Raw genomic sequence first — 140,217 nt, forward strand, 5'->3', positions numbered from 1 at the left:
TGCTGTTAGCATCCTACCTGAAACAGGAGATAAGCAAAGCCATTCCCTTCTCTCTGATGCAACTTTTGGCGGAGTGCCCCGTGCTGGGGAAAGCACGGCGCCTCAGTGCAGCCTGGTTAAACATGACACGACCGCTAATCCGAAACAAAAATCTATTGCACTGAGTCTTCCGTGCTGCATTCATATCGATAAGGCGATCGAATCAGCCACCCATTGACTCTGCTCAGGTGGGTCAGAAAAGGTAGCCTCATTTAAAGTCATAATGGAGCTGTGTCCGTAACTGGGAAGATATTTGCTATACAGGAGAAAGGCATCTTAGAATATCATTGTGGGAAGGGACCTCAGGAGGTCATCTAGTCTAACCCCCTGCTCAAAGCAGAACCAATCCCCAGACAGATTTTTACCCCACTTCCCTAAATGGCCCCCTCAAGAATTGAACTCACACAACCCTGGGTTTAGCAGGCTAATGCTCAAACCACTGAGCTATCCCTCCCCCCTAAAAGAACCTGGAGATGCTGAGGATTGAACCCAGGGCCTCATACATGCAAAGCATGCACACTATCACTGAGCTAAATCCCCAGCTAATGGTAGGCCAAATTCAACCATGGTGTAAGCAGGGAAAGTCATTTGCTTCTTTCAGCTAAACTGGAACTCTATGGACCCAACTGGGTAAGGCAGTGGACTGGGACGTGGGAGAACTGGGTTCATTCCTGGCTTTGCCACTGGCCTGCTGGGGGCCCTGGGGCACCCTCTGCCTCAGTTTCCCCATCTGTACAATGGGGATAATGATACTGAGCCTCCTTTGTAAAGCGCTTTGAGATCTATGGATGAAAAGCGGTAGATGAGAGCTAGGGATTATCAACACTAGACCGAGGTTGAATTCGACTCTATGTGGCTGCGTCTATGTAATATGACACCCTGGGTAGGTTGTCAGCAACAGGAATTGACTCTACTCCCAATCAGGGTGATAGGCGGAGGCCAGGTCTGCACAAGAATCTGTTGCCAGTGTAGTAATGCCAGTTTGCGGGAGGGTGTGATTTTTTTTTTTTTTAAATGACATTTTTCTACTGGCAAAAGCCCTAGAACAGACGGAACCCAGCTCACTGTGTGTGGGGAAAGCGGCAGGAGCTAGAATGGCAAAAGCACTCATCAACATATGCAACGTCCCCATTAGAGCTAGTGCGGAATTTTTCAACCACCTGTTTTTTCGCTGGAAAATGCCGATTCGTCGAAAACAAAACTCTAAAATTTTTTGAAAACAAGTCTGGACAGTGCCAAGACGTTTCCGTGTTTTTGAAACCAGGAAAAATTCCAGTTTTTCCGTTTCAAAAACAGCTTTGCATTTTGAAATTTTAAATAAAAATGGTCAAAATGAAAACGCCACCTTTTTGATGGACCTGAGCGGAATTTTGGGGGCGGGGGCGGATTTTTGGTTTGTGGACAGTTCTTGAGATTTCATCTTTTCATCCCAATTTAGAACAGGGAAAACTGTGTTCCTCCTCCGCCCCGCCAATATCTCAAAAATTGTCCTTGGCCGGGAAAAGTGTTTTCTGCACAGCTCTTTCCTCCACTAGGACAGCTGCAGTCCAATACCCCCGGCTTAGCTCTCCCAGCAAACCTTTCCTAGTGTAAACGAGGCCTGACCTCCCAGCTCCTCCAAGAGCAACAATTCCAGCCTGGTTCTTAACTCGACCCCTCACCCTGCTTTTGGAAAAAGTGATTCTTGCAGCAGAGGCTGGGCTGGCCAGGCCAAAGGATCACACAATGTTGTACTCAACAACTTGGGAATAATTTAGAGTGGTCCCTTAAGACAGGGCGGCTTCTGCTGGAGCAGGTCTGAGCACAGCCAGTCTGGGGCATCAGAGCACATCACTTTGCACGGAGGAGGCTGCCTAAGAAGTGTTTTGATTCAGTAACCATGAGGTGTCTGCTACATCCCATTCCGCAGCAGCTACAATTCTTTAGTGAGAATCCACATTCGCTTTCTTCTTTGCTTCAAATATATGGAGATATACTAGGGTTACCATATTTAAAAATTTAAAAAAAGAGGACACTCCACAGGCCCTGTCCCCGCCCCTTCCCGGCCCCGCCCCAACTCTGCCCCTTCTCCACCCCAACTCCACCCCTTCCCCAAAGTCCCTGTCCCAACTCCACCCCCTCCCCTGAGCACCTCGCATTCCCCCTCCTCCCTCCCAGCCACGCGAAACAGCTGCCCGAGCGCTACAGGCTTCACGGTTTGCCGGGCAGCCCCCAGACCTCCAGACCCTGCGCCCCCGACCGGGCGCTTCCCCAGCACAGCCGGAGCCCGGGAGGGGAAGCGCCCGGCCAGGGGCGCAGGGTCTGGAGGTCTGGGGGCTGCCCGGCAAACCGTGAAGCCGCTAGCGCTCGGGCAGCTCGGCTCTTCAGCTACACAGAGCTGAGGTGTCTGGGGGGAGCAGCAGCAGCTGCCGCCGCGGGGGAATCCGCCTGCAGCTCGCAGCCTGCCGGAGCCGCTCTAAAGTAAGCAGGAGACTAGTATTTTCCCGGACATGTTCGGCTTTTTGGCAATTCCCCCCGGACTAGGATTTGAGGACCAAAAAGCCGGACATGTCCAGATGTATGGTAACCCTAGATATACCTATCTCATAGAACTGGAAGGACCCTGAAAGGTCATTGAGCCGAGCCCAGCCCAGCCCCCTGCCTTCACTAGCAGGACCAAGTACTAATTTTGCCCCAGATCCCTAAGTGGCCCCCTCAAGGATTGAACTCACAACCCTGGGTTGAGCAGGCCAATGCGCAAACCACTGAGCTATTCCTCCCCCCAATCAGTCAGGCTTTCCACACATGCTAGCATCCACTCTTCTGGACAGCCACTGACCCACAAGACCATTCTTCCTCCAAGCGCCAGGAACTGCCCAGAAGTATCACCAACACCCAGTAGAAGTAATAAGACCAGAACCCCGATAACCTGACTTCCAGCACACTGCACCTTCCCCTAGCTTAAAGGGTACTCGGTGGGGCTACGTATCTCCCCAGTCTCCCCTTTAAACCTGGCCCAGGGATTCAATCAGATGTGGGGAGGTTAGTGTCCACCATCAAGGACTCTAGAAGAATGAGGAAGCAACAGAGCTCAAGCCAGGCAAGGAGTCATTGCAGGGGCATGTGCTTTTGCGGCGTGTAAAACTGGAGTCACACGCGTGCCAGGGAGAGGAGCATGCGGCTCAGTGATTTTAAGTGCTCCTAACTTTACAGATTTGGAACCAGGAGTTAATTTTCCCCCCTTCCCTAGGGGGACTCTTTTTTTCCCCAAAAACGGTCTCCAGGTGACAGCTATCCGGCACTCTTGATCGGGAATGACTCTTTCCCTGCGGGAGGAATGTCAGAACCGTCCCCTGGCAGAGACGTCCAAACTACTTTTCTATCCATTATTAAACAGCCCGAGTCAAAAGCCGTGTGCGTGTGACAGAAATGTCGATAAATCTCCATCGATGACCCGGGCTGCTTCTGTCAAGCCACTGGGCACGAAGGATGTAAAGGAATGATTAGTTAGAGACCCTTTGGCTTCCTGGCTTGCTTTGCCATGAAGGCCAAGGCTGGGGAGGGGGAGGGGAATCTGAAAGCCCGCTGGCAGAAGCAGCTAATGCCTTTTTACTGAACCGTCTCCCCCACCCCACCCAGATATAAAAGCCCTCTGAATAGCCGGGGGTATGAGAGTTAATCAGTACCAAGGGCTCTCCTTTGCTCACAGAAAGCCACCTTATTAAAGGTTTAAAAAAAACACCAAGGACATTCTCTATCAGCACCTCCATTAAGCCTTGAGAATGATTCTGGGATTCCTGAATCCAGGCTCTGAATCCCATTAAAATTCATTCAAACCTGTACCTGCTCCACATGCAAGGAGAGATGAACTGATCCTTTAATGTTTTAGTAACTGGACTTGAGTCAGACAGCTCCATAGCCCATCACCAGCCACACTTAGATCTAAGCCCAAATGTAAAGTACTTACCTGGACTTGGTAGTTTACAGGGTTAACCCTTCCTTTGTTTCCAGTGACCTCGGTCTCTGAGTCCAGCTCTCTGAAATGCACAGGAGGATCTGGGATAGAGGTGAGGTTTCAGTGGATCTCTCTGGGTCAAACAGCACCCGCTCAGTGGCAGAGAGCTATTCCTAATGCCAGCACCCCAGATCTGATGAGACAGCCGGCTCCGTCCAGGGACTGTGATGGCACACCCACAGGTGCCAGAACTATGGGTGCAGAGGGTGCTTCCGCACCCCCTGGCTTGAAGTGGTTTCCATTATAGACAAGATTTACAGTTTGGTTCAATGGCTCACTATAAAAATTGTTCCAGCGCCCCTGGGCACACTCCTCCGTTACCTCTGAACGGGCTCCTTGTACCCCAAGCTCTACCAATGAGTGATTATAGCTGGCCATGCCCTTGTGTTCATTGGGAACTTGCTGGGTTGGTTCACTCTGCAGGAGCCCACTCTCTGCAGCAATACGCCCACTCCTAGTGCAACATACCACAGCCACTGGCGTCTCCACCCCACACTCTCCCCTAGCAAGAGCAACATTAAACAGGGATCTTTATACTAGGGGGTTTTTTTGGGTCAAGTTTCCCACTCTTCCACTAGCAGGTCACTGGGAACCCTAGTGTAGACAGAGCATCAGCGGCCACCAACATTTTACTCACCGTGTCATCTAATGGTTGAGTGTCTTGGCCAAGGCCACACAGCAAAGGAGTGGCAGAGCTGGGAATGGGACCCAGAGGTCCTGACCTGCAGACCACCACTCCAAACACACACACTGCTCTCAGCCCAAGAGGACATCGACTCCTACAAGTGCGGACTCCTATTCCCCTGCTCTAACCAACAACACTGCCGAGGGTGCTGTTCATGCCCTCCATCCCTCCTGCAGCACTCGCTTGGTTCCAGCCGCTACATCCCGCATCTCTTCCACTCGGTGGCAGTATCGGTGCTGACTCCGAGCGCCACCGTGCTGAACCATTGGTACGCCCGTCGCCCACTGATGTTCAAGACCACCACTGAGCGGGCCCCCTGGCTCCCTGCCCCTCCTTATGGTGGTGCTGCAGGCCGTGGTGATGGAGCTGGCCAACGGGACGCCGCTCTTCTCCATCTGTGACGAGCGGTGGACGGGCAGGGCTCTATCCCTGTGGGATTCAGTGCAGGATTTGGGGTGACGCAGAGGACAATTCCCTAGCTAGGGCCCCTACCGGACAAGCTCCCTTCCTTCTCCGCTCAACTAGAAGGGCCAAGGGGCTTTCGCTCCCAGCCATGTTAGCAAAACCATTCAGCAGCAACCATGGGCGGATGTAGCACCCTGAGCTGGGTGCACATTCAGCAAGACGGAGCAATGCTTCATTGCACATAGGCACCTCTATGGTCCACATCACTGCAATAGCTGAGTGCCTCACACTCTCCAGGGGGGAGCAGGCAATGGGTTTTTCCCCCCAACCTGCAGGTGAGGTTGGGGAACATCCCCATTGCACAGATGGGGAATTGAAGCACACAGGGGCTAACGGGGTGTCTACACTGCAATCAGAGGTGCGGGTGTAGATGTACCCGAGCCAGCTTTGATCACCTGAGGCTTTCTGCTCTTGTTCCCCAAGCCAGCTAGATCGATGCTAGCTCAGGTCTGTCTACACCCGCTGTGTCTACATTGCAGCGTAGAAACCCCCAAAGCGACTTGCGCAAAGGCACAGTCTGTTTGCAGAGCCAGGAACCAAACCCAGGTCTTCAGAGTGACAGCCCACTGCCTTAACCACAAGACCACCCTTCTTCCCCCTGCCGTCCAGAACAGAAGCTACAAGAGCTGAGTGGTTCACGGTTCTCTGCCCCCAACTACCCCAAATTCGTTCCAGTCTTTATAGAGCCTCAGCAGACCTCCAGGCTGAAGGTTCAGGGGGCTCCTGCCACCGCCGCTAACTTCAGAAGCCTAGCTGATCTCTCCTCCCTTGCTGAACAGCGTGCGGTCTCGTGCTTTCAGATGACGCTCACCCCCAAATACATCAGCGCTGCTTCCTTGTCATCACCTACCTGGCTCCACCGTGCCTGCTGGTCGTGGCCTGGCACAGACAGGTGAGGGCCAGCATCGGGGCGATGGGACAGGGCACCCTGCACAGGTGCCACCTGGGACTCAGCAATTTAAAGCTAATCGTGGAAAAAAAAGCTCTCCAACATGAATGCAGATGGTAGAAGGGGGGAAAGAAACTGGGGGCGGAGCCTGACTAAAGAGTTAGTCGCTCTGAGCAGTGAGCCAGGCATCAGGCGGGCTCTGGCTAAACACCGATCTCGACCTGCAGCCACTTCACCTGCTACTCCAGGCCGGGAAACCCCCTGCAGCTGTGCCAATGCAGCTGTCCTGACCCACAGCTCCCCATGGAGCTCTCGTCCTGGCCTGCCACACGGCGCTGCCAATAAACCTGGACTTGCAGTAGCCAAGGTGCTGCCGGTCCCACGCCTATACAGGATCCTGCCACAGCACCTCAATTCCTACCAGCAGCGCCCTCCTCCACCCTCTGCCAACGCTCCTCAGTCCTGCTGGGATCCGCACACACCTCGGTCCTCTTCTGCTCTCGCCTCTCTCTCCAGCAGAGGCTACTAAGCTGAGCAGCCGCCATTAAAGACTTGCAGTTGAACAGCTTCCCATTCGCACTGGACTGAAACGACATTGCACTGGATTTTACTCCCGTCTTTACATTTACAGGAACCGGGGAATCAAAAAGCGTTTCAGGGACGCAGCAGCTTGAGATTTCAGGAGGACAGAATCCCAGGGACTGGGAATCAGGACTCCTGGGTTCTATTCCCATCTCTGCTCCCAAATTCCCACAGCGAGACACACACTTCACCTCCTCATGCGTCAGTTTCCCCCATGGGACTCGAGTGCTACATGAGAGGAATTGTTAGTTATCCAGCTCCTGCTGCTGCTCCTGGTACAGACGGTTTGCCAAGGAAGAGGCGGGGAGGGAACGAGGCAGTGGCACAGGCGACAAGAGCGTCTCCAGGATGTTGCAAGGGAAAGTGGAGATAAACAAGCCCCAGCTGGCCAAACCAAATGTAAATACCTACAAGTTCTCCGAGAGAGGCTGGTGGGAGGGATTTACTCCTCCGCTAAGGCGGTGATTTGATGCTAAAAGCGCTCTCTGGAACGAGAGGAAAATCAAAAGCCAGCAGCCTCACCAGCCTGACTTTTGTTGCTGGAGTCATGCTCCATGTCTAATGGGGAAGCAGCTCATCTGGAGCAGCACTTTGCCAGGAGCAATGAGGGTAATTAGCAGCCCATTTTCTTCCAAAGCTAAAAGTTAATCTCATAATTTGTGTGGCTTTCCCCCCCCCCCCCCAGCTTTTGGAAGATAAATTCCAGGAACAGTCTAAGGCCGCTTTCTTCTGCCGCTTCCACGGGTTCAGAGCCTGGGAAACCCTCCCTTCGGGCACAGCAAGAACCCCCAGTCAAAAGTCTGCAACCCTGCAGAGCAATGGCAATGCATCCAAAGATCTCATAGCAGGTGGTGTGACCCAGGGTCACCACAGCCTTGCTGTGAAGAACAGAGGGGAGGAGAAGACTCCCTTTTCAAAAGGGGTGGCCCCTGCCCTCGGACTGAGGTGGTCAACCACCTCTCTGCTGCAAACCCTTGAACACTGGCCAGTTGGAGAAGACAACCCCTCTCCTCTGAGGTGGAAGACAGCAGAGTTTTCAGGATGTGGCTGGGCTTTTCTGCTAGAAGACTCCACGAGCATTCAGGTTTCAAAGGCTAAGAAGCCCCGATGCCCTGACCCACACTCACTCCTGCAGCTGAAAGAGAGCTGGGGGCATTCTGCTTGGCATCCTTCAGCTGCTGTGCCGAGGAAGCACTTCATGGCCTGCACCAGACCCACCAGCTGGCACTAAAGAGCTTCATCAAGATTCTAAGTTTCCTGCTGGTGGCCATTTAAAAAAAAAAAAGCAACATTTGTGTTAGAGACAGGTGGGGGAAGGGTGGAGAATCTAAATTCAGACCATATGCTAGTCTCCATCCTCCTCCAATACTGGCTAAACCATCAGAGGCTCTTTACCTCGGTTAGACGTCAAGGCAGAGCGAACAAAGACAATGGTAACTGGGAGCGACTTCCACAAACTCCTCACCTACCGCTGAACACCAACAGGGCTTGTGCAGACATCTCAGAGTTCTGGGCCTAAAGCAGGATCAACGGAGCTGTCTTACAGCCCCCCACAGGCTCTGTGTTAGATGCAAGCCATCGGCCACTCGCAAACTAGCTTTCTTTGAACAGAATGCAGGGAAGTCATATCCATGCCCAAGCCTTGTTGGCTTGAGTCAAATTGCAGCTTACAATTAGGACTAAGCGTGCCTGGGACCTTCAGAGCACAGAGTGCTGTCTGCTCCTGCAGGCGCATGGATCTGCTTGATGCCATCTCACAGGTGTGTCTAAGCCAGGGCCGCTGTTTAAAATGCTACCCACAGGAAGTGACCTGGGCAATGAAACTGTCTCTTTCAGATAGATGATTTGGTCTTTCGACCAACAGGGGATGGTAAGGAGCTCCCGGCTCCGTGGACAGCGGCTCAAAGATCCAAGTGCAATTTCCCTCTTCCCCACCTCTTCAAGAGTTAACGTTCCTCTCTGCCCCACAGCAGACAAGCATCTCTCGCTTCCTGGGGATAGCTATTCCCATCCACTCTCCTTAGGGTACTTCGGCAGCTCCTTCACACACCACATGTATCTTGTAAATCCCAAGCAGGTTTCATAGCACGTCTCTTGAACTGACCTTCAGCTATTCTAACAAGAGCCTCCCTCCCCGGCATTGGCGATAGGAACTCATCTGTGCTATTTCTCAACATTAGCTTATCTGCTGGCCCTATTTGTCTTTGTAACCCCCTCCCTCCATCCATTGCAATGCTGCTGGGCTCGTGGGACTCACCCCCATCTCTAAACCTCAGGTAACTGCTAACCAACCACAGCATGGCTGCTCCTGAAATGGTCAAGCCTGTAGAATATTAGTGGAGCTGGTGTCATACATAGGCTACAGCCACTAGAGGGTGCCATCATCCCACACTTGATCAGGGTCTGCAGGCGCAGTTGGCGGAGGGGCAGTGGTATGAACAGATATTGAGTATTCTCCTATAGCTAGGATATGTTACTATAGCAGCGATGTCAAACACGTGATGGTGGCTCAATCCAGATCCACCACCGCAGGCTGGGCCCTCTGCCACTCCCGTGCAAGGCAGCTGTGCATAAAACCCTCCATGCACATCAGCAGCCACCAACGTGGACGCGTGGCTGGCAGAAGGTCCCAGCTGAAGGACGCTCAAATGGAGGGGGACTCAGGCGACGGGTACCCCTGCTGCAATGTTCTACAGTGCAGTGTAGCCAGCCGGTGCCTCGGTTTACCTGTCTGTGAAACAGGGATCATACCCACCTCACATGATTGTTAGGACTCATTTCTTCATTGAAGATGAAAAGCACTATATAAATAGCAAGTGTTTTTACCCTCTGCCTGGCAGTCCTTCCCTCAACGCAGGAAATAAAGCAGACAGCCATTTTCGGTGTCTTTCAGTTCATTGGCCCATTAAGGCAGGGACTGTGTTATGTGTTTGGCTCAGCTCCCCTCCAGCACACGTTTATAGCACCATATAAAAGCGATCAGACATCTAGCATCTGAGTGGCATGGAAAAAAGCTCCCATTGCAGACAGACAACCCCTTGTGAGCTCAGAAGGGGGATTACCAACTCTCGTCAATTTCATTTTAAATCAATGCTGGGAGAGCATTTTAAGTAGCGCAGTGGGAGAGAATTGTGCTGGACTGCAAGGAGGCCATTCCTTCAGCAGGGAGAAGCAGGGGGTTTTGGGCAGGGAGTAGCAGAGGTCTAGAAAGTCTTTACAAAATCTAATGGTATCTTCTCCCAGACAGATTTTTCCCCTCCTCGCTATAATTTGTGCAATTTGGGGCATTCCTAAGGACAAATAAAGCTCCTCAGAAGTATTTTTATGTTCCAGGGCTAAGAGGCAGGCGAACCAGAGGCAGTAATAGCATCCAGAGGAGAATAAACTGCACACCCCAATTCCCATCAATTTGAACCCTGCCACCACACAGATCTCTTGAGGTCTGTCTACACTTGAAAGTTAAGCTGGATTAAGGTAGGGTGTAAAGCGCAATAACTCCCCGTGAACAGCTCACTATGTGAGAGCGGCCAGATGTGGAGTTAGTCAGAACAGTGAATCAGGAACAATTCCATGCATAGATAAGCCCTTAGTCTGGGGCCTAGTCTACACACACAAGTTGGACCACTAACTGTACTGGTATAGTTAAAGCAATACAGCCCCACTAGTGTGGTTGCAGTTATAGTAAGAGACAGTCATACTGGTGCAAGCTATACCAGTGTATGAAGCTTCATAGGACTCGGGAAGGGGAATAAATGACACTGGCATAAGGAACCTTTCCACCAGTATAACTGCATCCACAGGAGGGGTTGTCCTGGTAAAACTGTATCTGTTAAAAAAAAATCACACCCCTAGGAGACCTAGTAAGACCAGTACGCAAATTGTGTAGAGCAGGCTCTCCTACTGGAAAAGAGTCCCAATCCTGCAAGTTCTCTTGACATCTTTGAAGGTCTGAGTACCATCACCTCCCACAGCTGAAGGCCCTACCTTTGAAAGTGATGACTGCTTTGGGGGTAGTTCCGGGCCACAGGAGCCACCACAGACAATAAATGGCAGGAGCGGCGTTGAAAAGCTCTTTGTTCTGTGTTTGTACAGCGCCTGGCACAACAGGTCCTGGCCCCTAGGCACTACTGCAACAAACAACAACAACGATAATTCACATGGCATTTTATTGCAGTGATCTTTCTAAGTATAAACTGTTTACTGAAGCTTAAAGCCCTTCATGATTTTGGCCCCTACAAATGAAAACAAAAACTCAAATACACATTGGCAAGAAAAGGGAGCTAATTATCCTGTTTGTCATTTAAGTCAAGCAGCCCAATTCCACACTGTGTAGGAACCGTGCACTGGATAGGACTCAGACATCAAGCTACGCGTCACAAAAGAACAGGACCCCACAGTGAGAGAAAGGAAGTGTGGGCAATGGTTCTGTTAAATGCTTAATCTTTGGCAAGGGAGTCAGGTTTGAAATGCCAGCACTCGGGCACAGGAATCGGAACAGCTGTCAATACAAATGCTGCATCACTTGCCGCTTTGGAGACTAAGGAGCGTACGAGGTAAGATGTCACTAAGCTACTGTGGGGGAAACAAGGAAGCAAGCCCCATAAGGCCGGCTGAGGGGGAATAAACATTTTCAGATGCCTGACAACTGGGACAGCATCCTTCCAGGGTGGCAGGAGAGCACAGTTTGGGGACTGAAGTACCGTTTTATCAACCAGAGACAAGAGCAGCCATAGCTGTTTGGCTGGCAAGGGCAGAAAACATTTTTGGTGCCTCCTGAGTGACAGAGGGAAAAACGGTGGCCAATCAGAGCTGAACAGCACAGCAGGGCAGCCCCCCACAAAAGTTGGTGCCTAGGGTAACCGCCCTTGTCACCCACCCCTAGAACTGGCCCTGACCCTGGCAGGAGATGAGGGGCAGAGGACACTTGTTCTCCTGAAAAAGAGAGTTACCATACAATGTAATTTACGATGCTGGCCTTCCTTTTATGTGGCGTGCCCCCTGGTGGCAATATAATGTAACCAATGTTTTTGGCAGGGACATCTAAATTGTTTTGTGGACTGGAGACTGCAATCAAAGCGACTGACAGCAGGGCTTCTGCCACACGTGTTCACAGCCCGATTCCACCTGTCCATGTTGCTCCCTCGTTCTCAGGCACTTCACGTTGGTTACACAGCGGGGAGACGAAATGGAATGGGTTTATCCTTTCTGTCAGAGGACCTACATATCCAGGCGAGAGGGGCTGATTGTTCGCTCCCGGTGACTTGTTTCCAGCCTTCCCTCGCTACCTTCAGGCAAAGAACCGTCCCAAGGCGTCACAACATGCGAGTCGCAGCCATCGTGAGGAAGTCTTCATAGCTGAGCCGCACGCTGCCTACCCTGCCGGTATCCTTCTCCTGGAAAGCGTCGGTGATGCTCTGGAGCTGGGAGCAGAGCTGAATGAAGCTATCCAGCTGGATGGTGGAGTTGGAAGCCCTCTGAGAGTAACGGGCCAGCAGCAGCTGGGTGAACTGGGGGCTCAGGTTGTATCCCATCTGGGACAGAGCTGGGAGTAAAGAAACCAAGATAAAATAAACCCCTCGGGCGACGGACCCCTTCCCCTGGGGAGATCAGTCCATCCTCCCCTCTCAGAATATGCAGAGGCGTTTCCCCTCTCTGATGCCAGAGTGCTATTTAAAAGCACAGCTGATCACAACGCAGGCAGTGCTTTCTGAGTACTAGCAATATAAACTGAAGTGCAAGTTCCAGATCCTCCCCTTGCCTCCCACAGACAGTTAAATCTCAGCAGCTCATCAGATAAAGTGGGCCTTTAGCGATGTGCCATCCAGGCAGTTATTTTGCAGAGGCGGAAGGGGGCGGAGCGTTTCCTGGAAAAAAAGCAGCTAGTTTGCTCTGACACCTACAGCCATCGGACTAATGCACACACCTGACAGGGAAGAATCACGGCAAAAGGGGACTGGCTGCACAGCCTCTGCAGCCACGACTTCCGAGTGGGAGCCTCTCCACGTATCAGAGGCAGGAGCACAGGGATCTGCTGGAACAACTCCTGCTTTCCAAGCACGGGGAAGCGTTAGCCACAGAAGGTGTAACTGCACCACTTCCACGGAGCTCACTTAAAGCTAAACAAGCACAGTGCATTCATAACACAGCGAAGGTAGCTGTCACACTGCAGGAGGGGACGGCTGTAATTATTTCAGTAGGAGACAACCAAGCCAGGACCGACCTGTTGATTTGTCCACCATTGCCTTGAACTGACGCAACCGAAGCAGTTGTCATACAGGTTTGGACACAGCCCCCTGACCAGACACCATATGGTTTCAGAGAGCAGCTAGTAGGGACAGGAACCACAATGGGTACTGTGCGGTCATGCCTGAGGATGCTGCCACCCGCTTGCTCTCCACAATCTGCCACATTCCCTCTCGTCTCACCTTGCTGCAGCTCACTGAAGTTGATGGAACCGGACCGGTCTCTGTCGTACTGCTGAAAGAGGTTCTTCCATTGCTGGATGAAGCGCCACAAGGCCGAGAACGCAAAGACATCGATCCGTCCCGACTTCGTTTTATCAAACATGTCTGCCAAGGAACCAACAGCAAGAGCAGGGCCGTGAGGGGTGATCCAGAAAGAGCGCCATACACGTCCACAGCGCCTCCCATCAGAAGCTCTCAAAGAGCTTTACAAACATGCCACATCCCAGGGAAGTTTGTCATTCCGCACTGCTCAGATAAGGTTTGGGAACTTGCCTAAAGGCAAGTCTACGTTACGGGACTTAATCGACCTAATTTACGCAACTCCAGCTACGTGAATAACGAAGCTGGAGTTAGTGTAGCTTAGGTCAACCTTTTGCGGTGTCTACACCGCGCTGGGTCGACAGGAGAAACTCTCCCGTCAACTTACCTTACGCGTCTCATTGCGGTGAAGTACCGGAGTTGATGGGAGAGCGATCTGTGGTCGATTTAGTGGGTCTTCACTAGACCCGCTAAATCGACTGCCTGTGAATCAATCGCTGCAGCATAGATCCCCGGTAAGTGTAGACATGCCATGAGCCCACACTGCCACCTCCCAAAGCTCTCCCCATTAGGAGCTATGGAGCAAATCTAATCACAGGAACAGAATTCATAATGGGAAAGCACTATACTGATCAAAATGTTGGCATTTATGTTACGGGGCCTTCAGGCAATGGCATCAAAACCTTTACCCTCAGGGTATCGCAGCGAGCGTGGAAACTGTTAGGAATTCAGTTTGCCATAGCAAGCGGTTTGGATTTTTCTGTCTATCCTTTGTTTGCTGCCCTCCTTAACAGTCAAACCATCCTTAGAAAGAGGAGCTAGACACACAGGACAATGGGCGGGGGACTATCCTCAGCTGCCATGCAGCACTCAGCTTGTAGAAGTGCTAAACAATCAGCTAGCTCAGGGCATTACAAAAAGCTGCTGGGGAAGTTCCAGCTTCCAAGACAGCATAAATTGTTGCACTGTGAGCTTCGGCTCCAGCATCTTACTCCTCTTCTGCTCTTCCAGTCACTACCAAGTGGGGCATGAAGGTTTGCCCAGTCCCTCACAGCTGCCATCCCTAATCTGAAACAATCAGCCCGCCTGCCATTCACATCGCTTTTGCGAAGTAAATGTTTTGCCAAGGGGGGAAATACACGGCTGCTGTACACTTGACCTAGGATTCACCCTATTAGATCCAAATTCAACGCACAAAGAGCTGGATTTTTTCCAACATTACAAAGCAAACCCCGCAGAGTTCAGCACAATATGCAATGTCTGTTCTAGTACAGATTGCAGCTCATGAGCAATTTAAAGGGGAAAAAAAACCATCTGGACTCACTTATCATCATAAGGCAGGTCTCATCATTAAATGCAGACCAGTTGGAGTTGACCAGGGCCTGCTTGAGTTCTTTGATGGAGATGTAGCCACTGTGATCAGCATCCACTGTCTGGAACCAAGAAAAGGCCTCCGGGTCCACGCCGGGTGGCATGTTACCTGTCAGGAGGAACAGGATAAAGGCTCACACAATCCACTAGAGAAATGACAGCTTGCTAGTCACTAAGCAAAGCAGCGTTTGTCTGGACCTACTAGACCCTCTTCACCACTAACAGCTGGGAGTCAGCACAGGAACCCTGCAAAAAGCCAGACAGCAAGTGCCGAGGGACTGGTTACAGCTGATCGGCCACAAGGAGAGGCTGAGTCAGCTTTTCCAGTCTAAATGCGTTTTTATGGCCACGTGATCTAGCCTGTGGAAGCAGGTTCATAATGGCCGAAACTTGGCATGCAAGGTCTTGTCAAAATAGAGAGAAGCAAATTAGATCTCTTCAGCTGGTTTGTAAATGGAGCGCAAACAAATGGAAGCTGGGGCCTTTCAGCAGGATAAACCCAACCAGTTTCAGGGGAGACAGATGTGCGACTATAAAGTTTTATTTCTACCGTTTGGAGTTGCAGCTTCTTCAGCATTTTTCCTCCATGTTGGAGCCTTAAATAATGAACCGGAACATTTTTCTGAACAGCAGTTTAATTGAAATGAACGATTCAGTTAAATGCCACAGCTCCCATTCTCCTGGGCAAGGCATATTGTTCAAGTGGCCCCCAGACATATGCCCCAGACCTTTGAATGACAGTTAGCACATGTCTAGGCATTGTCACCTGAAAGGTTCTTTACAAACAAAGAACAACCCTGGGAGTTTGGTCATTACCCTCATTTTACAGGTGGGGAAACTGAGGTACGTAGCGGTGGAAGGCTATTCCCTTGGCCAACTGGGTGTTGGGGTCTGAGCTGGTATTTGGAGTCAGGAGTCTCTGGATCCCTGTCCTGTGCTCAGATCATAACTCTCAGCTAAAGGAAAGTGCCATGTCAGCACCGGAGCCAACATCTTCATTTAAAAACAGCCTCAAGTGTTTGCTTAAAGATAACAGCATGGCAGCTAGCACTGGGGAATCCTGGCAGCAGATGGCTGCCTGGCCAAGGGGAAAGGAATATCCATCTTGGAAACCTCTCAAGAACCCAAAGGACGGCAGCTTGCTAGTTACGACTGCACCAAAGGCAGGGCTCTTTCTCCCCCTGCATCCCACATGCACACGGCCTTCCTCCGTCACTGAAGGCAGCCAACTAGCGTTGTGAGACGCTCCATAAGCAAGTTTGTGCGAAGGAATGAACTGCTCCGCCAGCACAATGGAGAACATGTGCAGGGAGGCGGGATCATTCCATCACATTCTTTTCTACTCACCAGCAGGAGCCCCGGCTCCATAGGGTCCTGGCTGAGGGGCACCATAGGGATTGGTAGATGGCTGCCCATAAGGCCCTCCTGGGGCTGGGCCTCCTGCATAAGGTCCCCCAGGAGCTCCAGATGGTGCCCCGCCAGGGGTGGGATGCCCATAAGCCCCTCCACCAGATGGTGGCCCATAGGGGCCTCCAGGGGCTGGGCCGCCATAGGAACCACCAGGAGGCACCCCACCTCCATACTGGCCTCCGGAATAGTAACCGCCCTGCGGGGCGCCTGGGGCTGGCCCTGCTGATCCGGGGTAACCCTGTGGGAGGAGAAGGGGGAAAATAAAACAGGTTGACAGCCCAGAGAGAGCAGAACACACTAGAAAGCACAAACAGCCGCTGCAAGGGGCCAACCCCCCAGAGCCCCCGGTACAGCTGCACATACAACCAGCAATCCTCCAGACTGCTCGCAGCACCCCCGCCTCTTGGCTATACAGCGTGCCAGCAACTCTGGATTACCAGAGTTTATAACTAAAATCCTCCAAGACACGGACTCCCCCTACCCAGCTTCAGTTGAGCCCAAAGGGAAGTTTTTGAAACAAACCCTGTTCAGCAGGGTAGGGAGGGGGAGAGAGCGCACGGCAAACACCAAGCAATCAGCTAAGTAAGCTGAAGGGACCTTGAAGACCCCGGTATGGTAATTTAGGGTTAAATTGGATTATCTGAGGCTTACACTCCCACTGGGCATTATTTTAGGGCATTTGGGGAGTGTAAAGCATAGAGCGAACCAGCCCAGCAGCTTTTCCTGCTCTGGGTTTTCCCCCAGAAATACCAGATTTAATGTTCTGCACTGGCATGAAGTTCTCTGTAACAAACCGTAGCTGCTGTCCCATTCAGACCAGGGCACTCCAATCCTGGGAAACCAGCTCCCCATGAGTCCTGCCATCCTAGGTTCCCTGCACAGCCCGATAACAGGTAGCTACCAGGACTGTAAATTGGCCTTCTCAGAGCATCATCTGACAAATCCTTCATGCTACACCAACAGGCGTGCAGTAGTGTTAAGAACACCACACAGCGGGTCAGACCAGAACACGCCGGAGGCCAGTTGGTAAGAGTACTGCCCAGCATGAGAGAGTTTACGTTTGGATTTTCAGAAGCTCCCAAGACAGCGAGATGCCTCGCTCCCACTGATGTTCCCAACTCCCTTCAGCACCTTTGAAAATCCCAGTTTTCATGTTTGTGACAGTTGGTGGCCTGACAGCCATGGACCCCGAACCCACAGACCTGGTACAAAAGCCTAACACACCCTGCTCTTCCACCCGCGCGCTGTAGCTGCGACCTGCAGGAGTCTCCTCTAGGGAGGAGAGCGGAATTTAGTCTCCAGGGTCTAATTCAGTCTTTGGTTTCTCGGCCACCTGGGGAGCCAATCAGTGCTGTTTTTGTGATGCAGCCACCTGCCCATCAGGCACCAGGCAGAGACCACAACAGAAGGGTTTGTGCCTGTAATCCTAGCTGAGAAAGACTCACCGAACAAATGCCCTCGCAGTTATGTAAACAACAAGGACCTTGCACCTTCCTGGGAAAGGTGAATCCTTTTAAAGCAGCCAAAAGTAAACCCCCTTCCTTTCAGCAATGAGCCTTCATTAAACCAGACTCTTACCTAGGGTTGTCCACACACAAAAGCCCTTGACCCTAGGTTTGTCCACACACAAAAGCCCTTGGAGGTGCTTTGAATGTGGACTAGCTTACCCAGCTGGGGGCATAGGTTAGAGCCCAGGTTCTGCTTTAACTCAGGTTGTAACCCACCCTCTACTGTTCTCCAATGCCCTCCCAGAATTCCCTTAGGACCATATTTTCCTGCCCTTCTACCTACTCCCTCCTGCATCAGAAGGCATCTGAGCTTTTAAATACACCAGTTCACATTTAAACCCCACATCAGCCACACCCTGCTGCATTTCTACATGGCACTTGAAGAGAGGTGCCATCCTGGAGAGCCTCATCTCAATGCGCTATTAGCCGGCCACGGGCTCACACAACAGTGCTGCCCAAACAACATAGGCTATGCCCCCTGAAGCCCAAGCACTTCACCTGACTTAGAGCTATGCCAGTGTGGCCGCAGCTACGTGGGTATGACCCGAGTGTGGATGCTCACAGCCAGGCTAGTCTCCAGTGAAGATATACCTGTAAGTCAAACACAGTCACCTGACTCCCAGGTTCAGGGCATTATTCCTTGGATCGCACTGGCTCCCCAATGAGGGGCAGCCGAGACAGCCGAAGGATACAAACCCTAGGCAGCCTGAGGTGGGGGCGTTCAGCCTATTCCCAAGAGAAGCAACCCCAGCCAGTAAGGGAAGAGGAACAAGACTCAACAGAGCCCCTCCCCTTCACAGCCAAGCTTTATCCCCACCCCACCCACATCCTTATAAATTCACTGTTTAGGGCTGTAAACAGCTGACCTCAGAAAAGGCAACTCACAACTGAGATTACAGGAAACGTTGTACACTTTAGCACCGCACAGTTTCAGGTCTTCTGAAAATCATGGAATGAGCCTGATTCCAGGGCAGGTGGTCAGGTCCCTTTCTGAAAGGCAGGTCCCTTTAACGTGTCTCAACCTGAGCCCCCCCAAAATGGAGGCAGCCAAAATCACTCGTCGCTTTTGAAAATCTTGTCCTTTCATACTCTGTTCCCTCCTGCTACCGCACCGGGCACCAACTAGGTGCTGTTGTCCATGCCAAAGGCGGTTGCATTTTAGTGGCACTGCTGGAGTGTGTAAAGCCCTTGGGATCTTTTGGGGCAAACAGCAATTGAGAATTTCAGTGGAAGGCGCCAGGGCTGCCAGCTGTCACAACATTTACACCGAGGGGACCTTTAACGGGGAAGCCCAGTCAGCTTGGGGGCCTGCAAAACAACATTGTAGCGCTGTGTTGTGACATTCTGACAGGCGATTGTCCAGAGCCACTTGAGGGCCTGTTGAGTTTTGGGACAGATCTGGTTGGGGGGTGGGGAAGAGGCAGGGGAGCAGACATGTTAAATGGTGCTGACATCTGAATCATCACCCTCTCCACTTCCACCCACTTGCCCAAGCACCTTGGTGCCAACACGCCCTGTGGTGCCCCCAGAGCCACTCTATCAGTCCCCACTCTGCCTCTGGTGATGGCACCCCCCTTGACACCAGCCTGGAGCCACCCTGCCATGCCATCTGGGTGACACCCGGACATTGGGGCTCCACTGTACCCCAGGCTAACCCCCCCCAGCACCAGCCCCCCTTCTGCACGGGCATCCACGACTGCCCCAATGCCACCCCCCAGCACCAACCTCACAGGCCATCACCGGCCCCCAGCCCCACCAATGGCACCTCCACCACAACCCCACCCCCCTCCTGCACTGCCCCCCCAGCCCTCCCGACCCCCCCGCACTGCCCCCCAGCCCCACCAATGGCACCTCCACCACAACCCCACCAACCCCCTCCTGCACTGCCCCCCAGCCCTCCTGCCCCCCCCGCACTGCCCCCCAGCCCCACCAATGGCACCTCCACCACAACCCCACCCCCCTCCTGCACTGCCCCCCCAGCCCTCCCGCCCCCCCCGCACTGCCCCCCCAGCCCCACCAATGGCACCTCCACCACAACCCCACCAACCCCCTCCTGCACTGCCCCCCAGCCCTCCTGCCCCCCCGCACTGCCCCCCAGCCCCACCAATGGCACCTCCCCCCCAACCCCCTCCCGCCCCGCCCCCCAGCTCTCCCAGAGGCTCCCAGCCGGGGGGCGGAGGCTCCCCTAGGGCCGGGCCTAGCCGCAGAGCCCCGAGCAGGCCGCAGCCCCGCCCCGGCGTTGGCCAGGCCGCCCCGCGCGCGCTCACCTGCCCGTACTGGTAGCCGGCCATGGCGTTCTCGGACCGGGGGAGCTCGCCGCCTCCGCCCCGCCCCGCCCCGCCCGCGCTGTGAGCGCAGCTTCCCTCCCCACCCTCCGGATTCGCTGATTGGTTGCCGGTCTCTTAGGCGAGCGTCGACTGGCTTCTACTGGATGTCAGTCAGGTAGCTCCGCCCAGAGTGAGATCATGTGACTGGGGGCGTGGGAGGGGCTCTTAAAGGGCCAGCAGAGAGTGCGCCCTTAGGCCTAGCAAGAGAGAGAGTGTGGCTCCCCTCCCCACCGCTGAGCTGCCTGCCATTGGCCCCGCCCCCTCAAACCCCGCCCCTGTGCCCCTCTGCTCCGCTCCCTGTGTCCCGCCCCTGTCTCTGGCCCCATAGCCCTGCCCCTCTGCCCCGCCCCCGTCTCTGCCCCTGTGTCCCACCCCCGTCTCTGGCCCCATAGCCCTGCCCCTCTGCCTCACCCCCGTCTCTGCCCCTGTGTCCCGCCCCTGTCTCTGGCCCCATAGCCCTGCCCCTCTGCCCCACCCCCGTCTCTGCCCCTGTGTCCCGCCCCTGTCTCTGGCCCCATAGCCCTGCCCCTCTGCCCCACCCCCGTCTCTGCCCCTGTGTCCCGCCCCTGTCTCTGGCCCCATAGCCCTGCCCCTCTGCCCCACCCCCGTCTCTGCCCCTGTGTCCCGCCCCTGTCTCTGGCCCCATAGCCCTGCCCCTCTGCCCCACCCCCGTCTCTGCCCCTGTGTCCCGCCCCTGTCTCTGGCCCCATAGCCCTGCCCCTCTGCCCCGCCCCCGTCTCTGCCCCTGTGTCCCACCCCCGTCTCTGGCCCCATAGCCCTGCCCCTCTGCCTCACCCCCGTCTCTGCCCCTGTGTCCCGCCCCTGTCTCTGGCCCCATAGCCCTGCCCCTCTGCCCCACCCCCGTCTCTGCCCCTGTGTCCCGCCCCTGTCTCTGGCCCCATAGCCCTGCCCCTCTGCCCCACCCCCGTCTCTGCCCCTGTGTCCCGCCCCTGTCTCTGGCCCCATAGCCCTGCCCCTCTGCCCCACCCCCGTCTCTGCCCCTGTGTCCCGCCCCTGTCTCTGGCCCCATAGCCCTGCCCCTCTGCCCCACCCCCGTCTCTGCCCCTGTGTCCCGCCCCTGTCTCTGGCCCCATAGCCCTGCCCCTCTGCCCCACCCCCGTCTCTGCCCCTGTGTCCCGCCCCTGTCTCTGGCCCCATAGCCCTGCCCCTCTGCCACGCCCCCGTCTCTACCCCTGTGTCCCGCCCCTGTCTCTGGCCCCATAGTCCTGCCCCTGTCTCTGGCCCCATAGTCCTGCCCCTCTGCCCCACCCCCGTCTCTGCCCCTGTCTCTGGCCCCATAGCTCTGCCCTTATGCCCCTGTGCCCTGCCCCCTGTCTCTGGCCCCATGGCCCTGCCTCCTCTGCCCCGCTCCCTGTCTCTGGCCCCATAGCCCTGCCCCTGTCTCTGGCCCCAGGGCCCTGCCCCTATGTCCCACCCCTGTCTCTGGCCCCATGGCCTTGCCTCCTCTGCCCCACCCCCTGCCCCTTAGTGTTTGCCCCATGCTCTGTCCTGCCTGGCCCAGGCCCTTGCCCCCAAATCAATGGGTTATTGAAGGGATCCTCTCTGAGTTAATGGAGGAGCTGGGTGGCAAGAGGCCTAGTGCTGGGTCAGAAGGGTGGGGGGCAAGGATGGCTCAAGCTGGGAGGGCGTCTCCATTCAGTGTGTTCCCTCCTCTCCTGCTCACCCCACCCCACTCCTGGCTCTGCTGCTCTTACACCCTCGCTCTCTCTGGCAGCATCCGATCCCAGCTTCTCATCCTCATTCTGGGACTGGCCTGCGGCTGGGCAGAGCTCCTTAGCGGGGTGCTAAATAATCCCAATCGCAAGCTGGGGAGAGGGCTAAGGCCTGAGAGGCAGTGTACTGTACTGCAGGGAACAAACCATTCTCTGTTAGCCCCAAGCAGAGAGACTGGAGGATCTGAGGGGTCACCTCCATTTCTAACAGCAGTGATTCTTAGGCTTGGCCTTAAAGCCATTCGCCCCCTCCCGAGGTGAAGGATGAGCATGTTTAGTCCTTGGTACCGTGCTGCAATTATCAGCGCTGGTTTCAGCAGGCTGCCAGCCCTCGCCAGATTGCAATGGATAATGTGTTGATGAAAGAAGTTGCTGGCACTCACTCCTAGCTCAGTGATGGAGTGATACCCCACGGGCTGTCAGTCACTGCTCTGAGATACCCAGAGAGATGTGTAAGCTTCCATAGTAACCCCCTTCCCTGCTCTAGCCATGCCCGCTGACCCATGCCAAAGGGCACCACTGCTTCCAAGCTGGTTGCTTAGAAATGATGAATGCCTGTTAGAACTAGATCAAATCCAGAAGTCTACATTTGAGTTGGGGAGCTGAGCGCAGGCTGCAGCTTTAACTAAAGGAAACACAAAGAGACAGTTCTGTTGCAGCGCTGGCCTTCCCTATTTGAAGTGGTGCGAGGAGCCAATTTACGCGCTGTTTATCAAGACCATTAGTGACACGAAGACACTGTCTCCCAGACATGTGAGAAATGAACAGCTGACATTTGGAAGGCAGTGGCTGAGAGACACACGCTGGGTTCAATTTTAAATACTGTGCCTCAGGAAATTGCTCCTGTTACCGCTAACGAGAGGAATGGGAATTCTGCTGGGCTCCGGGGCTGCTCGTTTACTCAAGCACATCAATACTTAACAACCTGATTTTGTTCACCCCACCTTATGGAACAGTAAATATGCAGACTCTGGGCTCTTTTCACTGGGGACAGCAATCTGGCTAATGGAGTTCCTAAGACCCACTCTTCCTATGTGCTTGTTACCTATTTGTATTCTGGCTTAGCTCAATGGATGCTGCTGGGCAGAAGTTTGGGCTGTTCTGGGGGATGGATGCTAACAACAGACAGCAAGGACCAACTGTAACCATGTATCCTTTATGCAGAGTTGGAGAAACTTCCCCTTACGGTCTTGCGCACACTATGGTTGCAAACCTATACACACAGCTGTTGCTGGGGCCAGTTTGGCTCCCCCAGTCTTCCTACCCAGGGGGTCCTGGGACTCTTGTGTTCCCCATTGTTACCAGTTTATAAAACTATCCTCGACAACTCTGCTAGGGTTAGGTTATAGCCTGGTTCTTAGGAAAAAGTCATTGCTACTTAAAACCATGGTACGTTGCTATATGAAACAGCGTTTAGTTCTGTTGGTGAAATCAATGGCCAGTAGGAGCCTACATACTTTTGAGGATCTGGGCCTGACTTCTTATTCATGACAGACAGAACTGTTGATGGATGGTACAAATGATTTTCTTACATCCTTAAGAGAAGATGACAAATACTAACAGGAAGGGAATATATCAGTACATGGGTTCCTGGTCCAGATGCCAGATATTCCATTGAGAATACAAACTGCCGGGGTGTCTTCCAACCTTTTGAGCTCCATCCACTTCTAGTACATACTCTGGGGCTAGTTTTATCTATGGTTGGGGGAAGGACAAACCAGTAGAATTTCAGCTCTTACTGTCCCCAGGGTGATAGACAAAAGTGCTCAAGATTTATATATATATAGTTGCTTTAAAAATGCGGACAAAGTTTGGGCAGGAATGTTTTATTATTTTCTGTTTGTTTGCTCACCAGATTCAACCTGCTTCAGTGAGGAAAGCAGCCCTCCCTTTCGCACACTGAGCTGAAAAGTGGTAACTGACTGCTCAGACATTGTATTTTAATAGTTGGAAACCGGTCTAGCACTTAGCAACCCAGTCATGATTTTTAGGTTAGACGCTTGTTTTTCCACCAAACGAAAATGTTGGGCTTTAAGTTAAAGGCCAGCACGATTGCTCCGCTTCATGGCTATGAGAAGATGCACAGAGGCCTTGAAAAATGGCTTGGTGATCCAGCTTGCTTGCTCTTATTTTTCCCTAGAATGACTCTATGCTGAGGGCCAAGACTTTGTGCAGGAGCTCTCTCTAACGCAAGAGCGACATTGGCACCAGGACAAGGAGATGGCTGACGGCACATATGCTGCTGGCACGTTACAAATGAAAGGAGCAGCAGAACATGCACTGCAACACAAACGAAAGGCACACGGGGGCAGAAGGAGAGTTGTCTCAGTCATGTGAACGGGGATATGTCATTTCACAAACGATGGAGGTGGGATCTGGAATCTTGCCTGAAGTTCCCACCCCATAACAGCTGAGGCTACTCAGAGGCGTGACAGTTAAAAATACCCTTCCTTCCCTCGCCCTCCCCTCTTTTTCTGCCTCAGTGCCCAAAGTGCTGGTGATGAGCAGGTATTGAAAGACTAATAATTAATTAAAAAGACAGAAGAAGCTAGAGAAGACACAGGAAGGTGCAGGCTTGGCTAGGGCAATGATAAGCAAAGACACCATCATGAAATGGATTTTGGCTGACCACAGATGGCAGTGTCCAATTCCCTTTACAAACACAAGAAGAGACGCGCACACACACACGCACACACACACCCTCATGAGAGACTTAACCCCACTGGAAATCGAAAGAAAAAAATATTAACAGCAATAAAAAAATCATTCACGACCAGTCGCGAGGCCCGAGCTTTGGTCATTCCCAATGGAGTCCTTTGTGAAAATGCCCTACAGATCCGCTCAGCCTAGGGGTCCTTTCATACTTTTGGGCTCGTACATAGGCTGCTCAAGGGGCATCATGCTGAAGCAATCGGAAGGGTTACAATGCCCGGTCTTTCCAGGCTGCCCTGTAGCTCCCGGTGGTCCAGGAACGCCTGGGATGCCTTGCTGTCCCATAGGCCCAGGCGGACCCAGCTTGCCATATCCTGGTGGCCCTTGGGGACCTGAAGAGGAGAAACAAGAAAGGGAAGAGAGGAGCTGAGAAGGCTGTTTGTGCAAAGCCAAACCCAGATGCTTGACTGGCTGGTTCTTGCACACGTGCTCAGGGTCTAACTGATCGCTATATGCGAGGTCAGGAAGGAATTTTCTCCAGGTCAGCCTGGCAGTGAGCTTTGGGTTTTTTTCCCCCGTCCTCTGCAGCGTGTGGGTGCGGGTCACTGGCCAGGATTATCTGGGTCTATCTCACTTGCTCATTTCCCTGCCATTGTGGTGGCCTCGGGCACCGGGGCACCTCGGTCCCTCCCGTTTTCTGCCTGTGGCACATAACAGCTACGTCTCCCATGGGTGGTGACGCATTGGTCTCATTTCAGTTGTTGGGTTCAGTGCTGGTGGCCTGTGAGATCCGGGTCAGACTAGAGGATCTGGTGATCCCGTCTGGCCTTAAACTCTCTGACTCCGTTAAAGCTGACCCACCGCAGTTCAGATAGTTTGGATGGAAAGGCTTTGGTCTGAGACCCTCAGTCTGTCTCCCATTGTTGGGAGAAGCTGAATCAGGAGGAGATTTCCCCCTGAAGCACTGGGCGTCTATCGCCATCCGTGTCCCTGCAGCAGGAAGGGCTAACGAGTTGGCCTTAAAAATGCTGAACCAATTGGGTCCCTGTTGTGATGCGTGCAGGGGTCTTACCGGGCGCCCCCGGCGGGCCGCTTTCTCCCACAAGGCCAATGCCTTTCTCTCCCTTTTCTCCTTTGGCGCCGGGCTCACCTGGAATGCGAGAGCGCAGTAAGAAACCCCATCCGCAGAGCATAATTCGTGTGAGCGACAGAGAGGGAGGAAAGGACGATTCCATGGGGCTGAGCAAGAAAGCGAGCGCGTACAAGGCCACCCGTGGAAAGAGAAGGCGTGAACCACACGCATGGGCTGGAGTTCCCTTAACCTGCTTTGCAATCCCGCAGCGGTGAATTCCAGCTGCTGCCACCACGCCATTAAAAATCTCCCAACTCTGGAGGCCATTTCTGAAACTCCGCAGAAACGTCAGGGAAGAGGAGATGCAAATAAAGGGCTTCCAGATGAACGACCTACCTCTCATGCCTGGCACACCTTGCCGCCCTTCTCTCCCGATCTGTCCCGGTAACCCAGGGGAGCCAGGAGGCCCTGGCCGCCCTGGCGCTCCATCTTTACCAGGGTGACCTGGTCGTCCTGGGGAGGCAGCCATCTCCACCGGGAACTGCATCCTGGAGGCATAGTACGCCATCCTCTCTGCAGAGAGAGACACAGGGAGCCAATGACTGTGCCAGCCAGGGGTTATTAACCCCAAACTCTTGCTATCAGGAGTGTAGGAAGTCCCTGCGGGGTCTAGAAGTGCACAGGAATCGCCAGCTTAGGAAGTAACAACTGGCTCAAAGAACACGGCACGTTGCTGGAAGGAAGCAGGAGCCTGGGTCAAACACCACGCGCTTATTCAAAGGACTCTGAGATGTAATGCGCACAAAGATCCTCAGCACCTATCTCGGCACACCCTACACTAGGTAGTGGGACGTTGGGAAGGAGGAAGGGCAGCCCTAACCCTTCCGGGATTTGGACACGTGGATCCAGAGACTGGGGTAGCTCTTTCAGCCTGGATGCGCCAAGCACTAAGCCGTCACTTGCAGCTCAGTCCAGCCCTCCAGCCTCCCGTTCCCACCGCACCGCTTACCGTCAAACATTTTGTTCAGCTCTTGCCGGATGAGCCGCTTGATTTCGTCGTAATTCACCATGTCTCCCTAGAGAGAGGGGACGGGAAAAACCACAAAGCAAAACTCAACCCGGGAAAAGGCAGCAGGAAGACATGCCTCACCTGTGGCCACACAGTGAGTCAGTAGCAGAGCTAGGAATAGAACCCAGGAGTCCTGATGCTCAGAGCCAGCTTGCGAACCCTTGTTCAGGCTGCTTCATTCTGTGAGAACCCCCCTGCCCCTCAGCAGCAGGCACTTACCCCTTCTCCCCCCTTACCATTGTGCCTGGGAGTCCTGGCGTCCCCGGGCTGCCAGCAGGTCCTGGGGAGCCCGGGTGGCCTCTCTCTCCCGGAGAGCCACGTGGTCCCACGGGGCCCATGGAGCCACTTTTCCCTGGTCCTCCAGGCATGCCAGCTCTCCCTTTCTCTCCAGGGTGCCCTCTCTCCCCTGCAGGGCCAGCTTCACCCTGGAATACACAAGAAGAAGCCAGATACAGTCAGAGGCAGAAATCTCTCCAGTTCCTCGTCACCTTTCCCCAGCCGGACAAGAGACGGGCATCTCTCTACAGTACAGCAGCTCTCAGGGCAACCTGAGCACGGGCTGGCCCCTCCAGGGAGCCCAGGCAGCAGGACTGCAGCTGGGGAAACAGTCACCTCGGCAGCCCCCTCTGCTCAGCAACAGAGCCCCAGTGTAGCAGCTGTCCAGAGCATTCTGCTCAGCGGCATGGAGCAAAGCCGACCTGCTCTTACCTTCTGGCCAGCTGGTCCTAACAGTCCAGGCTTCCCCGGTGGGCCCTAGAAGGAGGCAGAAGGGAGCAGCGGTCACGGGAAGTTCTGCTCTGAAACGGTTTCTAGACCTTGGTGGCAGGGTCTAAGCCTGTGTGAAGGCGGTATACCGGAGAGCCACAGTGGCTGGGGAGGGCTCTCTCTCTCTCGGGCTCTGAGGATCAGGAAGCTTAAAGCTAAACCAAGAGGTTTCCGAATGGCTGCAGCCGCTCTGGCCCAGCCATTCGGGTCGGGAGCTTTGCCGCCTCTTGGGCAGCTGGATGCCATGTCTGAGTCGGAGTTGTTAGGGCCAGAAGTGACCATGATGATCCTCTAGTCTGACCTCCTGCGTTACACAGGCCACAGATCCCACCCAGTCACCCCAGCGTCAAGCCCACATCTTGTGGTTGAGCTTTCAGCTCTCTCCTCCTCTCATGCCAAAGCGCCTCCTTTATGACACTGGCTGAGGCCCTGTCTGGATCCCTGCCTCGTTAGACCAACCCTGCCTGTGGGCAGGAAGCAGGAACGTGGAAGCAGGGAGTTTAGCCCCTGCCAACACCTTGTGGGATATGAACATGTGCTTGTTGGTACACTGCCTTTTATCCTCCAGGCACTGGCCTCTATTCTGGCGATTCTGCCAGAGCTCACGGAGTAAGACAGGCATGCTAAGGCCCCGCTTACCCATGTCACTGGTACACCCTTTCTAAGGTACCGCCACACACGGTGACACTAGGGAACTGTCACTTCCTCCACTCTGACGGCAAACCAGGAAGTCCCACCTTCCAGGAAGCCTGAGACGGGATGCTGCCCCTGATGGCAAGGAGCGGGCAGTGCAGGAATCTTTGTGGGGTGGGGAGCCACCTCCTGCTAGGGGTGCAGCTCTAGATCGCAAAAGCAGCTCGAGACGTCAGGATGGTGCAGTCCGGGGTCGAGGGAAAACCAGGCCTGAGCATTGCCCCCTAGGCTGTAGTTATTTATCCTCAGCTGGCCATCTATGGCGCACTCAGCACTGCTGGGCAAGACATCGCTGACGCTCAGGGGAGTTTTGCCTGAGTAAGGGCTGTGGGTCTAGGCTCAGCAGTGGCACTGACGGCAAACACGATCCTATTGCGATAACGGGCCAGGAGAAGTAGAGGGCAGAGAGCGCAGCGTGGACCTGCCGCACTCACTGCCGTGGGACAGAGAGCATGCGAGGGGGGGTGCCATCATGGCCAGCATCACAATACCTCTTTCCCAGATGCTCCGTCCGCGCCCATCTCGCCCTGGGAAATCAAAGACGGAAACATGAAACATTCCAGAGCCCTCCTTTCTCCACCCCATGCTCCCAAGGAAAGGGACCTGGAGCCCAAACCCGCCTGGGATGCTGTGGCTGAGAACGCATCTCGGGCTCAGACCCCGTCAGCACCCTCCGAGGGTTCGCACCATGCATCGGGAGTAAAGAATTCCCAGCACCCAACGGGGAGGTCACCAGGGCAGCCCCTGCAGAGGCAGTGCCCGGCGTGCGCCAAGCACCCAACAGTGCACGTGCTGTTGTACGGATGGATATTGCCGAATCCACACCGCACCGAGCGAAGGATGGATGGGCTATGCCTGGCAGATCCCAGACCGGCATGCCATAATTGGCAAACCTGGCACCATAGAGAGGAACTTGGCAACCTCAGAGCCCGCCGGCGTGCTTTGTTCTCCGTCCCTCCCACAGTGCAGTTTCAAGGGGCTCAGTGTTTGATGTCTAAGCCTCTCCCCCACCCCCACCGACATTGTGCGCTCCAGACTCTGGCATCGCCCTAGTCCGTGTCACGACTCCATCGACATGCAGCACTCACGGGTGGTCCAGGGTGGCCTGGGGGCCCGGGTTGCCCGGGCATCCCTGCGAGACCTCTTTCCCCTGGAGATCCCCTCTCGCCCTTCAATCCCTGGAGAATGGGGGAAAAGGAGAGAGCGCTGGTTTCAGACGTTATTTCGAAAGTGAGAACGAAGCCATCAATAGGTGCTCAGGTGTGGACCCAGGCACTCGAACATGCAGTCGTGATAAGAACGGGCAAGGTACGGGAACTCGACTGCTGAGCCGGTTCTCAAATGTGGATGCCCTCATTGGAAACCGGGCCCTACATCACCTCGCCTGGCCCCTGATCCAACTGAGGCTGGAGAACTGGATCCCGAATCAGATCCCAGCCGACCTCCCGAGTCCCATCGGCCACATTCGCTCCTGAGCATGTGTCACGGAGTAAGGGGGGACTCAGGGCCCTGCACCCCCGGCTTCCTGCGATTCACCATGACTCTCAGCCAACCAGTAAAGCAGAAGGTTTATTCAGACGACGGGAATACAGTCCGAGACAGGTCTTGCAGGCACAGACAACAGGATACCCCTCAGTTAGGTCCATCTTGGGGTCCTCGGGCACCCCAGCCCCCCTCCAGAGGCCAGAGCCCTCCCTGCCTCCAGCCACCTCACCAGCCAGCTTCCCAGACTCTGCCTTCAGCAACCCCTCCCACAGCCTTTGTTCAGTTTCCCGGGCAAAGGTGTCACCTCGCCCCAGCCCCCTCCTGGGTTCTCATGTTACAGGCTCAGGTATTTCCCTTCAGTCATTCTCCCATCCCCCAATGCAGACCATCCTAGCCACACTCCCCTGTCAGCATTCACAGACCACTTTAAGAACAGTCCCAGTTCGTCACAGCATGGCCCTGGCACGGCACGGCACAGCTTCGCGTGCCACCAGCCCGCCAACATGGCTTGGCAAAGGCAGTTCAGCTGGTGCTGCAAGGCAGGACATGCACCGCCTCTGCCTGGGGGATGGTGGCAGCTGGGAACATTTCTTATGATGCTGGCAGAGCAAAGCTGGTAACAAGGCTGGGGTGAGACCCCCAGGGTGAGGTCCGCTCGCCCTGTCTGACCCACGCTGAAACCCACTCTGGGAAGAACGAGGCTGCAAGAGACTAAACATGCCCCTACGGATCTGTGCCAATGGGGAGCCCCTGGGGCAGGGACAGCACTTACCATTCCTGTGATTCCGGCTGGGCCCGGCTGGCCTGGGCTTCCTGGGGGACCCTACGAGTGAGAAGAAATTAGGACATTTTAACAGAGTAACAATTAACCTGGGAGCAGGAGCCGAAGCCAGCCCTAGGAAAAGGCCGATCGGCTCCTGCCCGCCCAGGGAGCCAGGGGCAGTGCACCGTGCAGACCGTGCAGTGTCCACTACACCCCTCAGCTCGCTTCTTTAAACTGGAGGAACCAATGGGTGATTGAACAGCAGCGCCGTGGCCAGAACAGCCAGAGCACCTCCCACCAGACACTGTCCTGCCGAGCAGCCTTGCCCGCTTGCACAGGCCTAGTCATTTTATTTAGGGGCAAGTAAAATAGCATCATCCCTTACAGCGCCTCCTGCTGGGCGAGGCTGGGACTGCAGTAGCTGAGCATTCCCCCAACCAACCAACCAACCCCCTTGAAGTGCTTGCTGCTGGGACTGGCATTGGAGAGAGCCAGTGCCCCTGCATCACCCACTACAGCGCCTCCTGCTGGGCGAGGCTGGGGTTGGCGTGAGCTCACACAGCCCTGTATTTTCCCCCAGCGGTGCCGGATTAAACCAGTGCAATTGGGATGTTGTCACTTCTTCTCAACCACAGCAAAAATCCAACTTACTAAATGGCCCGGAGGCCCCTGTCTGCCTTGGGGTCCCATCGGACCAGGTTCCCCCTGCAAAAGACAGAGCGATTATATACAGTCGCAGCCCGTACAGTACACACCCCTCCTCACCCAGCTGACCTGTACGCAAGAGCATGAGAACTGCCGGTGGGAACCAGGCCCCTTCCCCGAGAATCTGGGCGTGTGTTTGCATACGCTGTACTTCAGCGTCCCAGGCCAGATCCTCAGCGGCTGTAACCCGCGGTAGCTCCATTGACTTCACCAGAGCAGCGGCACTCATTTGCCCCATGGAGAGCCTGGCCCTATGGCAACAGGGCTGCTGAAGTTCTCCTGTGAGTCGCTCAGGGTGTGTCTACACTGCAGTTAAACACCCGCGGCTGGCTCGTGTCAGCTAGCTCGGGCTATGGGGCTGCTGAATCGGGCTAGGGCTGGAGCTTGAGCTCTGGGACCCCGCGAGGGGGAAGGGGCTTGGGACGAGCGGTCGGGGAGCAGAAGCACAATCGTGGCCGGCCCTCACATCCAGTGTCGCTGGTGGTGGGTCACTGCCGGGAGCCGCACACGGCGCCCTGAGCATTAAACACCCCATCCTTCCGCGCTGCACTGACTCACCTCTGCCCCTGTCCGGCCCGCGCTTCCGGGGGGGCCGGGTTTGCCACAGTCACCCTGGAAAGAAGAACACATAGCATGGCACATCATGCATGCGCTGCGTGTAGACGGAGAGCGAGGGAGCGGGGAGTCTGGGTTGCATGGGGTTTGTCACACCGGATCCGGTCACTGGGCCAGCCAAGCTGCCTCTCACCGTGCAGAGGAACGCGACAGCCTCCCGTTACACATACCAGCCACATGGGCAGTGCCATGATCAATGACCACCACATCCTCTTAGCTTGCGTCGCTGCCAGCTTCAATGGATCTACACCAGCTTATTCCAGCTGGGGACATGGCCCCATTGGGATCATAAAATTATCCAGCCCTTTAAAAACAGGCAGCCCCAGAGGTACCCAGCCTCTGCCGCCATCTGACCGAGCAATCCCACTTCGGCACCCAGCGATGAAAAGGTCCCACCCTGGGCAGGAATGGCCTGGCTTGACCAGAAGAGGAAGCCACTGCCACGCCTGTATGTCACAAGTCCATCACTGCCCAGCCCCGGCACCGCTACAAGCCAGGCTGGTTCATCTCCGTCCCTGGAAGCCACCAGGCTGTCCTTAGGTTGGCTCGGTCCCTTTGGAGGGGGCTTGCAGCGGATGAATGCTGAGTGCTGGTGGACGCTGTGGCCTGCTCTCGGCACCACTCGGGGTGGGTGTGAGATTCCTGGGGTGCACGAGCTCTGAATGACGGTGTCGGGGAATGATGGGGTGCTGAATACACCGAGGGGCCCTGGGGGTGAGGCCATGACAGCCGACCAGAGCAGGAAGTTTCAAACAGCAAAACACTCCACGACCCTCCCAGAGCTCCTCAAGTCCCCCCAGACCCTAACCAGGCAGATAAAGCCCTTTGCTCTACCCAGGGTGACATTCACCCCATGCGGCGGGCCCAGCACGAGGCGATGTGCCACTCCAGTGCCACATCCCCCCTAAGGGGGAAAGCTGGCCCTACTGAACTCAGTGAGAGTTGGCAACTGGCTCCAGTGGGGCTAGAATTCCCCCCTAAGGGTTTACACAGGGCCTGGGCCTGGTGAATGTCACTTCCAGTGAGCCCCCGCCCTCAGCGATCTCAAAGGGGAGGTTTCACAAAGCAGCTGCGGCCAGGTGCCTGCTGCGGATTCCCTGAGGCTGTAACAATAGCAGCAAACCAGCTCACCTTCTGGCCTGGGAGACCCGGGTGGCCGGGTTTCCCCTTGAAGCCCTGGTGGGGAAAAGAAGAGAAGAATTACTCTCTAGCATCAGGTGAGCAGGGCCTTCCCGACAGGCTCTGTGCAGTCCCCCTGCCTCCCTCCCTCGGGCACGGAGACACCCACCCACGCCAGCTGCCAAGGAGCTCTCCATGCCATAACAAACCCACCAGGAGCCCCCGGAGCGGGCCAAGGGCAGGCAGCTCTCAAGCTCCTGACGAATTACCTCTGGCCTCCGATGGAGATGGGGCCGCTTTTGCCAGCTCTGGAGTCCAGCGCTTCTCCTTCCTCTTCAACAATCATCTATCTCCCCTCCCTCTGAAATTCAAGGCAACCCCCACTTACAAGGCAGTGGGGGTGCTGTCTCCCAGGGAGAGGGCCAGAGCTGCATTTTGGGGGGAACTCAAGGAAAGCCCAGCTACCGGGTTAAGCTCTCGCCATCTGAATCTTTATCAGGACTCTAGCAGTCAGCAGCGCGGGAGGTGGTGGTGGGGAAGGGGCATGGGGGGTGAGAGTCTGGCAAGGAAAGACCCGAACACCCCCTGACTGGGGATGCCTGGTGCCATGCACCAGGAAGCTATTCAGGAATCCAGCCATGACTTACCGGAATCCCCATCATCCCTGGCGGCCCTGCAGGACCCGGGTCGCCCTAAGGAAAGAGGCAACAGACACAGAATTAGGGTTGCTGTGGCAGGAAGTTTCAGGTGTGTTTGACGTCCCGCCTGGGAGAGGAACCCCAGGAGTGGGACCCAGCTCCCTTTCTGAGGAGGGGGAGAATAGCCGCTACCTCTGCTCCCCCTCCAAGCTAGCCCACAGCTTGGGATGAAGGCCAAGCTCACCCCGTTTGGGCTTCTGGTACGAGCCTCGGCCCAGGCTCAGCAGAAGGTCGGCGAATCCTTCATGCCAGCCAGGGCCCAGTTCTGAGCAGAACTGTGAGAAAATAGGTACAAAGCCCCATCCCGTTTTCTTACCCGCATCCCTGGCTTCCCGTCCTTCCCATCCAGTCCTTCCAAGCCGGCTGGGCCCTGGGACATCACAGGGAAAGCAAGACCGAGAACAAGAGAACTCATGAGAGGCCTGTTCATTCACACCACCTGGCTGATCTCAGGCGTGGGACACTACTACTAAGACAATGCTGCTATATGGGAACACGTCAGTTCCCCGAGGGGCTGGGAATTGGTGCTCAGTAGGGCAGCTGTATCCCTCCCTCGCCATCTGGATTGTAACCCTGGGACATCCAAGCAATGACCTTTCAGCTGTAACCGTCCCATGACCACCCAGGACTTCAGTCACTAGCTGTTCCACCCACCATGACCACATGGGCAGGGATGGAACTCACGACCGTCTGAGCCCTAACCGGATTTCCGCCACAGGAGCCAACGGAGAACCTCCAGGAGCTGCAGTTGCGTTAGTGCTTATATCCAGATGCCAGAGGGCAGCACAGCCACATCTGGGGTAGGCTGGACATCCCAGCCAGCAACGAGCAGCAGCACATGGGCCTGCTAATCGGTGCATTACACACAGCAAGTGTGGAAACAGGATGGCCAGTAAACAGGAAGAGGGACCATTGGGTGGACAGCGGTGATCCAATATCTATTCCACCCCCACCCAGGCACTTATCTCCCTGGTTCCAACCAAGGCGAATCCATTTTCAGATTTGCAGATTTTAAGGCTAGAAGAGACTATTACGCCCATCTCATCGGATCGCCTGCATAGCACAAGGCAGAGGATTTCACCCAACGGTCCTGCATCGAACCCAGTAACTTCTGCCTGGGCGAGCACGCATCCCTGTGTTTGAAATACAGGCCCCGAGGCTCCCGTTCCTTATTCAGAACCAGCACCAAGATTCTGGTCCCACGCTTTTGGATTCAATGGAAAGCTGCTGGCGCCTCTCCCAATCTGTGGCCCAGGACAATGCAGCAGCCCATGGGATGAAATAAAACGTGTTGAAGAGACTTTCCCCGATGATCATTCAGAACGAGACATTCAAGCAGCCATGCGGCGTCGCCTGTGAGTGCCGTGACATAGCGTCGGTGATGCTGCGTCGCGGCGTCAGGGCAGGATCCCTCTGGCCCGAGGCACAAATGCAGAGAGGCGAGAAGCCCTTGACTTGGGCCCAGGGATGGCATCGTAGCTCAGTGGGGTCAGTCTTGGATTCTCATCTCTCATGGAGCGGGGGGAGGAGGAGCAAATCCCATCTGCTGGTACCCACCAACCTGCCGGGACTTTGTTCTGTACTGAGCTCCTTGTCCACACGCACACCCAGCTGCTGTCCAGTGTCCCTCACAGCTCCTGCCACCATGATCCTGGGGCCTCCTTTCCCGTGCAGTCCGTGTCCCCACCCCCTGAGCCCTTCCCCCGACCTAGAGACCCCCCCCACTCCTTCCATGCAGTCAGGAATTGAGCTGGGAAAAAGAAACACTCACCTGTATTCCAGGAGGCCCTGGGGGCCCCATTGGCCCTGGCATCCCCGTAGGGCCGCGCATCCCTTCACTGCCCTGCAAAAGTCATATGGGGAGCAATGAACCCGCTGCCCTCTGCCAGGCTAACGCACCGGTACAGAGAGCCATGGGAGAGGATGCCCATAGTCTCCGCCGGGCTACTCCAGAGACTTCCCTTCACTCTCAGCTTCTCCATACATTCCTGCCCCCCTGTGATCCAAGGGGTGAAGGAGGCTGAGCGGCACTAACCAGCTGGGCGAGGCCAGTTCCCACGAGGAGGAACACTTCCCTCTTGCTAAGGAATGGGTGCAGGTGCTAGGTGCGCCTGGAGTGTGCCAGCAGGGCACCAGATGTGGCCCAGCTCTGCACGCTCCATGCATTGCTAAAAAGCTGCCGTTTCTCCTTCCTCCCCTCCCTGGGCCCTATAGGGGAAGGAGCAGTGCTGCTGGGCAGGCAGGCCCTGAACCCCAGGTAGCTGGGACCTGTCGGCACTCACGGGATACTCAGTCATCACCCAGGCCCCAGGGGATGTTTCCATGATGGATCCACCACTGGAAATCAGCCGGAAAGGGGGTAGATTGTGTATGGAGAGCAGAGCTAACATTCGCAGGGGGCCCCGTGAGGCCAAGCACTGCTTCTGCTCAGCACCGCAGGGAGGAGTTGCCAGGCGGCCCTTTGGCAAGAGTCCGTGGCCCAGATCACACGGTGCAGGGCCCCCGTCTCCTCCCAGCACATGCCCGGCTGCCGCGCAGTGCTCGGCCCAGGCTCCGTTTGCCCCAAACACCGTCCGTCCCCATTCCGAGCCCCCCGGCCCTGGAGGGGTTTGCAGTTCCCAAGAGCTTCTCGCCGAGCTGTCCCTGAGGCTGTGCCAAAATCACAATCCCGTGACCTCAGCCACCTGGATCCAAACTGTGTATCCGAAACCAAGCAGCTCACTGGCCTAGTCCCCCCTCCATCCCGGGCTCCTTGAGAGCCTCCCTTCCTCACAGTGGCCAGCAGGTGTCAACAGAGCCCTGAGAATGACAAAGGGGCTCTCTCCCCCCAGCCTAGGCTGCGGGGAGGGGGTGGGCGCTTGGGAAGCTGCTTATGCCTCTTTGGAAGTGGGGGGCTCATTAAAGGGATCTAGAAACAGGCCCCTGGTGAGTGCCCAGCGCTGGCCCTGGATCCGATCCACTCGGTATAGGCCCTGCAGGACCAGCCCAGCCATGGGAGCACAGCCTGTTTGGCCCTGAGTGGAGGCCGGAGCCCCGAACCCCGCCAGCAGCAGGCACCTCTCTCCAGGCCTGCGATGCTCAGAGGCCTCCACAGGCAAGGATCCCCTGCAATCACCAGGCAAAGAGAAGCCCCTCTCTCGGGACTTCCAGCACCACAGCCTGCCCGCCTTGCAGCACTCACCTTCTCGGCAGCGGGGCCTGGCGGCCCAGTCGGTCCGGCTTTCCCTGGGAAACCAGGAGGGCCCTAAAACGACAAGAGTTTTGTAATCTTTGAAGGGCTAATCAAGTCGCCCTGCATCGGGGTCTGTAATGAAATGAGCCAGGCGGGACGCTGACTCAGAAAGAGCCTCCAGCCCCAGCTGGCTGTTACAGTCACAGCTCCCAGAGCCCCAGTGTGGGGGCCACAGGGGGCTATTTTAGGAACATCAGTCCAGCCCAGACAAGGCAGATCGCACCATTTCTGCAAGTGCAGCCTACTGATGCCAGCCACAAGCACGCTTCCCGGGCGCGGTCTCTGGCGGACACGCTGAGCCCGGCTAGCCCCGGGCGTGGTCTGTGCTCACTCTGCTTGGCAGCTGTCACTGAACACGCTGGTAGCTCGCGTAGTTCTGCTCCTGCTGTGGACGGGGCTAGTGATGATTGAAATTTAAGCCAGAAGAAAACTCCTTTGGCCCAAGAGCCTCTGTCCCTGGGCTTCCGCCCTGCCTTCCCCCCCAAAATCCCCCGGCCTGTCCTCAGCTCCGATAACAAGGCTCCATCCCATAACAAATGTACAGACAAAGCTCCCCGCCCCCGCTCGATTCCTGGCTGCAAATGCCTGCACTCGGTCAATCCCCCGATAATCACACAAAGGTGGTTTGGTGCCTTTATTGTCTCAGAAAACATGCCCAGGAAATAATCCCCATTGATCCCCCCACTCGCTCACTCTGCCTCTGCAAAGCCAGCACTGCTCAGCCATCGCTTTCCAACCCTGACGAATTGCATATCGCTCCCCCATAATGCTCCATTCCGGCTCCCTGAGCTCATCATGGTCTACATGAGCGCCTCTGCCCAGGTGGTGGCAAGTGCACCCCTGTTAAGGGAACACCATGACCTCTCCTCTCCTCCGTCTCCTCTGCCAGGCTAAACGCGGATGAGCTGAGTCCCTCAGTGCTTGAAACTTCCCTCAGGATGTACTTACGGCTGGCCCTGGGAAGCCTGGTTGCCCCTGAAATCCCTGTGAATACAGTAAAAGATCAGTCATTGGTTTACAGCGCACCCTTGCTCAAGGGGCTAGCCAAAGTCAGCCCCCCTAGCAGAGGCAGCTCTTTAGGTAGACCGGGTGAGAGCCTCCAGAGTAGGGGGGTTGGTTCCCAGTGGGATCTGGGGTCCACAGGGCAGCGTTTGCAGCATCCGTCTAACTTCACAGCAGAGCCCGCGGCACCGTGCATGCTGTTGGACAGGCAGGGTGGGCAGCCAAGCTGCTGCGTTGCAGCCTTCCCCCAAAGCAGAGATCTGCTAGTGCAGGGAGCCCTGGGGGCAAGGCTCCGTGCAGCAGCAGGATCGCAAAGTCCCTGGTGGCTTAGCAAGGCTGCAGGCCTAGGAACCTAGCCACCATTTGGGCACCTTGGGGTCATCTCATGGGGTTCCTCTGCTTGCTTCGGGGCATGGCTTCTTCAGCCACAGCCAGGTCACAGGGCTGAGGGGGAGGGGGAATGGGGAGCCCCGGTCTATTCCAAGGGGCAGTGCCCACAAAGCAGGGGCAGCCGTGCCACCATCTCCCTCCCAGAAGCTTTGGAGCAGACAGTGCCAATGATTCCTCCCTGCAGGGAGGAGAAGGGGCAGAGGAAGCAGGAAGGTCTCACCTGATCTCCTTTCTCCCCAGAGTTGCCCTGAGTTCCGCGCTCTCCTCTCGGACCCTGGTGCAGAGACAGAACAAAGCAGAAGGGCTGTAATTTCTGTGCCGCTGGCGCTCCCGAGACACACAGGAGAGCCGGGGCCAGCCCAACCAGACATCCAGCGCCTCTTCCTTCGCAACGCGCCCGAGCACCCTCTTCCCTCCCTGCCTGTCAGCCAAGTGCCGATCCAGAGGCACCAGTGGGGGCAGGACGGGGGCCTTTAAAGCAGTTTCAACAGACAGATCTTAGCTGTGAACTTACCGCTGGCCCCGTAGGACCTGGGACGCCATCGGAACCAGGGGGGCCCTGGGGAGACACCAAGGGAACAGGAATCAGCTGGGCTGCCCGGGGAGGGAGGGATACTTACCGCATCACGGGCGAGCCTGCCGGCAGCAGCCCTGGCTTTAGCGGAGGGTCCGGGGGGTGGCTCAGCTCAGCTCTGGCCCCTTCGGCGGGTCTCAGTGACCCTGTGTGACGTTATTGATATAATCTGGGACCATATAGATCATTGTTGCAACCAAGGTCCTGTAGTGGCACCCAAATCTTGTATAAAGGGGGTCAAATGGGGTGTCTAAGACAAGGTTATGGATTACTGGTTATAATTATGCTGTCTATATGTGTGTATCAGTGTTATAGTTGAAGTTATGAATATTGGCTCTATACTGTCTGTATTGCAAACTTTGCTATGCTTCTGGGTGACATCCCAGACAAGCTGGTGTTAGCTCTGCCTAGCCTGCTTGATGGCCCATTAAGAACCATCAGCTATACAATGGACTCATTGAGAAAAGGCAAATATGCCTTGAGACTCAGCAAAGTATGCAGGGACTGGCCCATGTGACTCCAGACTCCATTTTGCTGTAATTTTCCACAGTAAGAACAAAGAGGTGTTCTTACACCTGGAAAAGACTATATAAGGCTGATGCCTCATCTCCATTTTGTCTTCAATCCTGCTTCACACCTCTGGAGGAACTTTGCTACAAGCTGAAGCTTTGAACAAAGGACTGAGGACCCATCCCAGCGGGGGATGTATTCCAGAGACTTGATTGGAACCTGCAGTTTATTCTATCGCTGCTGCAAGCCTGAACCAAGAACTTTGCCATTACTGTATGTAATTGATTCCATTTAACCAATTCTAACTCTCATCTCTATCTTTTTCCTTTTATGAATAAACCTTTAGATTTTAGATTCTAAAGGATTGGCAACAGCGTGATTTGTGGGTAAGATCTGACTTGTATATTGACCTGGGTCTGGGGCGTGGTCCTTTGGGATCAGGAGAACCTTTTTCTTTTACTGGGGTCTTGGTTTTCACAACCATTCGTCCCCATAACGAGTGGCACTGGCGGTGATACTGGGAAACTGGAGTGTCTAAGGAGATTGCTTGTGAGACTTGCGGTTAGCCAGTGGGGTGAGACCGAAGTCCTCTTAGTCTGGCTGGTTTGGTTTGCCTTAGAGGTGGAAAAAACCCCCAGCCTTGGGCTGTAACTGCCCTGGTTGAGCAATTTGTCCTGAGTTGGCACTCTCAGTTGGGTTCCGCCAGAACCGCATCGTCACACCCTGCATCCCGCGAGCTCCCGCAGGTGCAGCCATGAGGCTGCCTGGTGAGACGTGGCATCGGCGCCATTAACCTGGATTGTTTCTCTCGGGGTAGCACCCAGATGCCCCAGTGCTCCCACCCCCTGCCGCTGCCTTGCTTCCCCCAGGGAAAGCCGAGGACACATCCCGGGAGGTATTTGCTGGAGGTCAGCGATGAACGTACGTAGTGCAGGCCTGTGGCTTGACAGGGCCACATCACCCATTGCATTTTGGGCTGCAGGCTGCCCACCCACCCCAATCCAAGAGGCTGCGTCTGCCCAGTCTCCCTGCTGCATGTTCTCAGATGTAGCCTTATGGTGATGGGGTTAGATGCCCCATAGAAGCAAATACAACCCAGCAGCACCCCCAAGCCCAGCCACCAGGCTCCTCTCCTAGCTTGGGGGATGGATTCCCTTCACCCCCATCAAATGGCGAGCGGCAAATGGCCCACAGGCATCGAGCTGGCACAGGGTCAGGTCCGTGGCACTCACCGATTCCCCTTTCTCTCCGGGGGGTCCCAAATAGCCTCGTTCTCCTTTGATGCCCTGGGTAAGAAGGCAGGAGAATGAGATGAGCTTTGCACAGCAGCTGCAGGGGCAGGGGGTGGAGGCTGGTAACCGGTGGGGAGGTAGCTGACAGTGGGAGAGGGGAACCATCTTGGTGGTGGCTAACGTGTGGGCCTGTGGGACCTTCCTCTGCTAATCTGCACCTCACACTTTCTTGGCAGGGGTGTGGCAAGTTCTAGTGACCCCCAGGGCCCGTGACCCCCAGGCTCACCCTCCAGATCAGCACAGCAGAGTCCCTCCTCTCTGCACTGCTTGATCGTACCCTCCTTCCCAACACGGCAGCCCGGCTTGCCCTGGCAGGCCGCGCTCGACTGTCTCACCGCTCCGCCAGGGGTCTCCACTCCCAGCGGCATGTACCGCCCAGGCCCCCCCGCTCTCAGCACTGTTGGGATTGTTGGGCCTATGAATTTACCCTGTTGATGAGCTCAGCTGGAGGAAGCCAGTGAAAGTGCATCAAATGTCACAATCCCCGATAACAACAAATGCTGATAGGAAAAAGGTGCAACAGCGAGACAGACTGAACTGGTCCAAACAAAGAGAGCTCAAGGGCTGTGTTAGAATCATGCCTGGTAAACAAGACGAGTGTGGGGCCGGAAATCAATGGACTATAATTGGTGTCAAAAGTGAGGTCTAACTGGTGGACAAAATAACAAGGGGACGGGCTATTCCAGCCCCCCCTTCTGGGTCCTTAAAGAGAGACTTCGGGAAGAAAAATTGGATCCGGGAGCAAGCATCACCATCACAGCTGCCCCCCACAACCCTCTCCTGGGGGACCCTGGACCTTTTTCACTCCAATCCTGAGAGATGTCCTGACCAGACCGGGCAGAGAGGGACCCAGCCGGGGGTGTGAGACTTTGGGCTTATCTACAGTGGAAACTTGCATCAGCAAAGTTGTGCCAATGCAGTGTTTCTGAAGATGCTCCCAGCTGACGAGAGATGCCCTCCCACCAACATAGCTCTGTCTGCACCAGCGATCGGGTCGGGAGAACTATGTTGCTCGGGGGGTTCGGATTATTCACACCCTGAGCGACCAAAGTCATTCTGTAGCGTAGACCTGTGCTAAGTCCCCCACCACCCAGGTGTCCTTTGCCTTCCCCACCTAAATCCCGCCTTCTCTTTCCTATCCCTCTCCTCTTGCCTTCTGTCTAATCAGTGTCTGGCTTAGCTGGCCAAGACTGTACATTTTGCAACACTGCTGTAAGCCTGCAACCAGGAAGAGGCAGCTCAAAGCAATGCCCTAGACAGCCCGATGCTGGGACACGCTCGCCAGGGCTCGGCGTGGCTGATAGACCGTGTCACGTGCCTGTGATTTCCAGCAGGGAGGTTGCAAGCGAGAGTCAACACCGGCGCCGTAAGCTGGGTTTTCTATCGGTGCTTTTCTCTCTCCCCTCTTGTGTGTGTTCTGTCGTCTAGGAAACGGGCTCCGGCTTTAATAGCAACAGCAAGGCCAAGCGCTCCAGCTTCTCTTCCCCCCAGAGCAGAGTTCATAGCTCTGATGCTATCTGAGAGACAGGAGGGGGGGGTTCTTCTAAACACTCGCTCCAGCTAAAGGGAACAAGTAACTCGCCTTCCTCCTTTGCTGTATCCTTAAGGCAAGGTGCTGGCAGGCTGAGGACTCTGTGTACCAACCCCCGAGCTGTGTTTTACCCCATGTCCCAAATATTCCATCGAAATACACCAGTACTCACGTGCAGCCCGGGGGGGCCCATTGCACCAGGGTATCCGGGTTGACCGGGAGGGCCCTGAAGAGAACAACACTGGGGATCAGACATGGCAGGCTCAAGGTTTAAGCACCTGTGCTGATGGCTTCTCCCAGCTGCTGGGCTCCTGCACCCCGTGCTACGCACCGGCGCCTCTTTCTGCTGGGCCAGCCTGGGGTGCACGGACGTAAACCACCCGCTAATGGGTTGGTCTGGCAAGTAAATGTGCCCGGCCCCTGCTGCCACCAAGCCGGGGACAGCCAGCCAAGGCAGGTCCCTCTGGGGCAGAGCTGGGATCATTGGCCAGCCTGGCAGCAGTATGCCCAGAACCTGCGGCTGCAGGACCTCAGCTTCCAGCTCTGTCCATGTCGCAGCCCCTCTGAACCGAGGTGTCGTCTCCCCCTCATACAGTGACCGAGGGGCTTCTCCAGCAGGAAACCGGCATCCTGCTAGCCCCTCTCCCCCATGGGGCACCAAAACCCACTGGCGCTCGGGGAGTCAGCAGCCAGGTCTTTCACTCACCAGTTCCCCTTTCGCGCCGGTGAGCCCAGGTGGTCCGCGCTCGCCCTGGAGACCCTTTGGAGAGAAAACATGAGGTTCTGCCGGGGCATTTCCACCCTGAGCCCCAGTGGCACGACCAGCTGCACGCAGCACGGCAGGGCCGAAGAGGGTGGGATGGCGCCAGACACGAACACAGCTCCCACTCCCGGAGCCGGGCACTTCAGTTCACACTCCCTCCATTGCCACTGGAGGCTCTAAGGGCTATCGGCACTGTGAAAACTTGTCCTGCCACCTAGCCGCAGGGCTGGCTTTTCCAGAGCCGGCCCCATCTCCAGGGAGCCGGGGAATATTGCCACCCCGCTAGCTAGCTCCGGCACTTCATAGGCCGAGGGGCCGCGCCTGCATTTGTCTGACGGCACAAAGGCCAGAGGAGCCTAGAGAAAGCCGGGTTGAAGATGAGCCCCGCCCTGCACCTCAGCAGGCATCTCGTCCGGGGGGCTCAATGGGTCGGATCCCAGCCGGTGGGGGGATCAGCCCAACTCCGTCGCCTTCAGTAGAACCCTGTCGATTTGCAGCAACTGGGGACCTGGCCCTAGGGACGTCCGCGCACATGGCTGGGTAGACACACCCTGGCTGGGAGACAGGGGCTTACCTGGCCCGTCTCCAAAGGAACAGAGGCAACCATCTTGGATGCTGCGATTCCTGAACCTCTCCCTCCCCCCGCCCCCTCACTCCAAACGCTCCTCCCAGACATGACCTCCCAGCACAGGCCGGCGCCGACTGGCTGACACGTTGGAAGGCAGATCCTCAGCAGCCCTGCTTTCTGAAGCGGGTTCTTTGGACCATGATGGACGGGTGCTGCATATCCCTTCAGTAGGCGGGGGCAGGGGGCACTAAGCTGGGCAGGGAAAGTCTTACCCCACAGGTGGCTCATCGCTGCGTGTAGCCCATGAGCAGAAGCTACAGCTGCCCGCTCCCTGGGACCTCGTTCCCACCCAAGGGCTCCCAGTCGCCTTTCCCCTCCCGCCGCGTCCCCAAGTGAAGCACACAAGCGTGCCCACAGGACGGGACGCGCTACCCCCAGCGCGCGGGAAACAGACGAGAAACGCACATGAGTTCTCACTGGGTGTTCCAAGGCATGACTGACCGGTGAAGCTACAGAGTGGGAGGGGCTAAGGAGGCCCCGCCCCTGGTCCCTATAGTTTCCACGTGAACCTGGGCGGGGATCGGCATAGCAACAAGGAGCGACTAGGATGAGGGTTAGTTTTGGTTACATGGCACCTACATGGTGGAAAGTGATGCTGTTTCATAGGACACACCGGTGAGGACGTGAACACTGCGTAGCAATCACACAGACAGACTGTGGGGTTACTGTGACATTAGTGGAAGATGCCAGATATGAGATTAGGACATGAATGACGGGGGGGATGAGTCCTGTGAGAAAAACCACAATTCAGGCGCCATCTCCCAGGCCTGGCAACTGAGACTCAGCAGAGGTTTGGGGAGTGGATTGGGGCTTTGCTGAGAGAGATCCTGCGTGCTCAGCTGGGCGCTGAGGCGGGAGGAAGAGGAGACGAGAGAGAGAATGAAGAGAAAGGGGGGAAAAAGTGGAATTGATTCACTTTTTTTCTCGACTGAGTCTGATTTTAGCACAATAGGGCCCTGGACCAGACCGTCTAGTGTGTGGCAGCAGGCTCCAGCCAGCCATATTCACACCCTGGCTTGCCGCGCACCAGCCCCGGGTCAGAGCAGCTCCATTGGAGTGACAGGTTTTCATGTGGATTGCAGAAGCAGCTCCAAGCCCCAGCAGAGATCAAAGGCCCCATTGTGCCGGGTGCTGCACAGACACACAGCGAGAGACAGTCCCAGCCCCAAGGAGCTCACAATCGAAGCAGCCAAAGGGGAGGAGAAAGGAAGAATCGCACCCATTTTACAGATGGGGAACTGAGGCCCAGAGAGATTCCAAGGTCACCCAGGGGGTCTGGGGCAGAGCCAGGAAATGAACGCAGGGCTCCCAAGTCCCAAGCCAGTTGCCTTAGTCTCAAGGCCAGATTTACACTGGCTGAGAAGCTGCCTCCACTGAGTTCAATGGAGTTACTCCTGATTTACTCCCATGTAAATGGGAGGAGAATCAGGCCCACTGAGAAGGAGATGAATGGCAAGGAAAGGAGAGATGAGGACAGGAGGGATGCAGAGGGGACAGGGCAGGAGATTAACTAGAGTGAGGCTCTTCCTCCCGGGGCCTGGAGAAGTCTCTAGCTCGGGGAACCGGTGTGCGTGGGGCCTGGCTGGGTGATCAGGCGCAGAGCCCGGAGGAGAGGAATGGAGGGGGACAAAGCCAAACAAGCGTCAGCGACAAAGGACCGCACAGAGCACGTGCAGTGCTGGATTCTTACAGGCAATCCGGGTGCGCCAGGCGTTCCAGGAAAACCTGGAGGGCCCTAAGGGAAGAAACAGTGAGATCACACCTTGGAAATCACATTCAGGAGGCTGACGGGGCTGGGCCTGGGGCTGGTGGGGACGGGACCCTCGGCAGGGAAGCCAAGGGGCTGGGTTTTCCGACACCGGCTTGTTTCAGACTCTTGTTCCGAGCGGGATCTCTCCTCTTCTGGTTTCCGGAACAGCTCTGCAGACTCACCCATCCTTCACCAACAATGGCACCTTCGCCCCCATCTAGAGAAGGCAGCTCTGTCCAGAAGCGCTTACCCCCCTCCACCCCTCACCCGTGGCCTTAGGGCTGGCCTGGGATTCGCCGCTGGGTTGGCAGAACGCATGGCCACTCTGCCGCGCTCAGCCATTCCCAGCCCAGGCTCTCGGGGGGAAATCCAGGCTTGCTGAAGTCAGTAGGAATTTGGCCATTGACTGCAGTGGGGTCAGGATTTCAGCCTGGGATTTTCGGAGGGGCCATAGAGCAGTAGCGAGTCCCCATCGCACAGCGATCTGTCATCCCAGGGCTCACCACCCCAACACAGGCGATGGCAACTCCGAAGGAGCGACAGATAAACTCGTCTCTGGAGAGTGCTCACAGCCCGTTCAGCACACAGCTGTCCCATACAGAGCAGGACAGGGCCAGGAAGGGGCAGCACCCCGCCCTACATACAAAGAGCAGGAGAACCCCAAGTCTACACAGTATGCTCTCTACAAGGGTTACTTACAGTCGGTCCAGGGGGCCCTGGAGATCCTCTCATCCCTGGTGGGCCCTGCAAAGAGACCGGCCCAGAGTTAGATGCTTCAGACAGGAGCCGTAAAGCAGAGCATCACGCCTGGCCATTGCAATGGGTGTGTGAGGTCAAGACGTAGCCCAGTGAGGAGCGTGTATTACAGCTCCCCTCTGTGCCTGAGCCACAGAGATTGTGAGTCTGCTACAGCCGCCAGCTCACGCTTGTAGGTCGGGAGCTTCCCCAGTTCAATTCCCGTCGGGTGGAGACCCCAGCGACGGCCGTCACGCGAGACGGGAAATACAGAACAGAGCAAAGAGGGAGATTGAACGGAGCCGGTTCCCACTGATCCAGAGCAGCAGAGTTCACCTCCGGGACCTGGAGGTCAGTGGGCTGAGGTTTTCAGGCCATGCTGCAAGACTTGCCCTGTGCCCCAGGCTCTCCCTGGGGGGATGTGGTGATGCTGGTGGGGGAGGGTATCTCAGGGCCATGCCGTGGGGACGGAAATCTCAATCAATCGCTAGAAATGTCACCCATGAACCGCAGCTCTCAGAGGGCCAAAGCCGGGGAGTCGGAAACCCGCTGTCCGGTGGAGCTGGCCCAAATGCTGGACGTACCTGTTCGCCCCTCTCTCCAGGTAAGCCCGGCATCCCCGGCAGCCCAGGCCCTCCAACACAGTCACCGTCGCTTTCTGCTTGGTCACCCTGGGGGGGGGGGGGGAAGACGAGACCCATTTCAGGAGACGCTTCTGATCAATCCCCCCTTGAAACTCAGCAAGCCGCCCAGCTGAACCAGGCCAACGTGTTCCTGGCCAACACATGCCAAGAGTGGAGGTTGGCCCCTGGAAAACCCTGTCTGCCCCAGCGGGCTGTAAAACTGCCCCAGAGCCCCGCCATGCTCGGGGAACCGCTGTCCGAGGACCGTGGCTGCCCTTCATGTGCTCTGGGCAGGCGAGTCCCCCATGCTGCGCCCCGCCAGTCCCAACGCCCTGGCGTTAGACAGCCAAGGCATGGATTCATCCGGCGGGGTTCTCGGATCACCGGGGAGCAGAGCAGAGTCTCCTCCCCAGGCCCCCTCACCCGTCCCATGAGCAGCTCCGAGTTCGCGGGGCTCTACTCACCCGGGGCTCCTCCGCTCTCGGGAACTGAGCGAAGCACTGAAAGAGGAAGAGACGCAGAGAGTTTATTCCTGCTGGGGTTTGCTCCACGTTCCCGCCTCGCCTGGGGAAGAGGCGCTGTGGGGCTGGCATTGTCCCCAGTGGAGGCATGGAGAAAAGGGATCAGCATCTTCCGATCACCTAGAAGGGGACCCCCGCCCAACCTTGGAGGATTGGGCCCATACAGCACAGACCCAGTTCCCACAATGCAGGGTAACCCCCACCCCCAGCACCCCCACTCCTTCAGAGACTTTGTGCCCCCACCGATCTAGTGCCAAGCGAGCCAAGAGTCGGCATCAGCGAGCACCGTTTGGCTTTCGTGCCCATGTTGCACTGATGGCACAATGGGCAATACCAGGGAGAACGGGGTGTGCAAGGGGCATGAACCAGGAGCTGCACAAGGCCGGGAGTAGGCGAGGGGGGACTGGGTGCAGGTGGGGACTAGGCACCCAGGCATGTCCCTGCATTGGGCAGGTGTTTATCTGTGCAAGGGGGAGCTTAAGAACATACGTGCCGCTGTGGACAAGAGACGCGCGTGCACACGTGTGCGTGGGGCCGTGCCGCTGGGCGTGCGGAGCTGTGCATCCACGGGGCGGGGCCGTTGTGCCAGTGGATGTGAGAGTGCTCGGGGGTGTAATGCACTCCGGGACATGGCTGCCATGGAGGCGTGGAGCTTCCCCTGGGTTTGAGTCCCCCCGGACGGTGGCTAATTGCCAAGTACCCGCCGCAGGAGGTGGTGGTTGGGTACTCACCCGTGCGCAGTTGTCTATGCCGGGGGCACCGGGCATGCCCTGCTCGCCCTTCTCCCCTTTGACTCCGCTGGGCGTGTGGGAGCCAGTCTGCACCTGGGCACAATCCCCGCAGATGTTCTAGCGAGAGAGGGGGAGAGCAGGGATTGCACGAGGTGGGATCTGCCCAGCTGGGACACGCTGGCTCAGTGCATTGTCATTGTTTGCACCACGAAGGGGCCGACAGGGCCCAGCCGGAGATCGGGTCCCCACGCTGCTAGGCGCTGCACAGGCAGAGGGATACAACAACCCCGCCCCATGCAGTTTATGAAGATGGGATTGTCTCCCCCTCTAGTGGCCAGCCCATGTGACTACAACAGCCTCCTATTGAGCGGATGCAGTCTCTGGATCAGAGCAGGCTCCCTCGGGCTCTGACAGGGCCCAGCGCCAGATACTACAGGAGGGTAACCTGCTGCCTAGCCCCTGTGAGCCAGAGGCTGGCTCAGGCCCGGAGGTGCCCCCTGCGGCTACAGCTGCCTCTGCTCCTTGGCGCGCTTACCTTGAGCACCTCGATGTTCCTCTCGGCTACGACAGCGAGCGGCCCCTGCAAAGACACACACAGAAAGAGAGGGCAACCCCCTGGAAAACGGTCCTTATCGCCGGAGGCTCATCTTGCTCAGGGCGACCGCCAAAGCAGTGAAAAGCATGATGGGTAACAGGCTGTACGTTAACATGTGCTTTGCCTGGGAGGACTTAGGCGCTTGGGAAATAACTCGGCAAGAGCTACCGGCGGAAGAGCGCTAAGCACACACCTGGGGCAGACGGAGACACGGACACATCAGCTCCTATACCTACCACATCTCCTGCTGGCCCAGGCAGTCCTGGCAAACCATTGTGTCCTGGGATGCCCTAAAGCCAAGGAGAGAGCTTGAATATTCAAATCCTTCTGCACAGCCTTCTCCTGACACCCTGCTGCCTTCTCCCATGCTCGTATTCTCTCTCTTCTTTCCCCTCCACCTAGCACTGCTCTTGTAAGGTTCTGGGGCCCAAACTTGGTTCTGCCTTAAAGGTGCTCTGATCTGATACCACTAACACTCAGCTCTTTGCATCTGTAGATCTCAAAGAGCTTTACCACGGAAGGGTGGAGTCATTCGCCTTGTTTTTACAGATGGGGAAACTGAGGCACAGAAAACAGAAAGTGATGAGGCCCAGCAGCAGGGCTGGGAATAGAACCCAGGTCTCCTAAGTCCCCGCCCAGGGCTCTAGACTCACTGCGGAGGGGGGAGTTTTTCAGGAACTAACCATTCTGGGGCAAAAGGGTTTTATTATTATTACAGACAGTTCTAAAGTGCCCATCACTGAAGCCTCAGGGCCCCGCTGAGGCAAAACCCTCACTGACTGTAGTGGGATTGGTGCCTGAGTAGGGACTGAAAGCTGCGGCACTGGGGTCGGTTTTTAAATGTACCATTTCACGGTCAAGAAATAATACTCTTTTTTGGTGGGACCTACAGAATTGTTTGGTGCTTCCCCCCCCCCGCTGGCTAGGCCGCAGAACTGCACTAAGATGCTGTTCCCTGAGCGGGACTCATGCCGGTAGCACCGACACAGACGTTTAGGCAAAACAACAGTGCTACATGTACGGCTGGGGATCCCTCGTCGATCGCAGCGCCAGTCCAAGGGACAGGGAATAGGCTCTAACGCTGAAGACGGCCAGGTCTCCCTTAGGCTGGGAGGTTGCGAAATACCAGTCGCCGGACGGTTACAGGGACTCAGCTCTCCTCTGAGTTGGGTGAAGGTTATCTTGGGCCTCTCTGGGTTGCCTCAGCCGGGCAGGCCAGCGATAGGCCCAGCACACGGGCATTACTTTTAACCACTGACAATGAAACGTCCTGTAAAGGCGTGGCGAGCAGCTCTAGCTGGCGAGCGCTCGGCCAGATTGGCTAACAAGCCTCGGTGTGGGCAGGGGGCCGTTAGTGTTCCCTGGCACCCGCCAAGGCAGGGGTCCCGGGGAGAGACGAGGGGGTTAGGAATAGCCCAAAGGGGCTGGCGGGAGGGTTACGGGACGCCCTGCTGGCTGCTCATGCCCTGATCAGAGCAGCTGGGCTCCCCGAGAGTCTGGGGGTGACTGGAGATCACGCACACACGGCCAGGCCTGCTCCCGCCGCAGGCAACTCAAGCTTCACCATCGGCCCCCAAGGGAGCAGGATCGGGGCCTCAACTTGCTCCCAGCCGTGTCCTGCAATAGAGAGCCCACCCCACTCCCTTCTCCCTCACTCACCTGTCTCCCCGGAGCTCCTGGGGGGCCTGGCGGTCCTGGGACACCTGGGGGACCCTGCAACATCCCAAAACAAACAGAGAGAGGGGCCATTAGGACAGTGCTGGGTGAGTGGCTGGGAGTGGGCGCAGGCGGACCCAGGCTGCCGCGCGGACAGAGAGGAAAGCGCACACACCTGCGGGCCAGGCTGAGGCTGCCAGGACGTCCCGATCCACAGTCCTGGGGCTCCCTGCGAGTCCAAGAGAAGGGGAGAGCGTTTAGCGAAGGCGAAGCAGAGCCCAGGGCACAGGTGTCACAGCTCCACCTGCCCAGCCACCGAGGCAGGAAAGCAGCTGGGCGGCGGGGAAGGGCAGTGCAGGATGTGGGGGCAGGTGGCCTGCCCTAGACCATCACCCAGCTGGAGAAGGAGGCCACGAATAGGCAGACTCAGGGCTTACCGGCATCCCCGAGTAGTTGGGGTCCACGCGGGGGCCAGGCTGGCAGGTGCATTCGCCAGGATCCCCCTGAAAACACAAGAACAATCAGCACTGGGAGCCCCCTGGCTGGGGACCAGCGGGGGGCAGGGTGGTCAGAGCTGGGAGCCCCCTGGCTGGGGACCAGCGGGGGGCAGGGCAGTCAGAGCTGGGAGCCCCCTGGCTGGGGACCAGCGGGGGGGCAGGGCGGTCAGAGCTGGGAGCCCCCTGGCTGGGGGCCAGCGGGGGGCAGGGCGGTCAGAGCTGGGAGCCCCCTGGTTGAGTCACAAGGCACTCAGTGACACCTTACAGCTTGGTCTCTGCATAGTCGGCATGGCAGGGAGGGGACATCCCTACCACAGGAGGAACCCCTCATCCGTGGCTTAGCTGCAAGACCAAGCGCCCAGCAGTGAGTGGATGCTGCAGGCGGGGACGCGGGTGCCAATCGCCTGCAGCCTCTGCCACGGGCTGCGGGCACACGCTCAGCCGCAAGGGAGGTGATGGGGCCCAGACAGCAATCAGGGATGGAGAGGAAACCAGCTCACCTTCTCACCCCGCGCCCCCTTTTCTCCCTGCAGGGAAGAAGCCGAGAGAAACGTGTTAGAGGCCAACGTCAAATGGGTCAAGAGCAAGAGATTGTGTCGCAGGTTCTGTCTGGGTCTCGGAACCAGAACCGGAGAAGTGCTGGGCAGGGTCTGCATACGCCCATTCAGCCTGGGAACAGCTCTTCACTTCTGCCATGCTCGTGCCCCTACATCCTCTGTTCACCAACCATCGTGCAAACAAGTCTGTGTTGGTATGAGCGGCTGGGGAACGCCTGCTCTTCGCACAAATACCCAAATTCACAAAAGCATCTGTTATTGGCCTGTCTCCTGTTCCAAAACTTCCAGTCCTCCAATCAGAAACAATACCATGTGGCTTAGGCGACCATTCACACACCAGCACTAACCCGCCATGAGCCAGTGACAAAGGAACCAACATCTGGGAATGCATCTGAAGAAATGGGTGTTTTACCCACGAAAGCTTATGCCCAAATAAATCTGTTAGTCTTTAAGGTGCCACCGGACTCCTTGTTGTTTCTTTAACAACTGAGAATAGCCTTTGTTCCAGTCCAGCTCTGCTTGCGGGCCGGAGAAAGGGCTCCATTCATCTCCTAGATTACTCACAATGGATAGCTCCCCCGGCTCGGAGCAGAACCCGGACAGCTGGAGGGAATGAGCGTAACAGCTGTTGGACTTCAATAGCTGAAAGGACCACAGCCAAGACAGGAATCATCTCCGGAAAATTCCACCTCTGTTACTACCCACGCTGGAGAGGACTCAGAGGGAAAGTCTCTAACCCTCATACCCCCTCATCACTACTTCCAGCTTGTCTCCTTCTGGGCTTCAACCTGTCTAGGGCACCTGCCAGCCAAGTATCTCAACCCGCTTTACAAGGGACAGTAACGTACTAGTATCATCCCCGTCCTATAGGCAGGGAGGCAAAGATCACATACCCTGGGCCTGGCCGAAGCTCACGGACATCAATGGAAAGGTTCCCATGGAGAAGTGAAGAACAGAACCCCGGTCCCCCTGCCTCCCAGACCCGTGTCCCCTGCCCCCCCAATGGGCCATCGCTAATGCCCAAGCAGCAAAGCTAGAGCATTCTGCCTCACTTTCTCCTGGTCAGTTTCCCTTCCTGGTTCTGCTCTGGGGGGGATTCCAGGACTGCGGTGGAGGAGGGGTAAAACAAGAGGGAAAATACCTGGTTTCACCAAATGAATGAACATTTCGGTTATTTGTTTCCCCCTTCTACTTAAATCTAGATTTTGGGAGCCTAACAAGGATACATTGGCAGTGTCCCTTTCACAACCCCCAAGGCAATGCTGGATCAGTTCCCAGTGAAATCCAGAGATGCCTGGCGCGGGGGCTGAGCTTTCCTGGGGACCCCTCTTTTGTCACTTCCCCTGGAGGCGGGGGTTGCTGAAGGGCGGTTCTCTGGACCAATCTTCTTTCTATATGGCTTAGGTCCTTATCTGGCCCCCCAAGCGCAGCATCTGAGCGCTTCACCATCTTTACCATCTTTACCCTCACAACAGCCCCTGTTATCCCCTCTGCAGAGATGGGAAACTGACGCGCAGAGCCAGTAGCCGGAGCAGGATTGCCAGAGCACCAGTTCCCGGGGAGGAGAGCTGGTCCAGCGGGGAAACGCATGGATGGACCCATCCCTCCCCCCATCAAAAAATCCTTCTCTTTCAGCAAATAAGGCCCCGGTGGGCTGCGGGCGAAGTGATGGGTAAGGGTGATGGACACCAAGGTGATGGAGGTGACATGGAGAGAGAATGGGCTAACGCCATTACCTCGTTTAACAAGGTATCCGTCCACTTCTCTGTCACCGGGGTCGAATCAGAGACAGGGAGCCCTCAGGGCGAGGGTAGGAGCTTGCTCCCGCCTCTCCCGACATGGAGGCCGCCTGCATCAAAGCGCAAAACACTGTCAAAGACGCGGCTCTTCCCAACAGGCCGGATCCTCGGCCGGCGTGAATCGGCGCATCTCCATCACGGCCAGCGGAGCCTGGCCCACTCGCGCCGGCCCAGGAGCTGGCCCGGCGGCTCTAGCGGCGTCACCAGGCCCGACGTTCCGGGGCGGCACCGTCGTGCCACGACATCACCGGTGCCCGGGGGATGCCGTGTGGCAGCGTCGCCAGGGAAGGTCGCGTGGGGTGAGGCCTGTCAGCGGGGGAGCGGGAGCACAGACAGTCTGCTGTTGCTACTGCACTGCCTGGTCTCAAGGGATCGAGCAGCCCGATTCTAGCCTGGTGGTTTCGAGAACACCCTCCAGCAGACGCAGGGCCGCATCTTACGTACCGTCAGCCCGTTGGATCCAGGCACCCCTGGCATTCCCCGCTGCCCTTCGCGGCCCTAGGGGGAGAGCAAAACAGCAGAGATGTGAGGCAGGCAAAGCATCACCCCTGCTTTACAGATGGGGAAACCAAGGCACGGAGCAACTTGGCCACCATCCTAGTATTGCCTGACAGATCAGGGAACAGAACCCAGGAGTCCTGCCTCCCCCGCCCCTGCTCTGACTAGCAGATGCATTCTGGTTAAGGAAGCTCCTTAATACAAGGCACTGAGGGTCCATAACCAGGTGCAGGACTACGAGTGGCATCGATCCTGCCTGTGTACTGGCACTGCACGGACTGCATGAGCCTGGGCTCTGTTGTAGGGTCAGTAGCCGCCCCGGATCTGACTCTTCCATCCAGGCTAGGACTTAGGGAGCCCCCGGGCCGTGACACCAGCCAGCTCAGGCTGGGCCAGTTGGTCTGGAGACCCGGGGACAACCACGGCATCTGTCTGTGTCCAGCAGCCCCGAGAGTGGATCCCCTTTCTAATGCTTACAGCCAGGTCTGGTCTCTTCTCGCCCGGCACCGAGAGGCCTAGGGTGGTAGCACTGTCCAGTGGGAGGATCTAAGCCCCGCACTGAGCTAGGGGCCTGGAGAGGATTATGATGGGCTGCTCCCTTTCCTCTCCCACCCTCCACCCAAGCAGCCAGACTCTGTGGTCCGCAGGCACCACGGCACCTGAGGCTCGCTGGCTGGCAGCCCAGCAGCAGGGGCTAGGCGGGGGGCTGTGCGCAAGGGGGTGATTGCTCTGGGTAACACGCTGAGGAGGGCGAGATCCTGGCACCCCCAGGAAGTGACTGTAACATCGCTGAAGCCGCAGAGCTAACGGGGTCCAGCGCTGAGGCAGATACGGGGTACTTACCGGTGGCCCAGTGATGCTCATCCCCGGAGGTCCGGGAGGACCCTCCACCCCTTTAAGGCCAGGGGATCCCTGCAGGAAAAGAAAAGTCACATCTGGGCCAGCCCCAGGGTTGGGGGGAATCTGCTCCTACTACAGGGACGGGGTGGCGTCCTCATGGGATCGTGGCTCAAGACCACAGAGTGAAGGTGTGGCTCAGCCCCCTGGGGTCTCCTGGCTTTGACCACTAAGCCACACAGCCCCCTCCCCTTTCCCTGCATCTCCCAGGGCAGTCTCCACTGCGGGGGAAGCACCCAGCCGCCGCAGCTGACTCGGCACCAGGTGCAGCCGTTAAACCTTCCGGCCCACGGTGCCAGCAACAACCCTCAGGGCCGGAGATGGCCCACGGTGCCGCAGGACGCCAGGGCCAGATCCCAAGTGCCCGGCTCTGGGGTCTGAGCGTGCCATGCACAGAGCTCTGGGGGAGGCATCGTGCCAGGAGCTCCCCAGCGGATGCTTTCACCCCAGTAGGAGTTAGATTGTCCCCCTGCTTCTGTGTCACCGTTGCCCTCCCACTTCCATCCATAGAGCAGCCACGCGGGCTCCCCGCTGGGAAGGAGCCTCATTCCCTTGCTCTGAGATCATTGTGTTCCCGAGTGCCTACGACCCCGGGGGAATCCGCAGGCAGCACGGCTGGCCCCGCAGGGCAACGATGACTGGCCAGCACTAGCCAGTGAGATGCACCATGTCCTGTGTCCTGCGCAGGCCCAGGGCTAGCCCAGCAGGGTGGTGCAGCAGGGCTGGACTGCAGAGCCTTGGCAGAGCTGGTAGGGGGGTGGCAAGGCTGGAAAAGCAGGAGCAGCAGGAGCTCAATGCCCAGCCTAGTCAGCGGCTCCTCGGACTGGAGGTAGCCAGCACACACGTCCCCTGCTGGTGCTAGGCAGGCTGCAGCCAGCCACCCCAGCCACCCCAGGTAGGGAGCGTGACATTCCCCCTGATGTGTACACAAAAGCCCTCTCCGAGGCACGGGGCCGCAGCAGAGTTGCAGTATCAGGGCCTTTGGGCTGCGGGCAGCAGGGGGCAAATAATACGGACACAGCCCCAGCCCCCAAACTCCCCCCGCCCGTTCCCAACAGGGCCTGGAGCTGGACTCCAGCAGCGTTGCAGCCGTCCGTCAGGATCCCCGGCCAAGTCCTGGCTTATCCTGCATGCTAAACCCCAGCTACACCATTGTGTCTGGCCACGTTGCCACCCGCTGGAGCCTCCTGCCCCGGGGCTTTGCCCGGCGCCATTCAGTAGCCACGCATGGAGAATATTGGTGTTAACGGCTGCAGCCTGCCCGGTTAACAGCCGGAGCGGGGCTGGCTGGGGGCCAGATCACCGTCAGGCAGCGCTGCCGGCAGGATGGGCTCCACAGGCAGGGAACCCCTGGCTGGAGCCCCGTCACCTTGCCCAACAGACAACAGCTCCTGGCCGGGGATCTGTTACTGCCAGACTGTAGAACAAATCCCGCAGTCACCCACGGGTGCCAGGGGAGGGCTCAGTGCCAGGATGGGGGCGCTCACCTTGGTGCCTTTCTCTCCCACGGCGCCCACCGGCCCTCGAGGTCCAGGGTGTCCCTGGGGGGCAAAAGACGACAATCAGCAACTCCCTTCGCTTTCCCTGCTTGAGCCACGCTCCAGAGCGCCTGACGCCACCCGCTTTAGGAGGAGAGTCGTTGGCTGCCTCTAGTGGCTGGTCCGGGTCATAGGTTAAGGAGTCTACTACTGCTGCCTGCTAACAGGTACTTGCAAAGACGACAAAGAGTTCAGCTGCCGTCTCCCACTGGAATTCGATGTGACATGGGCTCCCAAGGGCATCATCTCAGGCGAGCCCGTTAGCTGGAGCAGTAGTAGGCTCGTTAACCTAGTACATGGCCCAGCCTCAGGTCTTACCTCATGCAGGAGAGGCTCATGCTGTTAGATGTGAAGGGGCCTGGTTCAAACCTTGCTAGTGGCCCAAGCAGGGTGAGTTTGAGCTTCCTCAGGCAGACGTCAGTCGGGGCTGAGGGAAGAGCTCAGGACTTGGCCCAGCACATGGGACCCTCAGGCCCCTTCCCCTCTTGAGGGGCACCATGTTCCTGGAATGGCTGGGCCACAGCTCCGGGTTCCTCCAGCGACCCAGCATGTCTCCAAGCGAGCACGACGCTGAGAACATCACGTTGGGTAACGAGTTGTGTGGCACCATGTGCACAACAATGCTGGGAGACACTATTGTGCGTCGCACGAGTGGTCCAGACTGGCATTGTGCAGTGGAGTGGCATGCAGAGTAACACAGCACCGTGCGACGCTTCCACACCACTGCCCGTGCTGCACAGTGTAACCTGTAGCAGCGTTGTGACATTACACAGAGTAGTGTTGTGTAACCTTGGCGACCACAACGTCCTATCCAACAACAGGTAACACAGCGCGGTGTGACACTATGCAATGCAGGGCTGTCTCTGGCCTTGTGGAACCGTGCACGGCGTAACGTTGCGTACCAATGTTGTGCGACACCGCACAGCCTCACCACTCATTGGCACGCCGCGCCCCAGCGTGGCAGGGAGAAGGTTCGATAATATATGGGTCATATTGGGAAATTGGCCCCTTTTCAGGACGTATAAACGCTTAGCGGTGACAAAGCATATCTCAATTATATGACATGCCAGGCAGGATATACGGGGCCACTCCAGGGACCTGAAACGGCAGCAAAACTCTCAGCCTTGGTCATATTTTTAAGTGTCTGCACAATACGGTTTATGCTGCATGTAACAAATCTTCTTCCCAGCCACCCAACCGGCCCTGGACTCCTCTCCCTTTGCAAGGGAGGCTGGTCCTTTGAAAGGGATACTGGATGGAGGAGAAGTCTGCACCCTCCGTGCCCCCCACCCACGGAGGGACGGGCAGGGGCCTATTTGTCTTGTCAGGACGTTGGATGGGGAGGAATGAAGGCATACTCACAGTAGTCCCGGGCAGGCCTGTCTCCCCAGGCTCCCCCTAAAAGACAGGGAGAATTGGTTGAGTCTCACTCTAGCAGTTGGTTCCAGCACGAAGATGGAGGCGCCAGTGGAGGTGCCCATCAGAAAATGGGGGGGATGGCAAGATGCCACCCTCCCCGCTCTCTTCGCAGGGCAGACGTTATTCAGCATGTCAGGGATCAAGCCGAGCCTGATACTTGACTCTCAACTCTTGTCTTTCCACTCAGGGTTATCCCTGATTCGGGCCACTGGCCTCAGCTGTGTTGGCTTCTCCTCTGCCCACCTCACCCCCAAATGCTTCCCCAGGTTCAATGATGAGGTGCAGCAGCAGAAGCAGAGGGAAACCCAGAGCTCCAGGCGACCTTCCCAGCAAACGCCTGGGACGGGATGAGGCTCTTCTGCAAGGGCGGGGGGGGGGGGGCTGCAGAGAAGGGTCTTGTGCCCACAGATTGAGAGGGGGCAGGCGAGCAGGGACCTGCGCTGTCTGCATAGAGCGCTCCAGGAGGAGAGAGAGACAGAGGATCCCGGCCAGCGTGAGCCGCAGGGAGGTGGGTGGGTTTCGATCCAAGCAGGCAGATTAGAAGCGGATCCTGCCATGCATAGGGAGACCCTGGCACTGTCCGAGGAGGAAAGTAATACCAGCCGAGCTCTGCTGGGCCACGGGAGGTGGGCAGCCGCACTCGCTCGGGGGGTGCCGGAGCCCCGGGACTCAGGGAGGCTGTGGCAGCCAGGGTGGGAGGTGGCGTGGAAGCAGTGGCACCGCCGGGCAATGCCAGAGACGAGGCGAAAGGCAGGGCTGGAGGGAAAGGGGTGGCGACACGCTGCTCCTTGGGGGATGGTGCCAATGGAGCAGACCCTGGGCTACCGGCTTGGTGCTGAGACTCACCTGTGGACCCTGGGCGCCGATCCCGGGGGGGCCTGGCTCGCCCTAGAGAGACCACAGACACCGGTGAATGGAACAGCCCCAGCTTTCGGCAATCCCCATATGACAAACCACACTTCTGCCCACACTCACCTGCAGCCCCTTCAGACCGGGGGGCCCCTGAATCCCAGGGAGTCCAGATTTACCCTAAAAAACACCCCCCCCATAGAAATGTTAGCTCAGGTCGTTCAGCAGGCAGCGGACGTCTCTTTGATCAGGGACATCGCCGGTGTGGGGGGGGGGTGAGCGAGGGGCACTCACGGGTTTCCCAGGCTGGCCAACACCCGGCGGGCCACGGTCCCCTTTGGCTCCGGGTTTTCCTGGCACCCCGACCACATCCAAGAACTCCCCCTGGAGAGTGGGGCAGGCGTCGCAGGCGTCTCCCTGCGCAGGGGGATGGAGAAAGGGGCCTGGGTCAGTACACAGGAAATGGAAACCAGTGTGGCAGCTGGGGACCGAGGGAGGCGGAGGCAGAGACAGCCCCTCCTCGCCCCAGAGAGTCACATCCACCCTCGGCTTCAGAAAGCGCATGCCTTGCTAACTGGGATAGAGGCAATGGCTCCGCAGGGGCAGGACTGCCAGGGGCCACTAGAGAGTGGCATGCAGCACCCCCGGCACTGACTGAGGAGAGCCACCGCGCTAGGGAGGCGCGTGGCTGGGGGGATGACGGCGACCAGCTGTTTGTTCCGCACAGTGGACGACTTGCGGAGAATGAAGATTCCCCTTTATGGAAAGGACACGAGGAGTGTGTGTGTGTGGCGGGGGTAGGAACATGGGGAGCAGGAAAGCTGCTCCCAGCACGGGAGGGTCTCCCTGCTTGGGGGTGCCCCAGAACAGAGGGCTACTTGACCAGCTCACAACGGGCACCGCCGGGAGCAAAGACACTGGCTCCATGTGGCAGTGCCAGCCCCCGAGAAGGCACAAATTGGGTGGAGGGTGCAGGGGGGCGGCTGTCTCTTGATAGTGGGGGCCAGTACTCACCCATAGCTTCATCCCAGGTCTCCCCCTAGAGACCTGGGCTCTTGCTGCACTGACCGGCAGAGCTAGCTCTGCGGGAGGGGGGCACTCACCTTTTCACCTTTGGGCCCTGTCGGACCCCTGATGCCAGGGTCACCTGAAAGCCCCGGCAGCCCCACTGAGCCCGGTATGCCAGGGTCCCCTGGATTTCCTGCATCGCCCTGGACAGGAGAGCAGACAAAGAGGATGTGACCCAGAGGATCACAGGAATCCTGGCCCCCTGCCTCCCCTGGGTCTCTGCCCCACTCTCCTTGGAGAGCTGGGTGCCAGCAGCATCAGAGCGAGTGCTAACGGCCTGGCAGCGCCACTCATGTGATAAGTTGGGACAGGGCAACAGCGCTCATCGGCCAGCCCCAGCGACTCCGATTCCCCAAGGAGCTGCTCAGCCCAGCCCATGCAAAGGGAAGCCCCCACGCTATGGGGGCAGGGCTGGGAGATTCCCACAGCTAGTGACCACGGGAAGCAGGAGCTGTTCAGCGACACCCCTTCCCTCCCTCTCACCTTCTGTCCTTTCAGTCCAGGCTCCCCAGGTTTGCCCTGGGGGAACAAAACACACAAGGGAGGAAGAAACAAGCCAATCAGACGGGAAGGAATGGAGCCAGCCCCCCCCCCCCCCCCCCCCGCTCAGAGTCCTCCCCCCATTCCCAGGGCAATGACAGCACCCCTTAACAGAGAGGCCCTGAGGATGCATACCAGGAGGGAGTCAGTGGTGGGAACATGCCCACAACCCCCAGCCCCACACCCAGCCCCTGCCCCCGTGCACCAGCGGAAGGAGCAAAAGGCCAGGTGGACAGATGCTGGCGCTCGGCAGGGCCTGCCAGTTTGGATTAACCATTTCATTGCTGGTTCATTCAGCACCTTCACTGCCCCTCACAGCCCCCTGGCACATCAGGCAGTATTACAATCCCCTCCCCCCATGCCATTCCCTCCCCTTCCTATCCCTCCTCCTCTCTCTTACCTGCACCCCTTCCCCGGCCCTCCCTGCCCCCCGGATACGCCCCGCTGACTCACCGCTCTGCCGGGCGCCCCAATGCCGGGCAGGCCTGGCTCACCCTTCTCCCCCGGAGCACCAGGCACGGACACCCCGATCGCCTCCCCTTCGAGCGCCTCTGGAGGGGCAAGGCACTGGCCACACGGCTCTCCCTGCGAGGGACAGGCACCAGGGTCAGAGCGGGGCGGGGGCTGGGCCCCCTGGTCCGTTAGTTAAGTCCCCAGGCTCCTTACTGACAGCGGGCACTGCAGCAAACTCCGTATGGGCCATTTCAGCCCTGTGGGTCCTTGTACAGCCCCTGGGGAGGGGAACGGCGCATAGCACCCGTCAGCCCAGAGGGGAACGCTGCTTCGGGACCAGATCAGCAGGGAGCGGAGGCGGTTCCCATGCGATGGCTCTTCAGCGAGACGCGTTTAGAGGGTCTCAGGCCGGTTCCTAGTGGGACACGTGCCCACAGCTCGCAAGAGCCACCGTGGTAAGTGGCTGCCTCTGGAGCAGTGCCCTGGAACCAGAGCTTCTCGCTCAGCCCTCCAGCTACGGGGTCGTGGGAGACACGTCCCTGTGGGCCCTGCTCTGTGGCTGGAGGGAGTCCAGGAGGTACCCGCTGGCTCGGAGCGCCACGGAGCTCGCAGGGCAGAGGGATTTCACCCTAGCTCCACTGCTGTCACCCAGGAGCTGGGCCAGCCTGAGTGCTGGAGACCCCACCCCGCCTGATACAAAATGGGGCTGTCCACGCCTGGGCGGCGGGCACCTGGCCACCCAAGCAGAGCTGTCCACTCACACCGGTCACCACGGGTCCCACGCACTGTGCACAGGTGGAGATGGGGCCCTGGCCCCCGGGAGGCCCCTGGTTTTGCTGGTGGGGAAGGTGAGCCAGGCCAGCCCAGCTTTATCTTCTGGCCAAGGCGCCCGTCTCATGCACCAGCTGGGAGGTTTTCGAGCCACGTCAAGTGGCTGCAACACCTGCGCTGGGGATACACCATCATGGAGGAGCTGGGGGGGGCACTTGGAGGAGGGAGGGGACTCTCAGGAGACACCCTCCCACCCCAAAAGAGCTGCCGGGAGGGAGTTTCCATAAGAGGTTCAACAAGGGCACAGCTCTAGGGGTGAGCACTGGATGGGGGAGCATCTCTGGCCACCCCACCCCTTCTCCTTCTGGAACAAGGGTTACCAGGATCTCACCTTCTCTCCTTTCAGTCCTGTAGGCCCAGCGTTCCCTCTGTCGCCTGGAATTCCCTGCACAGAGAAGCAGCAGCTGAGGTGAGACAGGCACCTGTAAAGCTCTGCTCACACATGTACACACACCCCTACACACACACACACACACACAACAGGCCCCTGCAAACCCACACGTGTACACACACACACACACACACCTACATACATACACAACAGACCCCTGCAAACCCACACATGTACACACACACACACACACACACACCCCTACACGCACACACAACAGGCCCCTGCCAACCCACACATGTACACACAGGCCTACACGCGCACGCAACAGGCCCCTGCAATCCCAGACGCACACATTCTCTGTGCATGCCCATGGGACCTCCCTGGGATCCGATCCATGTCTCTGTTACCCCTCGCCCTGCCCTGATTCACTGATTCCCACCACGTTACTGACACTGCACTCCATTGCCTCGGGAGCCTCTGCTGTTGTTGCCAGTGGGGCAACGCCCAGTTCCCCACAAGAGGGCGCCCCACCCAGCCCCAGGGCATCCAGCTCCCGTACTCACAGGTTTGCCAGCCGGTCCCATCTTTCCGACCTCTCCCTAGGAAGCAAAGCAGAGAGCACAGGGGGTCAGGCCCAGAGGATGGGAGAGGGAGGAAGACCGTGACCACACGGACCCAGCGCCGCAAATGAGCGCAGGGCCAAGAGGTTCACAATGCCATGAGTTTAGCTTCGGTGCGTCCTCAGCCTGGCTCAGGGCGTCATCGGAAAGCCGCAGATTGCCAAAGCCAGGTAGGGGAGGCCCAGCCGTCAGAGTCCTCTCCCCCAGCAGGGAGATGGGGCCCCTCGGTGCTGCCAGTGTGGGGCAAAGGGAGCAGGGCAGGGGCCAGGGTCGTGCCCGAGAAGTTTGGGGGCAGCAGTGAAGGGAACGTTGTTATCCCCAGTGCAGAGAGGCTTTGGTGAGAGCTACGGGGGAAGGGCCAGGCAGGGTTTGCTGCAACGGATCCAACCTCCCACCTCCAAGGTTTAACCCTTCACGTTCAGAAACCCTCCGCCCCCAGGGGGAGCTGCAGGCAGAAGGATGAGGGGACTCACCTGCTGACCCTTGGCTCCGGCCAGCCCAGGGGTTCCGGCTTTACCCTGCAAGACAAGCAAAGGATCCAAGTTACCCATCCAGCAGGAGGATCCCGAGGAGCCCAGCAGAGCCCTCTGCAAACCTGGAGAGTGGAGAGCCCCTGGGAACGAACCGGGGAGGGAGCAAGGCGTTCATCCTGGCACCAGCTGAGCCGAGGCAACAGGGAGGGGAGGGGAGAAAAGGGGCATCAGTGCCAGGCTTCTTAAGGCAGCAGGGAGAAGAAGAAAGGACAAGAGGCTAAGGGGAGGGGGGCACAGGCCCTAGGGGGCTGGAGCAGAGATGGGGGTAGCAGCCAGGTTTGGATACGAGGCTCTCTGGGGTTGGATTTCGGCCCATCTTTGCAAGGGAGGAAGCTCAAACTTTCCCCTGAGCTCAGAGCCCGCCATGGACATGACCTGCCCTGGAGGACTGGCCTGCGTCCCGCTCTAGTGGCTGCTCCATGTTTTCTACGGCTGCTTGCCGGGGACTCCCTCCTTTGGCTCCAGCAGTCAGAGGCCCAAGATCTGAGCACAGATGGTTGGCGGGATCTGACCCCACTGGGAGGCCAGCCAGGAGGCTGGCTACACACGGACCCCCAGGGGCTCGGATCCAGTGGGTTAGTGCAGGTAGGGAGAGCTGGGGAAGCTCTTGGCCGAGTATGTCCCTGGGGAGGACGGGCGATCTGGGCTGACCTCTGCGGAGCAGTGTGGGCAGGGCCCCTCTGGCTGTTTGAATGCTGGGGCGCTGGGCCTGTTCCCTCCCTCCCGGCAGGTGGGGCCTGGCAGCTTTTACCATCTCCCATCCCTCGCTGCACACCAGGGTGGGGAGCCAGATCCGCCTTCCACGCCCCACTCAGACTGTCCCCAGCGCACTGCCTCTGCCCCTCCTTGGCTGCAATCAGGCCTGCGTGGGGACATGCCCACGCCCCGGGGACTCTGCCCGGCACAGCCTCTAGCCTGCCCATCCTCACGCTCCAGACCCAAGGAGCAGGGCACATACTCACCGGCAGCCCGGGCAGCCCGATCCCTGGGGACCCCGGCTCCCCTTTGGGCCCCTCCTTCCCCGGGAGCTGGTCGGAGCTCTGCAGCATGGAGGCGAGAGCGGCGGGACTGCACGACACGCAGGGGGCACCCTAGGGAAGGAACCAAACGGCGCAGGGTCAGGCAGGCTCCCAATGCCTCTGCGAGCCATAACAGGGTAACGGCTGCAGGCCAGACTCGGGGCTCCTCTTCGGAGGGGTGGCGACCGTCGACGGGGCCTGCGAGCCGAGAGGAGAAGGGGGCCGAGGACACTAAGGATGGGCAGGAGATTTGAGGGACCCGGGCACTCACCTTCTCTCCTTTTATTCCATTGATGCCAGGGTCTCCCTGAAAGAAACAGACACACACAGGGTGTCAGAGGCAGGATGCAAAGCCCGACGCTTGCAGCCTTCAGAACATTCCTCAGCCAGCGTTCCCAGCGGGACACTGGGGCAGAGGAAGCTGGAGGGCGTGACAGCAAACTGGAGGGCTGGGATGTGCACACACTGCTCCCCTCTACTGGACAGAATACGAAGCGTTCAGCTGTGTGTGTGTGTCATAGCCCCTATAGTGCTAACAGACGTGGGCGATTCTCCTGTAGCTCACGCGGTAGGGAAGCAGGAAGATCTGCCTTAGCCAACGACAGCAGGGCAGCAGCTGCTGACTTGACTGCTGTCCTGCAGCTGGTGGGGGAGCCTGGGTCAGTCCCAGTGTAACAGCATGCTACCCTTCTCCCAGACCAGCACGGCTGTGGACTCACCCTGGGGTGCATTGGAGGAGCTGCATCAGTGCAAAACCCCTCCAGTATAGAGGGAACCTTAGTTTCGGACCCTCCCTTTCACTGTGGGAGGGGTGGAGAAAGACCATTCTGAATCCCCCCACATCCATTGCCCTCCTCTTGGGGGAAACCCGGCAGTGCCCCCGCTCCCATCCTTCTGAGAATAGAGCCAGAGGGACGAAATGCTCAGGGTCCCGCTGACTGTCAGATTTGGGGTCGGGAAGGAATTTTCCTGTAGACCCTGGGGGGGGTTTCGCCTTCCTCTGCAGCATGGGGCACGGGTGACTCGCAGGGGCGGATTCTCTAACTTGACGTCTTTAAATCCTGATTAGAGGATGTCAGTGACTCATTCAGCCAGAGGGTCTGGGTCTGTTACAGGAGTGGGTGGAGGAGGTTCTGTGGCCTGCCACGTGCAGGAAGTCAGAAGAGATTATCACGAGGGTCCCTTCTGGCCTTAAAGGGTCTGAGCGGCAGCCACCGCCCGGGGGGTCAGAGCCCTGCTAGCCCAGAGGGGCCCCCAGCACACCCCTCGCTGCTCTCCACGGGCAGACAGGGAATGCTGCCACAGCACGGCTAGAACCAAGGCGTCAACTCTCTGAGGCACCCACCCTGTCGCCTTTGGGTCCGGAGGGCCCTGCCTTGTCCTGCAGGGGGAAAAACAAACAGGTGAGACCAACAGAAACACCCCGCGGCTGCACCTCGGCCGGGACCGGCCCCCGAGTTGCTCCTGGAGGGGAGCCAAGGGGACGCCCCTGGGGCAGAACGCTGGAGCTGGATGGCAACTCATGAGCAGGATCAGGAAGGACCCTGGGGGCGGGGGAGGGAACCTGAATGGATAATGGGATGGCTAGAGTTGGGGGATGGGAAGATTAAGAAGTGGGATCCCAGCCCCCGCCCCCACCCCCCTGAGTCTGACTCTGCCTTTGTGGTATCAGCTCTGGGCTGGGTCGCAAGCCAGGAGGGCGGATTCCCTGGGTCCTGCTGACTTGGGGGCCCAAGAGCTGAGAACAGGCAGGAAGGTTCGGGCCCGATCCTGCCTCTAACCCAGACCCAAGCACAACCTCCTCGCCTCGACCCCATTGCCAGGGCCAGCAAGGGCGGGGGACGGCTGGGTGCAAGGCCTATCCATAGTCCTAGGTGACAGTGTGGGGCAGGGAGACAGGTGTGCCCGGGGCCATCTGGGGGGAGGGTGGTAGGGCGGGTGCAGGGGGCCCTGTTTTGCATGAGGCCATGCTCTAGTTAGGCAGCCAAACAGGGTGAGGTAGCGTCCCCTGCAATTCAGTGCAGGTGCAAACATCACCTCCTTCCACCACCTTCACTTTGCCCCCTCCCTCGTTTCAACCCTCCGCTCCCCAGACATGGAGGTGGGGACGGATGCCCGGCTCCCCGCAGAGAGGGTGCATGGGTTCTCTTCTCAGGGGCACAGCAACGCATTGCGTTCAGACTCACTGAAAGCCCCGCTTTCCCCGGCACTCCGGGCTCTCCTTTGGGTCCCGGCTTTCCCGGGAGGCCGACAGCATGGGTCATCCCCTCGGGGATGCTGGGGCAAACTTCGCAGGGATCCCCCTGTGGGAGAGAGGAGATGGTGAGACGTGGGCCGCGACCCCGGGGTCCCTCGACTTTTGTCTTTGGGAGCCGCCATTGGGTCCGTGCGGGGTGGTGACCCCGCAACCCCACAGCGCAACTGACGTGACAATGGACCTGGCCCAAACCATCCTGAGCTTTGGAGCCAGATCCCGACCTTGGACCAGCAGCAGGCGAGCCAATCAGGCTCCCTCAATAGCCCCGGGGTGGGGGATAACCAAACGTAGGCCAGAGCAGGGTTGGAGGATGGGGCAGCTTCTGGCCAGAGATTCAGGCTCTGAGGGGTCTTTCTGGGCAGCACCCAAACACTCAGGGCTGAATGGGACGGAGAACCCAGGCAGGGCTCAGAGCAGCTGGCTCTTGAGTTCCTGGTCCTTGCTGCTGCCTGCATCCACTTCATCTCGCCCTCCTTTCCCCGGCAAGGGGCCTGGAGCGAGAAAATCTCCTGCTTCTCAGCTTCCCCTAGCAGGCAGCTGTGGGAGGCCCCACCTTGACCCCAGAGGCCTGCCTCGTCTGCGGAGCCCCATAGTGCGCAGCACAGAAACCAGGACAGAGCACGCCCAGCACCAGGCCCCCATGTGGTACCCACCTTGTCTCCCTTCAGGCCTGGGACCCCTGGCTTGCCCTGTGCGGGGGAGGGAAGATGCTGGTTAGCTTAGGCCGAGCTGCCGAGCAAACCCGGTCCCAAGGCCTGGGCTGCAATGGGATAGAGGGCAGCAGCCAGACTCTGCACCGGATCAGCCCAGCAATCCTGACCCACAGCCCCCTGCTATCCCAGCCCTGGGCTCACCCCACCCCCTCCTCAGCCAGTGCCCCTCAGTCCTGACACGCAGCCCTGGGCTCCCCGCACCCAGCTGTGCCAGTGCTCCTAGCTCCTGACCGGCAGCACTCCGTTGTTTCGCCCTGAGCCCCTCAACCCACCCCCAATGCACTTCCCTCCTATGCCGCAAACCTGCGTCCCCTCCACACGGCTCTGCTGATGCCCCTCACTCCTGACCTGCACCCCCTCTCCTTGCCCCACGCAGGAACGTGTGCGCAACAGGTGACCCCCCAGCGGGGAGCGGGCTGGAGTCAGACGTTCTGGCCTTCCAGGCCTAACAGCTAAACTTGAACCCAGCTCTCCAGAGGAGAGGCCAGGGTGTGAGCGACAAGGCTTCCACCAGGGCGTCACCAGCCACGTGTCTCACAGCCAGGGAAGGTCACAGCCGTGGGGCCTCTGCACTGACACAGGCTCTCTCAACCCCCGCCCTAGGGCTGGGCTCAGAGCCCATTTCTGCTTTCCCCATCCAGCTTGGGCAGGCAGCCACACGCCGCCCCCCGGTCCTCCAATGCCCGCCCCGCCTCCACGGAGAGGAGGGTGCTACTTACGGGCTTCCCGGTTGAACCTCCCGGTCCAGGAGATCCGGAGTTACCCTAGAAACAGAGGCCACCAGAGAAACACAAATAAGCTGAGCCCGGGACGTGTCTGACACCAGTGAGCACAGGAGAAATGGGCTTTGTCCGATGGGTTGGACGGCAGGAGCGGGACCAGGGTCCTGGGCTCTGCCCAATAGAGGAGTCGATACCCCTGGATCCTACCCTATCCCCTGATAGTCCAGCCCCGGGCCCTCTACCCACAGCCCTGCCATGCCCCAGACCCCCTACCCACAGCCCTGCCCATGTCCCAGGCCCCCTACCCACAGCCCTGCCATGCCCCGGGCGCTCTACTCACAGCCCTGCCATGCCCCAGACCCCCTACCCACAGCCCTGCCCATGTCCCAGGCCCCCTACCCACAGCCCTGCCATGCCCCAGACCCCCTACCCACAGCCCTGCCATGCCCCAGACCCCCTACCCACAGCCCTGCCCATGTCCCAGACCCCCTACCCACAGCCCTGCCGATGGCCCCCAGGCCTGCCCCGGGCCCCCTGCCCAAAGCCCTGCCCTGTGCACACTAGACATGCCCGGGTGTTGATCAAAGTGAAGAACGAGCTCATTACTCTACATAAATCACCAAGCCCCCCGCACGCCTTCTGGCGTCACCATGGAGACGTGCCAATCACAGCCTGGCGATGGAGCAGGGGCCTCAGGCTCATTTGGGGACAGGGAGCAGTGATGAGCAGCAAGGTTCCCTGGAGAGGAGCCAGAATCCAATTTCCACCCCATCAGCAATCACCCCGGGACCCTAGAAGCCCTGCCTAACCCCGAGGGGGCACCCCAGAGCATCGGCCAAACCAGCTGTCCAGTTACTCCGGAAACGGCCCTTTCCCCCGTGGCAGGATGGGGATGGATCCAATGCGCAGCATCACATGCACTTCCAGGAGACACCCCCCCCCAGACCTAATGCAGGCAAAGGTCTGAGCCACCAAGCCTCTGGTGGGGAACGTCCTGCTCAGCCAGTCCCATGCACTGGGACAGTGAGAAGAGGCGCTGCCCGAGCGATAAACCTGCCTCCACTGGGCCTCTCGGACAGACAAAAATCCCTGTAAGAAACAGCAGCCCGCCATCCCCCCATTGCCCCTCTGGGCTCCCTGCTCCGGCCTCCCACACCTTTAGCCCAAACATCGCCCGGCAGCTGGGAACCCTTTCGTCACACAAGCAGGGGAAGCAACCGCCAGTGCAAATACCCAGTCCCCTTCCGCCGCGGTTCAGGCTCCCGGTGCCCTGGTGGAGCAGCACGGGGCAGCGCTTGGCCCTCCAGCCGCCCGGCATTCAAATGTCCCTCTGCTGTGCCGCCTGGCCAAGATCACTAACGCCCAATGGTGCTCGCTGCACCGCCCCGCAGGGAGGGACCCAGAGTCGCTGTGATATTGTAGTGGCTGGAGCAATTGGAGCCTGGTGCCTGCTCCAGCTCACTGCCCCGCATGCCAGGGAAGGGAAGAGCCTGGTGCCACATCAGCACGTACGAGGCTCTCTCCAGCCGGGAGCGTGGGATGCTGCTCCCGACAGGCGGGGGCTGCTAGGTGTCTAACCTCTGCGAGTTCCCAGCCCCCGGGGCAGGAGCAGGGGAGGGAGCTTAGAGCCCACGGAAGTCAGGGGAGAGAGTCAGGCCCAGAGCCCGGCAAGCTCTTCCCAGGTCCTGGGCCCAGGCACACGCCAGCCCACGCACAGTTTGCACACTGGACAGAAGGGGCCAGTGCAGCCCATGTGCACTATGGTGAGATGCTCCTAGAATGACCTAAGACAGACTGATGCCAGTGCATCTTAACCCTGGCCTGCAGCCTGCCCTGCCCCCACCATTCCAACCCTGGGCTCCTCCCCCTGCTCTGCCAATGCATCTGAGTCCCAATAACGCCTCCTGGATTATTCCTTATTTCCCTCCGGGGTGCGAGGGGGCAGCGCGCAGTAGAGGAGACGCTTGGGGCGCAGGCCGGAGAGCAAGGGAGGCAACGTGACCACCGGGGCATTCTCACGGGTCCCTTGTGCTCACGGCCACCCTGACATGGGACGGGTCCAATCTTGGCCAGTAAGAGTCTGGCCACCGCAAGGAGAAAACACTCCGACCGGTCTCTGCAGGGACACGGGGGGTGGGGGGAACAGGCAGCAAGGTCGACGTTTTAAACCAGAGATGGGCCCCGCTCAGGCCGACTCTCCTGAGCTGGGAGACGGTCAGAGGCGGCTCCAGACTTAGCAGCTGTGGCTGTCTGAAGTTCAAGCTCACGCCCATGTCAGACCTGACCCCAGGGGCAGGCTGGGTCACTAGATACGTCTGCACTTACTTTTTCTCCTTTAAGACCTGGAGGGCCACCGGGGTCACCCTGAAATTAACGGGAGAGAGAGAGAAGTCAGCGCGTTGCCTCCCAGATGGAGCTGGCACACCCCACAGGAGCGGCCTGGCCTCCCCGCGACCTGCTGAGCAGGGCGTCCACAAGGCAGTGAGACGCCCTCAGCGACCCAATCCAAACAGCTCGCCCATACGGCGAGAGAACGGCCTGAAATTCCACGCAGCCCATTGACCGACAGGATTGCCGAGGCCCAGCTCACTCTTCCAAGAGGCCAGCAGCCGTGAATGGCAGATATGCATGCCCAAGGAAGGGCGCTAGGAAGCGAGGAGAAGCAATGCAACCAAATCCTTACCGTTTTCCCTGGAAGTCCTATCCCTGGAGGACCTGGTGACCCCGGGGGGCCTGGCTCACCGGCTAGCCCCTCGGGTCCAACGAGCCCTGGATCACCCTAAAACACAGACATAGCTGTGAGCCTGGCCTCTCCATCGGCACAGCCTTCAAATCTCCACTCACAATTCCCCCCACCCTGAGCCTGCAGCACAGTACCTTCTGTCCCTTCGGCCCCACCACACAGATCTCTCCAGGCCGGCCCTAGCAGGAGAAGGAAAGCAGGGTTAGAACATTGTAAGCTCTTTGGGCACCATCTTTCTCTGCTGTGTTTGTACAGCACCTTGCACAATGGGGCCATGGGCCGTGACTGGGACTCCTAGGTGCTACTATAATACACCTCATCAATAATCACAACAACGGGCTCCCAACAGGTTTCCCACGGGCACTGAGCAGTGCACACCCCCTGGCACAGATCATAGCCTGCAGCTGCCTTGGTCCTTTCCCGTTAAAAAATACAGGTTGATCCGTTTTCTAGGGCGTCTGCGGATCCCAGAGAAATGCATCAAGCTGATCTTAAAAGGAAGAAGGAGCCATTGTATCCGCTCACATTTACACAGCACCCGCTATCCTGAGGGATCTCAAACCTCTTTGCCATATCTCGTAAGGATCACTTGGCCACTCGTGGAATGCAGCCACCTCTGGGGTGGACTGTGGTAGCTGTTTTGAAGCACCCAGCAACACCGCTCAGCACTGTGGCACGGGACACGAAGAATCCCTCCCCCAGCTGAGACAAGGGGGAATTTAGGGAGGTGGAATATGATTAGGCAGCTGGGAATTTGTGGAATTTTGATTGAACACAGGCACTCAGGGCTGCAGATTTACGGCTCCTCTGCAGGGAGCGCCCTTTTGTGCCTGAGCTCAGTAATGACTCAGCGATTCATTAGAGCCGCTGGGTGTTCTTGGAGCCCTGCGGCATTGCTGGGTTGGGACATCGTCACCAGCTAGAACAGGGAGCAGATGCAGCGGAGACGGTAGGAATCTGAATGTCTCTCCAAGGCTAACAGGGAACTGGGAAACCACAAGGAAGCTCGTGGGAAAGCGCCAGCATGTGCTGGATCCTGCAGCCCCAGGGCAGATTGAATAAAAGGGGAGAGGGGACACACGTTGCAATGAACAACTTACGTCACGCCCCGGCATCCCGGGATTCCCTTGGACGCCTCCATCTCCCTTCTCGCCTTTCTGCCCCTTGAGAAGCAATCCAGAAAACCGCCCATCAGAGGAGAATCCAGTGCCCTGGCTGTCCCCACTCCTCAGACCCCGGAGCTGCCTCTGCCCCACCACCGCCTCGCCTATAATGCCTCCAGCCTCTTCTCACCTGCACTGGGAGACAGCAGCCTCCAGGCCCCTCAGGGCGAAGCTCACGGAAAGCACCGCTAACACATGGAGCATCCCTGTTCCCTCCCCCACGGCGCCCTCCCTGCCCCGCTCCCCCAGTTCCAGACCTTGCTTTTCCCAACCCCTTTTCGCCTCCGGGGCTCCTCTCCCAAGCAGGAGGAGATGCCTTCCTGCAGAAGAGCTACCCCCTGCAAAGCGGGGAGAAGTCTCCACCGGGACCTGCCCCTCCTGGGCTCTTGCCCTGCAGACTGGGCGAGCGAGTTACCTTCTGCCCATCAGCACCGGTCGCTCCTGCTAGGCCCTGTTTGCAATAGAAACAAGGTGGTTAACCGGGCCTCTGCCTCCGCTTGGCCATGAACGCCCAGCTCCGTGCAGGATTCACTTTGCAGCAGCGCACTCAGCGATGCGCCCCCTGGATGCACAGAGAGTTTCACTACGGCCCCCCGCACAGGACCTGGCTAATAAATATTTATCTCCCACAAGATAAACCTGGCCACCGCAGAGCGCAACATCTGAGCGGCATTCACTGGGATACAGGAGGATATTAAGCCTTGGCAGGGCTGAGAGCCGAAGGGAGCGGGGGGGATCTCTCCTGCTGCAAAGCAAGGGAGAGTCACAAGGAACTGGAGGAGGTAAAGGGGGTGCCAGACAAGCTGGTTGTGATGTTCAGGGTCAGATCCTGAGCTGGGGCTAATGGCACAGTTCTGCACAGGTCAATGGGAGTGGTGCTGGCTGGAGTTGGTTTATTGACTCCAATGAAGTTGCAAGCAGCATTTGGCCCAGTGCCATTTATAGGAGCAGGGCCAGATCCTCGGCTGGTGTAAATTGGTGTCACTCCATTGACACTTTGCCCATTTACACCCGCGGGGTCTACCACTGGCTTTCAAGACCTCATCTAGGCCTAGGTGGCCCCAGTCAAGCCCCTTGGGGAAGCAGGCTCCCCCAAACGGTGGCCAAGCCGGAGGCGCTGCGCCCTTGGTAGGGCCGAGCGGTGGGCGCTGTGTGCAGTGGTGCTGCGGGAAGCCCATGGGCAGTGCGGCAGAGAGAGGCCGACGGGCACAATGCTGACCCTCTGTCGCCAAGAGGGAGGAGAGATGGCACGGGGGGGGCAGCAGGGGGGAGTTTAAGGGACCGACTGTGCAGATGAGCTTTACTCACCAGGTCTCCTCGCTCCCCCTTCTCTCCCTTCGACCCCTCCGTGCACTTCGGAGAGAAAAGGAACAAGGGGCGGGTTAGAGGAGGGTGGCGCAAGGCAGCATGAGGTGCCAGGGTGGCCAAGCCCCACGGGGGACGCCTCCCCCAGGGGCCTGCCCAGAAAGGAGAGAGGTGCCTCACCTGCAAGGGGCCGTCGGGGGAGCTCCGGACGCAGTCCGCACCCTGCGGGAGGAAGGGAGACGCTCAGAGGGAGGAAGAAGACGGGGCTGCCTGGGGCCGGGCTTGGTAGGGGTGCAGAAGGCAGGAACGGGCCCTGCACGGCCAGGAAGTCCCTTCGCCACCGGTATGATAACAGGCCAAGCTCCCAGGCTTCGCGGCCTAGACCCACCCCTGGCTGCAGCCCTTCTCGGTCGGTCGTGGCTGGAGGCTGGGCTTTCCCTGCCCTGCACCGGGAGAGACCCCCAATCTCTGGAGCAGGCCCAAGCCCCGCGTTGGAGTCAGATACAGACCAGCCTCATGCTGCTCATGTCACCAGCCCCCTGGGCCACCCAGAGGGATTAATGGGTAGAGAGATGGGAACGGGGGGCCATGGGAGTAAGGGCTGGGGGGAGGCACGGGGTGGGGACCCAGAGCCATCCCATCCCGCCGTCCTGCACAGGAGAGTGTCACCAAGGCACCGGGCCCCGCCAGCCTGCACAGGAGGCGCCGGCAGCTGCCCAGGGAAGTTCCCAGTGTGGCCATGACGCAGGGGCTCATGGAGGGGATTCCCAGTGTGCACGTGGCATCCATCTCCCCAGATGGGCCCATCGCCCCCAAGCTGGGCGGCTGCGTCTCCTCGCGCTGGGCACATCGACACCACTCACGCGCTCGCCTCGCTCCCCCTTCGAGCCGGATGTCCCAGGGAGTCCGCGTTCTCCTTTGCCCCCCTGCAGGAGAGAGGGGGAGTCCCATGAGAGGCACCCGTGTTGCACAGAGGAATACACGCCCCCTGCAAGTGCACACGGCCCCAGACGCACACGGACGAACCCTCACCGCAGCATGTATGGACACACACGGACACACACGCAGACACACACGGATGAACACACGTGAATACCTCTGCACGCTCGTGCACTCACTACCAACTGCAAGCGGGTCCCGCCGTGTGCCCTTGCACGAGCAGGACGGAGCTGGGCTCTGTCTGTCAGTCAGGGCGAGGACAAACTTACCTTGGGGCCAGGGGGACCAAGCGTGACCTGCACAAACCAAAATGAAACTCATCAGTGCAACCTAGTCGGCTCTGCAGCTGAGCCACCCCAGTGAGGAGGAGCAGAGGGGTGGGAGCAAGGGATGGGTGGAAGGAGCGGGACAAGTCCCGTGTCCTTTTAAAATCATTCAGGGCAACAGTTCAGATGGAGCTCTGGCTCCAACCTCCTGTCCCCAAAGCACAGGTGACCCCAAGGTGTCCCAGGCCACCCTGCCAGCACACAGAAAGGCGTGTGGTATCTATCGTATGCCCCCTTCTGCCCCAGTTCAAATCCCCACTCCACTGGACTCCGGCTGCCGTGCTGGGGGCAGCAGATAAAGGGGACTAAGGAAAGACACAAAACTGCTCTGGGTTTTATCATCAGCCCCGTGTCCTCCTCCATAAATTCCTACAGCTGGCCCACGCTGGCCTGTCATACAGGCATGGAGGGTGAATATCAAACAGCTGTGAGCTCTCATCCCTTCTTCTTTCCCTCATCAGAGCCCCCTGTGCCCACGCGGCTGCTACAGGAACCTTGCAGACATCTGGAAGCCATCAGCGCTCTCCCCCGGCCATCCAGCTGTTCCAGGGGATGTCGGCTAGAGAGAAGAGGAGGTGGGTGGGTTCTTTGGAGAAGGCAAAGGGGCCAGAGCGAGCTGAAGCTCCAGCCACCTGAGGAAGGTAAGGTCAGGCCCCGGGGGAGCTCTTGGGGGGTGCGTGGCAGGCTGGGTTCCAACGGAGCCAGATGCTGCCGGGAAGAGTGAAATTCAGTCCGGTTTTGGGGCTGCATCTTCCAAAGCGAAGCTGTGACTCCGCAGGGGCTGGGAGCCAATGGGGAGTGAGGGATCTGAGGAGATAGCCCTGCCCCGTCACAGCCCCGCTGGTGGGAGACAGGCCAGAGCCAGGATCAGTAACCCTCCATCCCCACCCACGCTCCTCCAGCAGGCCGGCCTGCAGCACTCTGAATCAGACGGGCCTGCTCCAAGCCCTGCCTCCGTGCAAACCTCAGGTCACACCTCGGAGGGTCCTTCCTGGGCCCTGTTCTCCGGCCGCTGTCCTAGAGACGTAACCCCCTTAGAAGGAAGCAACACCAGCCCTGCAGCTACCCGCCTGGGGCTGAGCGGCTGGGGATGGGTGTTCCCTTCCACGCTGAGAGGGTCTGGGTGGTGGTGGATCGGCTACAATGCATGGGCTGCTTTTCTCTGCTGTGGAGGCCCAGCAGGCTGGGGTGTCCCGTGGAAGGAGCTTTGCACACACACTAATCCTGCTGGGTTCTGGGCGTGTGGCACGAGGGCTCTCACACTGAGCAGTAACTCAGCCCAGAGCAGCGCTGTAGGGGGGTGTCCGTCCGTCGGCTCTCAGCATTCAGGGCAGCTCGGCCTTGGCTGGGGCAGATTTTCTGTGTTACTCGGAGATGTACAGAATCCAGCGGCCAGCGCGCTGCTGTCTTACCTGTCCCTAGAGCGGCAAAATGCCACCCGAGTCACAGCTCTGTGCTCTCCCCCGAGAGGAGCACCTGGCACCGGGACAGACCCAGCCCTCAAGGCCGACTCTGCTCAGGATAGCTCTAGTGGCTTCCACAGGGCGGGACAGCTGCAATATGCAGGTGGGCACCTGAGCCATGGAGAGGCTAAATGACTTGCCCAAGGTCATTCAGGGAGTCTGTGGCAGAACAGGGAACTGAACCGGGGTCTCTTAAGTCCTAGGCTAGTACCCTGGGCCATGCTTCCTGTCTCCAAAACTATAGTGTGGGTGAGAGAGAGAGAGAGAGAGAGAGAGAGAGAGAGAGAGAGCGCTCCTCTTGCCACTAGACACTGCTGTGAGACAGCTGCCACTGCAACGCCCCCGCCACCCAAGCCCAAAGCCCACCGGAAAGCTCCAAGAAGCAGCAGCCCCTTGACTTACGTTGGCGTGCGGGGCTCTCTGGGGGCAGGGTGGGCACTGCAAGAGAAGAAGAGATGACACCGGCAGTCAGGAAGCAGGAGAAACCGTTCCGAACCGCGACGGGGATTTTTACCAGAGGGGGGTTGAGGTGGGCCGACCCCGCTAGCAACCTGGGAAGGCGTCCTGCAAATACCGCGTCTCACCAAGGGCTCACGTCCCGCCCCCTTGACGCACTTAGCTACGCTCTCCGTGGCATCAGCGGGTCTAAAACCTGCCTGTCCTGGATCTGTTTGGAGACCGGCACCCAGACCACTCCCCACAGGGCTGTTGTGGGCGTCCAGGCCAAACAGGCCCCCAGCCCCGATCCCACGCGAGGCTGAGCAAGTGCCATCAGTGGGGCCCAGCGCCTCCAGGACTGAGTCCTCTGCATGGCTGACCCCACACCAGTAAGACAGGCTGGTGCATGTGCAAAACTGAGGCCCTGCAAATCCCGCGGGCTCCGCTGGACCCCTGGGCCCCCAAAAGTAAGTCCCAGGTGATCTGCCCTGTGGCTTAGTAGGCAGAAATTGGCAGCAATTTGCTTTCGAATGGCATGGCACCGACCCTGCAAATCTCCAGGCAGGTGCTACATGCTGCGCCCCCCACCCTACCCCCAGCCACCTTCTGGCACCCATCCGGGAAGCGCCCGCTGCCTGCTCCATGCTCAGGATGGTGGAATTAACCAGTCAGTGGTTCCCACAGGTAGAGGGCTGACAGGTTAACGGGCATGTGAGGCGTTACCATAGCAATCAGCAGGCCTCAGTTGGGGCCAGCCCAAGGAGCCACAGCAGGTAACACTCAGCATGTAGCAGGGTGCGCCAAGCCAGCAGGGCAAGAGGAAACCAGGGACGCCAGGGTAACTGCTCGCACCAAGCATTATGGGGCAGGATTTATCCTCAATGTGCAGGGCTGCTCCGAGAAGGGACTCAGAGCCAGGCTGCGCGTGTCCTGTGTCTCTGCCGCTCTTGTGTCAGATATGAGCAGCTTGCAAAGGAAAGGCCCCAAACCCAGCTGGGGATCTGAGAGTCAAGCTGGGTTATTCCTGCCTCCTACACAGGACCCGCTAGGAAAGATTCTGGAGGCCGAATTCTGCCCCGCGCTAAGCTGAGCAACTCAGTGTGAACGTACCCACCCCCACGGATGCCATGCCTGTGTGACTGTGCCACAGATGCCCATGTACCTGCCCCTGCCAGTCGGGCAGTATCAGGTTTGTATACCTGCCGGCTTGTGCTGGTGTGACAGCGCCATGTATGTTAACACACCTTCCCAGCCACACGCCCCCTGCATGGCACAGACGTACAAACATCAAATTTCCTGAGCCTTTGCCCCCGCCCCGCTGCTGGTTAATTTTTGAAGGGGATGAGTTAAGACGAAGGGCTGGGGCTGGCAGAAACGCGCTCTCTGCTTCCCTGGTAAAAGCATGGTTTGCAGCTCTCCCGCCCCCCCTCCCCTGCTTTTCCAGGAAACATGAACGCTCCCACTCCCCGAACGCGGCGCTGGGATCTGCCACTGCTGCCAGCCAGAGGGACTCAGGAAAAACAGCACCGTGGGGATAGACAGAATCTCCTATCTCCTCTCACTGTTGGCGCGGTTCCGGGAGCTGCCAGCCCAGGCCTCACAAGGGGGTTGTACGTGTGGGTTTGTGGCTCCCCACATGTTCCTTCAGCCAAACCAGTGGCTGCGTAATGCTCCCTCTGGGCTGGCCAGCTCCTGCCGGGAAGCAGCTGGTTCTGAGCCAGGCAGACACCGGCAGCGGAGGTCCTGGTCCCAGCCCGCTCAGAGCCCGGCCCCTTGCTGGGCCCAGCCGGAGTCTCCTTCTCAGTTCTCACTCGGACGGGCGCCGGTGGGCAGGCAGCGAGAATGGGTCAGAGCTCACCACAGACGTCCCCTGCGGCCTGCACCTAGCTGGAGCATTGCACAGCTCTGAAAAGCCTCGACTTACCTCACTGGCTGGCCTGCGAGTCTGGCCGCGTGGGTCTGGGTAGCCCTGCGGGGGAGCAACCCAGAGAGGAAAGAGGTGTGAAAATAAACCAGGCTGCCTGTTCCCCTTCTCTCCAGCTGGGGGGCTAATGCCGGGGGGGGCGGGGGTAGGGGGGAAGATGCACCAGTTCTAGTGGCTGCAGCCAAGTCTAACACAGATGTATCGGTGCTGCTTCTCCACCAGCGTTTCCAAGGCCTAAGGGGCTGGAGTACCACAGCCTGGGGCCCGCTGCCGGGGCCCCCATTCTCCTCCCACTCACCTCGGTGTGACCCCAGTGCAGTTACTCCTGAGCTGGCGTAAGCGCGAGGAGAATTGGCCCCCTGCAATCAGCCCCAAGGAGACCAGGCCACGCTCTCCCGTTACTAACGCTCAGCTGGGAATGCCAAGTGAGGGGTGGCCCCTGGGACCGCCTGCCTGGGGCTCCCAGCCATTGGCCCCAGCAGCAGGAACGGCGAGACAAGGAGTTGTGCTGGCACAGAGGGGCAGGGCGCGTCGGACCCCGGAGGCAGGGCCGGCCTTAGGATTTATGGGGCCCTACGCAGTATTATTAAACGGGTGCCCTAACGCCAGCGCATTTGGCTCTGTGAATACTGGTGCTCCTATACTGCCCCTATACTGGTGCCCCTATGCTGGTGCAACTGGTGCCCTGACACTGGTGCATTCGGCTCTGTGAATATGGTCCTGGTGGTGCCCCAAATGTTCGGGTGCCCTACACAGCCGCATATGCTGCGTATGCCTAAGGACAGCCCTGGCCGGAGGTGCCAGGATCCTCTCTTGCCTGCCGTTTCGGATGTGTTTGCTAGCTCCTGTTCCAATGCTCAGGGGATGCTGGAACAAGGAGGTGCTGAGATGCTGCTGGGCTCCCTCCAAGAGGAGCTTAGACTAAGCGCGGTGAATCCGGACAAACCGGGGGTTGATTCAGCCTGTAGCCTTGGCAGCGAGAGATGAGGCCAGAGGGCAGCGGGAGGGCAATGGAGCAAGACACTTCCACCCCCTGTCCAGAGCACTCAGGGCTTCCCTCCGTCCAGACCTGGCTGAAGAATCCAGCACGAGGAAATGCGCCCTTGGGTGCCAAGAAAAGGCAGGCAGGCGAGGCAGCTCCCGATGCAGGGCTGTGGTCCAGGCCTCGTGGCTAGGAGGAGCCCTGCTTGGCAGTGATGCAGAGCCGCACTGTGGGGCTGGCAACCACCTGGCTAGCCCTGGAGATCAAGGTGTTCGGTGTGCATGAGACGAGACCATCTCGGGGCAACTGGGAGGGTGATTATTAGGGAGCTGGTGGGGGGGGTCAGTCTGGGAGCAGCTGCCCGGGGGCTGCAAAACTGGATGGATCCCAGCAGGATTTCACCTCAGCCCGCCCCGGCCAGGCAGCAGGACCCGCCCAGCCCCCTGACCCCAGCACCTCACCTTTCCTCCTGGCTGGCCCTCCACGCCGACCTGCCCAGATGCCTTCGCCTCCTGGGGAGAGAGCAAAGCAATGGGCGCGTTATAGAGCCTCCTTCCTCCCACGCTCCCTGCCTCCCGCTGCTGGGAAGCCAGGATCAAGCTCCTTTCAAGGCCCCCATTTAAGGGCAGCTGCTGGGATTCGTCAGCATCCCGCCTGGCACAAGAGCGAGGCACCGTCTGGCACAAAGGAAATGGCCACCTTGCCAGGTAACTCAACCTCCTGCTGCTCCTGCAGAGGTGGAAGGAGAACGGGGCGGGCGGGGGGCTCCTTGCTCAAATCTCGGAGGAGGATGCTAACAAAACCTGGCCCCAGCCTACTGGTCTGGGGACAAGCCCTGAGCCCTGCTTCCGTCCGGGAGGGGGGGGGGGGGGGATGGAGGCTCAGAGACGCAGCAAGAAAGAAGCTCTGGCAACTTCTGATCGCTTTTGCAGTCCAAAGCCCTGTCTTGGCAATACAGATTCCCTGACCCTGCATCCCCGGCTCTGGCTGCCCCCCCACCCCAGCTCCAGTTGACGCCTACCCCCACGATGGGGCACTGACAAGGAATTGCTTGCTTGCACACCAAGCCTGTGTTTACCTGGGCAGACAGCAGGGATAGAGGAAAATACCAGCACCCCATGCCCTGCCCTCCAGCCTCTGTACTGTAACCCAATCCCCCCAGGAGGTGTCATCTCCAGACAATGGCACTCCTGGAAATGGATGCCAGACAACATGGCACAGCAGCCACTGGGCACCGGGGCCAAGTGGGGGCAGTGCCGGATGGACCTGGGCATTATTTCACTGGCTTCTTTGTACTGAGTGTAGGTTACTGTCAGCTCCATCCAGACCCCTACGCCAGCCTCTTCTCCTCCCCTCACGCTGGGCTTTGCCACCAGAATTCAGCCATCCCCATGTCTGGCTGGAGAAAGCCGGGCCAGACGCTTGGACAGACCCTTGCGTGGGCAGACACCCCCTTTGTTTCCCTGCCAGTCCGTCTCTCTCCACCGGCTCTGCAGGAAACGGCCAAGGCCCAGAACATGCTGCTCGGCAGGAACAGACTCCGCACTTGTCTGCAGAGGGATGTTTCCCCCCCTCTTCCTTTTCACCGCTCCCTCCCTGGCTTCGGCCACTGCTCACCCTGCTAGCAGTTACGCTGCTCCGCCTGGAGGAGCTGTCCCAGCCCCCTCCTCTTCCCTCGTCACCCTCCCCGAACCTGGTGGCCCCCTCGCTGCTAACTCGTCTGGCCGGTGGAAAATGTGATGCGGGGTTTTCGGGGGGTGAATCAATGCGGCTGTGTTCTGCTCAGCGGGAGCGTGGGTGCCGTCTGCGGATCGTCAGGGAGGCCCCGGCGCGGGGAGAGGCGTGTCTGAAGCGATAGGGACGGCGTGGCTGGAATTTACTGCTCGGGCCATTTGTATTTCAGAGCCCACAGCAGGCCGCAATGGGTTCTGTGTCAGGGAATTAACGGCTGAGGGGTGCAATATGCCCCATACCTGAACGGGCCAGGCACTCCTCCAGCCCTTTTCCCCACTCTGTGCCCATTCCTGCTTCACACCCAAATGCTCCGGGCTCAGGGATTCATGCCCTATAGCCAAATCTCCACCCCACAACACCTGCTCCCACCCAGAGCAGGTGTATGTGGCACTCTGGCGCCCCCCAGTGGAGGCAGGGCCACACATGGAGGTTGGTCCTCCCTCAGCACAGGGGACTTTTCAAGGCCCCGTCCAGACCTTCGTTCCCAGGAGCCTGCTCCAGCCGTGGCTAGCAACACGGCGCCCTTTAAGCTCATGCAACAGGGGCTCGTGCTTTAAGGCCCAGAGTTCTCAGGTTCAACCCTTGTTGGCAGCGACCCAGCCAGGGCCTAGCGCTCCCTGCACTGCGTGCCGCTCAGCCGTGGGACGGAGGTGCCCTGTCTGGGAGCGTTCCCAGGCCCAGACTTGTCCATTTGCATATCCTCCCTGCTGCTCGCCCGTCTGCTCAGCCTCCTGGCGCTAATTCCATAATTACTTCCCTGAGCTGGGTTATGGGGGGGAAATACCATGTGCCAGCTGTCTCAGTAGGTCAGGCCTTGAAGCCAGCGTTACAAAAAGCAGCAAGTCAGACACCGACCTCCGTCCTTCCTCCACCTAACGGGTGGGGCAGGGCGCCTTCCCAGACCCGGGGAGCATCGGAGGCGGCTGGGAGCCGTGGCCTGTGACCCTAGCAGAGCCATGGACAGACTGGCACTCAGAGGCGATTCAAGGGACTGCGGGAGGCTCCAGGTTCAGGGACAGGTTTGTTCCTGACCCACATACTGACGCATGGGCTGAAACTCAGGGCCGGCCCCTCACCTGGTGTAAACCAGCCCAGCTCCAGGGACTGCAAGGAAGCTACGCCGCTTTGCACCAGCTGGGGATTTGGCCCGTTAGACTTGCAGGAGTCGCAGTGCTGGATCAGACCATTGGTCCACCCAGGACGATGTCCTTCCTCCAGCACTGCTGGGGTTTCAGGTTCGAACAGGGGGAATTTCCCCTGCAACGCGCACACACCCTTCCACAAAGCACGTCAGCTGTGGCCTATTCATCCCTCTGACTCCCAGCCCATACCAGTGTGATGGGGTGATGGTGGGGGGCAAGGCTGGGACCCGGGGGTCTCATTTTGTTTTCATTTTCAGTCTCTGCAGCGCTGAGCCATCCCAACTCCAAGCAGCACCCAGTCCTAACTCCCTCCGACACTGCCTTGCACGGGTGCCGCTCCGGATTCTGGGTGGAACAAGGAGGGACCAGGCCTGCTTCTCCCTTCCCAAGGCGAGGCGGGGGGCAGGGCAGGTGTGCTGCACTCAGATCCAGGCAAACCAGCAGCAGAGCTGGGCCGGGGCAAGGACAGGAAAAGCACCCGGTTAGAGAGCAGGCAACCGGAGCGAACTCCTGCAGCACAGTTGTAACCCGCACACCGGCGGGGTGGGGTGTTCTGGCCCATCTAGTGGCACCGAGACCCCTTAGAGAGAGTTACATGAGTCTGCTCTACAGCCTTAGCTAAACCCAAGCTTTAGCTCATGCGATAGAGGCTCATGCACTAAACTCCAGAGGTCCCTGGTTCAATCCCACCCGCTGACAAGGGGGGTCTGGTGGTGTTACACAGTGACCTACACAAAAGGCTCCTGCGTGGGTTCTGAGTGCTTCAAGCCCCGTGAGCGTCTGCTCCCCAGCCCACGCCGTACAGCGCTGGTGCCAGGGAAGGATACGGACCCTGTGGCTGGCCACATGCCCCTGGGGCCAGAGCTCACGCTGCTGGGTGAGCTGGGCTCTGCACCCATCTTACAGGGCGGCTACAGTGCAGTTTCCTATTGCCCTTGGCAGGGACTGTCTCTTTGTTCTGTTTTTGCGCAGCGCCTGGCGCCACGGGGGCTGGGCCGTGGGGAGGGCCCCTAGTGCTACTGCAATACAAAGAAATAAGGTGACTCCCCACCCCAGTACTCTTACCCCTGTTTCCTCCACTGACCCCTGCTGGGAGACGCTGGGAATGGAGTAGCTCTGAGCTCCTCACACAGCCAGTGCTCCTGCCCTGCTCCCTACAGCACCTCCTCCCTGGAATAGGTGTGAGTTACCCCACAGCCAAGATTCCTGCCCTGCTCCCTACAGCACCCCCTCCCTGGAATAGGTGTGAGTTACCCCACAGCCAAGATTCCTGCCCTGCTCCCTACAGCGCCCCCTGCTGGGAGAGGCTGGGACCGGAGCAGTGTGGGGCTCCATTCACAGCCAAGGCTCCAGCCTCGCGCACCACAGCGCCCCCTGCTGGGAGAGGCTGGGACCGGAGCAGCGTGGGGCTCCATTCACGGCCAAGGCTCCAGCCTCGCGCCCTACAGCGCCTCCTGCTGGGAGAGGCTGGAACCGGAGCAGTGTGGGGCTCCATTCACAGCCAAGGCTCCAGCCTCGCGCACCACAGCGCCCCCTGCTGGGAGAGGCTGGGACCGGAGCAGTGTGGGGCTCCATTCACAGCCAAGGCTCCAGCCTCGCGCACCACAGCGCCCCCTGCTGGGAGAGGCTGGGACCGGAGCAGCGTGGGGCTCCATTCACGGCCAAGGCTCCAGCCTCGCGCCCTACAGCGCCTCCTGCTGGGAGGGGCTGAGATGATTACAGCTCCACTGACAAGGTCAGATTTTCTATTGGCACCGTGGCTGCAGCTCCGTAAGTGGGTCAGGAGGCCAGGACGGTGAGCGCCAAGGGCACGTCCCCCGCCTGCCAATGTTCCCGACACATTTGCTACCAATTTAGGTTTAGAAACACATTTGTTTCTGCCGACGGCTCCTACTGAGAAGTGACGTACATCAAAAGGCCCCTAATCCGAGCCAGACCCCTTTCGTAGATGCGAGAACACTGGAGGAGCCCAACCCGCCCAAGCCGCTGGGCCTGTCCCATCTCCCCCCTTCTACTGCTGGACCAGGGAAAACTTTAGTCCGTGCTGTGGTTTACATCAGCCCCAATCTTGCGATGCTCCCCTTGATTTCAACCTCGAAACCATCCCTCGTTTCTCTCTGCCATGTCCCTGGCAAGGCTCGGAGCAGCAGGAGGCTGGGAGCTCTTAGCAAACCAAGATCCTGGGCCCGATTCTTCATTACACCGAGGCCTTTTTGTGCCGCTCTGGCATGTGGCCCTGAGAAAGACCCTCAGAACACCCTGCAGCACGGGAGGGTCCCTCGAGCCTGTCTAGAGCTGGCTGGCAGAGGGAGCGTGTTGGGGGGCTGTGATGGAAGGGAGCAGGTGAGGCCAGGCTAGGGAGCACCAGGGTCTGCAGCACACTGCTCTACAGCTAGTTTCCACTTCCTAGGCCCAGAGAACGAGTTAGAGCAGCCCTGAGGTGGCTCTAATTGACACTGAGGGGGCTGCACTGGCCCCCAAATGGGCCCATTGCTTAATGCCACTTCTGCCTCAACCTCTACAAGTGCAGAGGGACTCGGGGCCAGCTGGGGCTGGGCAGACTCATGTCCCCTAATGACACAGTGAATGCTACAGGGCAGGAAGGACGGATCTCCACCCTCCAGGTCAGGGGAGGACCCTCTAGCGTGGGGAGGCAGAGCTGCTTTGCCACACGCCCGGTCCCAGCTGGTCATGTTTAAAGGCCCAGAGACCCAGGCAGGCCTGTCTGCAAAGGAGGATGGGAGGCACGGGCTCCCTGGTCTCACAGCCCCCAGCTGGCCTAGGGAAGATGAAAAATAAATGGCTGGGCACAATCTCTGAGGTTCTAGAGCGGAGAGAGACACACAGCCGGGGTCAGCTTGCCAGGGCGTAGGGGGGGGGGGTTTCAGGGTCGAGGAGACAGAAGGGAGACCAGGAAAGAGATGGGGCAAACAGTGACAAAGGACAAAGGAAACTGGCCCTTTCTTGGAGCCTGTCCAGCTGCCATTGAGATGTTTTGAGCGCAGGGGAGGTAGCAGGGCCGGTGAGCATGTGCCCCCGCACACCACACTGTCTATCAGGGCAGCATTCGTGAAAGCAACCAGCAGAGCTGCATTGTTTCACGGAGGCTTTTTACTCGCACCCTGCTGGGTCTCTCCGGCTGCACCTGCCGTGCTCCGGGGGATTAGAGGGAGGATGGAAACCGGTGGGATAATGGATCAGACAGCATTATGTGCCAGAATCGAGCTGTTAAGAGCATTATTGCATTTGGCAGGGGGATAGGGGGACGAAGAAAGGAAGGAGAGAAAATCAAAGAGATTCACAGAAAGAAATCTAGGCTCCACTGCAGGGGGTAACTGACCACGCCCCTCCGCACCCAGTGCACCCCCAATTGGCCAGCCCTGCTTGCTCCCCTAAAACGTCTGCATCTGCCCCACAACCCCAGCACGTCCCTACTTGGGACGCTCAGCTCACGTCCCCATGTCTCCTGCAGGCAGAAACCGGTTTGACCCGCTCGCGTTCCCCAGTAACAGAAGCCAAAGACACCCGCTCCGGTTCCCTAATCTCATCTACACACACACCATCCTTAGTCACCGCTGAGCCTGGCTTCACACACTTCATGCAGCTAGTTCAACCCACCCCTATCAGCCCCGCCTGCACCCTGATCCTTTCCCCGGCTCTTCTCCAAACTCCGTCCAGTTGGCCAACAGCCGGTGCCCAAGGGTGACCACACGTCCTGTTTTGGCCGGGGCAGTCCCTTTTTTAAGTCCTGTCCCGGCCGTCCTGACTTTTTTTTTTTTTTTGGCAAAAGTGGGCATTTGTCCCATTTGTTCTTGCAACTTGAGTTGGCAAAAGCAAACGGGACAAATGCCCACTTTTGTCCAAAAAAGTGTGGTGCGGAGGAATGTGCGGGGGGGGGGGGGGGAGAGAGTGGCGATACCACTCGTGCAGTGGGGGAGGCAGGGCTTGGGTGGGGGGCAGGCAGGGCTTGAGCAAGCTGTGACACCAGCCCTACGCAGGGACGGGGGGGTAGGGCTCAGGCGAGCAGCTTGGTCCAGCCACGTGCGGGGAGGGGGGTTGGGGCCAGCCCCACGTGATGTCCCATTTTCCCTTTGGGAAATATCGTCACCCTACAGTGCCCAGAAATCAATGCAATATTCCAGGTAGGGGCACCCCAGAGAGAGGGACCATCACCTCCCACTACCTGCCTGCTCTACACCGGCTGCCCCAAGCAGCACTGGCTTTCCCTGCTGCCATGGGGTGTAGCACACTCTTGTCTAGCTGGCTACCAGCGCCCAGCGCCTCTGCCTCCTAGCTTCCTCCTCGGCAGAGAGGATCAGGCATGCTGGGGCTTTGACCTGTCCTGTCCAGGATGTGCCCCCCTTGGCAATGCCCCTGGTCTCTCACCTGAGTCTCCTCCAGGCAGAAGCAGCGGGTGTACACCTTTCCCTCCGTCTGTGGGTTGATCTCAATCAGGTTGCTGGTCTGCGTGCCCTCTGCCTGCCGCCGGGTTTTAGAGGCTTCGGAAAGGCACTGCTCGAAGGAAAGCAGGGGCTGGTTACACCCCAGGGCCTGGGCAGACACCATCCCTCCGAGGCGGGGAGCTGAAGACAGTCACAGGCACAGCCCCAGCTCCCGGCTAGCACCAGACAAAGTGTTCAGTGCATTTCTGGCAGCGCGGCCGATTCAGGCCACCTGCCGGCTCTGCCCCCCTCCAGATCTTGGTGCCACTGGCCGATCAAACCCACGGTCCACCTAGTCTGACAGCCGATGTCCGGCCAATGGATGCCCTCTCCTGTGCTGCATCTTTTGTGGCAATTCCCCCATAGGCACCTGGGGGGGTTTCCTGGGCCCGGCCGGCTATGGCCCTTTCCCCGCAGCACAGGGGTTTGGAGCCCTGCTGGGTTTCACCCTCGCTGGGTCCCTGAGGAGGCGACGTCTGATCCTCGACATTAACCAGGCTGTTTGCTGCGTTTGTGACTGTCACTGGCACAGAGGCCAGCGGAGCGCCTCAATCTGCTCCCAGAGGCTCTGCTCTCCCCACCCTGCACAGCCCCAGGAGGTCCAGCCAACCCGGCCCTAGGTAGGCAGCTCTGGAGAACATGGCCTGGTTGCTGGGGCGGGGGAGAGGGATATTAGCAAGGGGCCTGCCCCGCTGTGTGTGGACAGGGTCAGGCGGCAGAGGAGCAGAGCAAATCCCCAAGATCCTGTCTATGCATCCTGGGGCAGGTCCCCCCAACAGCCATCCCCCTTATGGCCAGGAGCAATAATGGGGCCAGAAGGCGAGTGAGGTGGCCCTGTCCCTGCTCCATGGATCAGCTGGGTGGAGCTGGTTGGTGGGCACTCGAGGAGCCGGCCTCCCTGAGCAGCTTCAGCATTTCTAGGGTAGAAGGACGGGCTTGGGACCCCGGGCAAGTCACGGAGTTTCTCTGTGCCTCTGTTCCCACCTGTACAATGGGCAGAATCCCACAGGGTGATGCGAGGATGGAATCCAGACACACGGCGACGGGGGCCGGCGACGTACCCGGATGGACAGCGCATGGGCTCCGCGAGCCCCGAGGGCGTGAACAGAGACCCGCCGGCTCCAGGAGCTGGATTAACCCCCCCGCACCACTGCGTTAACCCCCCCGCACCACTGCGGAGAGCACATGCATAACTCACCCCGCCGGCCGAGATCTCGCAGCAGCCTTCCTGCATCACCATCTCCGGGTCGCAGTAGATGTGGGCCTGCTGGATGTCAAACTGCAGCGGGGGGAGGCAGACAGGCAGACACAGTCAGAACACAAAGGGGCACCCTGACCCTGCAGGGGAGGCCAGCCAGTTAGCACGGCACCAGGCCCCCAGGGGCTTGGGAAAGAATCACCTTGAAGGTGCAGCGAACCTAGCCCCGTGGTCTATACAGAGAGTGGGGGTAGGACAGGCTCTGGAGTCCGTCTTCTCGGCCAGCACGGCCCAGCCCCCAGGGGCTCCTGCCACCAGCGAAGGAGGAGTCTGAGTTTTCCCTGAGCACTGGCTCAGGGAGGAGCAAGGAAGGGGCAGAGGTGGCCTCGCCTGCCCGTGCGCACACACACATGTGCACACAGACACACACTCACACAGAGGCTTTCCCTCTCCCTCTGCCACTCCGCCCCTCCCTTGCCATGCTGACCCACCCTTAATACTGTCCTCCCTGAGCCAGTTCTCAGAGATCCCACCTGCCCTCTCCTCGTCCAGCCCCCTCCTAGAGCCGCGCTTGTCCCACCAGCCCCTCAAGGCGGGAGCCTTTATAACACACACACACACACACCTGGGCAACCGGTCCCATTCAGTCCTCGATGCTAGTCCTCAACTGACCAGGAGAGGTCGCTGCTGAGCAATGTCAGGTGGCAGCTCCACCCACCTGCCAGGTGCCCGTGACCCAGAATTCCCCCCCCGGGCTCTTCAGCCGCTGGGCCAGCTCTCAGCACCTCCCTCCCTCCCCATGCTGAAGAAGGCAAACGGTGCCCCCGCTGCGAACGGGCCCGGGTCTGCGAGCGCCACATGGCGGGTGTGTGCACAGAGAGGCCCGGGGCGGCTCACCGGGACAGGCGTGCCGCGTACGGCATCCAGGCCGATGAAGGTGTTGCCCTCGCTCGCCACGCCCCGCCGGGGCTCCAGGGGCTTGGAGGAGATGTAGCTGCAGTCCACGTGGACGGACACCAGCCGGCGCTGGACGCTCAGGGCCACCTTGTGCCACTTCTGGTCAAAGAGGGAGGAAACCCCCTTCCCGGTGAAGACGCTGCTCACAAAGTCCTTCTCCTGGGCCCGGGCCTGGAACTCCAGGCTCCGCTCTTGGCCGTTGACCCCCAGGGAGAGCTAGGCACAAAGGAGACGCTCTGGCTTAGTACGCTTTCAGCGGCGAGGGAGGGAGGAGACAGACAGACGCACCGGCGGGCGTGGGGACTGGGCCGAGCTAACGCCAGCCGCTGTGGCCTCCAGGCAGAGGGGGGCTCCTTGCCCGTTGGGTTTGGCGAGACCTGTCCTGCCAATGAGGGGTCTGGGCAGCCCTCACTCCCCCACTGCTATCAGCTCCGCTAACCCCGCCCTCGCCTGGGGCAATGGGGGCAGGGCCATCCCTCCTCCTTGGGGGCACGTCTTCTGGCACCAGCAGGGTGTCGGAAGCCTCCAAGGATGCCGTGGAGGCCGACAGCAGCAGCAGGAGGCTGCCGCGGGTGGCAGAGGGGGCGTGCACCCCACCCCCAGCAATGCTAGAGCATGGGCAATTGGCTTCATCCGCCAGCGGCGAAGCCCCAGAGGCAGCAGGGTGGATGGGGTGACCCGAGCCTCTTTCATCTGTAGCCTCCAGGACTAAAGTGGCCTGGTGGGACCCTGGCGCTCTATGAGCCAGCAATGACTTCCAGCAACATGTGTTAGCAGCTCCTAGGGGACACCCTGGCTGGAGTAGGCCCTGGACCACACGGCGCTTTACTACCCTGTGTGTCGGGCTGCTCCAGGGGTCTCTTGTTCCTGGGGTGTAGCAACCGTGGTGGGGAAAACCACGGCAGCAGGAGAGAGAAAGGAGAGAAGGGAAGCAGGGGAGGCAGAGGTACCTGGGGGTAGCCCAGACGGTCGGTGACCTGGAAAAGGTACCAGTTCTCCTTGCTGCTCTGTTTCTTCAGGAGCAAAGTGAACACCAGGGTGAACTCATCAGGCAAGCCGTGGGGGAACACCTGTCTGGGGGGCGGGGGAGGGAGAGGGGAGGGAAAGTGACATCAGAGGAGGTAGAGACGCAGCCCTGGGGGCCCCAGGGAATCGCTGGGGAGCTGGCTGCTCCTTTAGCACTGAAACAGTCTGAGTGTGAGGCCCCGACACAGGTATCCGTGTGTGTGTGAATGCACATGGCTCTGTGCAAATGAGACAGACAGACACGTTGTTTCCCCCTGTGATGATCCCCGGGGGTGCCCAGGGTTGTGGGGTATCTCGCTAGCCCCTGCTCTTGGCATGAGCACCCCCTGTTGGTACCTGCCGGGGGCAGCTCCCTGATACGCCTGGCCACAGGCAGCACAGGTACTCCCCTCCCAGCCCCCGCGGGCACTGCTGTCCCTCGGCAGCTACGGACAGACTCACAGACACCCTCGAGCCCTCCGGGGCGCCAAGTCCCAGATCCATTGGACACTCCCAAAGGAACAGTGCACCCTAGCTGACTGGTTGTGCCCACCCCCTTCCAGTGACCTGCCTTAATTCCCAGACCTCGAGACCATAACTAACTGTTATACACAACTCCGGGCACATCTCGCACTGGGGACTCTGGCCCGTGCGACGCAGGCTTTCAGCACAGACCTCACATGGCGAACGGATCCCTGCAACCCTCTTTCCCCCCTGCGCCCTCTGCCAGTGGGCAGAGAGGTCCTTGGCTCGTGCCCCCCATGAAGGGAACAGGCCTCAGTTGGAGCAGACTCAAACAGAGGCAGGGCAGGTGGCAGTGCCAGCTCTGTCCTCATCTCTCCTTGTCAAGTCACAGCCAAGCCAAGCTGGTCCAAGACTTGGGATAAAGGCCCCTGTGCCTCCTCCATCCCATGACAGCTCCCTGCACTCCTGGGGCCAGGGAAGCAATGCCCAACCCTATCCCGCCCGAACCCAGCTCCACACGGTGCACACAGCCTCTGCAGGGCAACAGGCTGTGCACGGAGGAGGGGGAACCTCAGGTCTCCCTGAGAAGGCAGCCTGGTGGCTGCTGTTTACGTCTGTGTCAGGGGCCGCAGAGCCGGACGAAGCGCAAACAGAAGAGTTCAGATCAAAACAGGAAGCGCCCGCGTGCTGGGGGAGCGGGAGCTGTTTGTGTCTCCAGCAGGGAAATGTCAGGGCTCTGGGCTGCACTGGAGGTGCCAGCGCTTATGAAACAGGAGATCAGTGAGAGGCAGCCAGCCTGCCAGCCAGCCTCACATTGCGTGGAAGGGTCTGTCTGTCCTCAAAGCCTGGGCCAGCATTGGCTAATGCATGCCAAAACCACACAACAATTCCCAGTGCACCAGAACACCCCTCCTCCCAGACACCCTGACACACACACCACCAGATGCACAAACACCCCCAACACATACATCCCACACTCATCCCCAAACATCTCCCAACACACACTCCTCCCAGACAGGCAGCCAAATACCCCGACACCCCCCCAGATACCCCAACACTCATCCCCACACACACTCCCAAACAGATGCACAAACACCCCCAACACATACATCCCACACATCCCCAAACATCTCCCAACACACACACACACACACACACACACACACTCCTCCCAGACAGGCAGCCAAATACCCCGACACCCCCCCAGACACCCCAACACTCACCCCCCCCCACACCCAAACAGATGCACAAACACCCCCAACACATGCATCCAACCCCCCCCCAAACATCTCCCAACACACACACTCCTAGACACTGAAACATCCACACCACCACAAACCGCCCAACCCAGTAGCACAACCCTCCCCCCCCCCCGCACACACACACACCCTCAGGGCCTCAAGCCGAATTCTAAAGCAATGCCCAAAGCTGATGAAACCCATTGTACCCAGACCAGCCCTGACCCAGGGTGGATGATAAATGAATTCACACTCCTTCCCATGGATTCCTTCCCTGGCTAAAAGGCCAGGCACTTCCCATTTTCCACTCCCCTTGTCCCAGCTCCAACCAAAACAACAGAAAAATGGCCCAGAAGTTCCCTCTTTTTCCTAAGCAAACAAAAACTAAAGCGAAGAGAGCAGAGGCTCAAAATCCGAAACCTCTTCCTCTTTCACTGCAGCAGCTGCCAACATCTGTCAGAGTCAGAGCGGACAGCGTGCCTATGTGTGGAGGTTCCACCGGACGGATTAACTCCAGCGCTGGTCAGTTCCAGCTGCCGAATTTATCCCACTGTCGCAAGAACATTGCCCGGCAGTGAGTCACGTATTTACAAAGGATCTCGCCCAGGTTATTCTGTTTCCATGCTGTGCGGATCCTGCCAATAGCTCTCTCAGAGGTGTGGATGGGATGGTCCCTGTCATCTATCCAGGGGGCAAGGCCTAGGGGAAGGTCCCATCGTACTGGGCACTGCACATACCGTCCCTGCCTCAATAGGCAAGGCCGACGAAGGACGGATTCTCAACCCCACTTGACAGATCGGGAGCCGAGCCACGGAAAGATGGAGGGACTTGCCCAGGGTCACAGAGGGAGTCAGTGGCAGTGCTGAGACTTGACCCCAGATCTCCCGAATCCCAGTCCAGCACCTTCCCCACAGTGTCCTCTCTCAGAGCTCCCTACGACCCCTCTTTCTGCAACTGGCGCCTGACCTCAGCCCAACATTTTCCCCTTTACTCCTCCCCGTTACCAACCACAAAGATGCAGCCACCTCCGCTGGGCAGCTGGGAAAGGCAGGTGGTTGTCACCCACGTTTATAAAAGCGCCCATCGCCATTGCCTCTGGTCTCTCTTTGTGTCACTTCAATCAGGAGAACAACACCCAGAGCAGAGCGAGCCCCCCAGAGCCCAGAAAGTGCCAGTTTGGGGTGGGCACTGGGGAGGCCAGAGAGGTGAGAAACAGCACCCTGAACGCAGCCAAAGTCGGCTCATGCTGGGGAGGAGACAGCCCCATTCAGCCCTCCTAGGGGGGCATGTGATTGAAAGGTACAAGGCCCAGCTGCCCGCCTCAAACGCTGCCTGATGAGAATAACCCCCCTTCCGCCATCCAGTCCGCTGCAGGAGCTGGGTGAAGGGCAGCAAGACGAACCACGGATCCCTGCCCCGCTCCTGTGGGAGGGGGGAGGGGCTGGTGAGTGAAACCAGCCTGCTGAGAACAGAGGGCATGACACACAGCACCTGGCAAGGGGTGGGAGGGTGTTAGCCCCAGAGTCCTGGCCAGTCCCTTCTGCCTTCTGAAGTTCCCCTGCAGTTTCACTTTAGCTCACAGAATTCTTCACTGGCTGTCCTAAGCTGCTGCCACGTTCCACCCCAGAGGGGGCTGCATTTTGACAGTGGGTGACACGATTCCTATCTGCATATTACAGAGGGTGCAGCAGATACGCAAGGGGTTGTGGAGAGGAGCCCGGGCAGGTGCTAACCCTGTTCAGATGGTTCCCTTGCCTATCCCTGTTCAGCTGGGTACAAAAGCCTGAGGTGAAGGGAGATGTTTCCCACCCTAGGAGTGAGACACGCTAACAGTTCTGGCATGGTGCAATCGCACCTTAGGCATCAACTAACTGGCCTGCTCCCGTCCTCACCACAGAGACAAGCTCCAGGTTACCTGCCTGTCCTGGCTGGCTCCTCATTTGCTTCCCCACTGCATACCTGCTGCATGACTCAGCCCTGAAAGTGAGCACCTACAGGAGGGGCTGGCGATGGTGCATGCACCCCGAGATACAGACGAACCCAACGCCCCCCACCCCAAACAGCCACTGCGGGCCCGGGCCCACCCCCCCAGCTGCGATCACTTTAGCAGCCAGCTAAAGGCGTGAATGGAAAAAGAGAGAGGAGGGGCAACCAAGGGGACTGAAAGCAGCCACTGAAAGAGGAAATGGCAGTAATGCTGTGTGAGCCAGTCACCCTCCAGCAGCTCAGGCAGAGGACGTGGGCTCAACACCTCTGTCTTCCACACAACACGGGCCTCTGGGCCATGGCTGCCTAGCATGTAGCATCACTGATCCGCTGGTAGGAACCTCACAGCCAAAACAGGAAAGTCACCTACCCCCCTTCCCAGGGCTCAGCTTCATTAACAGAGAGAAACATCCACTCCAGCCTTCTCCCCAGGCTGGGCTGCCTCTAGTGCTCCTCCCTCAGGACAGCTCAGCCCACCCCCTAGGTCCTTTCTCTCCAGAAAACCTCTCCCACATCCATTACAGCCAAGCCAAGTAACAACCTACTTAACCCTTTCGCAGCAGGACTGACACCTATTAACAGGCTGGAGAATTCCAGGCAAACCCCACCAGCCTAAAGAGTGACTTAGTCAAGGTCCCATCCAGCCCCAGATGGCTCTGGAGAGAGACCAGGCAGCTAGGATGTTTTGACAATTTCAGAACTTGGGTGGGGGGTGGGAGAGGTCACATTTTTTTCAAAAAGGAAAGTTCATCCAAACCGCCTCTTTCCTGCTAGCTGTTTCGGGCGCAACAAATCGGCATTTTCCAATGAAAAAAAGACGGTCAGATATCCCTGACCAGCAATCCTGGATCTGACGGCGATGGGGACCATGGTGGAGCCCAGGTAGACCCAGGAGAAGAGGACGTGATGAAACAGACAGGGGATCTGATTTTAGATTCATAAATTCCAAGGGACCATTGTGATCTTCCAGTCAGACCTCCTGTACAGCCCAGGCCAGAGAACATCCCCCCCAAAATCCCTAGAGCAGCGCTTTCAGATCACCCAATCCTGAGACAAACATCGCCAGTGACAGACGCCACCACGAGCCTTGGTCAGCTGTTCCAACAGTTCCGTACTCTCACCGTACTGCCAGTCTGAATTTGTCTAGCTTCAGCTCCCGGCCATGAGATCATGTTCGATTATTAGCTAGAGCATATCAGCAAATATTTGTGCCCCATGTCAGGACTTACAGACTGGAACCTGGTCACCCCTGAACCTCCCCTTTGTGAAGCTAAATAGACAGAGTTCCCTGAGTCTACCCCTAGAAGGCGGGTTTTGCTCATCGCCATGTGGATCCCATTGTACACAGCCACTCTCCGTGCTGGGGCCCATTCCACGGCCCTGGGGAAGGCACACGGCAGGAGGAAACTCAGCTGCAGCAGGAGACCTGAGCAGTTCGCCCGAGGGCCAGTTAAAAGCGATTACAACTCGACTGACCCGCCGCAGCCTGGCAGAATCCAATCCCTCCTTGCACGACAGAGCATTGCTTCTCTGCTCGGCCGTGGAGCCCAGGATTTCGTGGGAACCATCCCGTGTGTTGTGACTGAGGGGGGCAGGGATCCGTGTGGTTTGCATGACAGTAGCAGTGCTAGGCGCTGCTCATACGCATGGTAAGAGACGGTCCCGGCTCTGAAGAGCTCACAAGACAGACAAGGCAGACGTGGGACCTCACTTTACAGAATGGAGGCACAGAGAGGTTAAGTGACCGGCCCAGGGTCACACAGGCAGACTAGAACCCCGGTCTCCTGAGCCCCAGTCCAGTGCCTCAACCAAGCAAGGTGATGGGGGACAAGCCCAGGGGTTCCGGGCTCAGCTTGGAGAAGCAGCCACAGGTCTGGCCGCTGCTGCTCTCTGAATCCCCTGAGTCCGGGCTGGGACCTCCTGGGAGCAGAACTTCCCACTCGGAGACATTTCCACAAGCTAGCCTCTCTCTCATTCCAGCACCTCCACTTCTGGCTGGAAGCCAGGCAAACACAAGCCATGGACAACACAACAGTCCTGATCTTCCGGCACCTGAATGGGGCGAAGGGTGGAAACATTCAAGGGCAGGAAACTCCTATTTTACTTGACCCAGTTTGCTCGTCCCCAGCAGAAAGTCCCCTCCCAAACGCTGAGCTCCAGCGCACTCGAGAGCGAGCGATGCTGACCTCGCCAACAGGATCCAGGCAGCTCTTGGCTGCCTCTCTGCTGTGCCAACTCTTTCCCCAGCTTCTGCTTGGGAGTGGGATTAGCGCTGTGGACGGGCAGAGTCTCCGCCAGGGCTGAGGCTGTGAGGAAGCCCTGCTGGATGCGGACAGGACCCCAAAGCTCTCCCCCGGGCAGGAGCAGGTGGTTACTGGTGTCTCTCCAGGACCCTCCGCTCTTCCCTACTGGTTTTTCTTGTGGGGTTCTTTATAGAGCCAGGATGGAGGGGTGCGAGAGAAATCAGCAGCAAAGGCTGGAAGCGACTAAGTCAGTGGCAAAGCCAGGAATTCAGCCCAGGTCTCCCGAGTCCCCAGCAGAGGCACTAACGACCGGGCCAGGTACCCTCTAACCTGGGGCTGCCCTGCACTGGGAGCTGGAGTTTGCTAGAGCTGGGTCAGGGACAGGGTGAGCCAGCTGGACGTGGGAGCTGCTTATACCACATGCCCTTTGGGGCACGGGGCCTAGCACCCAGCTTCCCACTCTGCTCCTAAGGCGACGGGCAGCTGGAAGGAGACGGACTCGCTCCTGACTCCCGCCACGCACACCTGCACCTGGACTAGCCCAGCCGGTGGCAGCTTCCAGTCACTGAGAAAGGAGCTTTGCCCGTCCCATCCAGAGCTCCCCACTGGGCAACTGATGCTGCAGCCCTGATCCTTACGCTCACCCTCGGTCCTTCCCTGGCGCCGTGCACGTTTACACGGGCCGTGGGGGAGCGGAGAGTACCTGGGAAAGAAGCCCGGGTTACACAGGATGACGGGAGAGGGCCCAGCGGGGCCGTCTCCAAGCGGCCAGCCCCTGCTGAAAGGAACGGCCTGGCTAGTCACTGCTAAGCATTTCAATCCGCCAGTCTAGACCCATCCCGCTGCTTGCCAAGGTGGGGATAGAAAACACATGCACAGAGCGGCTATTGCATAAGGCCCTGGCCAGCGTCCCAGCTGAATTGCTTCACCACATGATTTACTTTCGAGGATTAAGACGGTCCTCGCCGCACTCAGCCTGCACCTGGGACAGCCACGCACCCCCTGCCCGGGGAGCCTCCAACCCAGCTACCAGTGCCGGGTGAGCAGCCAGACCTGCTCTGCCACCCCAGCACGGTGTGCACATGGGTGCAGCTGCCAGCTGATCTGCAGCTCCAAGCTCCCACACTGGAGAGGGGCCCTCCAGCCCGATCCTAAACATCCCACCCAGCCCCTGGAGGGTGCCGGGCCTGGCTCTGAGATCATAACCTCGCCCCGGCTCTCTGCCGACACTGCTTTTCACAGCACAGAGCCGGGCTTTAACACGCCGCAGGAGGGCACCTGCTGCCAGGAGGGGTCTGGGGGAGATCAAAGGCAGGATCCTGGTGGAGAGGTGACAGTTTCCCCTCTCTGGGTTCGGATCAGGGCTCCTGCCCCGGGGCTGCGGGCGGCAGGCAGGAGAAGGAGCTGCGGGAGCCATGGTGCAGGCGGGCTCCGTGTCTGACCATCGGGGAGGGCAGCCGGAGCTGGTGAAAAGCCCATTAGACGGGGAGGGAAGAGGGGAGTCGATTTGGGTGCTGGACTGACGGCAGCCCAAGCTCTGTAACAGGACGCACGGCCAAGGCACAAGCTGGAAGCTAAGCAGCAGCCGCCCGAGGTGCTGGGGTAGGTGGGTCTCCTCACTGGCTCTGCAGGGCCCCCCATGCAGCAGCTGGAGGCCCCAAGGACGAGATTTCCCCTCCCCTCTCAAACACGCCCTTCGGCGCTGCAGCAGCCACAGGATTCAGGTCTGAAATCACCACAGACACAGAGGCTCAACGCCGGGCAGGGTCCCTTCCCTGCCCTGTATGACCTAAAAGACCCCAGGACGCTTTTCATAAGGGCAGGGGTTTGCCCTGGGGCTACTGGCGAGAATTTCCCCTCGCCACCTGTGCTATGAACCCGCCAGCTGCTCCCCTCCACCCCAGAGGCAGCTGCGAGATCTGTAATCTGCGAGGTGCCAGGCGACGCTCTGGGCAGAAGATGCATGGCTCCAGGCATGGGAGTTGTGATTATTGCCGAATAAGCAGCTCCCTGCTCCACACGGGGGTGGCTGATTTGTGAGGGGGGCCAGCAAAGGTCCCGGCCCAGCGTCATTTGCCAAGCAGTTGCTGAAAGCAGAGCGCAGCGAGGAGCGTGACCCTTCGTACCTGCAGGGAGGAGCTGCTGCTGAGAGAAGTGATTTGTGGGGTCTAATGAGTCTGACCTTGCCCCTTTAAACAAAACGAGTGGAGAAGCAAGTCCAACTGCTGCATCTTGCCGGCCTCAGAGACCCAGACGTTGCTTTCTCCTCTCTAATGCTTGGGGCTTAGAGCGAGAAGGGCAGTGAGCTGGGAAACCCTGGCTAAAAAACTACAGCCGTATTCTAGAGCCACAGCCCCTCACCCTCATCGGAGCAACACCCTGCGCAAAGAACAACGCTGGGGGAGTGGGTCGGGAGGCCACAGCGAAGGCTGCGTCCGAGTTTTCACAAAGCGACCGTATTCTCCAGTAATGGAGCCATCACACTGGATAACACTCTGGGCCCGCAATAATACTGCAGGGCTCTGCATTAATGGTCCCACTACAATGGAGTGACACCTGGTAATCCCAAAACACACACCGCAGCATTCCAGAGTAAGGATTCAAGACAGCAGAGGAACGCACCTCTTATCAATAGACAGCACTGTATAGTCATGCTCTCAAATACCACAGTGGCAGCCGGGCGACTGCCCATGGTCTGGACCACGACGGCAGGAGAGGGCTGTAGCAGGTGCTAGGGTGTTGGCCTGCCAGAGTTGTTTTTCCAGGCAAAGGAGACCAGAAACACAGACAGCTGGCAGCTGCACCACCAAATCCACCTCCAGGGAAAGCTACCCACCTCAGCAACAGGGGAGAGAGAGGAGTGAAGTCAGGTGACTTCCCCAGGCACTGCCCCTGCCCCTGCTCAATTGAATCAGTGCTTCTCTCCCCGCAGAGGAGGGTGCGGCCCAGCTATCCCGGAGAGGCGCAGAGTGCCTTTCAGCTCCTGAGAGGGACAGTCAGCAGCGGCAGCCCTGGGATTTCCAGGCCTGGCTGCCTGCCAGATCAATTGCCTCTGGCGAAGGACCTGCTGCATCCCTCCCCCGAAGAGAAGCGGAAACAGAAGAAGCAGCGTCTGGCCCAGAGTCCGAACTCCTATTTCATGGATGTGAAGTGTCCAGGTTGCTAGAAAATCACACCTGTATTCAGCCGTGCTCAGACTGTAGTTCTGTGTGTTGGCTGCTCCACTGTGCTGTGCCAGCCGACTGGAGGCAAGGCAGGGCAAGGCTTACAGAAGGATGCGCCTTCAGACGAAAGCAGCACTAAACGAAAGTGTGTCTGAGATGGGTGGGACTACCTGCGCAGTTGGCTGCACAGACAAACACAGACGGTTCGAGAGCATGGGATTCAGCCACAACAACATAAAGGGGCAAGAGGTGAACAGAAGGGTTCCAACACGTCTCTAGAATGTGAGGGGAGAACGTGACTTTCATACTGTCCCTGTAGCCTCACCCATCTGACTGTCAATACATTTTGGATAAAATGAAAAAAAAAAAAAAAGAGCTTGGTTGTGAGAGGAGGCAAGTCACAACACACCAGCACGCAGGAGGAAGAGCAGGGCACCGGGCCGGAGAATCCACAGTGCAGCCCCGGCAGCTCCAGTCCAAACGGGACGGCTCACCTGGCCCCCAGGGACAGCACATGGCCCATAGAAGCCCTCCCTTAGTCCGCACTGCGCGGCCCGGGAGCAGGCTCAGAAGCACAGGGTGGGAGGTTCTGCCTGGTCTCTTCAGGGCAGGGCTGTTTTGCACTGTGTGTCTGTACAGCGCCTAGCACCAAGAGCCCACTTTCTCAGCTGGGGGGGTCCAGCCACTTCCTGCAATCAGTGGCTTCAAATCTGGGGGTCTGGCAGCCAAGAGCAGCCCCCTGTGCCTCTCAGTTAACCCTTCACCACCCAACTGTAACAGGCAGACCAGCTGGGTACTTACTGCGTGGGTTGGACCAGGGGCGTGCTGCCCAGCCGGAGGATCAGGGGCCCTTTGGGATTGCGGATTTTCTTTACAGACGAGGTCTTTAGAAGAGCAAACCGCTTAATAAGATTAAAACCTGCAAAGGGGCGGGGGGGAAACACAGGTGAGACCCAGGCCGCAAAGCTCCTGGTTTGCTGCAGGATGGACGGTCCTGCCGAGCCGGGAGAGCAGCCAACCCATCCAGGCCTTTTGGCGCGCACACTCACCCGTTATATTTACATGCTTGTCACTGGCCTGGTCTAGCTTCAGCCCCTCCTGCTGCAAACGTGGACATCGCTTGCCTGCAAGAGAAACCGCCGTCAGCGACAACAGGCACGCAGCGCTCAGGCTGCCAGCGAGCCGGAAGAGGGTGAGTGGGAACCCAGGGGGTCGGGCGTGGCCACAGGGCTTCCCCCACGCCGGCAGCGTGCTCTCACGCGGACCCCAGTCAGCAGGCACCCGAGTGCTAGCGCCCCCAAGGTGTGGGTCCCAGGAATGACGAATAAAAACAACCCCCGGCTGCTCACTGAGCCGCGTGAAGGTGGCTTGGTCTGGGCGACAGGCTCTGAAGCCCCATCCGCTGCTAGGTTGTCAGATCAGATTTGTCCCAAGGGACCCGATATTGTCCCCGCCTGGCAGCTGCCGGGCAGCCTGGAGAAAACCAGTCTGGAGGGTCCCCGCGCAGGGCAGAGCGGAGAGGCTCCCGCAGCCCAGTCCCAGCGGAGACATTAAGGGTCGAGCAACCCATGGGCCACTAATGCAGCCCCTGTCCTAGCAGGGGCCCCTTCTGCTCGGGGGGGGAGGTGTATTGGCAGGGCAGGGGGGGGCACTGTCTGTGCTGACTCTGTTCTGGTGATACCCAGGAACCTCAAATCTCCAGGGCTCCTCAGCTGGTACTTTTTGCTGGCATGTTTTGGACAGGCTCTTTGCACCCATTTATTGACTCATATTTTCCCCTTACTCTGCCATGCTGGGCAGGTGATTAATTTGCTCCAGCCTCCGCCGAGTAGGGGGAAGATCTCCCCCTCCGCGAATCATGCCATAGCACTGCAGGCCCCCACCACATCTTCCCTCAGCCTCTCTGCTTCGGATCCAGCAGGGCCACTGGCGTCTGGGGACTGATCGTATCCCCCCCATCAATCACGCTGGTGGCTGACAGGGCTGAGATCATTTCCCCCTTCCCACTATTGGAACGATCCCACGCCAACGGGCCTCGTTCACTTTCACATGCTCAGCCTGCCAGGCTATCCAGCGAAGGGCAGATCCCGGCTCCCCTGGAAATCCCTTTGTCCCAGGGTCTCCCCGGCCCCGTTCCTGCTCTCGGAGTCCATGCTCTATCCCGCCCCACCGCGCACGGACCACACCCACTCGGGTGGCCGAAGAAAGCCACGAGCAGTGGGGCTGCAAGGGGCAGAACGCACCCCTCGGGTGCCGCCGGTCGCTCGCGTGGGGACAGCTGCTGCCCAGCAGGGCTTGTGGTGTCCCCAGCCTGGAGAACCACAGAGCCGCTGGCTAAGGGCAGGTTTTCCCTGCTCCTGGAAATCACGCCTTGGGGAGGCTAAATCTCTCTCACACACACCCCTTCTGCCCCTTTAAGCCACTTGACGGCAGGAACCCAGAGATGGGTCTGAGCTGCAATACTGGATTTCAAACACCCCCCAAAAGTCCGATTCCTTTACGGCTCCTGGGTTAATTACACCCCTCACCCCCAACCCACCTCCCCCTGGTCCCCGATGTCACGTCCTAGCATGCGTCTGCCCCCAAACGCCCACCCCCCTTTCTGCTACCTAGCCACGGCGGCTGCCAGGAAGCTGAGAGGCGAGTGGGAGGACGGGGAGCAAGGCAGCTGGGAAATGCGAGTCGCCCACTGTTTACGGCAGCCTGGGCCAACTCCTGGGAAAAACAAACTCCAAGTCAGGGCGATGGAATGTGACCCCTGCTTGGCGGCAGGCAGGAGCGCAGATAGCCAGAGACAGGGCAGCACGGTGCCTGGGGCTCGGGGGGATCCGCTCTGATGGGAGGGGACCGTCTTCCTTTGCGGGTTCGGAACTGCTCCCCATCCCAGTGGCTCCACCGGCACCATAACCCTGGGGAGAGTTCCTGGGGCAGAGCAGGGGAGGGCCTCCCAGGAGCTCTCCCAGCGAAAGGGGGAAGATACCAGCCTACTGCCCAGGGCACAAACTGGGCAGCATGGCAGGCACCATGAGAGGTGAGCGGAGTCACAGTGCTACAAACTAGCAGACTGGGGGGGAGATAGAACCAGATGGCCGGAGTCTCAGTTACACTACGGCCCCTCGGTGCTGCTCAGACCTTAACGGGGGGGGAACAGCCCCCTGAAAATCTGCTGGGCAAGGGGCCTCCCTGGATGGGCAGAGCTGGCACCAGAGCTCTACCCCTGCAGTCAGTGTTGGCAGCCGGGCGCATGTACTACCAGTTGGGCATTAGGATTCTTTGCTTCCCAGGGCCCATAGGAGACCCGGGGGGAAGCAGAGTGTACATCAGAGTCACCCACGGGCTGCTCTAATGCTCACTGGGGGCCAGGCAGACCCAGGGAGTACCGGGGGCAGCAAGGCAGCTCAGAGGCACCTTTCTGCCCTGCTCCATTCCCAAGTTGAGTGCAGGGACAGAGTCCCTGCCCAACGGGGCCAGAGAGAGACAGAGAAAGGCGATCGGAGAGGATGAGACCAAATGAAATCCAGCGACGACAAATGCGAGGCGCTCCACGTAGGGAAGGAAAACCAAATGCACCAATCCAGCATGGGGGGTAAGCAGCTTGGCAGCAGGTGGGCGTTGTGCTCGAGCCAACCACCACATGAGTCTGCTGTGGCAAACAGAAGCCAATGCAATTTTCGGTTGCATTAACGGAGGCATGGCAGGCAAGTCACAGGCGCTACTCGGCACCGGTCGGGCCTCAGCTGGAGGACTGTGCCCAGCTTTGGTCACCAGTGTATAGAAAAGATCCAGAGGCGAGCGACAAAGATGATCAGAGGGATGGAACACGAGCCATACGAGCAAAGGCTGAAGGAACTGGGTGTGTTTCGTTTGGAAAAGAGGAGATTAAGGGGGGATATGACAGCAGTCTTCAAATACTCGAAAGGCCGCCGTAAAAAAGACAGAGAAAAGTTGTCCTCTCTTGCCACAGAGGGCAGGACAAGAGGCAACGGGTTCAAACTACAGCATAGCAGATTTAGATTAAAACTCAGGAAAACTTCCTCCCGGTAAGAACAATAGGACAGTGGGAAGTGGTGGAAGCTCCTTCACTGGAGATTTTCCAAAGGGGGCTGGAGCCATCTGTCTTGGAGGGTTTAGACACAACAAATCCTGCATCTTGGCAGGGGTTAGACTGGATGACCCGACCCTTCCTGTCCCTTCTAGCCCTACGGTTCTATGATTCTATGGAAGAGGAGTCCGAGGGGAAGAAACGCCTGCAGCAGGGAGACCACAGACAGGCCTGTGAGGACTCAGAGCTCCGGGGTGCGGCAGGGCCCCCGAAGAGGGATGGGACAAGCATCTCCACGCCTCTCTCCAACCAGCCCAGACACTGCGAGGCTCTGTTGCTTTCCAATGCCTGGTTCTGCTGGAAGCGTTTCCCGAAGCTTTGGCTGCACCCAGGCGCATTGAGCTAACCAACCCCGGGGGATACCATGCCGCAGCCCCCATCGGAACGCCCCCGCACAGAGCTCACTGCGGCGCCGGCGCCCCCAGGACAGGGATGCACGGAGAAGGCAGCGGAGGCACTGAGCAGAAGCCAGGAGGGGCAGAAGAAAAGAGGAAAACTGCTGGCCGGGAGGAAAGACTTGGCGCTAGCTGGAGCCAAACGGCGCTTTGCCCAAAGCCACAACCTAGAACATTGGCTTCTCCGCTGCCTCCTGCAGATCCCCCAGCGCAGCGGGAAGAAATTCACACAAACCCCAGGGAAAAAAGCAGAAGTAACAGGAGCGCTGGCTGTGAGCGAACGGGTCTGTCCCCAAGGCTGGGGTGGCACGGTGCCCCCTCTGGCCAGGACAGAGGGGTAACGGGTAGCTCCAGACTCCCCCGTGGAGGGCGCGTGACAGCACAGGGCTCCTGGATTCTGTCACGGACTCCTGGGCAGTCCTGGGTAAGGTGTGCAGGAGTCTGATTCTCATCTCATGCTGCTGTTTGCAGTCCCTGTAAGGCCCCGTGCCGGAGCAGGATGGAGCAGCCGTAGCGTGAAGAAGAGCTATGCATACAGGGGATAATTTCGCTTTCACTGAAATGCAGCTTCTTCTGGGGTGGCAGCTGTTTAACAGCTCACAGCAACACCAGCCATCAGCTGAGGAGAGGAAGAGGAGAATATTGCATCCAACTGAATCTGCTGTGTGTGTGTGTGGGGGGGGGTTATCATAAAACACAGATTTGGGCAAGGAACTGACGCAGGCATTGTCAGGGTCTGTTTCCGGGATTTCCGGGGGTAGCTGCACATGAGCGAAGGCTGCAGAGGAATTGCTTGTGCAAGTTGAGGGAGAAGTTTCTGCAATGGTGCCGTCTTCCTGGCAGCTTTCCTCTGCCTGCTCTCAGATGCCAGAGCAGAGTTGAATCTCAAAATATCCTTCCAGTGGAATCAGCCTAAGCCAGGAAAAAGTGTGCGTGGGGGGAGAGGATATGCCAGGCCTGTCTTAGTCCAGAATGGAGAGTCTGTCCAAAGAAGAATCCTCCTTTATACGAGCAGGCAGAGCCATGGAAAACGGCCTGGAAAAGTTCAGTCCGCTTTGCCCATGTCTGTCTCTCTTCGGGGCTCCAGCACGTTGACTTGGCAGGATTGGTTGTGGTAACAGGGAGCGTTCCCCAGAGGCTGATTGGGAATTTGTAACCACAGGCACACTTGAGGCAGGATGGCCCAGGGGCTAGGCCACTTACGTGGTGCCCAGAACACCCGGGTTCTATTCCAGCTCGGACACTAAGCAGCTGGTGGCCTCTCTCCGTGCCTCGGTTTCCTCGCCCATCCTGTGTAGAGCGTGAGCTCTTTGAGGCAGGGCCTGTCTCTCACCCCGTGGTGCGATGGGGGCTTGTTGGTGGGGCACTTCAAGTTGCTACCATAGTGCAAATAATTATCCAGTGAGTAACACGTGGCCCTTGGGCTGGATTCTCAGAAGAGCGCCGTACCAATCTGGGCCCCTTCGATGCCTCTGAGCGGTTCTGCAAATCTGGCTACACGGGTCCAAGCAACGCAGCTCAGATTTCAGGGAACGAAGTCTCACCAGCGGGAGTTAGTTGCAAAAGCTGTTCTACAACCGAACTGGCAACAATCACACCGGCTCACAGGCAGTTGGCAAAGAGAGGACGAGAAAATTCATGGGCAAAACCCTTTGATCTGCTAAATGCCATTCCCCTCCCAGGTACGGTGCAGATTGCGCACTAACAATGGATAGAACAAAAGCTTCGAATGGGACGATCTCGGGTTCCCACATTCCCGTGGGGTGCTGGTACCGACGGGAGGAGAAAAGGGGAGAACCTGGGGCAGGAAAAGGGGCACACAAGACAGGCTGTAAACTGAAAGGAGTCTCGTGATCGTTATGACAGTGAGCAGCAGGTTCCCATGGGGAATGCTTTCCCCGTTCCTTTGATTTCAGAGTGAGTGCTCTTTGCTCTGGGGTCGCAGGTGTATTATTATTCATGGAGCCCCTCTATGAGCAGCAGCAGGTGGCGGGGCCCTGCCGGTTGGCGGGGTATATTCTAAGTGACTTGCCACCGCACAAGCCTCCTCCCAGCCAGCTCGTCTACAAAGCGGCCAGTTTAATCGCATGCGAGCCTGGCTGGTCAGAGCACCGGGGCCCCTGTATTCAGATCCCAGCCCCCTGAGCAGCTCCCGGATCCCAACTCGCCGAGCAAGTTACGCCACTTGGCCTTCCCAGCTAGCGTCCGCGTTTACTCCTGCAAGCCCCGTTTGGCTGGCCAGGCGCAGAGCCCACCGCTGCTGCAAGCGTTTCAGTTGCTTCTGCGCGCATGGGGTTGCTTGCCTGTGCACATGCCCAGCTCGGCACATGCACGCTGCAAGCCGGGGACCGGATGGAGAGGCGAGACCCGGCCGAAGGAGCCCAGCAAGTCCAGGGGTCAGATCCCCAGTGGGACAGCAGCTCTCTCCGTGGCCTGGGCGGAGTCGCCTCTCCAGCCCCCAGGTGCGTGCCAAGGCTGAATCAGCTGATATCCGCCGAGTGCTTAGCAGGCGATAAATGCTGTGCTCTTCCCTGGGGTCTCCCCACTGTATTTCCCCGTGTCTCCCTTTGATCCCAGGCCCGAGACCTGTAGTAACAGAGAACACAACTGAACCCAGCAGGCGCCAAGTCCTCACACCCACCCACGGGGAGCAGCCTGACTTGGCCAGGGGCAGGCGCATGATGATCTAATGAGCCTAAGAGCCGAGCTCCGGCACGTGCTCACGGGCGAAGGAACCTGCTGGTGTCCAGCTGGCAGCAAGAGTCCCGCTAATAGCAAGAGGGGTCTGTGCCAAGCAGGAGGCCCTGTTAGGGACCTCAGTGCAGGCTGCGGCCCCGCCCAGCGGGGCAGCACACTCCCCGGCCCTCTCTGCCTGTGATGATTCAAGGAGTCCCCACCCCAAGGGAAAGCAGGGTCCCGGCTGCAGAGCGAGGCTCCTGATCATCGCTGGCTGCAAGATTGCGGAGGGCGCATGCTCCGGCGCTCGGCTGCCTGCCCGGCTCCGACTTCTCATGGCATCCGTCAGCAGAGCCAGTGCCAAAGCAAGCAGGGCTCTGGGCCGGGAAAGGGGAAGGAGCAGGGAGGACAGTGTTGGGAGCCCTACTGGGGTGGGGGGCTGCATCCTCGGCCTGTCCATGCTAGCAAGGACTTGGGGCCAGGTCAGCAGTTTATGGGCTGCTCGACTGAGCCGCCCCGACCCTTAGGGGCCAGAGGAGCAGGGAATTCACGCAGGGTGGCTACAGCACTTTAACCTGCAGGCCTCCGCGGCTCATCCCAGTCCCTAGAGCCCCCCCCCCGTCTCTCTCCAAATGCCTGATTCCAAGGTTCCCATATAGCCCGGCTTGACCCCCTCCCCTATATCCTGAATGCGAATCTCCTGGCTCTGCTGATTCGCAGGCAGGAACCTTGCCACCACTCCTGCCTGGCATCTGCCCTGTAGAGACCGAGGGCCTGAATCTCCATCGCCCGGCCTCCCTCCCCCACCCTTCCGGCTCCACACTCACTCTGCGCGCTGGGGCAGGCCAGGGAGAGTCAGGCCTAGAGAAGGCATGAAGGTTGTGGGGAAGCCAGGAAACTCGGAGCCAGGACTCCTGGGTTCCATTTGCAGCTCAGACACTGGCTCTCAGTGTGAACCTGATCAAGCTGCTTCCCCCCTCTCTGTGCCTCAGTTTCCCTGTCTCCACCTCAGGGATAATGCTGCTCAGCCAGGAGGCTATATTCACTAACACTGGCAAAGTGCGTTAGAGCCCATGGAGGGTCAAACTGTGTTGATGCCGAAGTGCTGCAGTATTGCTCATGGGCTGTATTATCCATCGGCCCCAGCCCCCGCCCCTCACGGACGGAGAGGCAGGAAAGGGACGCGCCAGACAGGCACTCAGCGATGGCTCCAGGCAGGGAGAAGAATTTTCCAACTGCCCAGGCCCCGATGAGTCTTTGACCATCTACGGAGGAGGAAGCCAGGCCCCCCAGGATCAGATGGCCAAGGCGTGGGCTGGGCAGCCAGCCAGGGAGCCGGACCTTACAGACAAGCTCCACCACTGAGCCGAGAGCAGCACGCGTGACCCCCAGCAGCCCCTCCTCGGTATCCCGCGACAGCCTGCCTCCATCCCCCCTCAGGAGCACCCGCGAGTCACGGGGCCCCCCACCAACTCTTTGTGAACTTGCCAGGGGCATGGCACGGGGGCTTACGCCCCATGGGACGCCCAGCCAGCCCCCGGTGCTGGCCCGCTCCCAGCGCAGGAAAGCAGCCCAGCTCTGCACAGAGATTGCCTGTGCAGCGGGGACGTAGAAGGGGTGACAGGCGCGGGCAGCGAAGCACCGACGGCAAACCCCAGCGCATGGGCGAGTGCTTCACAGGCCACGTGGGGCTCGGAAGGAGCCCTCTGCTCTCCGGCGGGTAAGACAGATGGGACGGTTGGGTCAGACGCAGAACCGGATGCTGAACAGCTCTGCGATGGACGCGGCATGTTGACCAGGCTAAGCCAGCCAGACCCGGCTTTATTCCCGGGCCAACGCGGAAAGCGCTGTCCTAACTGAACCAGCAGCCCCCGGGAGCACTCTCCCCAGTGACACGTACAGACTGCCCCCCTCACTGGAGCCCTACACACCTCAGGGAATTCCCCCCAGGAGGCAGCGTGGCCCAGGGGTTAGAGCGCTGGCCTTGCCGTCTCACTTAGGCTCAGATCCTCAGGGCTATTGGGCACCGACCGCCCATTGAGATCAGTTTGAGTCTCTCTGGGCCCCAGTTCCCCACTGGTGCAATGGGGATATAGCCCTGCCCTGGCTCTCGGGGCATTGCGAGGGGAAACGTGGGCAGCACCGGGAGGCACTCGGATACTCTGCCGGCGGGAACCAGGAAAATACCTTCAATAGCGAGATCACCAGCCCCGGTCTACAGAGCTGGGAACTGACCCCGCGTCCCCTGGCTCCCAGCCCGGTGCCTCGCCCGCTCGGCCACCTTTCCTCCCTGTGCCGCCCGTCACAAAGGGGCAGCAAACCCCACGACAGTCGCATCGCAGACCCATCCCGCAGGGCAGCCTGTGCATACCGCCGTGCCATCAGCACGCCGCCTCGCCCTCAAAGGCATCTCAGGGCACTCGGATGGGCTGACGGCTGTCGGACGGCCCCATGGAGATGGGGAAAAGCAGGACCCCTGCGCCCGCGCTCACCTGCCATGAGCAGCGGGCGCCTGGAGAGCTGCCCTTCAGGGGCTCAGCTCAGAGCAGCATTCAAGCTTGGGAGGGACGCGGGGGGAAGATGTCAGTCAGAAGGAGGATACTGACCTCCCCAGAGCCCTGGGCACCATCCCCTGACTATAGACAACATCATTCCAGCTGGCTCAACGCAGGCACCACCCCTGCTCCAGGGGGCCACCTGCTGCCAGCGACCGGGTTGCCCCCCCCCCACTGGGATCACTCGTGAGCAGCAGGCGCTGACTCAGTGATAGCTGCGCAGAAAGCGCGCACGACGCATGCCGGGGATGGAGCATTGTCCTTCTCTGAGCACGAGCGGGCCAGGCACTGGTGGGAGATCCTGGCCTGGGGAGGGGGGCTTAGTTAAAGGGCAGTGCACCCGAGCAGCTCCACAACAGAGGTTATTCGGGCTCCCAGAGCCACTCCCCACTGGCAAGGGGTGTTAGAGAAAGAGGACAATCTAGTGGTTAATGCACAGGGCTGGGAGCCAGGACACCTGGGTTCCATCCCTGGCTGCCCCTCCCTGTGTGAATGGGGGTGGTGGGGACTGGGTCCCTACTCTGCGAGAAGAGCTCGGAGAGCCTCAGCTGGGAGGTGCAGCACGTGTGCATTTGATACCCAGGAACAGCGCTGATGTGCCAAGGACAGCACCCCATGCAGGAACGAGTTGTCGGGCTGCGCTCGGCTACCGCACTCTGCAGACTGGGATACCGGCTCCGAGTACGAAACGCCCCGCATCTCTGACAGCCCCCTGAGCAGCTGCCTGGGAAAAGCAGCCCCCTCCCCACACCCGCACGCAGCGCTGCCCACTGCAACACGCTGGCACTGGGATTTGAACCCATCACCCCCGGCACATGCAGACAGAGACCTGACCCCTCCCTTCCTACCCATGGCTCTGCCAGTGCATCTCATTCCTGCCCTGCAGCCCCTCTGCTAGTCCAGCCCTGGGCTCCCCAAACACAGCTCAGCCAATGCCCCTAAATCCTGACCCACAGCCCCCCATGTTATCCCAGCCCTGGGCTCCCCAAACACAGCTCAGCCAATGCCCCTAAATCCTGACCCACAGCCCCCCATGTTACCCCAGCCCTGGGCTCCCCAAACACAGCTCAGCCAATGCCCCTAAATCCTGACCCCCATTGCTAGTCCCGCCCTAGACTCCCTGCCAATCCCCTAAATCCCCCCCCATCCCAGTCATGGGTCCCCCAGACACAGCTGGGCCAGTGCCCTGCAGACGCAGCGCCCAGCTATTCCATTCTGAGTGCCACTCTTACCTGCTTTGGATGCAAGGAGCTTCCCTCCTGTACAGGTGCCAAGGAGGCCAGCTAGGCAGAGAGCAGAGACCCAGGCTCCCAACATGATGCCCTCAGGTGGGTCAGGGACCAACGCTGCTGCCTCTAGAAGTGGAAGAAACCAGTCATAAGTAATATGCCCAGTGCAGATGGGCACAATCCTCTCCTTAGCGCCCGTGAGCCTGGCCCTGCTGTCCCCACTAGGATCCGTTCAGGTCAGTGGATAGGGGCGTCAGGGGACTTAAAGGACACAGTACGTGGCACATGCATGGTCTGCAGAGCTGGTGCTATGGGAAGTTCAGGCCCAAGGCACAACGCACAGGAACGGTCACTTGCTAACAGGCCCATTCATAAAGCCCCTGCTCAGTAGGGATGGGCCCAAACCAAACCCCAGATCTCTGGGACGTCTGGATCCAGGATTCGCTGCTCTGACCCAGCCAGCCCCATAGTGAAGGGAATGGCAGAGATGTCTGTGCCCAAGCTCAGCATCAGAACCTGCTCTTTCACCCACCCCTGCTGTAAACACCTGGGTGTGTATCATACCCGGGGTATCAAGCGTGCCTGTCGCCGTTCGCACTTGGGTCTACGGATGGCTGCCCCAAAGAGCAAGCCAAGAGACAAGCGCCGGCTAGGGAGAGACTGGGGAGTCAGCAAGGGCTACAAGGAAACACTGAGACGAGACAGACACCACGTAGGGAAGGGGCAGGACACACCAGCAGAGCGATCAATGTGATGGCAGCAAACATCACAGTACTGCGGGCAAAGCCAACGCACAGGAAAGGAGAATTCAGTCGCCTTCTGCTGCTGCTACTGCACCAACGCAACCCTGACGCAGCCTTACTAGTCCATGTGTGCTCTCAAAGCAACCCCTTCATGAGCACCGCAGCTGTCCCGCCACCCACAAAGCCACTCCAGGAGCACGATACGGGATGGAGAAAACTCAAAGGTCCCGAGCCTGGAGAAACCTTCGGAGAGATAAAAAAACCGAGGAGTCCTTGTGGCACCTTTGAGACTAACAAATTTATTGGGGCATAAGCTTTCGTGGGCTAGAACCCACTTCATCAGATGCATGGAGTGGAAAATACAGGAGCAGGTATAAATACACGAACAGATGTGAGCTGACTTACCAAGTGTGAGGTCAGTCTAACGAGACAATTCAATTGACAGCAGGCTATCAAGGGAGGAAAAATAACTTTTCAAGTGGTAAGAGAGAAGCCTCGTTAGACTGACCTCACACTTGGTAAAGCACCCCCATCCGTTCATGTATTTATACCTGCTCCTGTATTTTTTACTCCATGCATCTGATGAAGTGGGTTCTAGCCCACGAAAGCTTATGCCCAAATACATCAGTTAGTCTCTAAGGTGCCACAAGGACGCCTTGGTTTTTTTTGCTGATACAGACTAACACGGCTACCACTGAAACCTGTCATCATGCAAGGCTTCGGAGAGATGTTCATCTGAGCCTCTTTCTCTGGAAACCTCATCAGACGTCGCTAAATCCACCAGGAACAGATTTTGACCAGCTGATCCGAGCAGGACATTTTGTAGGTTAATTTTTTTAACATGCACTAAATAACCCCATCTAGATTCTTTTTACATTCCCCCAGTGAAACTGAGCAATCATGGCACTAAAACCGTCATCTGAAAAGACCAACCATCTGGGTGGCTTTTTGCTGGGGTTTTCTGGGGCTGTTTTTAACATCTCAAACAGTTACGTTGAATTTACTCTACCGCTTGCTTTGGCCACGAGGCCCTAGCAAGGCGAAAATCTTGCCCCTAATAAGAAACCGATGGGTGGGAAGGATTTTTTTGTTGCTCAACCTCTCCAAGAAGAAAGGGAAATGCTGTTGCGATGACAATTTTCCTGCAGTAAATGCTGTAAAAGAGCGCGGTGGAAACTTACCAACAATTTGCAAAATAAAAACAGGAAGGGAAGGAGGGGGGAGAAACGTTACTGCCAAGTTTTGTGTTAGTCTCCTAGTTTTCTCCCAGGCACCTCATGCCTGATTCTTGCCTCTGAAGTCATGCAAGAGCACCTATTGCTGCCACACTTCAAAGATTAAAATCTGGCAGCCTATGCTTTAAACTTCATCCCGGATGGAATCCCCTTTGACTTTCATGGTGTGAAAACCGCCTGTCTTATTGCCACAAGGCCAGCTTTGAACCCCACGCACGTCCAGAGGGTCCCACCAGGGGGCAGAGCACTGATAAAAAGAAGACCAGCCATTAACCCTAAGCCAGGCGATGTGTTAACATAGTGGCATTAACCCGTGATTGACGTGGAAGGTAAAGGGGCAGGTAAAGAAGTCTTCACCAGCCTGCAAACCCGGAATAAATCAGAGCTTGCCCCATAAACCACATGTCATAACATCCTTTTCTCACCCCATGCAGGGGTGGGGTGGGGGGCAGGGACAGGGGAAGCCCCAAATCATCAAACTGACCTCCTGTGTAGGACAGCCACCAACCCCCAGCCAGCACCCGCAAGGAACTTTAAAAGATCTCCCTGGTTCCAGAGCAATTTTGTTTGACCCTTAGGTAAAAACTAACATCTACTAAGCAGCTGATTCTTCATGGCCCCTTTGGTAGCCCCTCAGCCAGGTTTCACCGTGTATAAAACATGTAGGTGCATGTTGGGAATTGAGAGTCGCTGCTCGCCGAACAGCGAGATCTTTGTTCCCTTGAATGTTTCCCATCTCCCGATAGTTTCCACTCTGGAGCGCTGGGTCGACGCAAGCCAAGGGCTTGGACTGATCAGCTTCAAGGCCCCCCTGTGCAGGCTGGGAATCACAGGCACTGCTGGATGCTGGAGTAGGTAATCAAGAAAACAGCAGCCTCCACAAAGGGGAAACACAACCCGTGTTGTGCAGCATGCCCCGGCTACACACTGCCCTCTGGCCGTGGTGACTCGCTGCCTCTGCCTGTCGGGAACGGAGATGCGTCCCCGTCCCCGTCCCCCAAGCAAACCTCCCTGCCGGAGAAGGACTCCCACAGGTAGAAGTCCTGGGGGTTCCAAGCAGCTATTAAGTCAGGCCCCAGCCTGAGCGAGAGGTTAGTAGCCACTTACCTGCCAAAGAACCGAGGCACTTGTGGGGTTAGATGCAGTTCAGAGGGGGAGCCGGCTTTGAGACCATGTCTGCAATTCGGGGAGTGGGAGGTCCCGGGTGGGAAAGGCAGCGAGAGGATGCACGCGTCAGCAGGACACGCCGGCGGTCCCACAGAGCTGTTCCTGGCAGTCGGTCGCTCCAACTTCTCGATGGTCGGGGAAGATTTATTCCGGAGGGGGGGAGCTTTCGAATCCTTGCGGCGGAGGGAGCGAAGCAGATCTCCTCAGAGCACCACTGACATCTTCTGGCCCTGGCCTCCTCTCAGCCCTCTCTCCTGCTCTGCCTTTCCCTCCCGAGAGCGAGCGCTGACTGTGCGCAGAGAACTTGCTGCTCTGCCAGGCCCCCGAGCTGGAAACGACAAGTCATTAAACGTGTTGGAATGCTGGAGCAGCTTAATCCAGCCCAGCTGGGACAGGCACAGCGCCGCAAGGCAGGGAAAGCCTCTCGCAGCGCATGGGAGCTCGCGTTTGACACATTGCCCCGAAGCGGGACTCGAACACGCTACTCGTTCCCATTATCCCCTAGAACAACACCCCCACCTCCCGGCGACTGAGGATCAGAACAATCCTGCCCTGGTGTGCTTAATGGGACACCTGGAGGCTCCTTGCTGATGGGTGGGGACAAATCGCCAGGCCCTTTTAAGAGTCGTGGGTGGGACAGATATGCTCTAGCCTTCTCCCCACCTAGCCCCCTTGCTCCACCCTGTTCCCCCCCACTTGGACACAGGAGTCAGGCCAGGGCATCTGAAATGCTGGGCACTGTAATAATACCTGGCACATCTCACAGTGCTTTACACGTGTGAATCCCCGTTTTACAGAGAGGGGAAACTGAGGCAGAGCCAGGGCCACAGCTCAGAGGAAGGATGGCCCAATGGGCAGGGAACTCAGGTCTGAGTCCCAGGCTAGTGAAGTCCCTGCTCTGCCACAAACTCGCTGTGACTTGGGCAAGTCACTTACCCCCGCTGTGCCTCACTTTCCCATCTGTACAATGGGGATAAGGGCTCTGCCCTGCCTCTCAGGGGCATGGTGAGGACAGATACATTACAGACTGTGAGGTCCCCTCAGATATTACACTAAAGGGGGGGGGGCAGATAAGTACTAGCCACCTAGACTTTAGCCACAGAACCACGCTGTCTCTTCTACAACGCCAGAGGGGCCGTTTCCTTGGGCTGTGACCACCCTGCCAGGACGGCTGCAGTGTGTGGTGTGACATTCATAAGAACATAAGAACACAGCTGCCTTCCTTTCAGCACCATAATGCTGCATTTGCTCCTCTCTAGACAGCCCACGTGGAGGCGGAGGGGGGCACCTTGCTTGGCTACGGGGGGATGGGGCCTGTGCAAGGGGCCAGAGTTCAGAGCACTGTGTCGACCCTCGGAGCAGAGCGTTGTGGGTTTATATGGCTGGAAGTTTTTCTCCCATCGGAGCGATCGTGTCCAAGCCTGGCGTTCGCTTCTCCATGTGCCGCGAGGCCGAGCTGCCGGCTTTCCGGACTAAAATAGCTTTTCTAAAACTCCTTGGTGCGGCCAGCCCCGCCGAGCCAACACGGCTCCGGAGAGGGAGCCTGGTTTGATTCTGGTTCGCACATCAGCAGCATGGCTTCCAGATGCAGCCTCTACTCCGAGGGGGCGGGATGCATCAGCCAGGAAGATCACGGCTCGGTTCCCAGGGCCCAGGTGGACTTTGCGGTGCCGGCACCAACAGCATTGCGCAGCTCCGGCATCTGCGCTGGGAAGGGAACAAACACAGAACCTCACACTCCATTTGCCAGAGTAAAACAACGCTTGGCAATGTAGTTCTAATCAGGACAGCTGAATCCATGGGGCCTGATTCTGAGTTACATTAAGTCCCCTATAAGAAACAGACCCTCAGCTCAGGTATATGCTGGTGTAGGATCTACACCTGCCCTGCGCCCAGTCCCCGGTGCAGGGGGCGGATTGGGGGCTTGGCTGGAGCACCCTGGATTACAGCTATTCTCTGCCCCCCATGGCCCAGACGGGTCCATGGAGGTGAGCGTGTGAGTTACAACAGCCTTGTGGCTGCTCTACCTGACACCACGTTCCAAGCAGGCCCCTGCAAAGCCCTGCACTACGAACATGGAATGAGCCAGCCCTCCCCTGCAGGATCTGGGCCAGCGTCAGGCCCCTGAAGGACACAAGAAGCTGCCGACAAGCAGAAAGCGGTTGTGGGGGTATGGGGGTAAATATGGCGAAATGCAAACAGCTCACACGCTGCAGGGGGCTGGCACGGAGGTCAGCAGAGTTCAGCCTCCATCTGTCCTTCCCCAACCACTGACCCGGGCGCTAGATCCTCCTCTGGATTGCCTCTCGCTGCCCAATTCCACGGGCTGCCTCCCCCCCCACTGAGCGCCCATCGCTGACAGAGCCAGCTTTCTCCGCCACTCCCCCAGGGCTTCCCGCCAAGGATGGAAAAGAAGTGCGAGGCGCAGAAAGAGGCCTCCAGCCCCACGGTAATGACAAAACCACAGACAGCAAGCGCTTAGCAAGCCACGTTCTGCAAGACCCGCTGAGTCAGGCAAAAATCGCAGCCTCCGTCCAACCACAAGGACTCCCATTTGAAACAAAGGCCGTCACTTAGAACTTGCAGGAATTGATTTTCCACCAGCAGCAGCTATTATCCCTGGCTGGGCTGAACGGGAAATCACTGAGCCAAGACAGGGAAGGGAGCAGTCAGCGTAGTAGAGGCAGTTGTGTCACACAGGAGCGTGTTTACACCGGATACCTTTTCCACGCGCCGAACCAGCGACGGCAGGATTCCGCTCCCAGGTCGCCCCGTTGGTACTTGGAGCTGCTACGGAGAGGGGAGCTGCATGCGGCATCCGCAGGAGGGTACCCAGCCGTCGCACCTGGGCAGTGGAAAACGGTTGGAAGAAATACCTGATTGAGGATTAACACTTAAAAGGGAATTTCCCAAGATGGGAAACTGACCGGACAGATACATCAGGCTGCTCCTTTGAGATGTGGGGCTGGGGAATCCACAAAGCTGCTTGCATCACCTGCGTCTGTTCGCCTGCAGCACTTTTCAACCTCACGATGCTCAGCCAGTGTCATTGGGAATCCAGCCCACAGGGGCCACATCAGATCAGACCATTGTCTGAGCCGGTCCTGCCTCCTGCCTTCAGCTACAGCCAATAGCTGAACCTTCAGAAGGTGACAGAAAACTCTATCATTGCCAACTGTGCAATGCTGCATGGGAGGTGGGAATAACCCTTCCTGACCCCTTCAGCGATCAGCTCTGAAGCATGAGGGATAGCTCAGTGGTTTGAGCATTGGCCTGCTAAACCCAGGGTTGTGAGTTCAACCCTTGAGGGGGCCACTTGGGGATCTGGGACAAAATCAGTACTTGGTCCTGCTAGTGAAGGCAGGGGGCTGGACTCGGTGACCTTTCAAGGTCCCTTCCAGTTCTAGGAGATGGGATATCTCCGTTAATAAAAATAAAAAAAAGGCGTTTCATGACCTCTGCAACGATAAGCAGTCATACACTTGTTCGAAACCTCTTAAAATCCCACCTTGGTACTTAACTCTTTGATCTCCTGTGGCAATGACTTCCACCAGGCAAAGCTTGGCCTATAAGGAAGGATAGTCTTGTGGCTAGGGAACTGACGTGGGATTCTGGAGATCTGTATTCAATTCCCTGTGTGACCTTGGGTTTATTACAATATGAAAAAATCCGTGCCTCAGTTTCCCCATCAATAAAATGGGAGTAATAATTCTTCCTTTTCTTCCACCTCTCATCTATTAGATCACGGGCTTTTTGGGGGCAGGGGCTGTCCGTACAGTGCTTGGCGCAGTGGGGCCCTGCTCTCAGCTGGGATCTCCAAGCACGACCAAAATACAAATAATAATTTCCTTGTATTTATTCTACCCGATAAGTACGGATGTGCCGGTCTCTGATGCCCACAAACTTTGGGGACTGAGAAATTCAGCTCCTAACTGAGCCCATCCCTCACTTTTCCATCCTTCCCCCCACCTGGCTCTCCCCTCCCCTAGGAGAGGATGGTGAGGACTGACTGCATTCAACTGGTTTCTTCCCTAACGATGACAAATCTATTTACACTGAGGCTTTACAAATGAGCATTAGAGATGCATGCATCTCAATAAACATGCTCCTTGTTAACAACTGGTATTTATTCAGCCCACAGTAAATAAGCCGGTGCAATCGGCGCTCGGTTCAAATCCTCCCCATTTATTCTGGCGACAGTCCCCAAGACAGGGTATTTATTCCTTAGCTAGTTACACACAGGGATAATTAAAGGGTAATTAAAGCAACTGGGTATGAAACATAACCAAACTTCTATCATTCCTTTTTATTGGACAATTATTTTCCCAAAGCTGCTCTTTGTTTAAACCAAGCAAAGGCTATTAAATAACCGAGTTTAGGAATAAATGTGTAAAAATGACGGTGATTTGTGCATCTAGCATAATGGCTTCTATCGCAGCAGCGGGGAAATAGCAGCAGCAGAGACTGATCTGGTATCGCGTCAAAGTGAGACATAAGGCACGAACGGATTAGATAATAAACTGTGCTTATTAGCTAGCCCCATTGCTCCCTCTGACTTGCATTAATTGAGCCCCACGGCACCTGTGTGCAGTGGGAGATACAGTTATGGCAGGTGCAAACAGGGGGCGCTGTTACACTTAGTCTTACAAGTTCTTTTTCTGAGCGGGTGAGCGCTGTTCGGTCTTTGAAGACTTGCCGTGTTGTTGTTCGTTTGACGCGGCCGTGTCTTGCTGGGGGAGCTGTTGCAAGCAGCAAGACTCTGCGCCCATCTGGCTAACGGGGGGGGTCAATTCTTGGGGCGGAGCGGAGTTGCTCCTTGAAAACTAGGGCTCGGCCTTGGGCTGAGATTCCTGAAAGTGGAGTTTGCTTGGAGACCACCTCTGTCCCTGGGCTGGTGCCCTGAGGGAGAATAAACAACCTACGCTAAGAAAGTACCCAGATCTCACTGATTTTCCCTCCACGCGGAGCTGCAAGGCCCAGACACCATCAGGAATAGAACCCAGGAGTCCTGATTCCCAGTTCCCTGCTCTAACAACCATCAGCAAAGTCCCCGGTGTGAACCACACAAACATCCTTCTCACAGGGGAAACATGCAGTAGCCCTGCCCTCGTCCCAGTGGAGATGGGCCAAACTGGCAGGATGCAGCCTCTGCACCCAGCAGACCTGTGGGGTCCTCCCTAAACCCCCACTGGTCACCAATAGGGAGCATCCGAGGTGGATGCCGAACCACAGAGGGAAACGCCATCTGGCGCTCTAGTCACAGAATATCCCATCTGGGCAACCATCAAGTGTGTGGACCACTAAGCGTGGGAGCCCTGCCACTCCCTCCCTCCGGTGGACTGGCACGGCCAGCCCTAATTCAAGGCACAAAGCAACATAACGCTGAAGCAGAGGTGGAGGACTTTCTGCTTAGATGGGTTTAAGAGCCAGCTCCTGAGCTGAAGTCACCAGAGGGGAGACAGGTTTACGTGAGCTGAGGATCTGGCTTAGGAGTTATTTTTTAAATAGCATGAACGATAACGTCACAAACGTCTACCACGTAAAAAACGCACAGGAGGGAGATGGTCCCAGCTAGCGTACTGATCTCAGCTGAGCTGGTTTGTTACAGAGGTAACAAACACCCAGGGAAATAGAAAGCCATCGCAGCAACTACTTAGGTATATTTTGCTGTCTTGTACTAGGATCCGGTGGTTAACGCAGGGCAGAGGTGGGAATTGGGAGCCAGGACTCCTGGGTTCTGTGGTGTTACTTGAGCCCTAGCAGGCCTGGTTAGCCTCACTGGTAAAGGTCATGAATTGTTACACGTGATCTGTTATATAAAACTGTTTAAGGAAAGATGAGAGAAGGAGACAAAGGCTGACGTAATTTAGACAGACAGGGTCCACTGGTACCACTCAAAGGCTGAGTTAAGATGACGACTGGTAAACAAGAGGAGCAGAGGACTGGACATCAATGAACAAAAATTGGTGTGTCAGAAATTAGGCCTAACTGTTGGGCAGAACTATGTGGATGGATGGTTCCACCCAGCTCCGTTTTGGGGCTCTTAAAAAAGACTTTAGGAGAGAGGGGAGGGGAAGAAAACATCCACAGAGGAAGGATTGGTTGCCGTGACACCAGACCTTGATGCTCTGGTGGGGACAGGAGCGCCGCCAGCTTTTTTGCCGCCCTAGGCGGCGGAAGGTCCCGCCCCCAAAATGCCACCCTCAACAGAGGCGGCGGAAGGTCCCGCCCCCGAAATACCGATGACGACCGGAGAGGCCGAAGATCCGGCCGCCGCGGTCGCCAGCCCCCAAATGTTAGTACCCTAGGTGACCGCCTAGGTCACCTAATGGGTTGCGCCGGCCCTGGGTGGGGACACCTGACCATCACTGCTGCACTGGCGAGGATCCCAACCCGATACATGTAAGATCCTGCTCGGTCTTCCCCGCTCATGTGCTCCATTCTGCCCTTCCTGCACCCATCTTCCTCCTGTCCCCTCTCTCGTGGCTTTTCACCCGATCCAGAAATCCGCTGCACTGCACAGCACAAGCACAGTGAGATGAGGTGGCCCATCGAGCTCTGCCCGGCTTGAGAAGGGCCAGTAGGGAGGGACCTGATATCCCTGGCTGAGGAGGTGAGCTGGGGGTAGAACAACAGCTGTTGAGGATGACCTGTCAACCCAAAGAACCTGTCCATGACTGACCAGCCACCCTGTATCCTGAGACCACCACCAAGAGCCGTATTTTCTCCTTCTTCCCTGTCACATCTCTTCTCTCCCTCCCGTGTCTGACTGTCGGTCTAAAGCAGGCACGTGACAGTCATTCCCAACTCAGAATTGAACGGAACTAATCCCTTTCTCCCCCCGCCCGGGCCAGGAGGACTGTTTGACTGAATAAGAGACTTTAACAATATTCACTGTCTCCAAAAAAGGGACTTTGATAGATTTTGGTTAAGTTGGTTTTGCACAACCCGTCAATTTCCATTTCAGTGGATTCTTCTCCTTTTGTGTGTTTCACTCAATACGTTTCTAACCTTTGGCATGAATTGTATGGGGTGTTTGCCATGGTACTAAGCAGGCAGAGGTCTGTATACCAACCCCCGAGCCTGGTTTAATGTTGGACGGTGATGGAGTGATGGAAACATCTTGAACTCTTTGGGCCCATATAGTCCATCTAAATTAATTTACATTTTTATCACCCAGCTCTGCCACTACTTGCTGTGAGGAAGGAGGCAGATCACTTGTGCCTCTGGCTGCCTTGGCTTCCCCACCAAGAAACCACGTATTTCCATCACTGGGTTTGCCAAACTTAATTAATTAGCCTGGCACCCACTTTATTTAATGTATTCACCAACGACCTGCCAAACACCATCGCCAGGCAGCTCACGTACACCATCACCGTCTGCTTGGCCTAAAGGGACTGGGACTTCCGAAAGGCTAGAAAGAACCTGCAGATGGACAAGAAAAGCAAATGGACAAGCTGCCAAAAGTGACTATTGCAAGAAATGGAGACTGAAACCAAATGTATCAGAAGCCGAGTCAACGCGCTTCCACTTACACCGTGCTCAGCTCCCCAACCTGAGCGTCACATCACTTTGAACGGTCAGCAGCTGGCCCGCGCACCAAAGCCAGCGTATCTACGGTCGCATTCACGTACAAATACCATCTCAATAAAGCAGCTCAAAAGATCAAGAGCAGAAACTGTCTCGTGAACAAACTGGGTAGGATCCACGTGGCGAGCCGATGTGCAAATACTCCGTCGTTCAGGGCTCGCTCGCTGCTACTCACTTTGCGAATACGGTGCCCCAGTTTGGTTAAACTCTGTCCACACTAGACTAGTGACCACACAGCTTAATCCTACCAGGGGAATGATCACAGGCACATTAAAGCCAGCAAAACGTGTATGGTTACTAGTCCAAGCCGATACGCCTTCACCTAACAGCCGGTGTCAGCAAGCAGCTAACAAACGGGCCACCAAGGCACAGCAAATGCCACACGTGCCCCTGTTCAGGGATTTGGGGATGTACCCTGCCACTGACCGCACAGCAGAAATCCTGTCTGGACAGCACCACACGCTCTCCATCCAGCTGATAACATCACCCCCTGGGGGAGAGATTCTGCCACAACCAGGAGCTCCCCTTCCATCACCCTCCCTGATGCGTGCTGCCTGGCTGTGGGCTCACACGCCGCCTCTGGCGCCAGCTGGACTGGTTCAGGTGTGGTGTGGTTTGCTGCCCCCCAATCCACCAGGCCTGGGGTATCCAGGACAGCCCACGACGCATCTGCAGTGCGGTGCACAATGCTGCCCACATGCTGGATGGTTGCTGCTGAAGTATTGGGCTCCGCAGAGGTCTGAACACTGCTGGCTCCAAGGCCATTGGCTGGCTCAGGCCCAGTTAGCTGAGTTTGGGTTTGCTTTCTGAACTCTTGCTTGTCTTGCCCACACACGAATACTAGATATATAAAACCCCAGAGTTCGTAGAGCACTTTGCAGTTCCCAGAAGGCCGCTGGTCCGCGCCTGCACAGAATTATTAAACAGAAAGCGCCGCACGCAAGTGACAAGGCCCCGGCACACGTGAGCAGCACTGTCAATCGCCGCTCCGGGCCCGAAAGACGGCTGATCAGCCATTCAACATGACTTCCGGGAGAGCTCGCTCAAGGCTTATCCTCAGGAAAAGCAAATGGACAAGGCAGATAATGCGCCGTTTCTCCGAGGGCAGCTAATGATACATGGTCTGTCCAGGTGCAGCTATTGGCATTTAGGAGAACCACAAGCTCAGCATCTGCAGGTGGAAATTCAGGCCTTGTTGGTGTTGAGGACTTGCCCCTGGCTCGGCCATCAGTAGGGCTGCACCGATGTTGCCCCCTGTCACAGAGTCCCCGGGCGATGCTTTGGAACTTCTCCCCACAAAGCCTGGACTTTGGGGAGCCTCCTCTCCCTTGGAGCAGACTGTCTTCAGGGCAAGACGCTCACACGGCTTCACCTTCCTGGGTCTGACCTTGGAGCATTCAGCATCTGCCCCTCCGTGCGCTTCCCACAGCGAGTCCGCCCAGGCGGGGTCCTGGGGAAGCCAGAGGGTCCTGTACGCACCCCCACTTCGCTTCGCAGTCCGACGTGACTCTTAGCCAGCCAATGAAACAGGTTTATTAGATGACAAGAACACGATCCAAAACAGAGCTTGTAGGTACAGAGAACCGGACCCCTCAGCCGGGTCCATTCTGGGGCCCAGCGAGGCAGACAACCCTGTCTGCCCTCACTTCCCGTCCCCAGCCAGCTCCAAACTGAAACCCCCTCCAGCCCCTCCTCTCTGGGCTTTGTCTCTTTCCCGGGCCAGGAGGTCACCTGATCTCTTTGTTCACTTTTAGCTATTCCCTGGCAGGGGGGAAGGGCCCTGGCCATTTGTTGCCAGGATACAAAGTGTCAGCCATTTATGCACACTGGAGACTTAAGAAATGCATAGGGGAAACTGAGGCACCCACACAGTATTCAGAGGAAACATTAAGAACAGTCCCACTTCGTCACACCCCCGCTGTGGACGGGCAGGATATCCCCAGGACAAACTGTGACTTATCGCAGCTGTGCCCGTCGAGCCTCTCTAGACTGAGACACATTCTGTATCAATCTGAGCACTCACCCTCTGTAAATTCAGCCTTAGAACACCCTGGTGAGGCATTCGCCTCTTGTACAGGTGGGGAACTGAGGCACAGAGAGTATCTTCCTCAAGGTCACACAGAGAGTCTGTGGCAGAGCAAGCGTTTGAACCTGCTTAGCACCCCCCTACCCACTAGGACACCTTTCCTAGGCCGTTTACGCCCATGCAGTTACCCAAGGGCCTGGCCACCAAGGGATGACATCAGCGCAAATCCCCGGCGCCGATAAAAAGGGTCCCTGGAAACCCGTCACTCAGACATTGATTCTCTCCTGCCTCGCTCCTTGGGCAGTCGCATACACCAGGCAATGGAGAATCCTGGCTCCAGCACGCCGGTTTCGACACCCACTGCCCAGAGGTGCAGGGAGATCAGGCCCCAAACATCCATCACTTGCGCTTGGCGGGGCAAAGCAGGGCGTGGTTACGGAGAGTGTCACAGCAGGGGGAGGAGTTCATAAGACTTTGTTAAAATGCAAATAGAACTGCAGGATTCTACAGTGCTGGCCTGACACGCTAGCAGTGCCGTGCACGGGGCTGCTGGTGAAGAATCCTGGAGCATTTCCTTGGGTAAGGCAGGGTAGGGAGATGCTTAGCACCCTTTCTAATTTTCACACACGCTGGCTCACCGACACACGTACCAACACGCTTGGCACTGGCACTGCCACGCACGCTTCTTCCAGCCACCAGCACACACAGACAGCTGCACGCAAGTGCACGGTTATTTGTACTACAGTAGTGCCCAGCTGAGATCGGTGCCAGAGAGTGAGAGACAGTCCGCCCCTCCCCCCTGCCCACTTACAATCTATATAGACCAATGTTGATAGGGGAATCAGGCCCAGAGTGGGGCAGGGACATGACCAAGGGCACACAGCAGGGCATTGGCAGAGCCAGGACGAGAAGCCAGGTCTCACGACTCCCAGCCCAAAGCACCCGCCCACCACTGCAGCATCAACTCACTAGACCACACTACCTCGCTCATATCTAGCACGTTTCATCCATAGAGCTCAAAGCGCTTTACAAAGGAGGGTCAATAGCATTCTCCCCCTTTCGCAGATGGGGAAACTGAGGCACAGAGAGCCAGTGACTTGCCCACTGTAACCCAGTAGCAGACACTGAACTCAGGCCTCCAGAGTCCCAGTCTGTTGCTCTCGCCGCTAGGCCATACTGCTCACTATAGTGCCCTGCACGCAAACACCCCCAGAGCCCTCCTGCGCCCTCACATGTACATTCAGGCACTGCCAGCTCTGGGCACAAAACCCTTCTATCTTCCCTGCCAGAGGCACCTTCACAGCGCGCTGGCTCTGGGCTGGCAATCGTTTCTGTTATAAATCTCCCTTTGTGGCAGGCCCATAATCAGCTTCACATTTCTCAGGAGGAAACGTAGAACAGCCCAGCTGTCACCCTGGAAAGAATCCTGTCTTATCACAGACAGAAAAAACCCTCTGATTTCGTGTACATGGCCCTTCGCCGGACCAAGATGCTCTTTGGGTACCTCTGTAACCCGCCCCAAAAGGCTCTGAATGAAACAACCCACGATCTGGCGAGCGATTCCTTGCTCCGACAACCCCAGAGCCTTTATTCCTTTGAGAGGCGGGACGAAGCCCAGCCAAATCATGGAGCCAGCAGCACCACTGGGTTCTGCTGCACACACGGTAAGAGACACGTTTCGAACCCAGCGTTGGAGCAGGGTTAGTTCAAAGCCCACAGATGGGGAAGAAAGCACCCGCGGGGGGATCCAGCCGGGAGAGACGCCCAGCTTCGAACACACATCTCGTTGTGGATGTCACACGCTCCAATGCAGTGGCTTTGGAGGGTCTCCAGCTATCTGGTGAACGGCAACGTCCTAGTGGGCAAATACCACCAGACGCAGCAGCAAAGCATATACACGCGCTACGTGCCAATAACGTGCAGGGACAGTGGGAGCCAGTAAAACTCTCGCTGTCCTGTGGCATTTCCCTTTATCCTGGGGGCTGCATCGACACCTAGCGTGGGGGACAGCGCGAACGCCAGATCGGAGTCGTTCAATAGCAGGAAATGGTTAATGTCGAGATTTGAATGAAAGCACTCGTCATCTCACAGGGGTAAAAATCCTGGCCCTGGGGAAATTTTACCCTTTCAGTGGGGCCAGGATCTCACCCGCAGTGTTCTACACATGCTAATTCCGGCAGGACCCATTGAACACAGGGCTAGAGCAGCGAAGCTGGGGAGATGGTGGATTATTATTGGTAAGCGTTCAGAAAGCTCCAGCGTGCTCCTCTCTCCGTGCCAGAGAAGGGGCACGCAGGCATGAAGTTTTTCCCATTGACACAATGTGGGACTGCCACAAACTCCTCATGAAGCAGTCTTCGGGGAGGACCCCCTTGGGGATAAAGACAGATTCAAATGGAAGTGGCTTGGAACATTGCAGAGCTACTGGCTGTGCAAATCCCCAAACCAGGGATAGGTTAAATGCAGGATTGGGGTTGTCCGAACATCAGAGGGGAGCTGGGCTGTTCTGGTTTGGGCCCGGTTTGTTTCAGGTGAACGTGGGCTGACAGATGGGTTCTTATTTACGATCATTTGTATTGTGCTAGTACCTAGGAGCCCCCCCGTCATGGACCAGGTGCTGTCCAGAACAAAGAGACCGTCCCTGACCCACACAAAAGTGACGGCTCCTCATAGGTATGTTTGGGTTGGTTGTAGTGGTGGCTGGTTTTCCCTTACGTCAAGCCATGTGAAGCTAAGATTTTATAAGGTGCTTCTGCCGAGCTTTGGGGCTTTCCCAAACTCATGGAAACTTGGAGGTTGCGATCCAAACAAGGTAGCCCACGTCCACACCACCGAGGACGTTGGGTTCTATGGGCAAGACCAGCCTTGTGGTTAAACCACAACACAAGCAGCCAGGAGAGCTGGGTTCTAATGCTTGCTAGGACCCCTCGGGGAAGTCACATCCTCCCTCTATGCCTGAGCACAACAGCAGCGGCTTCCCTGGCAAGGGAGGGGCGGTGAGTCTCTGGGAGATGCTCAAATGCACAGGATTAGTGGGTGTGAATGAACATTGGCATGTGAGGGAGTGGAGTGGGGACGGGAGCAGGGGGGGTGGGTAAGAGACATGGGTCCCTCAAAACGCACCGTGGAACAGGAACCCCTGGGCTCAGAGAGCCAGAGATAGCCCCTAATACCACTGGGGTGCTGGATTGGGACCACGGTGACTGGAGTTGTGTTCCCAACTCTGGCACAGGCTTCCTGTGTGACCTTGGGCAAATTACTTCATTTCTTTGGGCCTCAGTCCCCCCAGCTGTAAAATGGGAATTCTAGGTGATTTCTCCCACTCATTGCCTGTCTTGTTGAGAGTGTAAGCTCTCTGGGGGAGGAACGGCTTTCAACTTTGTGCTGTACAGCGCCTCGCAAAAGCCTAGGCACAACGGTGATACAAATAATAAAGAACAGAACATTAAAAGGACAGGAAAATTACCCCTCCTGCCCCGCACCTAACAATTTAACATGGAAATTAAGAGGCAAGCTCATCTTCCAAGAAACCGAAGCTCCAGCAGCCAAGAACCACAAATCAAAGCCGAGCCTTTCAATTGCTGGGCTTGTGACGTTCAGGTTCTGAGACAAAATGTCATTGAAAGGCAGTTTGCGGTGGGATATTTATCTCCCTGCTTCCCCCGCAAAAAGCTCTGTGCAGAGACTTAAATTCATTTCACTGGAACGGAGGCAGAGGCCTGGTTTGGGGGTTAATGTTCCATCTGGTGCCTGCTGGAAGGGCTCCCAATAGACTGCGTTTGCTTACACATAATTAGATGCTGATGGAGAGAAGACACAAGGAGAGTTAGAGAACTAGGGTGTCATGGAGAGCAACAAAAGCAAGGCCCAGAAAGACAAGCACAACCCAGGTTAGAGGCTGAGAGCACCCTGTTGCTTCCATCCAGCTGCTTTTACACACACACTTACCCCTCCACTCACACACAGCCCCCTGCCTACACACACACACCCTTACACTCCCCCACATACTCACACACAGATCCCCTTACCCACACACACACACACACACACACACACACACACCCTTACCCCACACACATACTCACACACAGATCCCCTTACCCACCCACACACACACACACAGAGCCCCTTGCCTACACACACACAGCCTTACTCCCCTCCCCCACACCCTTGCCTATACACACACACACACACACAGATCCCTCACAGGCACACAAACACTCATGCAAACACACACATGCCATGATCACTGTCCCCTGCATGCACACGCCTACACACACACACACACACACACACACACCTCCCCACTGGCACACAACCTCAAATGAATTGAGGCCCACATACTGCAGCTGTGGGGAGGACAGAAATTCCATCTCCTGAAGGATTTTGAGATTTTGATGTTGGTCTTCGTTCCAATTTGGAACAAGACCGAAGCTTTTCAAAGTTCTCTGCGTAAGACAATTCCAGAAAAAGACACTCGTTTGGGGCCCATCACAACGCATGGTTTTGACAAAACTGAACTGTCAATTTCACCTTTCGGAAATCCAGGATGATACGACACAATCGCAAATTTAAAAACGAAAAGTCCTTTCAAAATCGAAACGTTCACACTTCAACATTGCCAGAACCCATCCTCCCCCTTCCCATTTCTTCTCCCAAACAAAATTTCAGCAAAATCAATGTGGTTTCCTGAAGCATTTAGGCTTTGACAGACTCGCATTTTCCCATGGAAAATCGGCCCATCAGAGCTTTCCTGACTTGCTGTCACGGAGTATGGGGGACTCAGGGCCCTGCACCCCCGGCTTCCTGCAATTCACCATGACTCTCAGCCAGCCAGTAAAGCAGAAGGTTTATTTAGACGACAGGAATACAGTCCAAGACAGGTCTTGCAGGCACAGACAACAGGACCCCCCTCAGTTAGGTCCATCTTGGGGTCCCAGGGCACCCCAGCCCCCTTGGGAGGTCAGAGCCCTGTCTGCCTCCCAGCCATTCCACCAGCCAGCTCCTGAAACTCTGCCTTCAGCGACCCCTCCCACCGCCTTTGTTCAGTTTCCCGGGCAAAGGTGTCACCTCGCCTCTAACCCCTTCCTGGGTTCTCATGTTACATGCTCAGGTATTCTCTGTCGGTCAGTCTCCCATCCCCCAATGCAGACTATCCTAGCCACACTCCCCTGTCAGCATTCAAAGACCACAGTAAGAACAGTCCCAGTTCGTCACACTTGCTCTCACACACTCTAACCCAGCGGCTGCTTGTCCCTTAGGGGTCGGAGGGCTGGGGCGACAGGATGAGCCACACCTGGGCGAGATCAGGGTGACTGCCCTAGAAAGAGCAGCAGGAGGCTGCGATGAAGGGGGGACACTGCAGAGAGTGGGACAGGCTGCAGGGACCCCCCGAGCCCAAGGGAGGCGTGACAGAGAGGAGCTGCCGTGAGCAGGAGTGTCCTGCTAGAGACCCCGACTTGGAGAAGGGCTTGGGGGCCTGGAAGCCAGAGAGCTGAGCTCCAGCCAGGTCCAGGCCGAGGCGTCACTCACGGGGGTGAAACATCCACTCCCGAGCGGCACAGTGAAGCCGACCTAAGTCCCCATGTAGACAGCGCGAGGTCAGCGGCAGAATTCTTGCATTGACCTAGCTACCCCCTCTGCGGGAACTAGCTTACCTATGCTGCGGGGCGCATCCCTCCTGCTAGCGTACAGCGTCCACACTGACCCGCACGAGCGGTCGTTTTAAGTGTAGACAAGCCCGCCGAGACTTTGAATGGGGACTCAGCTGTGGGCTCCCTCCGTACAGAGTGAATGAACCGGGGCTGGGGTGTGGAGGGCCAGCAGGGGAGGCCTCAGTAAGTGGGACCCCAGCAGGGGAATGTTTTAATTACCTGGGAGCGTGAGTTACGAAGGGCCCGGAAGAGGTGAGAAATTGGTAGCGGGGCACCAGAGTGACCTCTGGCCACCAGGGGGCATTCAGTCAGCAGCCACCCTGCCACACCCTCTACGATCCCTCACACACCCATGCCCCTCGCACACAAACGTTGACACACGTGTGTGCTAACACACCATGACCCCGCCCTTCTCATCAGCAAACAGCCCCATCCACACGCAGCTCACTGATCCCCTCCGTGTAGGAAGCCACGGCCTGTCCCATGCTCACGAATTCACCCACCCACGCGAAGTACTTCGGGATCCTCCAGGACATGGTGCCACCGCAGGGCCAGAGACCCGCTCATGCCCAGGCTCGCTCTGCCGGCTGCCTGTGGAGCTCAGCTCCTGGCAAAACTGCCTTTCTTTCTGTCGGGCTCCAGAGTAGAGGCATCTTGTGCTGACTGGCCGGCCACCAGGTCCCATCCGATACGGGGTTTGCTTCAACCTTTGCTGTAGCGCTGGGGAGGAGCACTACAGGACTCCGGAGCAGCAGGACACGGGCAGGTGCCTGGCTGTCCTGGAGAACCCCCTGGGCCCGCATGACAACGCTTTGTGCCAGGCACATGGCTCGCACCTCCCCAGCACCGGTGCAGCTGGCCCGCCGGGTCCTCCTGGCAGCAGCGAGGGATTTTGGATCCTTGCCCCACTGCGCTGTGGGACATGGAAGAGCTCAGCGGAGCTGGTTGCTTCACATCCCTGCTGGGGAGAACTCTCCTGGGTTACTGGTCTAAAGGCCCTGTCCCAGGCGTCACAACCAACCACCAGCCCCAGTGCTGCTCAGACGCCTGGCCTGACTGCGGGGGATGGACACGGGGTGCTGTATGGGCCAAGGTGTTCCAAGCAACACAGAGTAGCTGGGGCCTAGAGGGGCTTGTAGAAGAACCTGTGTAGATGGACAAAGCTCTCCTGCTCACCCCCCGGGGGCACTGTTATTGTCCTCCCCCCCACCCCACACACACACACTCCTATCACCCGGTCCAAGAACAGCCTCCATCTCTCTTCCCTAACCAGGCTAGGAGCCGCCGAGCCCAAGCCCCCAGCCAGGCGCCGGCCCGCTGCGGCTCACCGAACCACCTGCCGCGTTTCCATCCCCTCTCCGGCCCTGGGGAAATCGCTATCAATCCCCGGATCCCTCCTCCCCGCGGGCGCCACGGCCTCGCCACATATGGAGTCACTGGGAGGGAATAAAGGCTGTTAATTACCAACAGATGCCCTGGGAAATCTCCGAGCCGCGGCTTCCTTTTCCACTGAGCCTGCAGCGAGGGGACCGGGTGTGCGTGGAGGCCCAGGGACAGCAAACCCCAGCCTGACGATGGCCACCCCGGGACACAGAGTCCCAGGGGACCCCCAGCGCTCAGTGGCTGGAAGCAGGGGGAGGTTCAGGGGCTCAGGGGCACTGCCGTGGGGGTGGTGACTGGGGGGGGGGGGGGGACGCGATGGCCAAGGAGTGCCTGGCAGGGAAGGGCAGCAAGGGGCTTCCCTGTTCTCAGCTACAGCTGGAAGCCCCCGGCCCCAAACGCAGCATGATTAAGGGGTGGCCTCAGGGGGTGTAAGTAGCTAGTGGCCCCACTGCTCTCCACTAACCTCGACAGGATCCACCTGCCTGTGAGAGCAGGGGAAGGGCACTGGCCAGATGACGGGGAACTCCCCCCCCCACAAGCACCCTGTGCTGCCGGCAGTACTGGGCGAGGGTTGCCAACTCTCCAGGATCATCCTGGAGTCTCCAGGAATTAAAAATCCATCTTCAATTAAAGATGACGTCATGTGGTGAAACCTCCAGGAATGCGTCCAACCAAACGGGGCCATCCTAATGGGGCTGCAGCCCTGGAGCGGGGGCTGGGCCAAGAGAGGCCAGACAGACAGACAGACAGAAAGGCAAAGCCACGGCCCCCCGTGCAGGACATCAAAGAGAGGAGACGCGAACTGGAGCGAGACAATGCAGTGACTGTTCTTAGAAAAATCAGCAACAGGCCCAGAATAGCCAGGTCCGGCCAAGGCTGCTTCTTTTTGGGCTGGGGAGAGACCGGCTCCACGCTGGGCCGGGGTCTGACCTGTCAGACAAGTGCCGCTCTCGTCGGCAGCCGGGCTCCAGCGGGCTCCCCGAGACGGGCAGCACATGGCCAGGGACACGGGCAGCCTCCGCTTGCCGCGGCACCGGGATGGGGCGCTGCTGCGACTGCCCCACGCACCCAGGGCTTAATTTGTAATGAAAGAGGTGCCGGGCTCAAGCACAATTGACATGGCAAGCCCAGGGGCGCTGGGGCCCTGAACGGCCAGGCCCAGGGGTGGCACAAATTAAGCATTGCACGCACCTCACTTTGCAATACACAAACCAGCATGCACCACCCTACCTCCAACACCCCCAGAGAGCCCCACACCTCCCTCTTGGCCCCCACAGTGCTTCCCCCCACCCTCAACACCCACATGTCCCTCTGGCCCCCACAGTGCTTCCCCACCCCCAGCACGCCACCTCCCTCTGGACCCACATGCACACAGTCCCCACTAAGCCTCCTGCCAGACCCCCCTGAATATATACCACCATCCCTGCCACCCACCCGCCTGCACTGACGCCTCTCAGCCGCCTCCCTCCCCATCTCAGACACCTTTCCCCACCCTCCCAAAGCCACCTCTGTGCCTGCTTCTGTCGGAATGTGGGATCCCCAGCTGGGCTCTCGGCACCCCCAGCCCAGCCCCAGAAGGCACCCCCCAATGTCCCAGTGCTCCCTTCGCCCACGAACGCACCGGGGGGTGAGATTCTTTTAATGGCTGCTGCCTGGTTTTCCCCCCGCCCATGCCACGTACGCCAGCGGATTCGGTCCCTTAGGGACGGTGCTCGGGCCCCAGCGTTTGTATCCCCAGCGTGCTGCTCCCCACAGAGTTCATGTCACAGCGTCACCCAGTTACCCCTCTACTGAGCCCAAAGAGTGGGATTAGACCAGCGCGTTTCAGCCCTCAGGAGCCTAACCCGTTGTGGGCCCCAGGGCTGACTGAGGTGCCCCCAGTGCCCGAGCTTCCTGCAATGGCAGGGACCTGACTGGGGGCAACATGCCCAGGGGGTCCCAGCAGGCGATCCCCGCCCCATGCTGCAGAGGAAGGGGGTCCCAGCCCCAAATCTGGCCGTCACTTTGACCCTGAGCATGTGAGCAGGACCCGGGGCCCCAGGCCGGCAGTTATCGACAGCCGAGCCAGCGCCGGACGCTCCGCTGGCCCAAACCGGCACCGCTCCAACAGCTCTGGCTGCAGCCCCCGGCAGTGCCGAGATCCCAACCCAGAGGGGGTCTGGGCTCCCCGCAGGCCCCCGGAGACTCGCGTCAGGAATGAGTCGATTCTCCCGCTGCTCCGAGGCTTGACATTTAACAAGCCGGTTATTTACACTCGCCTTGATTTGTGGCAGGCCCTAACTCAGCCGCTGGCACTGAGCTGGTCGCTACCGCTGTCAAGCCTCCCCCGCAACTGTGAGAACCGTCTTTTTCCCCCGGCGGTGTCTGCCCTTTCCTGCAGTCTGGGCCCAGTGCTGAGCCAAAGGGGCAGGCTCCACCTCGCTCCCCTGCCCCCTCCAGCTTCTGGTCGCTGCCCTCACTGCCCTGGTGCTCTGACACTTCTGTCCTGCCCAGCAAGCAGCTAAACGTGGCAGCCACAGCCCCAAGCCGGGGAGGAGGAGGGAAGAATGTGGAGCAGACAGCAGGACCCTCGGCAAGGTCCCCGCGTTGCACCCACCAGCAGGGGGCGCTCTCCCTGTGGGAAGTTATAGGCAGGGCCGGCTCTGGCTTTTTTGCCGCCCCAAGCAAAAAAAAAAAACAACAAAAAAACAAAACAAAAAACTTGCGGCGCGGCCGGAGCCAGGGTGCAGGGGGACTCCCTGCGCTGGTGCCCCGGCTAGCGGGGAAGAGAGTGGGGGGAGAGAGAGAAGGGGGCGGCCAGGGCTTCAGTGGGGTGCTGTCAGCGGCCCCAACCGCCGAGCCGCCTGCCGGGAGGGCTCCACGCCGCGGTCGGCTGGGAGGGAAGGACGGGGGCTGCCCTGCCGGGCTTGCTGCAGGGCGCTCCCCTCCTCTGCACCGCCGCCCCCTACAGGGCGGCCGGAGCAGAACAACAACAACAACAAAAAGCGGCCGTGCCGCCCTAGGATTGTGCCGAATGCCGCCTCGTACAATCTGCAGCCCCAAGCACGAGCTTGCTCGGCTGGTGCCTGGAGCCGGCCCTGGTTATAGGGTTAGGACTCTTCGGAGCTGCCGGCCTGGCTGAACGTTCAGGAGCCGTTCTGGGGGGTTTGGTCAGAAAAGTGACAGAAGAAATCCCTTCGTCACGCTGCTCCCAAAGCCTCCACCAGGCCAGCGTGGGCAGGGATGGGGGAGGAGGCGACAGGTCTGCAAAGCCCATCCAGCCCCACCGAGCAGCGGAGAGGGGAACTGACGCACGGCTGCTCCCAGGACTCCCCCCGCCCCGGTTCTTGTCTTCCTCTCTCCCCTTGTCTTTTCCTTTCCCGCTGGGCTGGCGGGATTCCTCGCAAACCGAGCCGGCGCTGGGTGGGTACTGGCCCCGGCCAGCAGCAGAGGATGGGACTGCGCCGGGCAGAGCACGTGTCTGAAGGTGGTGGAACAGGGGCACCGGGGACGGTGCAGGTGCCATGCCCTTGAGGCCACTAGGGGGAGCGCAGGAAAAGGGGCAGTGAGATGCTGGTCCATTCTGGGGCAGGGACTGGGACAAAGAGGCCAGCGATAGTCCTGCTGCCCGCGTGCTGGCTGGAGTGGAGACAAGGCCCACTCCTGACCCTGCTCAGCCCAGCCTGGAAGGCACCAGAGCTGCGCTGTCTGAGGAGCCGCTGTGCCGCTCCGTGGATGGGGTTCTTCTCCTGGCAGGGGCTTCCCCCTTTCCTCTCCTTGTGCGGGGATCAGGGGAGCCCACGCGGGCGAGCGGGTTTCACTTGGAGCTGGAGTCGAGGGCGGAGGGACTTAACTCCAACCTCCTTTTGGCTGAAGAAGAGGAGTAAGTGTCCCTCCCCACCATCAGCTCTGTAGGGCCTTGTCCAACCCAGCCGCCCTCCTCGCAGGATGATCCCACTACGAGGACTGAAGCCTCCGTTCCAGCCATTTATCTTCGCCAAGTGGCTGCATGAGTTGCTCTAAACCCAAACCAGATGATGCTGGGAACGGTTGGATTATGTAATTAGCACTTGGGTCTTAAAGGGGCAGCGTAGAGGGGCAAGAGACAACTCAGGAGTGACTTCAGCCTGGATGCATTGCCAGCCGTGAGGCCCCATCCTCCTCCTCCGTACTGACCCTGCCCATCTCCATGGGTGGGGATCGGCTGGACTGCAAGGTCAGGCCCCCTTAATCCTGCTCCTATCCTCACTGCAGGGCGAGCACATCTGCTAATCCGGCCCAGCCCCCCGGCTCAGATATGCCCAGTCCCACAAGACCGGTACTGCATGGACAGGGCAAGCTAGCCACTCTGCCTGGCCTCCTTTCCATCAGGAGATGGGGGAGCTGAATCCTCCATGAATCATTCAGCTCCTCAGTCAGCCGTGGTCGATGGTGCCAGCGGTGGCCGGGTGGTTTGGCGCTAGAGACAAATGAGCAGGAAGGAATCGGAGAAAACCACTCGGCTCGCTTTGCCTGGAAAGGCTTGAGCCTGTGGGAGCAGAGAGGAGAATCCCCAGCGTCCAGAAGAGAAGAATGAGGGGGGATTTGATAGCTGCTTTCAACTACCTGAGGGGGGGTTCCAAAGAGGATGGAGCTCGGCTGTTCTCAGTGGTGGCAGATGACAGAACAAGGAGCAATGGTCTCAAGTTGCAGTGGGGGAGGTCTAGGTTGGATATTAGGAAAAACTTTTTCACTAGGAGGGTGGTGAAGCACTGGAATGCGTTACCTAGGGAGGTGGTGGAGTCTCCTTCTTTGGAGGTTTTTAAGGCCCGGCTTGACAAAGCCCTGGCTGGGATGATTTAGTTGGGAATTGGTCCTGCTTTGAGCAGGGGGTTGGACTAGATGACCTCCTGAGGTCCCTTCCAACCCTGATATTCTATGATTCTATGATCAGCCCCTGTCTGGCTCTCTCTCTGGCTACGCCAGGATGCAACGCGGGTGCAGGGACTCGGCCCCCCGACAGCAGATCTGGGGAGCCAGGGAAATCGACGCCGAGGAGGGGGCGCAAGCACCCAAAGCCCTGACTCTAAACAGCCCAACTGATTTCACCAAGCAGCAAAGCAGCCGAGAGTGGGTGCTCAAACCCCAATTGCTGGGGGGTCACAGAGGAGGCAGCGTCAGCTAGGGGCACACGAGAGAGATGCACGTCAAAGGGAGATGGGACAGCCAGGCCTCAGGCTGCATCCCGCCTCACCAGTGATCTAGGGAGAGAGACCAGAGACCCATTTCGTCTCCCCACCCGAGGAGCACCCCAAACCTCCAGGGGAGCTGCATGGGCTGGTGCTGCAGCATAGCTCGCCCTTCCTTGGGAGCTGAAGCATCCTCCTGGCCAGCCTTAGCCACGCCAAGCTCCAGCGTCGTGCTGCTTGTGGCGAACACGGGGGCTCTCCGGGTCCCAAAGCCCTCAGGGGCTTCAGGAGGGGGCCAGCCAGCCATGAACCCAACCAGCCAAGGAGGATGGGGGCAACTTCTAGAAACAAAAGCCAAACCAGCCAGTCTCCCAACAAGCCGGCTCACATCAGCACCAGGTGCAGTTCACCTTGTTCCCAGCTCCCCGTCACCCGGCTGGGTCACCCTGCTGAGATCCTCCCGGCTCTCCAAGGCAGCGTCTCCACACCGCGTGGCTCGTTCTCTCTCATGCACAAAACGCCCCATTCCACTCACCGTGGCAGCGTCTTTCTGGGACCGAAACCAACCCAGCCCGAGAGGGGCAGAAAACAACAAGGACCCACTGCAGAAATTAGCACCCAGCTGATCAGCTCACGGGCAGCTCATCAAAGTAATGCTGCTCCCTGTCCAAGGTGTGTGTGTGGGGGGGGGTCACGGAGTGTGGGGGAGTCAGGGCCCTGCACCCCTCTTCCTGGGATTCACCGTGACTCTCAGCCAGCCAGTAAAACGGAAGGTTTATTGGACAATAGGAAAGCAGTCTACAGCAGAGCTTGTAGGTACAACCAGGACCCCTCAGTCAAGTCCTTCGGGGGGGGGGGGGGCAGGGAGCTTAGACCCCAGAGACTTGGGGTTCCCTGCGTTCCACCACCCAGCACCAAACTGAAACTAAAAACTCCTCCAGCTGCTCTCTCCCCTCCCCCCAGCTCCTCCTCTCCTTTGTCCAGTCTCCGGCCAGAAGGTGTCACTTCTCCCAACCCCCCTCCTGGCTCAGGTATCTTCCTGCAAGGGCAGTCCCCCCTCCCCAATGTAACTCCCCTGCTCCGTCACAGGGGGAAAACAAGGACTTTCAATGGCCATTTAGCCAATGGAGAAAGGAGGCTGAGAGAGAGCACGTGATTGGCCCAGGGTTAGGGTTAGGGTTAGGCAGAGCAGTGGTTTGAACCCTGGCCTCCTGCATCCCAGCCCCACGCCTGGACCAGAAGGCGACTCACGGGGCTGCTAAAGCAAACTCCCCTTCTCCCACTTTCTGGTGCCCCGGCCGGCAGCGCTGCCCTGGCTCGCCCCCGGAGGAGACACCCCATTTCCTTCCCCAGAGCTTGACTGACAGGGCCGAGTCGCCCACAAAATGAGGCCAAAAAAGCAGCACACACCAGAACTTATTTGCAGCCCTGCTGACCCCGGCAGCCTCCATTCGCTGCTGCTGGGTACAGTGGGGGACCCTGTCCGGGAGGACGGAAATGGAGACGGCCTAGTGCTGCTAGCCCTACGGCGGTGGAGGAGGGGGAGAAAGCTGCCTAGGGGCAGGACGGAGGGGGACTCGGTAGCCGGACATCCTGGCTTCACCTAGCCACCCGGTAGCTAGGAGTAGCTCCCCACCTCCTCCTTAGCATGACGGGCTTTGGGGGCTGCAGCAGCAGAACTGGATTCTCTGCCAGTCACCCTTGGACTCTGGGACACCGGCCGGGACTGTCTGTTGTGACGGGGGCATGTTCTCAACCGAGCACTCCTGGGGGCTGGGATGTGGGAGGAGAGCAGTTTCCAGGCACTCTGGTAACTGTAGTGCACTGTGTCCCGCCCGCACAGCCGGCCACGGCTGCCCGTACACCCAGGGACCCCACAGCAGCTCATACACCCACAGATATCACAGTCTCAAGCTGGGGAGCGACTCCCTTTGACTGAGTAGCAGGTTGTTATCGTCACCAGGACTGGCCACTAGAGGGAGACAAAATCTTATGCACGAAACCAACGAATCGCACCTGGCTGGCTTGTGGGGCTGCCCCCGCCCCAAAACTCCCCCTGCAGGCAGCAATCTCCTCCCAGCTCTAGGATTGACTAGGGAAACCCAGCACAGGGGACAACGGGGGTCACCGCTCTCTCCCAAACAGTGGGGCCTTCCGAGAGGAGAGAACAAGGCGCCAGCCCTGCATAATGAGCTGCAGACAAGTGAAGCGAGTGACAACATGGAACATGAAGAACTGGGGGCAGGGGCGGAGCAGCGCCGCCAGCAGTGAGGCCAAATACCTCACGAACGAGACCATCTTAAATCAAAGCCAGCCCAGGCCCACCCCGGGCCCGTCACACCATGAGTGTGTCCTCCCATATCACCCCAAATAGCCCACCTTGCGCACACAAGAGCTGCCTGCCGGGAGAGAAGCAGAGAAACAACAGAGCCAGGACTCCTGGGTTCCACTCCTGGCTCTGCCACTGGCTCACTAGGCAACTGCCGCGTGCCTCAGTTTCCCCAGCTGTGACAGTAAATCCTTGCTGGCCTCAGGCAGGAGGGCACTTAATTCATTAGGGTCTGAACTCCGGAGATCCTCCAAGGACAGCGCAGTCTTTGTCCCCTGTTCTCTCCCGTGGAGGGCGGACGCAAACAGAGCTCTGGCGAGGGTGACACAACTGCTGGTCCGGGACAGTGTGTCCCCAGGGAGAGGGCCGTCTCACGAGGCAGCCATTCGGAGGACACATCTTGCCAACACCTCATGGCGGAAGTGGGAACAGGAGATGCCCAGGAAGCCAGGTCTCTTCCCCAGCGAGAGAGACAGCACCGGCCAGAGGCTGGCAGGCGTGTTTGCACCTGTGTGCGTTGCTGGAACACGTTACCGGGCTGCTAACACAGAAGTTTGAACCCTGAAGCCGCAAGCACCGGCAAAAGGGGAGTAAATTCAACCTCCACAAAGGGTTGATTCCTCCAGTCCTCACATCAGCCTGCCTGGGCTGTTAGCCTGAGCCGCCCGCCCTGCTATCCAGAAGGCACGGGACAGACCCGCCAGTGAGCTTTGTAGCTCATCTAACGCAGCCAGTTCTTGTGGCACCATCTAGTGGAGATCTGCAACCCACGTCGCAGGCCCCACGGGCAGAAGGCAGGACAGAGCGGGGTCCAAGCACAGCTCTGGCTGCCGGCGGGTGCAGCTCCGTTGATGTCAGGGGGGTGACAGCTGCTTGCCCCAGGGCTGAGTCTGGCCTGCGCCTCCCTACCCAGTAACCCCAGTGAGTTCAGCCAGAGGACAGGCTGTGCCCGCCTGGCTCGCTGCACAGCGTGGGGATCAGCACAGTCTGCGCTGCCAGCTGGCCCCAGGTCAGAGGGCAAATGCAGGGGTCTCCTGTGCATCAAGAAGGAGCCAAGTAGCTGCCTGGGTTGCAGGTGGAATGCACGGGTTTCTGTCGTCCCCCCCCAATCCTCCATCGCATAAGCTGCACGCACCCCATCGCAGCTGGGGCCTGGACGACGGGGAACATCCTGGGAGCTGCCCCCCCAAATCCAGCCCCTTTCACTCCCTTCCTTGCTTGCAGGGCGGGGAAGCTGCAGGAAAAACCCCACGCAAAGCAGAAGGACGAAGCAAAGCCAGGCTGTGCAAACCTGCTTCCAAGCCACGAATCAGATGCAAAGGGGCTGTGTATATCCCCGAGCCACCTGGGCACAGGCTGCGGAGACCCTGCCTCTCCGGCGCCCACAGAGCATGGCGGAGAGGCAGTGACCACGGGTTCGGCGGAAAGGCCCGGCTGTCCCTTCTCATCTTCCGGGGGGCACCACGGCCCAAAGGGGCAGTTCCCCTCCGGATGTAAACGGGGGCAGCTCCATTTGCTTCAGTGTCAGCTCAATGGAGCGACGCCCATGTATACCATGCAGCGCCACAGCCTTGGCTCTTGTCTTCGGGTTGGCGGTCGCTGCACCAGAAGGGGAAGCGCTGAAGGGTAAATGCAGGACCAGGCTGGGATCCCTACAGCCCCTGCCAGCCAGTGGGACAGAGACAGACGCCCACAGACCTGCCCCCACTGCTCCAGCCAGTCAGCCTCCCTCTCCTCCTTGCTGTTCCCGGGCATCCTGTCCTAGCTCACGTCGTACACAGGCCCCATGTTGTGACTGTCACTCTGCAGGCTGCACCTGCTGTCAGGCGGGGTTGGATGGAGCCCGTGCCCCGAGCCGGGACCTGCCCATCACAGCACGTTCACCCAAAATCTGAGCTAGGATCTTCACTGAGCCATTGCATGAGTATCCCTGTGTTGGCACCAGGGAGGGCTAGTGCCCACCGTGCCAGGCTGCAGCTGTGCCCCGCCCCCTACACCTGGGGCCAGGTAGGGGGCTGTGCATCTGCTGGGCAGACTTAGCCCTCGTTCTTTAGTGACCTCACCCTCGAACAGATGGGGGTTTTCACCCACGTGAGCACTCGGCGCGGAGCTGCTGCAAACCCCCATCAGCCAGGGATTAGCGCACCAGCTGCGCCGAGCGAGTCCCCAAGCCCGTCCATCAGGGTATGAGCCGGGAGGATGCACAAGGCAGCACAGGCTGAGCCAGTCGGTCTGGGGCCTAGAGCCCAGGGAGAACTCCAGGGTGGGTTGGTGTGTCCAGCAGCCTCCCCAGAGAACCCCCTGTACGTTCATCACAGCCAGGCCCCATCTCCTGGGGCTGCGTCATCCCTGCTTGGGTGACCAATGGCCTTGACGATAGGCCTCTGCCCAAACAGAGAACACCCCGACGCCAGCTCCGAGCCTCGCCTTCGCTCACTGCCCCCATGCGCGTGAACCCCGTGAAAAAAAATCACCCTCCCTTGGAAACACGACTGGGGGGATTGTGATGTTCTGACTCGTCCCACCCGATTAGCCACTAGGGGGCTCTAGCTGCTTGCTGTTGCTATCCTGGGGCGGGGGGGGGGAGAAGAGGGGGAAGGGATGGGATGGGGCGGGGGGGGGGGGGGGGCACTGACAAGCCAGGACCCACTGCTGGAGAGTGGCGGTGGGAGAGAGACCAAGAGGAAGACAGTACGGGAGTTAAGAGATGTCCGTCACCCCCCCCGCCACACACACCCACCCACACAGTGTCCCGTTCCCAGGAGCAGCAGGTTTGAGGAGAGGCAGGATGGCACATGCAGGGATGGGGGAGAGAACTGGCCTCGGGGCACCAGCAAGCCCCACCCTATTTGCAGGAGCACCACACCGGGCTGAGGGATGGAGACAGCAAGGCTGCTCTCATTATGGGGAGGAGGCACCTGAGACGCTGCCCCTGGCTCCTCCGTTCGGAGAGGAAGGGTGGCCCAGCAGTTACAGGGCTGGGCTGGGCCTCAGCAGACGCACGTCCCAGTTCTGCCACAGATGCCCTGCACGTCCCTGGTCATGTCCCTCTGTGCCTCGGTTCCCACGCGTGCAATGGGGAGCGTAGTGACCCCCCTTCCTGCGTCTGCCTCGCCCGTTTCCATCGTAAGCCCCTGGGCGCAGGGCCCATCTCACCACACCCAGCACAATGGGGTGCTACTAACCCCCCCAGACTGGATGGGCAGGCTTTAAAGGCGAGCTCTGAGTGATGCCCACTGAGTGAACAGGATGGGCATGGCAGGCCAGCTAGCTAGATTTAGATGGTGGGGGCCACCCTGGGACCCCTTATGAGAAGGTTCTTACCTGAGCAAGGAGTGAAGCTTACATGAAGGCCGCATCACCAAATCTCCCAGACTGTATCTTACCCTGCTGACGTGGCGTCTTCCCCAACCCCCGGGACTGAGCTGGGTCTGCAGGTCGAGCGGTAGACGCTGCAGCGGGGGCTGTCACGGGCTCCCATCCCCTGGGGAGCACAGAGCAGTGGGTTAGACTAAGACGTCCTCCTCATTCAAAGCTGCAGTCACCTAGGTTTTCTGTTCATCGCATGTCCTGCATCCACCCACCAACTCGAATCCCTACCATGCCGTTTCTGGGCTGCTGAGTGTGACCCAGAGGGACCGACTGCAAATTCACTCCAAAGCCCATCAAGACGGCGCAGCGAGGGAACAAAGCAAACAGGAGGACATTTGAAAGAGCAGAAAGCACGGATTCGGTTTCAGCCTGCTGTCTGGGCAGGAGCAGAACTAGTTCTAGCCCCGTTCGCTGGGTTGCATGCTCCACTACTGCAGAGGTAAACCACCGACAATTAGTTGGGAGGGGGCCGGGAGAAGCCCGTCAAACGGATGAGCTAAAACAGGTCCTGTGGGGTGCGTTGATGATGCTCCGTGAGGGTCCCCACCTCTCCAGCGCCAGGAGCTGCAGAAATTGTCACCCCGAAAAGTATTTTCAGAGCTCGAAGCAAAAATATTTTTGACAAGGGAAAACAGTTTGACGGGGTGCATGCGAGAGAGAGAGACACGCACACACATGGTAATGCAAGTGGTTGGTGTGGGGCCAGCTTTTTAGTAGGTCTTGGGGCAGGGTAACCAAGGGCTCAGACCCCAACGTGCAAACTGAACACCTGAGTTCGGCGCCAGCCGAGCGTTTTGTGGATCACACTTGTGCCTAAGTCGGGGACCGAGGCACCAAACTCAGGGATTGAGACACCTACATTCCTTTGCGTATCGGGGCCTGAGCCTCTTTTGAAACTGGGGCCACGTCTGTTGGTGCCCGAACGCACATCAGGCCCC

General features: G+C 58.3%; 2 protein-coding genes and 1 pseudogene across 2 annotated transcripts; 1 reads left to right on the plus strand and 2 right to left on the minus strand.

Moving 5' to 3' along the window:
- Positions 1–10,809: 10,809 nt before the first annotated feature.
- Positions 10,810–19,761, minus strand: PEF1 (penta-EF-hand domain containing 1). The gene is made up of 5 exons (XM_065421711.1): positions 19,714–19,761; positions 15,876–16,176; positions 14,482–14,637; positions 13,080–13,223; positions 10,810–12,196 (listed from the first exon to the last, which is right to left on the minus strand). The coding sequence occupies exons 1-5, from the start codon at positions 19,735–19,737 to the stop codon at positions 11,967–11,969; spliced, it is 855 nt and encodes a 284-aa protein (XP_065277783.1). The 5' UTR covers positions 19,738–19,761; the 3' UTR covers positions 10,810–11,966.
- Positions 19,762–24,347: 4,586 nt separating this feature from the next.
- COL16A1 (collagen type XVI alpha 1 chain) lies at positions 24,348–108,721 on the minus strand. Its single transcript, XM_065421757.1, has 71 exons — positions 108,637–108,721; positions 98,726–98,800; positions 98,478–98,595; positions 88,526–88,649; positions 87,516–87,791; positions 86,619–86,699; positions 85,365–85,490; positions 78,564–78,614; positions 77,121–77,165; positions 75,161–75,196; positions 73,239–73,265; positions 72,894–72,956; positions 72,211–72,252; positions 72,034–72,078; positions 71,141–71,176; positions 70,663–70,725; positions 69,697–69,741; positions 69,503–69,598; positions 69,145–69,183; positions 66,817–66,861; positions 66,038–66,073; positions 65,314–65,430; positions 64,473–64,508; positions 63,399–63,434; positions 63,071–63,199; positions 62,049–62,093; positions 61,519–61,554; positions 60,953–61,006; positions 59,791–59,922; positions 59,281–59,316; positions 58,833–58,940; positions 58,024–58,146; positions 57,856–57,909; positions 57,727–57,768; positions 56,824–56,859; positions 55,411–55,464; positions 53,870–53,938; positions 52,973–53,026; positions 50,673–50,699; positions 50,113–50,178; positions 49,851–49,904; positions 49,679–49,732; positions 48,256–48,309; positions 47,960–48,004; positions 47,425–47,541; positions 46,637–46,672; positions 46,134–46,220; positions 45,514–45,558; positions 44,755–44,799; positions 42,380–42,433; positions 41,846–41,899; positions 40,083–40,136; positions 38,281–38,325; positions 37,987–38,040; positions 37,323–37,358; positions 36,324–36,386; positions 34,914–34,985; positions 33,459–33,512; positions 33,092–33,136; positions 32,457–32,501; positions 31,269–31,322; positions 30,657–30,710; positions 30,015–30,065; positions 28,846–28,935; positions 28,249–28,284; positions 27,008–27,052; positions 26,536–26,724; positions 26,240–26,306; positions 25,627–25,803; positions 25,231–25,308; positions 24,348–24,550 (listed from the first exon to the last, which is right to left on the minus strand). Exons 1-71 carry the CDS (start codon positions 108,719–108,721, stop codon positions 24,348–24,350), a joined length of 4,965 nt encoding a protein of 1,654 aa, XP_065277829.1.
- LOC135893791 (small ribosomal subunit protein eS27-like) lies at positions 97,625–97,859 on the plus strand (annotated as a pseudogene).
- Positions 108,722–140,217: the final 31,496 nt, after the last annotated feature.

Source organism: Emys orbicularis, chromosome 23 (assembly GCF_028017835.1).
Source record: "Emys orbicularis isolate rEmyOrb1 chromosome 23, rEmyOrb1.hap1, whole genome shotgun sequence".
NCBI lineage: Eukaryota > Metazoa > Chordata > Testudines > Emydidae > Emys > Emys orbicularis.

What these genes read in the sequence shown, in the direction of transcription:
- PEF1 (XM_065421711.1), bottom strand. Translation starts at nt 19,737, where the DNA reads ATGGCCGGCTACCAGTACGGGCAG. An exon ending in GACCTGCCTTATGATGATAA is followed by an intron (nt 13,224 to 14,481) that starts GTGAGTCCAGAT and finishes GTTCCTTGGCAG; the next exon opens with ACATGTTTGATAAAACGAAG. An exon ending in CTTCAGTGAGCTGCAGCAAG is followed by an intron (nt 12,197 to 13,079) that starts GTGAGACGAGAG and finishes CTTTACTCCCAG; the next exon opens with CTCTGTCCCAGATGGGATAC.
- COL16A1 (XM_065421757.1), bottom strand. Translation starts at nt 108,721, where the DNA reads ATGTTGGGAGCCTGGGTCTCTGCTCTCTGCCTAGCTGGCCTCCTTGGC. An exon ending in CCGGTGCTGATGGGCAGAAG is followed by an intron (nt 70,726 to 71,140) that starts GTAACTCGCTCG and finishes TTGCTTCTCAAG; the next exon opens with GGGCAGAAAGGCGAGAAGGG. An exon ending in TGGGGCCGAAGGGACAGAAG is followed by an intron (nt 69,599 to 69,696) that starts GTACTGTGCTGC and finishes TCTGTGTTTTAG; the next exon opens with GGTGATCCAGGGCTCGTTGG.